The sequence below is a fragment of the Tiliqua scincoides genome, chromosome 2 (genome assembly GCF_035046505.1).
Source record: "Tiliqua scincoides isolate rTilSci1 chromosome 2, rTilSci1.hap2, whole genome shotgun sequence".
Taxonomy (NCBI): domain Eukaryota; kingdom Metazoa; phylum Chordata; class Lepidosauria; order Squamata; family Scincidae; genus Tiliqua; species Tiliqua scincoides.
The window spans coordinates 198087935-198232113 of NC_089822.1; the positions used below are offsets into that span (position 1 = coordinate 198087935).

General features: G+C 42.6%; 1 protein-coding gene across 2 annotated transcripts; it reads right to left on the minus strand.

Annotated features, from left to right (window-relative positions):
* Positions 1–1172: 1172 nt before the first annotated feature.
* CLINT1 (clathrin interactor 1) lies at positions 1173–79835 on the minus strand. Of its 2 annotated transcripts, XM_066617059.1 has the most exons (12): positions 79551–79835; positions 36914–37018; positions 36248–36344; positions 34587–34695; positions 33553–33717; positions 29742–29919; positions 21522–21762; positions 15764–15836; positions 8787–8867; positions 4510–4805; positions 3682–3886; positions 1173–2925 (listed from the first exon to the last, which is right to left on the minus strand). In XM_066617059.1, the coding sequence occupies exons 1-12, from the start codon at positions 79589–79591 to the stop codon at positions 2561–2563; spliced, it is 1956 nt and encodes a 651-aa protein (XP_066473156.1). In that variant the 5' UTR covers positions 79592–79835; the 3' UTR covers positions 1173–2560. The 2 variants fall into 2 exon arrangements, with proteins under 2 accessions (XP_066473156.1, XP_066473157.1); XM_066617060.1 differs by lacking the exon at positions 8787–8867.
* Positions 79836–144179: the final 64344 nt, after the last annotated feature.

The window sequence follows — 144179 nt, forward strand, 5'->3', positions numbered from 1 at the left end:
TCACAATTTGTCTTTAAAAGTTTGCAACAAACATCTTGCAGTTGTAGTGTGATCACAGACTACCAGACTCCATACAGTCCCTGGCTACGTCATATCATGATTTACTGTCAGCCATGCACTTACCACATCTTTCAAATAAGTCCAACCAACAGGACCACATACGAGGGCATGTTTTGCACCTGTCCATATTAGCTACCCACCATTTCCTGTTTAACTGTGTCTCTCACCACTGAAAAATGAGAAGTTGGTACATAGTGGTCAGGTTTCAAGTGGCATGGGCTGGGCAAGTTCCTATTTCCATTGTCCACCCCTGCTTTCAAGGTGCTGCTTTCTGCCCTCAGCTCTTTGAAAGCAGCAAATCAACATGCAAGATTACCACCATCACCAATCCAGGATGCAGCAATCCAGGCCAGTTTTCAACACTACATGGCCCCAAACAGCTTTGAAAAGCATTCTGGTTTGAAGACAGACACATGCAAATCTCGGCCTTTTATTCTATCCAGACAATACACCCCCCAGACAGTAATGCATTGGTGTAACATTAGGTTTAAAAAAACCGCAACAACGGGTCTGACTTCTCTGTTGCTTCACAAAAACCAGTTTGTTCCCATCTTCTGCAATGATAGATATTCATAACGCTTCTTGCTTCTCAACATCTGTCACAAGCCAGAGTTACGAAGATAATTCCTGCAAAAAGTTCAAGGGTTTCAAACTTGGAGCTGAAGAGAAGGCGATCCATCCCGCTCAGCCTGTAAAGCTTGTCTTGATGACTTTGATGTAACAACACTTGAAAGCTCCTATTCTTTGAAACTAATTTAAACACATTGAATTGTTGAAAGATTAAAAACCGCAGTCAGCTAATTACACTCACTCTCATCTCTTATTCAGCAAATGAATCACTTTTCATTACCACTTAGCTGAAGTACATGAATTTCTGCCTAATTAGAAATGTTGGAGATGGAGCATTAGCAAGGCTGGAGTGGGTCAAGATATCTTGGCTTCTTCATTTTTAATTCCTAACAGTAGAGTCAGATAGGAAAGGCGGGAGATAAAAAGTCATTAAACAATTTTAAATTATTTATAAAAATTACTTTGCCCAAATTATAATTATTTTTTCTTCCCAACCGCTCTCATAAATGTCAGATGGAATGAAAGGAGAAGCAGCCCCAACATTGTTTTTAATGAACACTTTAATGTTATGTATAACAGAACATTATGAATACAATGGAAATAAAGTTTTATCAATTTAATAATAATAATAAAAAATCCAACATAGGAAAGGGGAGGCAATAAAGTTTCATACCTAGAATACTTCTCAATGGCAGCCCTGGCTTTGTGAATACAAACTGAACCTCTGCATTCCAGACTAAAATCATGATTTGTGTGTGAACTTAAATGCAGAATCATAGCAGGAAAAGAAAAGAAAAGCCTTTCATTAATTCCTTTTTCTCATTAATCCATAAAATCTGCTACAGGTTTCCTTTAATAATATATATATATATATATAATCTATATATATTTTATTATTTTTTAATTCCTCTCTACTGGATTCCGCAATTGCTAAGGCCATATTTACATAAGAGAAGTGAAATCACCAAAATGTATAAAATCTAAAATCCAACACTGTTGGATTCACACGAGGTTTAGAGCTGGTCATTATTAACTTAAACAATATGAAATATTTTTTTTGTGACACTGCAAGAAAAAATAAATATTGTTGCCTTTTGACTTTGTGATGTAAACAGTGGCCCCAGAGAGTGCTAGAAGCATGTCAGTTATCACAGAAGGAGGACTGCAGAAAAACCACCCTAAACAAATCCCAACCATATATATTCTCTAAAGTTCTCTGACAGGAAACCATACAGCAGCTCTGGATGACATTTGCACCAGTTCTGCAGTAGATATTACAGCAGGAAGAGGCAGGAAACTGCCCACAAACCCTACCCATCAGCAAATTACTTGAAGAGGTCTATAACAAAAATTTGGATAGTTTAGCAGTGTTGCTGGAAGAGTAGCAAAAAGTATATATACATTCCAGGTCCCTTTGAATTAGCCATAATCACATATGTAAGCCATTTTTGGACAAAAATATATATTCTTATAAAAAATTGAACAGCATACTTTAACTGCAATTTGACTCAGTGGTAGGAAAAGGAATGGATCCAATTATGATAAACAGATTCCAAGAGGGAAAAAGAGAAAATCAAGTAGAAAATTAGAGTCACACAGATTTACCCAGCCCCCAAATTCCAGACTTCCCACAAGTTTCAAAGTTAAAACTGGTTCCGCCATCCAGAAAGGCTTTTAAGTGTCTTATTACAAAACAAGGCTTAGGCATTGCCATGTCAACCGTCTGATTCACTGGAAGAGCCTTTGACCTCACCAAAGCTTGAATAGCAGGATCAGAGTCTACAAAATGACCTTTGGGTTCTTTATGCAGGTTCCTTTAAAGTAAGTGATAAAAGGAAAAAAAAAAGCATTTGATCAGCGTTTTCCACCCTTATCCCAGCTTTATTTGTGCAGCTAAAATCCTTCATTCAATCTGGTTGGTTTACAATCTTTATTTGCTAAAATTGGCAAAACTGGCAAAGGCATCTTGCTTAGGTTGCACAGTTCCGGGAGCCATGGCGGGTGCCATGGCTATATTAGGAACCCCCATGCCCATCGTGCCTGACAAACCTATTCCAGCAGCTGGCATTCCCATGTTCACGTTCATCCCTAGCATTCCCTGGTTCATCATAGGTGCGCTTCCCATGGAAGCCATGCCCATTGTGCCAGTCATCACAGAAGGCATCCCCATCCCCACTGGAACAGGTCCTCCCAGCAATGGGTTTGCTGGAGGTCGAACAGGCATCATGCTGGGTGGTGAGTTGAGGCTCAAGGTTGCAAAATTCTGAGACATCACATTCATAGGTTGTTGCATATCTACAGAGAGGGAAAAAAGTAAAGTTTTAATTAGAAGTCTGGCTTATTTCACTATTTTTGCAGTTAAGAGGAAAAAAAGCAAGTCTATTTCTCACTTCCCCACTTGTTTCCAGTATTGGGAGTGCATTAAAAATAATGTGTCATAATTCTGAGCTGGTGATTCCTAAGGGCATCAGACGAAACATATTTCTCTGTGCCTGACAGGAGCAGTTCATACAATTTGCCTCCTACTTGCCTATCCTCCTAACTGCTTGTCCTACTTCCTCTACGAATCTGTTAGGTACTACCCACAGGGACTCAAGTATGTAGTGATCTTCCCACAGATCAGTTCTTTCTGGGAACCTTCTTCTGAACTTCCTTTGTTCCTCTTCAGACTTGTGGTAAATGGAGAGGACAAAGAATATTATCTTCAACTGTCTTCTTTGTTTGAAGTGTACCCCCTACAGGGCAATAAATTTGAGAGAAGACACGATATCATTTTCAAGATTTTCTCCCCTCTTGAAAAATTCACGGACAAGAAGGCTATTATAACTTTGGGAACTGAAAAACCAAATACAGCTCATCAGCCCCCTATGACCTTGGTAAGTCTCCTTCTATCACTCCCCACTGGGAAACTAGGAGGGCTATCAAGCACACTTACCACATGGCTGGTGGGTCACAAGTTACATCGACAGGAACCAGAGAGTTTGCTTTTGTTTTTCAAATGTACTGACGAAACATGCACAACAACAATATTCATCTGAAATGGTCACTTACTCTGTTGCTGAATCATGGTGTTCAGAGATGGTTGCTGGGGCTTGGAAGGCTGCATACCAGGAACTAAATTGTCCAAACTGATATTTACACTGGGATCTGACCAAGTAGATGGCATAGTTTTGTTTATGTTTTTCGGGACCATCTCTGTGCCCAGATTATAAAGTGGATTAGGCTTCTGTATCATTGGGTTAACACTCTGCAAAGGCTAGAAGCATAACAAAAAGAGATCTTTAAAATTATTCTATTCATTGCATACTGTATTTTTACAGCTCTCATTCTTTCAGAGGGAAAACAATTCTTTCAGTTGCCATAAAGAGAAACTGATGGACTTTTATGCTTGTGGAAGAGAACGAAAGGAGTCAGAAAGCTGAAGTTTCATGTTCATAAAATTCTCAAGATCATCTCTTGATGCCAAGGGTGGAACTGAAAAGGCCAAGGCGTCAGTTCCTCTTCTTTCATCCTTCCACCCCCCCCCCCAATTTAATCTGAAGTATACGGAAAATTCTGTGAAGTTTAGTGGCTCAGAAGACTTTGCTTTCAACAGTAAACCACTTTTCACCTGGGCAAAATCCTCTGTGAACCAGAAACAGGTGAAAATCCCCCCTTCCAGGTGCCATAGCCATATGTCCTACTATGACTTGGACTACTTAAGAGGTTCTTCTCTTAATTTAACTGAATCTAATGCAGTAGCAACAGAAGCAAAAAGACAAGGTGGCACCTGAGAGCTACAGAAAAGATGCTTCAAACTAGGAGTTTGTCAAAACGATTTAGCTATCTTTTCTTACTTGGAGAAAATAGCCATTAAAGGACTGCAGAACTGCACCATACCTGTGACCTTGACATAGGTAGATTGATGTTGACACTGCTGGAACCCATCATAGAGAAATTCATGCTTTGGGAGGAGGTCATGGTGGCTTGGGAGGAACCCATCAAATCAAAGAGGTCAGCAGAATTTGAAGGAGCTGGAGACTGGCCAACGTTCGGTTGAGTAGAGCCACCAAAGAGCTCAACAGCTGGCTGAGCAGAGCCACTAAAGAGCTCTCCAGCTGAAGCAGCAGGGCATGGAGAGGTTTGGTTGAAGGCACTCCAGTCGCCAAACTCTCCATTCCCACTTGCAGCTGTACCTGGGGAGGGGGAAAGAAAGGTAAGAGACTCTAGGAAAGGCACAGAACAAATGCCACATTCCCTGAACTGAAACAAATGAGAGCTGATTTGTGTTCATCCAGATTAACATCTGCAGGTAGATTCTCCATCTGGACATTACTCTCTCTCATGAATATTCCAACAATTTTAACAGGGTAGCAAGAAAAATAAGAAACCCCCTCATCAGCGCTGAAAAATATGGCTGGATAATGTGTCACCTGTGGATGCTGCAGGAGTGGAACACAAAACTCCTAATAGATGAACCTGTGGGATCCTAAGCAAACTTACAACCAACAAAGTTGTGGTGGGGGCCAGGAGGCCTCCAAAAGCAGAGCGGAAATGTAGCACCTAAACTGCTAAGTAACCAAAACAAGAAGTCTCAGGCAAACTGGCAACACTGGGTGATGCTTTGAATCAATCAATGGGAACAAGGCTAGTCTCACTGTTACAAGGAGTCATAAAAACAGCAATTTGTTCAAATTCATCTGATTGCATATAAATTACTTATTGTACAAAGAGTTATTAAATCTGTAGCTAAGTGGGATACCAATAAAATCATGGACTTTCCAATTCAGCTGCCTCAGGGTGTTTATCTCACCTCTGTTGTGCTTGTTAACAGCATCGGGTGGTATTTATTTAGTGCTCGACGGGTGCTTTGAGAAATATGCATTCAAAGTGCATGTAAGCTCTCAAATCTTTGTACAGCTAGTGTATCGAGAACCCTGCAAAATATTTCCTTTCTCGTCAGTGGAACTAGTTTACTTCCAAATTTTTTTTTTATTGTCATAGTTGAATAAGCAAAACAGTAAGTTGCAAAAGTGATGAAAAAAATAAGATTGCTGTAGCTACAATTATCTTTTCTTAGCCCTGATAAGTGAGTCTGTCAGTTGCAAGGTTCACGTAATCAAGTGTCTGTCTGACAGTTCAACAGATTAGACTATTTTGGTCCAACATACATCAGCACATACAGCCAATTTACTCACTATGTAGAAGCAAAACATTGGAGGGAAAAATGCTCCAAAATCGTGAAAGCAAGAAATATCACAAGTGTTCAAGATGTAATTCACATTCAAGAGTTATGTCAGTGCAGACAGAAAGGAAATAATTCAGGATTTTTAATCAATAATTACATGAACACTTGATGAGTTTTCCTACCCAAGTGAAGAATGACAGACTTGGGAAATGTAAGGTCAGAGAGATGAGACCCCCCACTGATTTTCAGGATAATCTAGCCTCTGCAGCTGGCTAGGCATTAGTGAGCTATAACTTGTCTATTACCTAGAATTTAACTCACCTGATCTTAAAACCGTTGCAATAATTTATACCTCATGTCAATAATTCTTAATACTACCTGTGCACCTGGGTATAAAAACCTTATTTTAATTAATTTGACTCCACTGTGGATTAAAATTTAAGTAAGAAAAAGAGAGGGAGGGAAAAGAACATTCACAAATATCTATGCACCACAACCCACTATAATGCAAGCAGTGGGTTGAAATTCATTAGCTCAGGGCCACAGTGAAACATTTTGCTTTGATCTCCCTTACAAAAGGGATTTTATTGGGAGTATTTCAATTAGTACTGCCTATTAAAAATTTAAGCACACTTTAAGTATTCCTGATGGATAAGTAAATGCTGAATGTGTCGATTCTCTAGTTACTGGAGGCTCACTTCTAAACACATGAATTGAGGAAGCAGGGAAAATGGAGGCGTTTGTTGCCACTCTTTTGGGAACTTTACCAAAGATGATTAATCAACAAAGATTTCTAGAGGGGCTTTATTGTTCGAGAATGATTAATCATTGCTGACTTCTTGCATAATGGTGATCGGTACAGATTAATCATATTAATACTGATAAAGGAATATATCGTTAGGCTGCATTATTTGCATAATAAGTTTCAAACTCCCCAAACCTGTATTTTCAATAAACTGCAAAATCAAGGCAGAAAAGTGCAGCTTAAAGTATTTAAGGGCTCAGTTCTCAGTTCAATTATTATAGATCTTTCCCCTAAGATAGCATACTTTATTTCAGATGGCTGAGAAAAATAAAATAGACAATGCTTTGCGGTAGAACAATTTTTCAGCTATGTCTTGAACAAAATGCTGGTCAAGTCTAGCTCCAGAGATCAACCATGTCACACATTAATCTATGGGCTTTTTCATCATTTAGATGCATAGCTATTATTATTATTATTATTATTATTATTATTATTATTATTATTGCTCTGACAAAAAACAAACAAGGAGGGAATTTACCTTTTTCCCAAGACAAAGGCAATCATTTAGGATCAATCGTAACATTAGCACACATCCCTTCACCCTTGCATTTAGCTCTAAATGTGACAATTTAACAATGATCTCCCTGTGCCACTGGGTAATTCTGAGTTTGAATGAAACTCATTTCATTCATTTGTGTGTTTCAAATGAGCACTTCCTTCCCTGCCCCCCAGACATGTAGCAAGCCTGCCTAAAGTAAAGCATCCATTTGTACAACATTGCATAAAGACCTTTTTTATTCAAGAATTTCCTGGATTAATTTCAGCCTTCTTCTCAGCACAAACTACTGTGATGTATGTGAACTTGTGACACGCAATTCTTAGAAGGCTTAATTACTGTAGGTCACAGGAAATTACTACAGGCCTCACAGAAATGGAGTTCCAAATGTTACCTTAAGTACGTGTTATCTGTTTTTATCACTGTAGAGACATCTCTGGGTGATCTACATGCTGAATGATTCCAGAATTGTACACAGATATTAGTAGAGGCTAGCAGCCACCACCCAATCCCGTTCTTTACAGTTAGAAAGTAAAGGAGTTCTACAACTAGCACTTGCATAGACCCATGTACATAATTATTCCATGTGACTTTACAACTGTGATGTATGCAAGCAAAAAATGTGTAAAAACCATTTCTACTTGAGCTTTGTTTGAAATCTATTGAAGCTCTAATCCTAGTCTCACTCTCCTGGGAGTAAGCCTCACTGAACACAATGGGGCTTACTTCTGAGTAGACATTCCCTGGGATTGTGCTGTAAATGACTTCTACCAATATAAACCAATTAAAAAAAACTCAACTATTCAGTAATACCTCTCATAAGGAAAGGCACACATTCCTGCAAAGTTGAGTGCTGTGAGAAACACTGATATAGGAGAGATTGGTCAGGATAAGGAAGGTGATGGGTGCCAGTTGATCTGCATTAGCCGGAATACACTGCTTCCATTGATTGCAGCAGCTGTCACTCACACCCAAGACAAAGAGCACTGTCACACCACAGAGCTTAAGGAAGTCATGTTTTGGGAGGTATTCCTAGACATTAAATTTGACACATCCCGGGTGAATATGGGACACAGCAACATTCAGGACAGCCGAAGAGCTTACATTTTATTAGCCAGTTCATGTGTTCAGAAAAATTCCCTAACTACAAGTAAGAGGGTGGCAATTGTTTTATAAGAGCGAAACATAGTGGGTTTGAAGGCCTCACAAAGGTGCACCAATATACATAAATTGCTCCTTTGCTGTATGCAACTCGGGTGGCAGTAAGTCTTTGTAGAGTGTTAATATTCTAATATTCCAGAAGGACCACAGCGGTGGGCCACTGTGAGACATAGGAAGCTGGACTAGATGGGTCTACGGCCTGATTCAGCAGGGATTACGTTCTTAAGGACATCTGCAATGTTTCAGGATATGCACACTAACAGGATGTGTGCGTTAAGGGATAACAGTAAAACTTACTAAAACAATAAATCCCTCTGTTCAAGTAGGAAGCAAGATAGCCAACTTATACTTCAGCCACAGCGAAATTACAAGGCACTTCAATAAAAGTAACTAGCACTATGAAGGGAAGTACATAAAAACATAAAATGAAGACACCTTCAAAGTTATGCAAACCTAAAGAAGGATGCAGCTTTTGTTCCAACCCATTCTTCCCATTTTAGCAGCTTTGTTACCAGTAAAGGACGTACCTTGTGATGTGGGGCAGCTTGCAGAAGCAGCAGCAGCAGAGCTGAAGTCAGCAAACCCTCCAAAGGGGTCCGCAGTTCCGTCTAAAGCCAGAAAGAACCAACAGGTTGCTATATGAACTAGAAAACTCAACTTCAACAGTTGCAAAATAAATCAATAAAAGCCTATAACTATTGAAGCATTAAGCCTCATTTAAACCTCCTGTCCATATAGAACCAGGATCCATCAAGATTCACAGTTTTAGTAAAAAGCAGGATCCAGCAAGTGCTCCGGTGTAATCTCCCTTCACTGCAACATGCAGTAGATTGGCTATTAAGGCATTATCTACTTCAGGCACTTATTGTCCCACAATGAGAATTTGAGGGACATGTATCAAGTACCTAATTAGTACTATGTGCACTGAAGGCATCTGGAATCTGTGCTGGGACAAGACAAGCAACATTTCCATGCCATTTTTTCATGCTAACAAAAGCTCGTCCATAGAAATTCTGCAAACTGGGCTTTTGCCTAGCCGCCCAGACAGCTGTCACAATAATGTCCTTGTCAGTGGCGTAGCTAATGATCCTGTAGCCCGGTGCCAAGCTCAAAGTGTTGCCCTGGAAGTGATGTCACAGCCGGAAGTGACATCACACCCAGGCTTTTAAAAAAGTGAAAATTGGGAGGAACCCACTTCCTCCCCCCAGCAGCTCACCACCCACTTGCTCTGCTGCCTCCCCCCAGTCAGTGGCATAGCTAAAGCGTCTATCTCCAACCAAGAAGATTTTGTAACTCACCCCTGCATTTCAAAATCAAATTTAATTAAGTAAATAAATAAAAAGTTATTGGTTCCATGCTGAATCACAACAACATCTCATTGGCACTCAGAACAAACAGTCTCATAGGTCAGTTTGGAGTTAAGCAAATCCACTTTTTGTTCCACAAGTCAGTTGTGTTTCCATTTTCTAGTTAATTGGCCATAACTTTTGATAGAAAACAGATATTCTGTTGCCGTTTGTTTCATTGCACTCTGCATTAAATTACCTTTCCAATGATATATAACATGATGGTATTAATCATTCATATCAAGATTTTCACAATTTTGGTCACTAGCGTCAAGCTCAGTTTGTTGCCCCCCTAAAGCTTGATGCCCAGTATGACTGCTACCCCCTGCACCCCCTTAGCTACGCCACTGGTCCTTGTGCTCTTCTGTGATCAGTTTGTGAACTTCGTCCCTCAATTTTTGCATGGTTGTGCTATTTTGATATGACCAAGCTAATAATAAATGGGCTAAGAATATTGCAAGAGTTAAATCAAGACAGATCCAGGGGGCACCAGACCATCCCCATTGAACACAGGAAAGAGAACACTCACATTAGACATGGGAGCACAACTGAGAGCGAACAACGTAAGGGAAATACATCAAGCCATATCAAAATTGAAAGTCCTGAAGCTTAAATGGTTTTCGCCCCTACTCTCCATCTCTAAATTAATCCAGTCCAGTTGAATTATTCCTCCGTATATGGTTCAATTACAATTTACCACTTATACACCAACACAGAGCAAGTGGCATATGTTCTAGTTCATAGTTTTGGTAATAATTTATAAAGAAAGCTAAAGCTTCAGAGAACACAACTGGTAAGAGACCACCAAGAAGGTTTGGTAGAAATATCACCCAGTAAAGATTAAAGCAACTCTAACTCAAGAACTAAAGATAACATACAAAATAGCTTTTGATAGGAGGAATCCTTTTGTTTGTTTATGACAATTCATCGCAGCTTACAATGAAAAATTTAAAGAGTCCTCTTACATGTTAACTCATATGCAAGACAAAGTGCAACTGACTTGCCCATAACTTCAGATTCAAGATTTCAAGGCATAAAGCCTACACAGGTGTTCATTTTTTATAAGTTTACTTCCTTTCTGCATCAAGAATATTAAAGTACCAATATGCATTTGTATGCTATCAATGAATTATTTACTTCAAAATACAGTATTTTAACTATTCTTCCCTACAGCATATTTTACAAATCCAGAAAAAAAAAAAGACACATCATCCAAACTGGACACAGTTCTGATATATCAAGCTATAGTGCAGGCCAGTTTAGTCATAATATTGTCTCTCCTACCAAGATTTATCCCATTTTCTTGTGGGAGAGAGGAATATATATGCCTCCTTGTATGAAATGTGTGTCTGGATTACACACAGGTCAGGCAAATGAGAAGTTTTGAGACCATTGTATTCAGAGTAAGAGAAATACAGTCGGCTGGCATTTTATGCAAAGGTTATGTACAGAGGTTGGCAAGTAAAGCCAAAATGGCATATAGTCAAAACTCCCTTAAATCCAACAAATATACATTGTCTCTTTAAAATACTAAAAGTACAATATTAGAGATATGCAGCACCTGAGAGAAGTGCAGCTTCATTCTCTCTTTCAGGCTCCCTCTGGGGCACAGAATATGTGGAATGGCGGGCAGAGTTGCCTGCACTGTTTAAACTGTTTTTCTCTGTCTTTTTTTTGGGGGGGGGGGGCGAGCACATGTGCTTGAATTTGCACAGGTCTGTTGTGTGCAAGAAGCTGGTCAACTGTACTTGTGCCAACTTACCCAATACAATGTATGTGTTCTTCCTGAACAGAGATTTTCCCTATGTAGAAAATAGGGAAACAACTCTAAATCAGTCTGGGTTTTAAAAAGGCTTTAGGCTTCTCCTATGTAGCACATTAACCAGTCACTTTCTTCCCTTGAAAGCAGGAAAAAAAGTTGGCCTTTGCTGTTACGGTTTGTCCGTAAAATCTTTCACCTCCCAGCAGTCACACCCTTCTGAGGAGTAGCAGCAACTCAATTATTCTGCTTTTAGTGTTTGCGTACATTATATGGGTTACATCACAGCTGCTTAGCCTGCAGTGCTTAGAGACTAGCCAGGTGGGACTCTAACATCTGTGTTGCACTCAAACACCACCAGGGACAGCTTCCAACATCTGGTGCCATTTCTGAATTGTCTTATCGCTGCAAGACATTCTGCCCCATCTGCTACTCTCAACTGGGTTAATTAAACAAGAACCATCTTCTTTTTAATAAATGGTTAGCAGTAATAAAATAAACTATTCCTTTTCTACTATATGTGTACTTGTATTCCTCTTTAATGCTACTGTATTTGTTTTAGTCAGTATTAGGAAGGCATGTTTGGTGTTCAAACAGGGGCATCTACCTTCAGAATATGATGGATTTATTACAAAGGAGGAAACACAAAGAAAGCAGGAAACCTGATCCCTCTACATTCTCAGAGGTGATGAATTCTTTTGCAGCCTATGCAAGCAAAGACAGATTGGACAGTTACAAGCAAAGATCTTCAATCACTGTGGAAGTTGTGCTGGAGATTTATGAATTGCTAAACATCACCTCATTTATTCAAATATTTGAATAATTTGAAGACATGATTTGAATATTTGAAGACAATCAATACATTTGGTTAATCAAAAGGGGAAATAAACAGCATGTGCTACCACATGCATGCACAACATGCAGCACATGTGGACATGCATGAACGCGCTCACACACTGTGGTAATCAGAATCAAGAACATAAGAACAGCCCCACTGGATCAGGCCATAGACCCATCTAGTCCAGCTTCCTGTATCTCACAGCGGCCCACAATCAAGCCACTGGCACTGATGAATCCATGCTCAAGACTGATTTGGTACATGAGGGTACATGAAATCTAATAACCAAATTAAAACAGAATTATGATATGACAAATGCATAAAGCCAATTCAAAACCAGGATGAAATAACTTTGGGTACAATTAACTTCCAGTTTGAAATCGTTGTGTTGGCAACCTTCAGTCTCGAAAGACTATGGTATCGCGCTCTGAATGGTGGTTCTGGAACAGCATCTAGTGTGGCTGAAAAGGCCGATTCGGGATTGACAATCCCTTCCACACTGGGAGCAAGTGCATTCTGTCCCTGGTCTGTCTCCCTGGCTATAGGCCTTCCTTCTTTGCCTCAGACTGTTGGCCAAGTGTCTCTTCAAACTAGAAAAGGCCATGTTTGAAATCACAGTAAGGAAAAATTCACATGGAATCCTATGAACCAAAGTTTGTCTGCTTCTGCATGTTAAGCTGTAAGCTCCCTGTTATATCAAACAGCTTCCTTAAAAAAAACACCAAATGCTTTGCTATTAAATTAACAACAAATCTATGAAGTTGTGATAATTAGAATGCTATAGAATGGTGTCACAAGTCATGCAACAGTGCAAAACCTCGACTGCCTTTTCCAGATAAAGCTCTATGTGAACCTGCTGAATGGCAGAGGACCGGTAACACCGATGGTTGAGTCGCAACCTTGTAGAACAGGATTTCATCAGATCCTTATGAGATTTGCCCAACACATAACAGGGTACTACAGAGATGCAATAACATGTACATACATCTTTGTAAATCAGAATGACAATTCACTGAAAATGACCAGACAATACAATCCTAGACATGTCTACTCAGAAGTACCTTCCACTGTGTTCAATAGGGCTTACCCCCAGGAAAGCATGCATGGGGTTGCCAACTTAATTTCTGGAAAAGTGACTTTTCCGTATCATTGGTATTTAATTCACTCCTTGACTGAAAAACTTTCAGTGGGAGCCCTAGTCCCCCCCCATGAATGTTAAATATCATTCTTTAACAATGAACAATGTTTTAGTTTAATAAAATTAGGCACATGACATCCAACTGTCCCTTTCTTTGTCAGGGCAAGGGAGCCCTTAGTGCTGAGGAGACCATGTGACCTAATCATACTCTACTGTTCCTACCCGCTGTTAGGAATGCCCTCTTTTCTCTACAGGAGAAAATGCTTTCTGCTCTTGTAGGAAACATACGAGTTTCATTGTGTTCAATAAATAATTGTTGAAGAAAAAAAATGTGGTGCATTACTTTCTGGGCGACCCTCGTACAATGTAACTGCTTGGTAAACACCTCTATAGATTCTTTAAAGTATGCATTTTCACTGCAAATAACTTTACAAGATAAATCAAAGTCTACTTTTGACCACTTTACTGTTACGTGCACGAAACAAACTACACTCCCATATCCTGTGCAGCAAGCAGTACACTGGTCAGCAAAAGTGACTTGCGTGTAAAGGACAGTGCTGATCTTTACAACGTGAGTAGCTAGTCTTGAAGACTCCCAAATGAGAACTGTCGTTCTAAATTAACTCCTTCCATCTGCCTTCTTAGGGCAGCAAAGACATTATTTGCAATGGCCAGCTGGTAACATGTCTCATTTCTAGGACATCTCCTAAATGCTGATGTGGAAAGAGGAAAAAATTAATTTTCACTGTAGCAGGAAAAGTGATATAAAAAGGGCTATCAAGCTATGATTTGTAGCTGTGATCCCCAAGAACAAGACGAAAAGTGCCTCTGTTTGTGGGGAGGAGTTGCGAAATTCGCTTCCAATTGCAGTGGGCATTTGTAGAGTGCTTTCTGAGCATGCCAGACACTTTACATGTAGTACAGGTTTGGTGTCCCTTATCCAAAATACTTGAGACCGTAAGTGTTTTGGATTTTGGAAGCTTGTGTAAGGTTGCAGTTTTGCAGTGCATGCCTCCCTTGGAGAAAAGCTCCACCAACATCCACAAGGCTTACTGCCAAGAAGCGGCACCTGCACATGTGAACCTTTGCTTTCCGCCGTCCACCTTTACAGCTGCTTTAAAGTAGTTCCTGAAGCAGCTGAGCATCTCCCCCCCCCCCCCCGCGAAGCAGGGCACATCACTCTCCCGCCTCTTCCTTCATTAGACTAATGTTGTGTTCCAAGGTGCTGCTTTTCTCAGCTGGGACTGGGAAAGTGAGTTCTGCTGGTGGGACCAGCCCCTGTGGGGTGGTAAAGTTTTTATTTTGGAGCATTTCAGAATTTTGGATAAGGGATATTCAACCTGTATTTTTATGCTTTCCTTATAACAACCCTGTAAGCTGAATAACAACATCCCCATAGTGCAGCTGGCAGCTGCGGCTGAGAGTGAAAGGCTTGCCCAAGACCACCTCATGATTTCAGGGCAGAGCAGAGATCTGAACTCGGAATATCCCACTTCACAGCTCAGTCACTATGCGACATCAGCTCTTATAGATGGGGAATGACCAAAAAAAAAATCTGTCATCTGCCTATGAATATCTTAGCTCTGTGTTAAATTGCTGAGAAATGCTTCCTAACAGAAACAATACTCTGTCTTTTAAGTTATACCAACTCTTAATTGCTCTCTTTAAAAGATAGTGCGTGGATGATACAATCATTACTATCAACAGGCAGATCTCACATCTCTGGTTGATTCTTTTATGATAAGAATATTAGAACAAAGGAGTACAAGTAGAACCCGTTCAATATTTCATGCCTACCACAGTTACCTAGGACTGTTCATGGCTTTTAATTTATGAAACCAGAACTTCAATATGCAAAGCAATAAAAATAAAGTCTGATTGTACAACAGCCTTTTCAAAGTGAACAAAAGATTCAATTTCTTTCTCTAGGCAGAGGTCGTCCAAGAGTCATTGGTGATAACAACAATAGAAAGAGTGAGTTCACTTTTGTTGTATACATTAGATGCGACTTGTGAATGGAAGCCATCCATTTCCACCACTGCCTCTCTTAACGGGTAACATGAAAAGTGGTGAAACCTGACTGGATTACATGCTTTTAAAATTAATTATGAATAACATAATTACGCTGCATAATTAATTCATAATTAATTCATATTAATTATGAATAACACTGCAATCCAGCCACCGCAGTCCCTGACAGACCAACTTAGCTGAGAATCTTTCTGTTATGGTTATTATTAATCTATGTAATACAGTAATTTGCATGTGGTGCTATGAATGTATGCACAGCTCCATCTTTAAGTGACTCATACCACTTCCTTTAGCTTTACAATGCTCACTTTAATCCCTCGAACTCTCCCCAAAGAGAGTATAGGCTTGTGACTAATGGAATTACTCAGGCAGAACACAGAACTAATGCTTACCTGTTGAGACTGTCTGATCAGCACCATCAAACAAAAGATCAACCAGGTCATTGGAGGACTTGTTGCCCGGAACCTAAGGATAAGCACAATTTAATTGTGTTAAAATCTGGAGTAGATGTGAAGCATGTTACAATCCCAGAACAAAAGTATCTTGAAGGCCATCTGCATGGAAAACAGTTTGCAATAAATGACTTGGGGCTGCAATCCTATACGCACTTACCCAAGTAAGCCCCACTGAACACAATGGGACTTACTTCTGAGTAAACACACACAAGACTGCGCTATTAGATAACCTGAATAGAGTAGGCACAAAAGACCACCTGTTTACTTAAAACTTGTGTGACTTCAGTGAAGCAGGACAAAGATGGGCTGCATTCAATGTTTGCTGTTACTGGAAACACATTTTCATTAGGAACGTTAGAAACAGAAAGAGGAATACAGAAGACAAGACCCTGTGTTTTAACAATAGCTATCCAAAGAAATGACCCAGCTGCCAAAATGTTTGCAGGAAAGCAGTAAGACAAGACCACCCCTAAAAGAAAAACATATAGTTGAAGATAATCTTTGAAATGAAATTTAATAGTTATCTAAAATACGTTATTCACCTGAGATTACAAGTGCCATGTTGTCAGTATTACTACAAAGTCTTAAAATTTAATCTTGAGACATTAAAAATACTAAAATAGTCTTCATTTACATGTAAGTTCATTGCAAAATGAAGTGGCAGGGTAGATTTCTAGTGCAATGGTGCAAGGCTGTGCAATCACACGGCACAAATACTGGTTGCTGCACACAGGAATTGTAAGACTTTGCCATTGCCACGCCTAGAATTCCAGTGGCCACTAGGCCAGAGTTTGGAGGCCACAGGTCTTATGCGATCTATTGGGGTCTGGCCTCTTATTCAGCTGTGGACCTCTGCAGACCCGTGCCTGGGGCAAAGCAAAGCTATCGCCACCCCCCCACGCAGAAATCCACCCCCCATCAGAGGCTCACAGAGCCTCGCGTGACCTCCTTCCATGCCGGAGAAACCTCTGTGAGGTTTCCCGGCACTATAAACTGTGCTTCCAGCAAACCGGAAGCACAGTTTCAGCCACCATCGGGAGCCTCAGAGAGACTTCTGTGGGGTACTAGCGGTTAGCGCCTGGGGCATTTGCCCCAAGGAAATCTATTACAGGCACACGACTGTTCTTATTGTTATAACCATTTTAACGTTTTAGTATAGTTTTCAATTAATCTGTACTGGTGTTTTATATTATAAGCTGCCTTGAGTGCAGAAGAAAGGTGGGTATGTATATACATTAGAACTTCTTTTAAGTTGACCACCCAAGGGACTGGAGGAATTGGTCAACACAGGGAGGTGGTCAACATACGGAAAAAAGGCATTTAAATATTATCATGTTTAGCTCCCAGGACAACAAATGCAAGGCCAAGTATTTATTTAGATTGGATTTTTAAAAAGATATTGCAAATATCAATGAGAATTGATCTTCTTGTGATGCTTACTAGTGATATCATCTATATCTATATCAAGAGACAGAGAATAAACAGCCCACAATCAGTGTTTTAAAAAACCCCTGAAAATTCATAAGCTTAAAAAAAAAAATTGTAAGTTAAAAAAATACTTGGTTTCATAGCAGACAGGCAGACCAATGCTATCCCTTGCCAGCCCATAGCATGTAGCATGTTACATAGCCCCAACGGCTAAAAAAACAAAACAAAACACTTTTTTACTTAATCTGCCTGGCCTCCACTGGGTCTCCTCAGTTTCACTAAATGTCAGAAGGTGTTTGATACAGTCCCTCACTAAAAGCTGTTGAGAAAACTCCACAGTCAGGGAATAAGAGGACAGGTCCTCTCATGGACTGGGAACTGGTTGAGGACTAGGAAACAAAGAGTGTGTGTCAATGGGCAATTGATCAGAAAAGTGGAAAGAGGTGGAAAGTGGAGTGCCTCAAGGATCTGTCCTGGGACTGGTGCTTTTCAACATCTTCATAAATGACCTGGAAACAGGGATAAGCAGGGAGGTGGACAAGTTTGTGGATGACACTAAACTTTTCTGAGTGATGAAGACCGGAAGGGATTGTGAAGTGCTCCAGAAGGATCTCTCCAAACCAGAATAGGCAGCAAAACAGCAGTTGTGTTTCAATATAAGTGTAAAGTAATGCACTGGTAATGGGAACCAAAGTCAAAGGACAGTGGCTTCACTATGCACAAGCAACCTCATGTCCCTCACAACCTGGTACATGTCCAGGTACAATCAGCATCCGGCGCAGGTCTGTTGGCTATGTGCAGTGTGCCCACCTATAAAAACCCTTTCACACATGCGCTAGCAGGCATAGGGGAGGGATTGTCGCATGGCTTCTTGCTTTTCCAAGATGGGACAAACCAGACAAAACACAGGCCCACAGTATTGCGTTCAGTGGGCAACTTACGGAGGGTAAACTAATACTCTGTGCAATGGTCGACATGATCAAGATACAACTTAAGGAGGTGGTCAATATAGAGAGGTTGGTCTCCCATAGTGTATATGCAGTGTTTGTCCATACTATGAAAATTAGGTCAACTTAAGGAGGTGGTCATTATAGAGAGGTGGTCAACTTTAGAGGTTCTACTCTATGTATAAATAAATAAAATGACTTGAGTTTAAAAATCTGGTGGAATATCCAAATTTAAATAAATTGATATAGCCTTTTAGGGGTTTTTATCTCTTCCCACCTTCCCTAACATTACTAACACTGCTCTGTGATTATTCCAGTTAAAGAGGGGAAGGACTAAGGTCCAAAAACACACACGAAATTCATAGCTGATTTGATATATGAATTCAGTATTTCACATCCACACAAATTTACTTGGAGTTAAGGCTCTCTCTCAGTAAGTATGGTTAACCAGGACTGCATGCCAGCCCTGGAAGATCCATGTCCAATATTCATATTGAAATAAAGTTGCTTTTCTACTGAAATATAGCAAGAATAATTGCAATTTTACTCCTTTGATAACATTATTCAAAACGAAGTCTCAGAATATTTGAAGTGCAGGTTTAAATTTTTTTTTTTACAGTGGTTCTCAAACTTGTGGGTCGTGACCCATCAGTTCGTGTAACGCTTCCCCTGCCCCTTTAAGGGGGAAGCGTTACGCGAACTGATGGGTCACGACCCACAAGTTTGAGAACCACTGTAAAAAAAAATTTAAACCTGCAGGGGAAGGGAAAGGAGGCAGTGAATCCCCAGGATTGCATCACTAAGGGGGGCGCTTTGGACTTACTTGTGGACTGCTAGAAGGAAGTGCTTTGTGCCCACTTTTACTGAAGATAAAAGTAGCCTGCAGCCGCAGCCCTACATAGTACACAGTAAGTCTGAAGCACCCCCCCTTGCTCCCCTTAGTGACAGGATCGCTTTGCTGCCCTAGCCCCTCCCCCACAAGAACTTACTGAGGAAGTAAATCTCACAAAATTGCATTGAAACATAGACACACTGCAATTTTTTCTTCTTACTGCAAGGAATAAAATACTGACCTGACCCATGGAATAAAAAAACTGTTACCCAGATCACCTCAAAGTCATTTTTTGTCATTTCTGATTAAATCCAAGATTTCCACACATACTCAAAGAATGGCAACTATGTGAAGTAGCTTTTCCTAGAGCACAATGCCATTTTCAATATTCTATAAACCTTGGCACAAAGTCAAGCTCATCAATGGTAAAACTCTCTGCAGCACCTGAGAGGTTTCTAGAAAACCTGCTCCTTACAACTTTATTGATTTAAAGAAAGTCATTTGTCTCCTTAATTTGCCTTTAAGGAAGAAGGTCCCTCCAGTGTACTTGCTGCTGACTTTCACTCTCAGTCAGAAGTGGAAAATATAAAGCATAATTGAGCCAGGATAACAAGAGGTAAAGAGAAATGGGCAACATGAAAACTTGCGTTTCTTCCAGTGGCTGTTGCCTCTTCTGTATTTTACTTAGATTGTGAGCACTTTGGGGACAGGTAACCATTCATTTTACTATGTAAACCACTTTGTACCACTCCTGGTGAAAAGCTGTATATAAATATTCCTAATAATAATAATAGTACTATAATTTAAGGAAACTTGGAGGTAATGGAGAACAAGAGGTGCCCCATTCACTCGAACAAGAGCACATAGTCAGGCTTGCAGTAGTAGCATTCTGGTTTGAACTTCTGAGTACACTTCAAGGGCAGCTCCATGTCAAGTGCATTATAGTAGCCAATCCTATAGGTTACATAAGCAGGGATGAGCATGGCAGGATCTTTCTTCTTCAAGAAGGGACACAATCTACTTGTGAAAAAGGGACACAATCTATTTTGGAGTTGTTATTCTAGTGTTAATTGCTTTTATTTGTTGTTAGCCAGCTTAGAGTAAGATACAGGTTTCAAATAAATGAACAACAATAAGTGTGAGGCACATGTCTATCCAGCAATAAATTGGGCCCATTAAGCTGCTAATCTGGTCAAACAGGAGAACTGGATCCCATCTATTACAAGAAGGAGCGCCCCAACCAGAGAGATTATCTAACAGTATTGGTTCTGTTTGTATGTTAATTCACATTTTGTGCTTGCAAGTTTGTACTGAGCACCATTGCCAAGTTTTTGTAAGTAGCTGAAATGGCACCCACAAGATACAGTGGGTGTTACTTCTAGAGTTACTTCTAGAGATAGGACATCAGAAATTATTTTCAATGGAATCTGTCAAGTTCAAGATTACAAGGAGACAGAAAGCAAGAAGTGAACAGATGGACAGTGAGGAAATTCCATGTAAGCCTTAGGGAAACTAGACACTAGAGATGTTATCAATACTACATAGGTAAGTACACAGAAACACCATTGTGAAAACATGTTTAAGTCTGTTATATTGCAATGCTTTTTCTTGTCTGCATAGCAGGAGAAAAGAAGGTAGTAGTAGATGTCTGTCTAAATTATATTTATTTTCTGGCATTCACAAGGTTCCGATAAAAGGGGATACTACCTATGAAGAGAAGCTGCAAACAAAAGGCTATAGTATTTCCTTTCCCACTGTAGCCATCCAACCACCTAAGGGTGTGACTTAAATTATGGAAACATTCTATACCAAAAGGTTAAGCTGAGCAAGGCTATCAGATGGCACCATTTTAAGAATATCCTGTATTAAAAATTTTTGGCACACTTCAGCAGGCTCAAAGTGAACGTAATCCAACAACTAACCATACAGTAACACTTTGAACGTCACCAGGCAAGTGCTTTATGTCTAGAAGTGGCTGCCAATTTAAGCTTTTTTGCTCTCTATTCACTCACGTACTTTAGAGATAATCTAATAGAAACGAAAGAACAAAAAAAAAAAGAAAAAAGAAAAAAAGAGGGACCTTATAAGAGAAAAAAATAACAGATTCTAGTCCAAACAAAGCCCCTTCAGTTACCCTGGGAAAGAAAAAACAAAGAGTTCTAGAAGCCCTCCTCCAATAGGCCTTTTATGGGAAGGGGAGGCTTGTCTTATGAAACTGAAAATTAGATTAGCATTTCCCAAATCTAAGTGAATCACAAATTACAACTTACAGGAATTTGAAATAAATCACTGGATGTTATGCCCTTAACTTACAAGAGCCACTGACTGCTCAACACAGACACAATTCAACCGTTGTGAGTAAATCACAAAAAGATACATTTATCAAAAAGAAGCTACAAAAAGAAGCTTTACTTCTTTTCATGGAAACACCATTGACTGGGAAGAATGAAAATTCAAATGTGCAGTTGTACCTTCTATTGTCTCCTACCTTTGATGTAGACTGAGATGCGTGAGCATTCTGGTCTGGACTTGCTTTGTCTCCTGTGTAATGTGCAGCTGCTCCTAGGTCAATGGTCTTTGAAGCATTTGCTGTACGTTTGTGCCTGGTGGTGGTGGTCTCTGTGGCTTGTGTAATATGGATGTGTTTTGTGGTCACTGTCTCCTCTTCATCTTTAAATTCACCTTTTGGTGATTTACCTCTTCTAGCTTTCTTTTCCTCATCACTATCACTGCAATGATAAAACACTTGTTATATTGAGAAAAGGGTGACTAAGTCATCTCATGAGCATCACATTCTAGAGAGGGAATTTTTCCATTCCATTTGAGTAGTCTCTTGTGGTTTTGCCTATGGTAACAAAATCTTGCGGTTCTGCCATTGGTAAGAAATGTCACTCCTAGGTTCAAGTGGTGGAATGCCCCCTAGAAGATGACTGCAATTTGAGGTCATCAAATTTGGGTGTATAGAGGTCATCATAAGTAGCCCTCTGTAGACACTTGCCTCCACATGTTACTATATGGGAGGAGGCCAACCAGTACCAATTCTGCCTGAAAACACTAGTGTTCTTTTAGCAATAGACATAAGAAGTATTTGTGTCTTCATAACTAGGTCAGTGCTGGGTGTGGGTTGCGAGCTGGATGCAACGTTCAGTTTGACAGGAAGTTGTTTCCAAATGCTTCTGTGGACTATTCGCAGGCCTGTGGAGACCAGCAGAGTGGGTTGCGGGCCTGGCACAACCTGGAAGAGGCATCCAGGGTCTCCCAAAGTGGCATTCCAGTCATCACCTTGTGACTCACTGTAGAGGAGGAGGTTGGATGTGGTACCAAACAGTTTGGGAACCACTGTACTAAATGGAAGTAGTCCTGAAAAGTCTTTGAGCTGCAACCAGGGCTGGTTTCAACAGCCTACCTCCCAATAGGGATGATGCTTTAATGTTATACCTGCACTGAGGCCAACTATCATTACCATGAATCCCATCTTAACCAGGATTTGCAAACCAGATTAGGATTGGGACAGATTTTATGCTGCCAATAACATCAAAGAGGAAAGAAAAGGGAAGCTATCAATGACGAAGTGTAAACGGACATGTGCGTGTGCATGTGTAAGTGAAGTATACACTTACATAAACAGCGCTAACCTCTTCAAAGGAACACTTGTCTGGTGCTTCTAGGAATAAGGTATGTTAAAAGTCACCAACAAAACCATATTAGTTCCTTTGTGTTTTCCTTTCAAAGGTGATCTATTTCTATGTAATGGATACTGCTGTTTCATTATCAATCTGCCCAATTTGTGCAGGTGTACCTGTATACTGAAAAATAATTGGAAAGATAACTGTCTACACAATCGGGAATTAGCTGTGGAATGCTTCTATGCTTCAATAACGCAATAGGGCACTAAGCCACCTGATTTAAGAAAGGCTGTCTTGTTGCCAGCATGGATGCAACACAAACTGCAAAATGCTCGGTGGGGTAGCCTTTGTTCTCCCCCAACAATGGTTTAGTTTTTGCCCATTATTATTATTACTTAGTTATGCCTCCCACTGAATATCTGTATATTATCTGTTTGCCAGCAAAGGTAGTTTAATTCATTAAGCTCAGTGAACATAAATACCCAGCATTTCACTTTCTATTCCAACAGAGATTACAGATGCAAACTAATAAGAAGGACAAACAGCACCAGCCAAGTGTAAAGGAAGGAAATCCATCAAGCATCGCTGCTGAACAATCTCTCCTCGTTTCACAAGAATTTGGGCACAAAGTCAAGCCCTGATGAAATGAAGGGAAATGGGGTAGCAACAGTGTTTGGATGCATGGCCCAAGCAGAAAGAAAAATACAGCACCAGACTCCGCACGTAATTTATTAATTCATTCATACACAAACTTTAAAATGCAAGTCAAAGTGGCTTACCAAATTATTCAAACAAGTATTTTTTTTTTAAAAAAACAAACCATTATAAGATAAAACACATCAAGTACCAAAGCAGGTTAATAATACAGCAATAAAAAAAGAGAATATAACATTAAAAAAGGTGGAACACTAGAACACTAAAGATGGATTTTAGATCAAAAAGCCAGCAAATAAAACCGGTTTTTTGGTACCTGGCAGTACTTGGCTAGTAACCCTGGAGAAGGTATTTCAAAGCAGGGAACACCACCACACAAAAATGCTCCGTCTCTTTTGGCTAACTATCTAACCTCCGCAATCAGTGGCAGCCTGATCAGAGACTCCAAGTACGACTGCTAGAGATGCTTCACCGGGGAGAAACCCATTCAAACTCTGCTGAAAGGTGCTCAAGGGAACTGCAGTTTCACCACCATCAGAGGAGTAACATGAGATCACTACCCTACAGCTTGGTGCCAGATTTGAACTTTTGAATGCTAGGTCTGTTCCCACTCCCACCCCCAGACATTCTCTACTCCGATAGTGTTAGTGAAAATTCTTGGGTAGATACACAGTCAGGCTTTTCTTGCTTGTGTTCTTTGATTTAAAGCAAACCAGGATGTGCCATACAGCCTCCTGCCTACTGTGGGTTTAATTAGGACAAAGAGCACATCATAAATGAATACAACTCCTTGCGTCAATAAAATTTATCTGCCAGCCCCTGTACCATGCTCAGCACAATTATTATTATTATTATTATTATTATTATTATTATTATTATTATTATTATTATTATTATTATTATTATTATTATTAACAACAGTATTTATATACCGCTTTTCAACTAAAGGTTCACAAAGCGGTTTACAGAGAAAAATCAAATAACTAATGGCTCCCTGTCCCAAAAGGGCTCACAATCTAAAAAGATGCAAAAAGAACACCAACAGACAGCCACTAGAAAAGACACTGCTGGGGTGAGGTGGGCCAGTTACTCTCCCCCTGCTAAAAAGAGGAGCACCCACTTGAAAAAGTGCCTCTTACCCAATTAGCAGGGGTTAGATGCTGATGTGAATTTGTCACTTCCACATTAAACTAGTTGTATTAGCTAGCATTCAGATAAGGGAGTCAGTAAGAGGAGGAACATTTCTTACACTTCAAAAGTATTGTTCTATCTTTCATAAAGAGAAGGCAGCTTTCAATATCTGTCTCCTGCCCTAGGGAGGTGCTTTTATAGAGGACAGGTTGACCTGACTGAAGCAGCTTTCAATGAGGCAGAGTCTAGGGCTAAGATGCGGCAAACGTGAACCAAGCATGGATGCAAGTGCAGCTGCTCCATCTAGTGTGGCAGCTTGTCAAGGCCCTGGAGGAGAATACTTGGCAGGGTGAAGCCAGGTTTATGGGGCTCAATGAAGTACAAGTTCTGCTTACTCATGGAGTCCAATAAAAAGGAGGACCATTTCAGTACATACTGAACAAAAATTATATAAAAACTGGAAATTAAAACACTGCTATCATATTTACACTGCTGCCATCCTGCATGGAACACAAGAGAATGGAAGCCAAAACTCCTTTCCTTATTCCTTCTATCACAACATGTATACAATTCCCATTCTGAAATATTTTGGTATATTTGAGGAATGTATGTACTTTCTAGTTACGATTTCCTGTGCAGAGTTTCAGACTAGTTCTTAAATCCCTCTATTAAGCTTTCAAAATAATTTTACATTCACTTCGTTTTTTGCATATAAAACAGGAAGGCTTTAGCTTGTTGATGTAATAATTTCTTTAACTTAACCTCCCAATTATATTACCCAACATATTCCCAAATCTGGTTATATATCTTTAATTTTGAATCTTATTGGCAGTTTCACTCTAATTTCTTTAGTAAATGTCTATTTTATGATGTTCTTTTAGCACTTGAATTTCATTGATAGTTTCTATTCTAGCATTAAAAGATGCAACCATGTTCACAAAACAATCCTGAACACATATTTCAAAGTAAAGTATCGCCAAGTGTTCTGACATGCAAAATTTCGCTTTTTGCAGGGATGGAGGGCTGTGAGGAAAGAAGGGGATTCATGTTCATTCCCATTCTTTCCCCCCTCCCCGGCAAAGAGGCTTGCTTTATAGTATGTAAAAGTGAAGTATTCATATAGGTATGAGCAGATGGATATATTATTGAAATATCTATGCACAGCTGAGGAATGGTAGAAGGTCTTACATTAGTATATTCAAAGGAACAGAAAAAAGCCTCTATGAAAATATTAGGGCCAACAGAATAGCAGTAAAATGTTAAAATCTCTACACACTGTACAAAGATCTAAACCAGGGGTTTCCAAACCCCGGCCCAGGGGCCAGATGCGGCCCACGGCAAGCCTTTATCCGGCCCACAGCCAACCTCTTGTCCCCTGAAAGCCTCTGGTCCACTCAACAGAACACAACCAGAACTGTGCTCTGATTGTGTCTGGAGGGTGTTCTGAGGGCCAGACAGGTTGAATAAATGAGCCCATTCATTTATTCTCTCATCTAGGTTCTATCTTTAATTTATTTATTTAAATTTTATATTTATATTTTTTCCAGCCCCCAACACCACTCCAGATATTTGATGTGGCCCTCTGGCCAAAAAGTTTGGAGACCCCTCATCTAAACAATAGGCAAAACATATAACCTAGTGGAATCTTAACTGCATTTTGAGTTTAGTATTTAATACACTGTTAAACTCTCTTCTCAAAATCAATTCAACTTCAGAAAAAAAATCAATAGAAAGATGTACAACTTTTAAGCACATTGATGAATTTTTTAACTTTTCCACATATTGTTGTGAAAAACATTAAATATGAGAGCTCCCACAGTTTTACTCTACCCCAAATGGCATTTACGGAAAGGCTTTCACAGTAATATCTCAAATATGTAAATATGTATTTACTTGATCAGGTGACAATAAAGTTCAGCACACCTGTTGAAATGTATAACTTCTAGAGAACAAGATGTTTTCCTCTTATGGAAGGAGCTTAATGATCTGGTACCTAAATATGCAATGTACTTGCTTCTCCGTGTTACAGCTTTTGAGCAATATCTTTTCTTAAAGAGTAGTACTAGATTTTCCCCATCAGAATTATCTGAGTGGCTATAATTCAGATTATTAAACATAAGCATTTTCTATTCCCGAGTTAGAATATACTTCTACACAAAAAAACCTCATCCGAAATTTTTGCCAATTTTCTAAACATCACAGTTTGAAATGACTTTTTGAAGTGAAAATTGAGACACACAGGATTTAAATAAAACCCACAAGAGCAATGCTTCAAAGCCATAGGCGGCCAACCTACACTCTTTACCAAATTCTCCCAATTACAATCAGAAATGCAAGCTATACATAAACACATGGATTAGGCCTTTTCCACATGACTTGTCTACTTAGCTGTTCTATCCACTTTGCACTGGTGTAGCTGGCAGCTAGCAAGGAAACCACATCTCCTATGCGGAAGTAATGGTGACAACTACGAAGAGACGACCACATAAAATGGACAGAAGTACAATAGTATCCAAACTGTGGCCTATGTTTTTGAGTTGGGGATACCAGGCTTACTTTGAAAGTTATCACAGCCGAGATTTCCTTGTTGGCAACCTTAGGTCTTGAAAGACTTTGGTATCACGCTCTGAATGGTGGTTCTGGAACAGCGCCTAGTGTGGCTAAAAAGGCCGATTCGGGAGCGACAATCCCTTCCACACTGGGAGCAAGTGTAGTGTGTTCCTGGTCTGCCTCCCTGGCTATGGGCCTTCCTTCTTTGCCTCAGTCTGTTGGCAAAGTGTCTCTTCAAACTGGGAGAGGCCATGCTGCACAGCCTGCTGCACAGCCAAGCGGAACGCTCAGGGGCCAAGGTTTCCCATTTGTTGAGGTTCATTCCTAAGGCTTTCAGATCCCTCTTGCAGATATCCTTGTAGCGCAGCTGTGGTCTACCCGTAGGGCGCTTTCCCTGCATGAGTTCTCCATAGAGGAGATCCTTTGGGATCCGGCCATCATCCATTCTCACGACATGACGAAGCCAATGCAGGTGTTCAGCAGTGCATACGTGCTAGGGATTCCAGCTTGTTCCAGGACTGTGTTGTTTGGAACTTTCTCCTGCCAGGTGATACCGAGGATGCGTCGGAGGCAGGGCATGTGGAAAGCGTTCAGCTTCTTCTCCTGCTGTGTGCGAAGAGTCCATGACTCGCTGCAGTACAGAAGTGTACTCAAGACACAGGCTCTGTAGACCTGGATCTTGGTATGTTCCATCAGCTTCTTGTTGGACCATACTCTTTGCGAGTCTGGAAAACGTGGTAGCTGCTTTGCTGATGCGTCTGTTTAGCTCAGTATCGAGAGAAAGACTGTTGGAGATCATTGAGCCAAGGTACACAAAGTCATGGACAAACTCCAGTTCGTGCACAGAGATTGTAAGGCAGGGAGGTGAGTCCACATCCTGAACCATGACCTGTGTTTTCTTCAGGCTGATTGTCAGTCCAAAGTCTTGGCAACCCTTGCTAAAACAGTTCATGAGCTGCTGGAGATCTTTGGCAGAGTGGGCAGTGACAGCTGCATCGTCGGCAAAGAGGAAGTCACGCAGACATTTCAGATGGACTTTGCTCTCAGTCTGGAGAGGTTGAAGAGCTTTCCGTCTGATCTGGTCCAGAGATAGATGCCTTCTGCTGCAGTTCCAAAGGCCTGCTTCAGCAGGACAGCAAAGAAAATCTCAAACAAGGTCAACGCGAGAACACAGCCCTGCTTCACTCCGCTTCGGATATCAAAGGGGTCTGACGTAGAGCCGTCAAAGTCTACTGTGCCATTCATGTCCTTGTGGAAAGACCTGATGATGCTGAGGAGCCTGGGTGGACATCCGATCGTGGGGAGAATCCTGAAGAGACCGTCCCTGCTGACCAGGTTGAAAGCTTTCGTGAGATCTATGAAGGCTATAAAGAGTGGCTGTCGTTCTCTGCATTTCTCCTGCAGTTGTCTAAAGGAGAATACCATATCAGTGGTGGACCTGTTGGCTCGGAATCCGCACTGTGATTCTGGATAGATGCTCTCTGCAAGTACCTGGAGCCTCTTCAGTGCAACTCGGGCAAACAGCTTTCCTACAATGCTAAGGAGAGAGATGCCGCGGTAGTTGTTGCAGTCACCCCTGTCGCCTTTGTTCTTGTACAGCGTGACGATGTTTGCATCCCTCATGTCCTGTGGTACTCCACCTTCTCTCCAGCAGAGGCAGAGGATTTCATGCAGCTCAGCGGTGATGATCTCTTTGCAGCACTTTAGGACTTCAGCAGGGATGCTGTCTTTCGCAGGTGCCTTGACAGAGGCGAGGAAGTCCAGATTACCTTGAAACCTTAATTATTCCACAGGTAACTTCAAGTAAGCACCAGCTCTCCATTACTTGATCTTCTTACTTCTCTTTACCTTTTTGCTAATTTAAAGCATTTGAACATTGCCCTTCATCTAACAAGGCTGCAGGAGTGGTCTCTCTCTCTCTCACACACACACAGGGAAATCATTGCAGCAGGAAATGGTGTGCATGTGGGTGTAAAACATGCCTTGCTTCTCTTTTCCTCACAAAGCAGCTGCTATTGCTGTGACCACTATGTGGGGCACAGGCCAAGCTCAAAGACATACCTGAAGCTTTAAGTGGTTGCTCACTTTTCTCTCTCTCTTCCTCACAGGGCACTTGGTGACCCTCAGGCCATTGCCAGAGGTACGGTGAGAAGTTAGAGATAGTTCTACCCACTATAAACCTACTTTATTTATTAGAAAGGTTGTTGTGGCACAAAATACATGACCAAAACACCACACAGATATTTAAATCAGTGTACTTAAACAGTATTCTAAATGCTTCAAATAGAAGTTGGTTGTTTTTTGTTTTTTTAAGGACACTAGACATTTGTGTTCCAATCTTTTAATAGGTATTCACTGAAGGTCTCACAAAACATATAGCAAGACTGAGAAGAAACTGAGCAGAGTCCCACAGAAGATATGGCACTGTACTGAATTAAACTGTTCCAGTGTAGTATCTTCCCTTTGCCTCTAATTTAAGCAGTTTGCAAAGTCCTCCATGCATTTTCAGATTGTCATTTCCTTGCCATGAGGCCTACAATCTTGGATGATAAATATTTTCAGAATTTTTATGGAATTATCTCACAAACAGAGCCATAACTGAGATACCTATAGCTAAGAACTGTTTAACACTAGAAAGCTAGACTGCCAGAAGTGAGACTTTTAAAGAAGTACTTTTAAAGAAGGCTGAAGAGGGCTGTAAACACAGCAACCTTTTAAAAACAGAATTGCATGAAGAATGGAAATACCTGCATCTTTCTGGAGAATCTTCTCTGTCTTTCCTCCGGAACTTGCTGATGGTGTCATCAATTGTGCTACCTATTTTGTCACTTAGCTCACCAAGTTTATCACTGAATGGAAACCCGCCTTTGTTTTTATCCCATTCTTCATCCCACTTTGATTTGGGCTCAGAATCATACCTTTCACCTGCGCAGGATATGAAAAGAGTAAGAGAAAGAAACACAATTAATACTAAAATGCCACTGATTTTTCTTAATTTTACCCCAAGAGTTTCAGAGCAAATAGAAAATTTTCCTGATGGAGGATCAACATTACCACCAATGTACAGCATGTAATATCATTCATTGGCACAATATGCTTTTAAAATGCAGTCGGCCCTCCTTATCCATGGATATGACATTCACAGGTTTGATTTGTGTGTGCCAAGCCCACTTTGGAAGAGCCTCAAGGACCTCCCAGACACAACCAGAAATACCTTCTGGTCATGTCTAGGATGTTCTGAAGTGTGGGGAGGCCATGTGTTCCAGAGACACTCCTGGTCACGTCTGAGAGGTCCTGTGAGGCCCTTCTGTGGATTTCATTATCCAAAAACTATTCATAGAATAGATCCCCTGGGGATACCGACAGCCTACTGTACAATATGCTATTTTACAATCACTGCTCAATTGTAATGCACTGCATAATGCATCAGACTAGGGTCAGACAGGAACCCTAGTCTATAGGTACACTTCAAAAGGTATCCCCCTCCCCAGGAATGGACCCCAGCTATACAAGCAACTTATGAGAAACAAAGTCCACTGTTTTACTTCTGGTCAGGCTACCATTAGTAGAGGCAGAAGAACACGGTTTTATTTTTTCGCAGATTTTGGTTTTTTCCAAAGTTAGAGGTACAGAAAGCTATGTTATGTGTTTTTATTCAAAATTTACATTAGAATGATAAATTATAATTGCTTTAAAAGTGTACTTGGTAAGTGTCATAGGTGGTACAGTGATAGCAGATGCAGCCACAGTCATTACTCATGCACGCCCCCATTAAATAGGAAATAAAAACCAAATAAATCAATTCTATTTTTTCACAGATCTTGCGGCTTTGTGCGTGTGTGTGTTTTTTTTGTTTTTTTTTACAAAAATGAGAAGTGCAGAAAGCGGTTATGTATTTTTATTTCATTATCTCCATTTTCTCCCTCCTTTGACCATTAGAAAAGGACACCCTTCAAAGATTGTGTATGTTTCAAAAACTCATGCAGGAAGAATATAGGAAGAGGCTGTACCCTGCAAGACAAGTGTGAAAACAGATGGTAGTATTTCTAGCCTCAGTTATCCATTTAAGAAGGACTTCAAAAACCATTAAGAAAGATGCAGCAACTTGTCCCTTCACCTGCTAGTTAGGGCTCCTTAATTTCTCAACATGCTTACATCAAAAATTATCCACAAACAAAAACTGCTTTTCAACACAAACAACTCTACTGTCTGTGAGTGGCAGGTGCCAGCTTTGCTTAGTTGTCTATAAGCTGTTTAGTTGCTTAGGTTTTAATTCAATCAAGTAATTTAGACCCCCAACATAGCTTCATTTTTGTTAAGTTATCACAAGAGATAAGTTATTCTGAAGGTCTGAATTCAGTCTTACTATACTGTCCTTCAGAATTACTAAATAAAATCAGGCTTTTGCTTGCTGAAGACACCCAAGGGGATACAACCACTCTCTCACTGCCCACTGATGGCCCCACACTTTAAACCATGGTAATTAATCACAATCCATGCTCAGTGAGACAATCTAGCATAAAGTGATCTACTGAAATTAGGAGACCCCAAGTACTGTTTACATGACTGTACTATCATGCACAGTATCGTCATTTCAATGCCCCTCACTTTAATGACTCATATGCAATGACAACTATACACAAGGCTGATAGTGTAGTTCTATGCATGTTTAATTAGAAGTCCCGTGCTCCTCAAAGGAGCTTACTCTCAGGTAAGTGCAGATAGGATTGCAGCCTAAGCTATATTCACCCACTCCAGAGAATGAGTGTTCATACATGCACGAACAGAGTACTGTGCAAGCAGAGACCTCCCTTCACTTAAATTGGAAATCTCTTTATGCACACCTTCACTATGTGTATACAGGAGTTATCTTCCAATATTAAAATGAGTAGGCTGTTTCCACTAAAAGGTCTGCATATGCATCAGTATCCAGCAGACTTACAGACTGTGGCAGGGGCCTGCATAATCCAAAATATATGCACAATCAAGCTTCTTCCAGTCAACTACCCCTTCCAGTCGAGGGGACCAGTTTCTGAAGAGCTAGAGATAATTGCACTAAGCATAAGCAGACAACTTCTGCCCAGCAACACTGTCATTTACGCAACACACAAAGTCAGACACTGTACACTGCATGCCCATATTCTGGTCTTCTACTTTCAAAATCTTGATTTGGTTTAAGAGGTCTTGATCTAAAATAGGTTTTATTTTGAAAGATTTATTCTGCAATCCTAAACACAATTATTGTGAACACAGAGAGTTGTTCCTCGACTTTGAGCTCCAAGTTCTTCAATTTGTGAAGGTGAAAGTCTTCACAGAAGGAGAGTCCTTATGAGCACAACTCAAAGGCTTTCATTTAATCAAGGAGCATAAGTTTAAGGCGCAGTGTCATGCATGGCGTTGCACCAATAGTAAGGCTCCCTTGGCAGTAGTGTTACTATAGGGGTGCAGGCTGCACCAGGTGATATCCACGGGGGGGGGGGGGGGAAGGTACATCACCATGCCCAATGCCTGGGGCATTGCCCTGCCCACTGCATGGGAGGAGGTTCATCATAGGGTGATGCACTATTCCTCCTGCGCAGGGTGATGCAAACCCTAGTGACGTCATTGTCCTCTGGTCTCCTTTCCCCACAGTTGAACTTTATTAGGCTCTGTAGTTGTGACTCTCTGCACATGAAGGCGAGCTTTGGCTGTATACAAACAGATCACATGGAAGTTGTTCCTGTGCTACAACAACATAAGGATCAAGTCTTTGAAAAAAAAGCAATATTTAGTAATAGTCAGTCATACTGACATTTGAGAACACCATATTTCCTTATGTAAAGCCGGACAATTCTAGCTCCCTTCAAGTATGCTTTGAACCACATGAGGTCTGCTTCTCTATGGCACTAAAAATCACAACCACGAGCCAAAAAAACTCATGCAGTTAGGTCAGACCTGGGTGGCAATAATATTTATATTGACCCTGAGACATGTGGGATAGCAACAAGAAGAGGCTTCCTTGAAGTGTGCATGCGAGGGCGTGTTCACTTGCTATCCAAAGTGCTCGATAGTGATAGCTTCTATTAGGAGCAAAAGCCAACAGCTAGGCTGTTTTAGTACAAGTAAGCCATGCTCCAAGAGAATCCGAGATCTCTCTAAATACTTGTAGGATTCTGAAAAAAGCATTAAAGCAAAATTTATTCATAATATATGCTTATTGCTTTCTCTATGACACAGACCTGTGTTAATTTTTCCACTGTAGAGGAGGATCTACTGTATTTAAAATTGTAGCACCTAGGCAGCCATTTGACATATTGCCATTGATCAACACCCAGAACACCAGAAGCAGCTGCTCTGCTTGCACATGGGATATTTGAAACTCTCCCTCTTTGAGCACCAGCCTACCATCCCCCACCGCAAAAATGAAGGGCAGCCATATGATGGCACGTTTGCCCTTCCTATGTATGAACAAAAGCACTTCATGACTCTGCATGGGAGGAGGAAGTTGTATCTTACCTCAGCAAACCCAACACCAACAGTATGAAAATGGCTGCCTCCCTCTCCACAGTGCATACTTACTGTATCTGAATCCTCCAACACTGTCTGAAGAAACCCCAACGTATTTATCTTTGTTCTTCTTAGCCTTTTTCCTCTCTTCACGAAGTCTATCATCATCCTGGGCAAATTCTACCATTTCTTTCACCTTCTGGCGTATATTTATACCTTGGTCTTTGCCATTCTCATCTGTACACAGGCATAAAAAAGGAGGACATTTGGGTGTACTAGTTAACCTCAAAGCATTAGGTAGCTAGAAGAAATTTAGACAGAACATGAACAGAAAAAAATAAGAAAATCATGCCTAAACAATTCTCTAGAGTGAATGAACATTATGATTCAGACACCCCAAAATTCACCTTAAGCTAAGGGGCATAATTCGAGAATTTGTAGAGCTTTCTAAGTTAGTTATTTAAAAGATTTGCTTAAGAAAATATTTCAAGACATGATGCTTGAAAACATACCTTCTGCCAGTTTTAAACCATTTAAAAGCAACTGTTCTTTTAGCCTGGGGGGGGGGGGTTTGAATCCAAAAATGCCAATTGCTGGATTTCTCTCTTTTTTTCAAATTGTATTTTCAAAATGCTGGCAGTTGGAGTGTGCTACAAAGTAGAATTTGCCTCTCTTCTCCAGGCCTCTTTCTTATTCAGAACACACACTGGCCTTGCTGCTTTTGCACTGTAAATATTATTTGGTGGGAGGAAAAAAAATCCCCAGCTTCAAACAGATGTGTATGTTTTGGAGCTCTAACCTTTTCTTCCCATATGATTAAAGCTATTCCTTTACACACACCACAGGGGACCAGTCTCTAGTGCATATTTTAATATAAACCCGAACACTCATGTTGTATTGGTTCTGTTGTTATTAGCCAGTCTTTTCTGCAAGTTCTTGTCTTCACTAATTAATACTCTGGGGTCCCACGTCTTGGATTCTGCACTCTTCACACAACCAGCAACGGTCACATTCTAATTAGAGTAGGGAAGCTTCTAAGCTGGTTCAGGTGACTGACAACTCCAACTACTGTTTTAATTTGCTTATAAGATTTTTCTATTGCTCACCTACAAAGTGGTAATTTTCCAGGGATCGCAAATCATAAATGTGTTCTCTGGCACTTGTAACAACACGCTCTGATCCATTCCTTATGAGGTAAGATAGGAGCAGCAGAGACTATAAAAATACAAAGCACCTTATGATTGCATGAACAAAAGCTATCAGTATTTTTTTTAAACTGCAATAACCTAAATAGATAGAAATTAACAATCAGTAACAGGATACATAACTACTGTATTAAATAAGCCAAAATAAGAACATTGCTCCTTAACGAAGGAACCTCACACAATACAGTGTAAAAACTTAAAACTGCATTTGCTCACTAAGACAAAGATAGCAGAGCATAAAATTGTAAGTTATTTGCCTGAAGAATTACTGTTCGGGGGGGGGGGGACGGGGACGACAACGACAGTTAAAGCAATTTCAGAAAAACTCAACTCTACAGAATGAAACAATTTTCCTTTTGTCTCTCTTTTTTTGCAATTGCCTTATTCCCCAGTGCTTTTCCATTTAAAAGCAATTTTATGGCAATTTATCTATGTAGTGTTCTGCAGGAAATGTGTTGATGTACCAAACTCAGTATTTGCAGGTAAATTTACGCAAACTTCAAAACAAAAACAAGTTGAAAAGTATTTTAATTTCATGAACTTCCTGCAACTTCCAGGATTTTCCTGCCTCTTCTTTTGGCATATGTGAAGCAGTAGTTCCAGTGCCAGCAGAAACATTTCTGCAAACTGCAGAAAATGAAAAACTGGTAGACAATCCCAAGCATCCTTAAGAGCATTAAATAATGTGTGACAGCATTAAAAATTAATTTACATTATGCTTCAGGGAAAACAATTACTATAACACAAAAACTAAATCAAATACCTAAAAAAGGGTCTTAGAATTAATTCTATTGAGTAGACAAGATTTTAAATCTAAAAGCCTTTCCAACGCTACAGGACAGAGAAAAATTAGTATGGAGATGCATGTATAATATTGTATTGCAACTACAGCAGAAAACAAAGAGGAAAAATATTTTGTGGTGAAGTTATCAACCAAAGCTAGGAGAGTGGGGCAGGCAAGCAATTAATTCTCTACTCAGTTGGATTTAAGATAAAATAAACTAATAAAAATATACATTTGGGGAAGATAAGTACAATGCAACAAAATACTGGCTGTAAATATAAGGCCCATTCCCTAATAAAATCGTAGTATGAAAGGAATATTTGGGTCCATTTTTTTAAGGCTCACACTGGTAGGTCAGTAATAAGGTTCTTCCCTTGCTTATTTATTATAATATCAAATCATAGATGATCCCCTATTTAGAATTTAATTCTGCAGTAAAAATTAAATTGCTAGAAGGCATTCATTTAAGAGCCAGTTCAGAGCAAAAATACACAAAACTTGGTTTTGCAATACAGACTATTCCTTTAAAAAACAAAGAAAAAGAAAAATACAAATTGATTATAAACCAAGCTAGTACTAATTGGACAACGAAAATCTGGAAACCCATGAAGTTTAGTGCGGATATTATGTTAGTGAAAGCACAAAAAGCAGTAGATTACGTAGATTTAGTAGACACAGTGGTAATATGAAAACATTCAGTCGAATTTGTTGGTATGTGCAATTTAACAAAATTAAACCATTTAAAAAGCACATGAAGAGGCACGTTAAACATATGAACCTTATAAACTCTTCTCCAGTTCTTTTTGTTATCTTTTAGCATTCGTGTCCAAAGCATGTTCATAAGTTCAGGAAACTGTTCATACATAAAGGTGGCCCTAAAAATAAAACAAAGGAAAGAAGAGATTATCTTCACTGTACTATTTTTTCCAGTTTTTCTGTTAAGAGCTGCCGTTGACACCAGGTGGCAGACTTGCTCTAATTTAGAGCTTCAGCACCAAAGAGCTACGAACATTTGTTCAGAAATATTTCATATACTGACTCACTGGATTAGCAATGCTGATACTCCCCCCCCCCCAACAATGCAACAACAACTAAAGCTAGATGCCCCCTGTTATCTGAGGCCTGTATGTCATTCACTTGCCCTTTGTGGGAACACCATAAGTTGCTGAAGGAGCCTCAATTTCCTAATGTTATTTCTGGGGACAAAAAACTTGACAAGAAACTGACTCAATCGAGATCTTTTAGACTACAAATTTAAATGCATCATGAAAGTAGTTTAAATGAACAGTTACTCATGGTCATCCTTCCTACTTGACAGTATGCCTTGTACTGTTGACACTTTTCATTACGTATCTTTTTCAGAGGTGATGAAGCAAGAGCAATTTTTTTATCATACTACATAAAAATGAATCTTACTTCGCTGCCGAGTCAAATTATCACTTACTTGGCAATCTCTCCCATGAGCTGCCCTGAAGGTCCCCAAGGATCATCATTGGTTGCTTCTCGAACCTTAGACTCTATTTCTGAATAATTCATAACCACATTGGTGCTGCAAAGGACAGAATTAAATGCACACACAAAGATTAGCATCAAAACTGAGAAACACATGAAAACTTAATAATGACATTAGTGGGCACCTTAATGAGATACCTCTACAGGGTGGGAAAGAAAACATCTTTAGTGAAGATGCTACCCTGAGGACACTGCAACACATTTAAGTATCTTTAAGAAGGTTTTACTATTCCATTAGCCTTCCAGGATACAGATCAGAGACTAGGGATTACATTAGGCTTGGAACCAGTCCAATAAAAAATCTGCTTTTCATCAGATTAAAAGTGAAACTGAACTAAAGATGGTAGCATTCAAAACCAGAACTTATTTGCTTTCACATGTGCATGCTATCAGTGTTTGCTGTAAAATCTAGAACATAGATCAGATGAAGAGCACACACACACACCTTTCCAAATCACAACATACTGAAAACTAAGCACTGTCTCATTGCATGGCAAAAATTATTATTATTATTATTATTAACTTTATGTTTACCCTGCCTTTCTCCCTGAAGGGACTCAAGGTGGCTGGAGAAGAATAGAGTATCACATGGAAACAGCTGGAAGAAAATAAGGCAAAGGACATGATCTACTGCCTACTGCCTACTGTTTCAGAAAACAAAACTAATATTAAAGATCATGTAAATATTCAAATATTCTATTGCAGGAATATGAGAAAGAAAAATAAGACTTTGGTAGCAACCATATGAGATGGCTTATTGGCTAACAAATATGCCCTTAACATTTTCATTTCTTCTAAAGGAGGCATGTTCATCCCTTAGCATAGTGTTTCTCAAACTCAGGGTCAGGACCCACTATGTGGGTCGTGAGTCAACTTCAGGTGGGTCCCCATTCATTTCAATATTTTAAAGGTATTAGACTTGATGCTACCCTGGTATGTGACTGCATTTGGGGAAATGTTACAGATCTGTACTTTTAACAGGCTACTCTGTATATGCTTTTTTAACAATGATAGTGAATGGGACTTACTCCTGGGTAAGTGTGAGTAGGATTGCAGTCTAGGATAGTTAAAGTTTGCTGCTTGATGTCACTTCCAATCATGGAAGAATTGTCACAAAAGGAAGGTCATATTAGAGCTACTGCAACTAATATAAGAGGTGGCTCCCTACACTATGAGGAGGAAAAGAAGTGCATTTATGACTATGGTTGATATACAAGGAGGGGGACACACAAGGCCACAGGACTAATGGATATTGGCTCACTGTGGTTTAAGTCTTTCCTTGTTAGGCAATTTTCAATGGATGGAAGGAAAAAATGAATCTAGACAAGACAGAGCTGGCAATGGTGTGCTTCCATAGGAATCAGAAGATGTGTTTGTTCCCATTTAGAATAGGATTGCACTCTCCTGTAGAAGTAGGTCTATAGTATAGTGAGTTCCTGGGAACAGACCTACTCTCAGACACCAGGTGGCAGAGGTCCATTTGGAACACCAGCTACAATCCAATAAGCAGAATCCAGATAGGGCAGGGGAAATCCAGGGGCTCCAGGAATGAGCCAGCATGGTGTAATGATTTAGGAGTTGATCTGAGACCTAGAAGAGCCAGGTTCAAATCCCCACTCAGCCATTCCTGCGTGATCTTCGGTCAGTCACTGTCTCTCAGCCTCACTGGCTTTGAGGTCAAAAGGAGGTGAGGAACTATATACACACCACCCTGAGCTCCTTGGAGGAAGGGTGGTATAAAAATATGAAAAATAAGTGTGAATGAGGGATGGTTGATCATCATGAACAATCTGGTGATGGTCAGGTCCAGAAATCAGTTTATATATGTGACATCTGACATACCAGATAGGTCCTTTCCAACGTAACAAAGATCTTGTTTCAAGCATCCATGTTTTTAGAGCTGAAAGTCAGCTTTATAGGACTGCCAGTGCACATTGTCAAAGAGTGATGCAAGACTTCCTGGCATTTGCAGAATGCAGCCGCATTCAGCCAGCACAGCAGCAACTAAATTGGCTACCTGGTAGTTTATGGGCCTTCTTCAAGACATTGGCTTTCCCCTATGAAAGCCTTTATAGCTTCAGACCTGCATATCAGAGAGTGTCTTGTCCTGGCATATCCTTCTCTATGTACAAGAAAGCCAAAATTTTGTGCTTAGAGTTCCACCTACAAAAGAGTGAAAGCAGTCACTGAACAAAGATTCTTTCTGGCCTCATGTCTGTGGTATGTGCTCTAGACTGAAATTCAACAACAGCCCTGCTTCCTGATTAAACATAGGAAAAAATAGTAAAGAGTTCTGATTTCAACTATATATTTGTTTTCCATTTCTCAGGACTGACTTAAGATTCATTTTACTGATGCTTTATTATTAATTCAATTTCATGAATACTTTCCAAAATAGTATAACGTTTTATCTCTTTTCACACCTTACACACACACACACACACACACACACACACACACACACACACACACACACAGGTGTACTGTATATTTACCTAAGCACTGAGAATTTCATTTCAGGCATCTAACAAAGTGACTGACTTAAGATTCATTTTACTGATGCTTTATTATTAATTCAATTTCATGAATACTTTCCAAAATAGTATAACGTTTTATCTCTTTTCACACCTTACACACACACACACACACACACACACACACACACACACACACACACACACACACACACACACACACAGGTGTACTGTATATTTACCTAAGCACTGAGAATTTCATTTCAGGCATCTAACAAAGTGAACTGGTGTCCACAAAAACATATGCTGAAATAGTCTTTGGAAGAAAGTTAACTGTATCATATTGTTGGCAAGGTCTTGAGGGTAGAGATAAACCATGTTGTTAAAAAAAACCCTTACTTAACGGCAAGTGAACCTTAAAGGCAGACTGAAATTCTATTTTACTCACAACTGAATATGTAAGCTGTGTCTGGATTAAGTCAATAAACGAAAGCCATTGGGTTCATTTCACTATGTGTCAAAACAGAGCAGATTTGTACAGCAGCAGCAATTACAATTGTAAATATTCACCACTAATATTATCTCATCAAAACATACAACTCAAACATACGGCTTTGCAATCCCCTTTTACTACAGGCATATTAATCTCATGCCTTAAAAAAAAAATTCCCATTCATATGGAATTGGTTTTCAATACCAGCTTCAGAGGTTTAGGGGCTTTCAGCACACTAGTTTCCTTGTCCAATGTAAGGAATACCTGTAGATCGAGTGGGAAAGGTTCTGTTTTTACAACCCTTTCCCCAAGCTCTTGTTTGAACGGCTGGAGGAAAGACTCTAAGACAAAGTGTTTCCTAGATTTCTCCAAGTTAACACTGCAAGTCATGCAGGAGGAAAAAAGCCACAAATGTCCATTAACACACACCCATATCAGTTCAGCTAGTAGTGATTAAAAGTTCAGGAGTAATGCAATCTCCGGGGAAGTCAGAAGAAGAGATGGGTGAAAGTTAACACATAGTCAAGAACTGCACTTATAAAACAGCTCTAAGTAAGGTATCAAACTCAATTTCTGAATTTATTCTGGTTTTTTTAAAAAAATAGTGTTCAGCAAACAGGAAAAAGTACTCATAAATCCCAAGCACAGATCTAACATTCCAGAACGAAAATCTTTTAGCCGTATTTAATTCAACAACAAACGTAAACTTTAAAAAATGCACATGCGCGCGCGCACACACACATACAGAGGATTGTGTCGTTTGGCTGCATTCCAGGTCATTTAAAAATAACTATTTCTAAAAAGGTGGAAATGTAGTTTTATTCTTCCTTTCCCATGTTTTCTATGGCCCTCATTCCATGCCCTACCCATGATGCCTGTGACCTTTAAAGCAGAAAAAAATTTACTTCCAGATGTGAAGGGAAAAAGTGACTAGCCTGATTGCCAAGACTTCCTGTGATTGATATAAATTTGATATCTGAGGACACTTTCAGACACCGGGGAGGGGGGGCTCTCTGGTTAGTTTATCCTGGGTCTCTTCCAAAGAATTCTGCTGGACTTCATGGACAGAATTCTTTGCAAACACAAGTGAGCTATACAATAGCTGGATTGACAAATGGATCCCAAGTATTTTATGCTTAAACTATACTACAATTCAAGAGTTTGTTTGGCAAAGGATAGACTTATTTTAGAAGCTAAACAAATAAAATCTTGTAATGAAGCATTTTTGTCAAAACATCTATATGAATAACACTAGCCAGAAGTATTCCAACCCCATTTCTGTTCAACTATGTGATGTTAAACAGAGGAAGAACCACTGTGGTTATAACTACAGTATAGAAGAAAACAAAAAGTAAAAGCTGGGTAGACACTTAATATTTATTTCACCTTTTCAAAATGCAGCTTCTTTTATCATCACAAAAGTGAAACCAATATCATAAACACACCCAGTGAGTGAACACGTAACCTAAAATTCTGTTGTATGCATGACTCACCTCCTTCACCTGTTTTCAAATTAACTTTGTTATAGAGAGAGCGTTTGTGCTTATGGACAAACCTCTTACAAGCAAGAAAAAGTGCACATTTATTTATTGTATCAGTAGTAGTAGTTGGCAACCTTTAGTTTCGAAAGACTCTGGTATCTTGCTCTGAATGGTGGTTCTGGCACAGCATCTAGTGTGGCTGAAAAGGCTGATTCGGGAGTGAAAATCCCTTCCACACTGGGAGCAAGTGCAGTCTGTCCCTGGTCTGTGTCCCTGGCTATGGGCCTTCCTTCTTTGCCTCTTTGCCTCAGTCTGTTGGCCAAGTATCTCTTCAAACTGGGAGAGGCCATGCTGCACAGCCTGCCTCCAAGCGGGACGCTGAGGCGCCAGTGTTTCCCATCTGTTGAGGTCCATTCCTATGGCTTTCAGATCCCTCCTGCAGATGTCCTTGTATTGCAGCTGTGGCCTGCCTGTGGGGCGCTTTCCCTGCACGAGTTCTCCATAGAGGAGATCCTTTGGGATCCAGCAATCATCCATTCTCACGACATGACGAAGCCAATGCAGGGGTCTGTTTCAGCAGTGCATACGTGCTAGGGATTCCAGCTGCCAGGTGATGCCAAGGATGCGTTGCAGGCAGTCCATGTGGAAAGCGTTCAGTTTCCTCTCCTGTTGTGAGCGAAGAGTCTATGACTCGCTGCAGTACAGAAGTGTACTCAGGACGCAAGCTCTGTAGACCTGGATCTTGGTATGTTCCATCAGCTTCTTGTTGGACCAGACTCTCTTTGTGAGTCTAGAAAACGTAGTAGTTGCTTTACCGATGTGTTTGTTTAGCTCAGTATCGGGAGAAAGAATGTCAGAGATCGTTTAGCCAAGGTACACAAAGTCATGGAAACCTCCAGTTAATGCACAGAGATTGTTATGCAGGGAGGTGAGTCCACATCCTGAACCATGACCTGTGTTTTCTTCAGGCTGATCATCAGTCCAAAGTCTTGGCAGGCCTTGCTAAAACGAATCATGAGCTGCTGGAGATCTTTGGCAGAGTGGGTGGTGACAGTTGCATCGTCGGCAAAGAGGAAGTCACGGAGACATTTCAGATGGACTTTGCTCTCAGTCTGGAGAGGTTGAAGAGCTTTCTGTCTGATCTGGTCTGGAGATAGATGCCTTCTGTTGCAGTCCCAAAGGCATGCTTCAGCAGGACAGCAAAGAAAATCCCAAACAAGGTCAACGCGAGAACATAGCCCTGCTTCACTCCGCTTCGGATGTCAAAGGGCTCTGACATGGAGCCATCAAAGACAACAGTGCCCTTCATGTGGAAAGACCTGATGATGCTGAGGAGCCTGGGTGGACATCCGATCTTGGAGAGAATCTTGAAGAGGTTGTCCCTGCTGAGCAGGTCGAAAGCCTTCGTGAGATCTATGAAGGCTATAAAGAGTGGCTGTCGTCGTTCCCTGCATTTCTCCTGCAGCTGCCTAAGGGAGAATACCATATCAGTGGTGGACCTGTTGGCTCGGAATCCGCACTGTGATTCTGGATAGACGCTCTCTGCAAGTACCTGGAGCCTCTTCAGTGCAACTCGGGCAAACAGCTTTCATACAGCGCTAAGGAGAGAGATGCCGCGGTAGTTGTTGCAGTCACCCCTGTCGCCTTTGTTCTTGTACAGCATGATGATGTTTGCATCCCTCATGTCCTGAGGTACTCCACCTTCTCTCCAACAGAGACAGAGGATTTCATGCAGCTCATGTGACGATGATCTCTTTGCAGCACTTTAGGATTTCAGCAGAGATGCTGTCTTTTCCAGGTGCCTTGCCAAAGGCACGTACACTGATATACTGATCAGATATATAAATATACTGATTGTATACTTTGTACTGTATGGCAAATATACTGATTGTATCAGTATATGACACAATATGCAGGAATACAGCATTTGCAAAGGCTCCTAGAGTAACCAGTCTAATTCAAATATCAGAAGTTGAAGAAATCACAGCCACACATAGACTTGTGCAGTCCCTTTATGCTGCAGCCCCATCAGGCTGCCCTCAGTGTATTTCCCATTACTGAAAATATCAGTGGGGCCTGCGAAGGAGAGTGGAAGAGGAAGTTCATGGAAGAATTGATATGCACACAGAGGTATTAACTGCAAGTCAATTAGAATATACAAATATCCCAGGCTTTGATGGTTTCTTTTTTGAGATCAACTCTTTGAACACGTTTCAACTATACCCTCAACTATACCCAGAAGTCATTCATTCAATGCATCCTCCGCTCTCTCTCTGCTGTTCTAAAGGTTAAAATTGCCCCCCTCCATGTTGTTTTGAATCTATGATTCAAACAGTTCTGGGTGTGTGTGTGTGTGTGTGTGTGTGTGTGTGCGTGAGAGAGAGAGAGAGAGAGAGAGAGAGAGAGAGAGAGAGAGAGAGAGCTGGCTCCAAATTTAGCTCCAGGCCTATTCCCATTCCCCTCCCCCCAGGCAATAATGGAATCCATTTGCAGAAATCTTTGTGGGACTGCAGGAATTTGCAAGATAATAAAAGGCATTTGCAATTTGCTAGCTAAAAAAGCATTGGAAGTAACATTTGTAAACTAAGAAAAGACTGAGTTCTATGAGCAGGGGACACCTGTACCCAGTTCAATCAAGCTTTAATACTCAGCACTGAGTATCATTTTCAGAACCTCTTTTAACCTTCTAAAGCACCTTCTAACAAGTGTGGTGAACTGCCAAATACACATTATATGCGAGCACACGCAACTACATTTTTAAAAATCATGGTTAGCCCAATATCAGCTCTTCCTGGGGCAGTTGTGCAGCAGACAGTGCAATCTCGGAGTTCGCTGATGTAATCACAGTAGCCCCAAGATTTCTGAGGGGTAGCTATTCTCATCATCACAGGTTTATAGAGCCCCACATGGGGTTGCTTTTGGATGCATTAAAGTGCTTTTAGGCTTTTCTGAATCAGTTTGTCTTCAAAGGGTTTGATTATGAACCACCCTTAAAAACAAACACAGAAGTGAAATAAATTCTGAGGTTGAAAACAATCACATCAGTGCCAGGAGAAAGATTTAAAAAAAATAGTTTTCAACAAAAAAAGTGGGAAAGGTTGAGGAAAAGAATAATTTTAAATATCATGAAGTGCAAGCTTGATAATGAGCATGGAGTTATACAACAATCTCAGGAACAAGGCTTCCTCTGAAGATTCATACACAAGGCTCATCTTCATGTGAAAATTCCTGGAGAGAAAGTTGCCACACATAGGATTTTTTGCAAATGAGAGCTCTTTCAAAGAATGAGCTGATCTGCCCAGGTCCGTAGGAGAGAGAAGAGGGCAGGCCTACAAAAATTGTCTATGAGAGCAGGAATAAAGAGTCCCCTAAAAGAAACAAATGAGACAGAACCTTCATTCCTTTCAATAGACCTTCTTGGGTAATTAAAAACCAATTTTTCAAAAAAGTTAGATTTACTTATGCTGTCTTAAAAAAAATCCAGCTTCAAATTAAATCATGGCAGAATATTAAAAAAGTAAAGGCCTACACTTAATCCTGGCCAAGTGACTAAGGGCCCAACTGCATGCTGTCCACCTGCCCTGCAGTACAGCAGCGCCAAAACAGGTACTGCTGCATCCTGCAGGGCAGGAGAAGCAGCTGGAGGTCTTCTTGGGGTAAGGGAACATCGGTTCCCTTACTCCACGGAGTTGATGCAACCTACTATATGTAACTTTTAAGGTCAAACATTATGTTACTATGAGTCATATTTATTATAGCAGATACCCTACTAGACTCGGGTGTTAGTGAGTCAGAGGTGTAGCATCTAAGAGACATCAGCCTGCATATCAGTAGGATCATTCACTGGGCTCATCTGGATCGTCTTCTACTATTCTAGGCCTTCCAATTATCCATGCTCTACAATCGGTTCATTTAAAAATTGAGAATATTTATTGATCCATCTCACAGAGAAACACTTTGCCCAGTAATTGTTAGCCCTTAATTCTAGAAAGTACTGGGCACAAACAACCAATTTTTACTTATTGTATGCCCCATCTAAAGTTCCCCTTGGTTCAAGGAGTCCAACTTCCAAAAAGTCTTTCAAAATGTTTCCCTAAGATTGCAACTGTAGCTGTTAAGCAAGTTACTGTGCTCATTGTTCTTGTAAGCCTAAAAAGAGTATCAGACAAACACTAAACCTAGATTCTGAACCGATCTAATTCTCGAGTGCACTTGAGTTGGAAATTAGACTATGCTTCTAGGTTGGATAAAGGCTTGTGGCTATTACAGCAGCACTACTTGAACTACTTGTTCAAAAAATATATAAATTTCTTATAATGTATATATAAAGCTGTGTATCTTTTGAGGTGAAAGACTACGAATTACAGTTCTTACAAAGGGTTTAAGTTCTTCCTTGCTAGTATCCTGAGAAACTAGACCCAGTGATAGTTTTTCACTTGCTCCATGCATGCCATCCTCTCAACCCAAGTTCCTCTGAACCAGCTGGGCTTGTCAATAAGAGTCTACTATAAGCAGTTTTCCAGAAATATTTTTCATTTACTATAAAAATAACTTATGTAATGCTTCTCCAGCTGAGCCTGAAATGTCTTCAACAGAGCATTTAATCAGTAACATGAGAAACTTGGGCTCAAGAACCCCAGCATTGTTCATGAGCCACTAGAGGCCAGCAAACCATGTGAGAAATACTAACATCCACAAAGAAGGAACATTCTATCATTCAGCTGTATTCCATCTATTCTGAAGCAATTGTCATGGCATTGCTTGTTCCAGAGACCAAGAACTAACTGATCTGTTACTCAACATTTAAGCCACTTATATTCCACCTTACCAGGATGTTCAAGGTAGCTCTCATTCAAAAGACTAAAAAACACAATAAGCACTAAAAACCAACAAATGATAAAACTATAAAAACAGCAGTAGTAACTGGTCCTAACACCCACATAACAAACCCATAAACAGAAGTGCTTCTGTCTCACTTCTTGTACAAAAAAAATATGGAAAAGTGTTTTTTCTGTCTTTAAACCCCAAAACAAAGTTACAGGATTATAGTACAGGCGTGCCCCGGTATCTGTGGGGGTTCCATTCTGGAACCTCCCAAGATTAACTGAAACTGCGGATATCAGGGAACGCCCCCCACCCTCCAGAGAGGAGCTCTCTGGAGGGTTCTCTGAGCCCAGGTCCTCTTAAACCCCTGAGGACTTCACCCAGAAACTGGAAGTAGCTTTTCTTTTTTTTTAAACTATTGGGCTCAGAGGACCTCTGGAGGAGAGGGGAAGAAGAGCACCCTCTGACTCTGAAAGGGTGAGCACGGGGGTGGTGGTGGTGCATGAACCTGATTCTCAGGTAAGTGAATTCATGGCTACGGGGGCCCTACTGCATTTGCAGAGGGTGGTAACATATTTATTCAGAATTCCCATTTAGCTTTGAGCCACATAAGTTGTGATGGGACCATCATTCATATGTCTGGCAACTATAATGCGTGTGCCGTCTCCATGGTTTAACAGTAAAAAAAGCACATGGGAGAAGGGCACTTAGCATTGCCCCTCCCCTGCTTTATCTCTCAGTATTCAGTGGCTCCAGCTATTAGATGTGAGAAGGAAGCTGAAGCAACCAGCTAAAAGAAGGTAAGACACATAAAAATTATTCAGCATCTTATGCTCCTCTTTCTAATAAAGACCAATAGAGACATATGTGAACAGAGCAGACTTGGGAAAATGGACGTGTTCACTACAGTGTCTATTTTGGTCTTTCATTACCCCCCATAGGTCACAACATACCCTACTTGTCCTCCACCTACCAGCTGCTAGAGTGTAAGATGTCTACTAGCAGCTGGGAGGGGGGGTCAACTGTACAGGATTGCTGGAATAATGGTCATTGACTAGCAGTCCATGTCAGCAGGATTCTGTTCTAGGAAGCTTCAGAATGTGATCATGTCTCTGGTTACGGAGGTCTGAGCAGGAGAGAAAGAAAGGGTCCTGACACAAGCATCCAGAGTAGCGCAGGAATAGAATGCATACCATCAGAAGATTATCTCTTATAATATTTGTCTAATATCTCCATCGTTCAAAAGCTGGTTTCACAGTTTTATTTATGCAATCAATGAAATATAAATAGTCAGTGGGAATCATTGCATCCAAATGACATCCCGTTTATTTGGGATCAACCCTCAGCTGCTCTAAAGACCAGTACATTCTCAGTTTTGTCCCTGAAGTATCAGCCTTGGCATATATACTGAATTGCCTCGGATGTGGTGCTAAGGAGAATTCAGCAAGCTCTGACAGAGAACTACTGCGCAGAGACTGACAGTAGAATACTCAACATACAGGACTTTCACTCTATGAAATGCACATGCTAACACAAATGGGCCACGTCCTGCATACCTTCTGTAGGCCTCGGTGTCTTCATGGACTATTGTCTCTGCCTCCTACCCTACCAGTAAGTGCAGAGTATCTAGTGGAAACCCTCTTAGCAGAATGAAATCCACACATTCAAACAGGCCATGAATACCTAAAAGGTCAGTATATTAAGAATTAAGCCATGAACAACGAATATTGCATTTCCTGCCCAGCAGCAGTCATGGTTCAAAGGTACTAATGATCACTGAATCTCAAACAGGAGAGATGCAGTACAGGTACCCTTTGCTTATTCCATGTTCCAAGAATTTTCTTTGTCTCTCCTAGCTATTGTGTATCCTGGCCATCACAAAGAATCAGCTAGTTCACCCAATCTCTTCATATACCCCTTTTTGCCTGCTCCCCTGGCATTCTTAAAAAACCCTAAGGGCCATGTTAACACAGAAGACTGGAAGGAAAACCCCTTAACTCAAGTGTTAGAATGCTAAGAGACGTGTGGCCTTTGGCAAGTGCAATGGGTCCTCCTTCCCATTACACTCACCCACCCCAAACCCTGAAGGTAAGGAACCATTCGGAGCAGATTCTGATGCAACATAAGGGGGTGCAACAAGAGAGGGGGAACAGAACAGACTTATAGAAGTGTCTGCATTACCTTCAGAAACGATACATTCCAAGAAATCTTGCCCTACTATAAGAAGGGAGATAACAGCTAAATTGATTCCTCACTCAGTATATACCCTATAAAAGCTTCTGCTAATTAGTTTAACCACCAATAATAGTTCCGGAGCATATGTTAGTGCACAGAGTTTGAAAAAGGGCCAGTAATTTATTTTCTGCCTGCTAAGGCCAGTTCTTGTTAGACAGGTTTCTGTGGAGCTCGAAGCAGGTTCACAGAAACAGCCTGTAATCATTTCTGCAATTCTGGCAACTCCAACAGTTCACAAACATTCCAGCGCCACAACCCACCTAGTCCTCTGTAGCGGGTGATGATAACGCTGGCCAGAATGACTTACCGGAGAACCTCTTTTGGACCACACCAGGCCAGCAAGCTACTCTATTGGCCTCTGTGGGCCTCAGAATGGCCTGAAGAAGCCTTTAAAAGCTACTTCCAGTTTTCAGAGGTAACTTCTGGTTTGACCAGAAGCAACTTTCTGAGACCCGCAAAGGCCAACAGAATGGGCTGCCGGCCTTGAGTGGCCCGGAAGAGGCTTCTGGAGGTCCCCTGGCAAGTCATTCACTCTCCCTTTCTGGAGTGGCTCCAATTTGGAGGCAAACAGTCACATGTGCGAGTGAGAGGGCCAAGCTCACAATCTACCGCACAAGGGCTTGTGACCCACTCTTTGGGACTACCTAATTCATATTTCTTTCTCTTTGTGATTCTAAAAACAGCAGGGATTGCATGGAGGAATAAAAACCAGCTGGCGCCATGTATGAACTGGCCTTCAACAACACTGTGAGGCCAGCAACCTAGATTTTAAAGTCTTAACTACACAAAATTACCATCTCCTAAATAAGCAACAGGTTGTGGTTGCCATCAAGCCAATACCAGTCACTTTCCCAAATGCTACAAATCTATCTTTTCCTGATCGACAATGTCACCGTCAGCAAACCACAGCAAGAGTCTGATTTTCATTTCCATCTTTGGAACTAACAGCGTAATAATTTATGTGGCAGATGTGCAAGGCAAACTGAACAGAATGAGATAAGCCAAGAAAAACATCCTGATGTCTACATCTGAGTTATGACTTGGAGGAGGAAGGAACTATAAAAGCTATTTCCTGCTCCTCACAACTTTTGTGGTTAAAAAAGTATCAAGAAAACAAGATAACCCATTTATGCAGAACCCCTTTCCCTGGGCTTTTAGAACAGCTGAAGACTGAGAACATAGGTTTCATTCTGGTCTCAGCACAAAGTGGTAGAGAAGTTATCTGTTGTTTAATTTAATGAAGAGCTTCCCTCTTTAAACTGCTTTCAGGTTATGAGTCAGTCTTTCAGAGCTCCCACATTTGTCAAAATGGCTTAGAGAGATATGAAAGATTAAATATGAAGGTGAGGTCTTTTAGATACCCCTTTAATTAAAGCTGTTATTTTTTTTGCTAGGGATCTTTAAAGGCCACAAAGGGCTAGCTTCCTGTATTGTAAGGGAGGAAGTTGCCTCCTGCTGGTCAGGTTTTAAAAGTTATTCAGCATAGGGGAAAAATCCCATCAGATTGATCTTTTCCTATTCATTGTAACTCATTTTCACCAATGAATAGAGAAAGAACATAAGACAAGAATATGAACTTTGTCCTTTTAGCACTTTAACGTCTTTAATTCTCTTCCTTTCATGCCTACAGCTTCTTACTCACTGTTTTTGTCACCTTAACCTTAGTACAGCATGAATTATATTTCAAGGCATTTTCTTGTGAACATTTTACATTAGGTGAACAACTAACAAATTTTTAAAGGAAAGATGTGCTGTGACACCTCAGAGATTAACCAGCTCATTGCAGTGGGAGCTTTCCTGGGCAAAAGGAAAGCACTGAGACCATATCAACTTGCAAGAAAATAGGACAGTGGTTTAAACAAAATGCAAACCTCACATTGTTGGCCTGCTGAAGGCGTTCTGATTGAGTAGGCTGTCCTCTGGTTATGTGTATTCTGCAATCTACAGAAAAAAGCAGCAGCTAAAGTAACCCCATCCTGTGCCACAAAAAGTGGAATTCTGCAACCTGAGTAAATTAGACTAACTCAGTGTTTCTCAAACTGTGGGTCAGGACACACTAGGTGGGTTGCGAGCCAATTACAGGTGGGTCCCTATTCATTTCAGTATTTTATTTTTAATATATTAGACTTGATGCTACATGGTATTTGACTGCATTTGGAGAAATGTAACAGACCTGTACTTTTAACAAGCTACTATGTACAGTGATGCCTCGCAAGACGAAATTAATTTGTTCCACGATTTGTTTCGTATTGCGAAAATTTTGTCTTGCGAAGCACGATTTAAAACAAACCAAAACAACAACAAAAATGCAAAAAAATTCGTCTTGCGAAGCACGGCCATAGAAAAATTTGTCTTGCGAGTCACCAAAAAAATCGCAAAACGCTTTTGTCTTGCGAGTTTTTCATTGCGCGAGGCATTCGTCTTGCGAGGCATCACTGTATATTCTTTTAACAATGACTGTCAATGGGACTTACTCCTGGGTAAGTGAGGGTAGGATTGCAGCCTAGGATTATTAAAAATTTTCCTGCTTAATGATGTCACTTCTGGTAATGACGTTATTTCCGATGGGTCCTGACAGATTCTCATTGTAAAAAGTGGGTCCTGGTGCTAAATGTGAGAAAACCACTGGGCTAATTGGACAAATTTGCAGTTTTATCATTTTTTTGCAAATGTTATCCTGCTACTTCTATTTTGTAAAATTTTCTTGTTTTGCTTATCATAGGAGTGACAAATAGTTATGAAGAAACCTGATGTTCTGTACCTTGACAAGTGAGGTTGGGGTGGGAAGGGAGATACTCAGTTACATTTCTGGCTTCTGGACAGGCCTTGTTCACATAATTTTTGGCATATCTAGCCATCACCATAATGGCCATCACCTATTTCTAAAAACAATGTGAAAGTTCTTAAGGTGCTGCATTCTGCACCTGGGACTGCATTCTGTAGTAGTCTTCTGCTTGTACAACGGTGCAGAATACACAGCCTTGGACATATTTTGTTGGAATGGGCATAATAACCGCAACAGATTCAGCGCTCTGATAGTTTTCAACGTTAAGCCAAGTAGAACAAAGCAATAACTTTACATGTTTCAGGTGAACGAAAGACCAGGATGATCTCATGAAAGATGAATTATTTGAAATCCTACCCAACACAGGGCAATACCATCCAATTTGACTTCCACTGATCTGATTGCTAATATTTTATTCAAAATTAATCTGCAGCATTGCTAATTAGCTTCTGTATTTTGTTTTTTTCCCCGTCCCCTGGCTTTGAAGAGTTCGGTAAGGCCTCAAAAGGACAAGATATAGCCAGTGCACCTTATGAGCTGGTTTAAGAACTGCAGTTTCTCCTGGCAATAATTGGTTCCTTTTTCTCTTCGTGTTTCTAGGATGAAGAACAGCACCGTGAGAGTCTCAAATCTGCTTCCAACAGATTAATTGATCCAAAAAAGGTAGATTTAAGGCACTGTTAATTGATCCAAAAAAGGTAGCATCTTGCTCATTCTATCCAACTAAAGCTGCCAATGATATATAGTCAATGTCCACCCAAGATCTTGACCTCTAAGTTGAGTATCTTCAGACATACAGTACTTCAAAGATGACATTGTCAAATAGGTGTTTTTTTTAAACTTTAGACCTCTGGCAGATGGCCTCAGATTTCATCAAGATTTATCAAAGACCAGGTATGGATGCAACATTCTCAGAGTCATGGTTAAGAGTCTAGGTGGTCTAAGCTCTTTGTCCCCAAGTGAATTATCATGCCTTTTCCTATTGGGCTTGATTTTCTCCTCCATTCCATTTTCGAAGATAACCTCGTTGCTGTGTTATAGCTGCAGCAGGTTTTTTGCTAAACATGGTAGAGGCAGGATGGATCTTTTCAAATTCCCAATTTAAGAAAGGAGGTACATACAGATCAACTTCAATCTGCAGTCTGTCCACTCAAATCAATCATACATCAAAAGTGAATAATAATAGCGAATAATCATAAACAATTCTGGATGAATATTACATGTATTCTAATACCATGATGCATATAGAAGCTCACCCAATTTTTATATTCATCAGTAGAAATACCAGACCATCGCACATCTGCTGAAAAGAACTGAAAAGGGCAAGTTCTTTCCCAGCTTAGAAAGCCAGAGGGGTGGGGTGAAAAGTGCTGCAAGTTTAAGAAAAAAAATTGCACAAAGTGCTCTATGCATAAATCATATACCGGACCAGTGTTTCTCAAACTGTGGGTTGGGTACTGATTTCTGGTGGGTCTTGCAGAACTTCCAATGAAAACTTGGGTGACAGAAAGATCAGGTAACTAAGGGTGCAATCCTAACCCCTTATGTCAGTGCTTTCCAGCACTGTTCCATTGGCACCGCTATGCCAGTGCTGCAAAGCACTGACATAAGGGGTTAGGATTGTGCTCTAATTGCCTCAAGTCCTGAGGCTATTCAAAAATCAGGCAGCTGCTAACTGCTCGGAAAACAGCTGAGCTCCTGCAGTTTGCAAACTTGTGTAATAAAGGAAGATGAAAGTTTGAGCATCTTTTTTCTAGTGCTCCCCCCCCCCCCCAAGTCTGTCTGCTGGTGTTCTTTGGCATCTTTTTAGATTGTGAACATTTCTGGGATAGGGAGCCATTCGTTATTTGATTCTCTCTGTGAACTTTTGTTGAAAAGTGGCATATACTGTTGTTGATAATAATAATAATAATAATAATAATAATAATAATAATAAAGCTTATCAGACCTTGAAGTTAATCATTAGAGCTGCCTCATTACGAGAAATGAATCGAGTTGCTCGACCATTCTACAATCCTATCCATGCTTACATGGGAGTAAACCCTATTGACTATGATGGGACTTACTTCTGAGTAGACATGCATAGGATTGGGCCGTCAATCATTTATTTATTTATTTATTTATTTATATACCGCCTTTCTTTGGTCATCAGACTTTAATCCAAGGCGGTTTACATAGGCAGGCTGTTCTAAACCCCCTTAGGGATTTTTACAATTGAATAGTTCTTATTTCATATAACTCCTCGTTCCAGCTGGATTGCTTCCCGGTCTGGCCTCTCTCTGGCCCTTCGCCTCCCACGCTCCACTTGAGGACAAATCCTCTCTGCCACTGAGGGTCAGCTCATCAGTATATCAGCGTGCCGTCAGTACTCGGGTACTTCTGGTTGTTTCGAACTGGCAGCCTCAGATCTTCAGGCATCTTCAGGGATACAAGGCGGCAGCTCTACCAACTGAGCCAGACCTCCTGCTCATTTAAACTCTTAAGTAACAGTTACAATGAAAAACTTTGCCATGTAGATGCAATGAGAGCGCAATGTTCTTCATTATAACCAGTTGTGAGTTTTGTTTTATTGTCACCTTACTAATTATTACTGAGAGGACATCAGTCACCTCCAGCTCTACTAGGCTACTAATCTTCATGGCAGCATTGAAGCAGCAAGCCTCCATTCTGCTTGTCACTGCTCAGTCCAGGCAGAGAAGAGAGTACAGAACCTCAGACAAGCATTAGACAATTCTTCTAGGCATTTTTTTTATCAACTCCTAACTCATTCCAATTGCAGACAGTGCACACACAAACACAACACGCTTTTTGGGTTGTGTGTTCTGTTCCAGTTCAACATCACCAAGGCCTTCAAATGTTCAGCTGCGGGTTCTATTCTGGTGCTAAGAAATGGGCTGGCTAGATTTTTAATTCAAGTTCAGTTTGACTTATCAATTTGTTTACATTTAATTAAACAGGCTTCATACAACCAGCGCCCAAATCATAAAAGAGCAAACACTGCTTTCCAAACAGATCATAGATTGCAGAACACTATCTGCCATCACTTCTGGTTTTTTAAAATCATCTCTCCATAAAAACTACACCTTTTTTTGCGCATACAACACCCTGATGTCATGGTGCCTTGATTGATGGCATCAGTGTTGCAGCTTCAATGCTGGCACAAGATTTTATTGGGAGATTGGAACATGGCTTAGAAAACAGAAAATCTGAGGGGTGAATTATAATCTCCAGTTTATCCCATGTGAAATTTCAGAAAGAGTGGTCAAGTAATGTTGACTTTATTAGGAAAGAATTTGAATTAACTCAGACAGCAGCCATGTTTGTTGAAGGCAATAACATGCCTTCAAAACACCCAAAGATAAAACTGACGTAATGGAGCCCAAAGTTACCTCTACCAAAAAAAACAGGGAATTGAAAGCTAATTTACACATAACACTACTTGGGGAGTTTCTTCAAAATTACAGAAGTACACTTCAGAAAAATCTTTATTTGTTTATTTTAAAAGGTTCAGCTAGATAAAACATCAATGGAAAAGCTCCAGATTTCATTCGCAAACTGGGAAAATCATTCTCAAACTAGGTCCATGGGGCTCCCTAACCAGATAAGACTTTAAAAAGCCCACGGAAGTGCTTTCATTTCTTAACAGATTAGCATCACATTCGATTGGCGTGGATGCTGTCACCTAGTTCCGCCATAAAATTTGAAGAGAAGAGTTCAATTTTGTAAGAAGGGTTTACAATCATGGGACCCTTTTTCTTCCTAGGCTTAATAGAACAGAAATTAGCGTGCCTATATAAACACTGGGGATGGAAAAGAATTGGAATGGGAATAAGATGGGGGGAAGGTTGGGAGCAGAAGGCTGATGAGTTTTGCCTTCCTGGCAAAATGTAGTCATAGACACGCTAACAAAGCTAATTATGTATTTTAAGACTGAAAAGTTCACTACAGAAGCCCAGACACTTCACAAGTTATACAATATTTACCTCCATTAATTATATTGCTCAAACCTTAATTATTAATGTTAATGCTTAAAAAAATCTTACAGGATTAGGAACTTTAACCAGCATCTTCAAATGAAGTCAAACAGTAACACAAAATACAAAAAATGCAAACTAAATTCTAACATAGTAATAATGAATATAGTTTGTTTAAATGCACTATATTCCCAAGGAAGAAATAGGCATCGAACCCATAGCTGAAAATCTAAAGATGTCCGCATCAGAAGAAGAACTTTTCCGTTCATCCAGTGAAAGTAGGGGTGTGTTTTACTTTGAACTCAACCCTCCATCTGCATATGTGCCTTATGCACTTCATTTTTGAGGTCTCCTGATCCTCCAGATAGGCTTTTGGGGGCTGCAAGGAGAAGGGGGGATGAGTCAGCCCCATTTCACAGGCGGAAAAACCACTTGATATCCTTAGGATCTAAGGCTGCAATCCTAAACACACTTTCCTGAGAGTAAGCCCCATTGAACAAAATATGACTGGTTAGGATTGTGCCCTAAGCCTTCATGCCTAGGAGTATTTTGCAAATACGTACTATCCAGAATGAGTGTTTTTGTAGAGTTAAAATTAAAAAGAGTGTATAACATATAGCGAGATAATTTTCTAAACCAAACACTTGATCCTTATGCAGTACTAAGCTGTTCAATGGGCATTCTAACATTGAGCATATTGATCTGTTGTAGGCTGCTTATTTAATGGGCTCTCTTGGTACTGTTCTATTAGAGATTACACCAAGCTTTCCTAAGGAGATCAAGAGCATGTGATTATGTTCTAGTGCCAGTTTACCAGCAGCTGAGTGTGCCAAAGGAAGTTCTTGAAAAGACAAGTATTTGGGGGAGGTTAGGAAAAAGCACTGGTTGATTAATTAGAATACAGGAAACATACTTCACAACTGCAGCCATTTCAGCTATTGAAGGAAAAGGGAGAGCGAGAGTGCATAGGAACTCAAACAAGAGAATAAAACATTGAATACAAAAGCTATTCAAACTTTGAATATCACAGGAACGCTAATATGATCCTTTATTCCTTGAGGATTTGGAGCTGCTTCACAACATAGTCCTAAGTAGTTTAAAGCTCTTTAAATTTCCAGGGCTTCAACATTCATGAAAGAAACTTTACAGTAATCCTTCTTACCTAAAGCACTGGCACTGCTCTTCATAACATGTGGTATGTAAATCGGAACAGATTGTGGTAAATTATTCTAGCAAGGCATTAGCATAGTTCACATCGCCAATGTCCGACTACCTCAAACAGATTGACTTATTGTCCTGATCCGACAAGCCCAAAACTGAGTTTTACCTTCCATTTTTGTTAGCTGCCATCCAAGGCCTACATCCTGAAGGAGAGGACACAACTCTTTTAAATAACTTAAATTTAACATTAGATATGTCAATAATATCTCATGATAGTTTCCTTTAAATATTTGGCTTCCTCTTTTCTTACATTCCCAAGTTTTTGCAGGTCACTTCCAAACAAAATAGTTACTACCTCAACTGCTTACTCTCAACTTTCTATAAATACATCAAACCAAATAGTCTTATCATAACCAACATTAAAATTTCATCAAAATGGGCTATCAAGTTTTGCCACAATGGCACTGACCACTAAGGCAAAGAGCACATTGCATTATGCAAAGTAATCCAATACCAAAGCTGGAACACACTGTAGATACAGAGGTAGGCTTCAACCTACTTCTAAATACAATTCTCTCTTTCTAGCGAGAAAAGAGCTGCCACATTTTCCGAAGGAAGTTCCTTCCCTCTTTTCTGGCTCACCTGTATTACCAGGTCAAGCACACATGCCTTACCAAAGAGAGGCTGGAAGGGAAGGCTAATTCATATGGTAAATCAATCTGCTGGAGTGCTATTGCCTGAGAAAGTACATTTAGAAAGGATAAGAAAAAATCTTACTTCACTTATTAAATCACTGCTATCAGCCATAGCAGTATAAATCACCTTTCATATATTACTAAAACTTATATCCTCAAGTACCTACAGTATGGCCTCATCATGAGTACCTGAGATGGCAAACCAATACTCCCACTAAGCTCAATAAAACATTCAATAATGAAAATTAAGACTCTGAACCAAGCGTGACATCAGATACACTGGCCGAGGTCTCACATGGTCAGCTGACCCCTGAACCTTCTGTAATGCTGGCCACAGCCACTGCCTCGACAAGGGATGCAATAGGATCCTGTGCAAGGGGCCCCAGGAAATTGGTGCTGGCACTGGTCAGAGCAATCAGCCAACCAAGCATAATGCAGCAGCAGTCAAGTTCTGCAGTTACATAACCAGCAAGATTTGTTGAAATGCAAAGATCTTAACTGCTAAATGTGAACAACACTGGGGTCATGCAGGCCTTTCTCAGGAGTATGTTCCAAATTCTTGGTGCTACCACAGATAAGGCCCAATCTGTCACGCTCAGCTACCATAACATCAATAATAGGAGGCTCCATGAAAAGCCCCAGAAGAAAATCTAGTTATTCAAAATAGGAGGTGGCCATTCTCGAGTTGCTTCATAACATGAGACCATTTTGAGATTTAAAGATACAAAACAGCACTGTGAATTGAACTCATAATTTTAGGTAGTGTTAGGGAAAAGGTTCTGTAAGAGAACAGTGAATATGCAATGTTGTCCTATGCAGATCCTTTCCTGATCCGGGTTGGTTTCTCCATTGACTTCTCCTTTGGTTCTGAAATGCTGTAGATGTGGTGAAGTAATCCTCTTCCAGAATCCATGTCACGATCAAGAATTGTTAAGCACTGTACAGTACTTGTAATCTATTAATATAACCAAAGTAACACAAACTGGGTCAAATCAAAGTTTTATCTTGTGTAATATTCTCTCTCCAGAGGACAACTGCTTGTTTCTAGGACGCTCATAAGAACTACCCTGCTGATTGAGACCATTTCATCTCCAAAGCAGCCAGCAAAGCAGTGGCTTTCCTGTGTTTGTCCTTAGCATCTAGTATGTGGAAGTGCACTGTGTCTGAACATGGGAGATTCTATTTAGTTATCATGGCTAAAAGCGGTTCATAGAGACCTATCATTTTATCTAATCTTTTTTCTTCCAAACTAGTAGTTATTACCACATTTTTGACAAAGAGTTCCAGAAGTTAGTTCCAGATTATCTGAAAGAAAAAAAAGAAACTGCTTCCATTTCTCAATCCTTAATCTATTACCAACTGTTGGATGACTCCCCAAAGTTTTAGTATTAGAAAAAATTCCTCTTCCCACTCTCAGTGCTTCACCCCCTCCAGTCAACACTGCTACTTATTAATCGAATGTGAGAGAGAAAACTGATAGTCAAACTATTCTCAATGTAACATACAATCAAAATTCCAATTCAACTTATTCCCTGCATATTATGTCTAGAGAGCATTACTGCAAGTATCTCCTTATCCAGCTGTTATTTCAACTTGAAGTGAACTTGAAGGAATGTTCTACTTTTAACTGCTCCCTTCCATTCACCAATGTATTCATTAGTCAAATGAAGAAATACTCTGACTAGTCAATCTCTCCCTTGGTTACAATGTGAAACATTTTATGCTATAAGACGAAACAGAAGAACATTGCCATACGGTTGTAACACCCTCCAGGGTGCTGTGGGTTTTAGGACTGCTCAATTTTTTGGAAGTCCCAATGTACAGAGGGCTCATGAAGTAATGTGGATGAAGAAAAATAATGAGTTTACCAGGACCTCCCACTAATCTTAAAAAGTATGTAAGCTCTCAGTTGGAAAAACTTCAACATCAAGTGTGAAATATGCTAATTATCCAGAAGACTGTTGGCAGGGAAAAAAAAACCCCAAATCATTCCAAAATGAAAAGTAGAATAGGAACTTTGAGCACATTAAAGAGAGATGCTTTCACAGGAAAATCAAGTCAGACAGCATATTCCAACAGTAACAAGCTTTGGCATTTTACTAGTTTAGAATGCTTAAGTTGAAAAAAATGACTAAGTGGCCAATTTCAAAAGGGTGCTGCATATTAAAGGTGTATTACTTAACTCCTTTAGCTAAACGATTGCTTCGAGCAGATGGCCTTTAATGCCTCTGCACACATGCCATCACAGTGGTTTTATGCTGTCCTTGAAGGCCATTACTATCAGCGTCACCACTCTTCTTACTCTCACCTGTCAAATTAAATGAGGGAAGTCCAGAGCCCTGGAACAGATGAGTGTTTTTTTAAACAGGCCTTAAGCAAGAATGGGGAGGGATTTATTCTCCCCTTGATGAGTGTTTTTAAAAAAAGTTAAGGCAGTACAAAGCAATTCAGAGATGTTCACTGTTGGTTGCATGAAACCATCATCATGTAGTTACCAAAAACTACAGGGAGAAACAGACCATGAAAAATTATACATCCTCACCTCAGTAACAGAGCTCATTCTCCAGTAAAGGGCCAGAGAGAATTAATGCTTCCCTTTAACATCTTCACTGAAAGTGAACAAAGTGGCTCATGCTGCTATGTACCAATTAATCTAAGCTTTTACTTTTCACTAAACTCACAACCTGCCCTTTAATTTCAGCAAACAACCATCATTTGGAATTTAAGCTATTCAGGTTGAATGTGGACTGCTGAAGTATTTGTATTGAATAAATCGCCTGAAATTCTCTCTCTCACACACACTCACTCACTCATTGTTAGAACTTTAAAAGTCTGTTGTAATGGCTGATATGCAAGTTGTTATGATCAAATGCTTTACTGAAGTAAGCTGTATGGCTTTGTGGAAGTGACCTGCCTAGAATTTTAACAAGCCCTGGCATTCAAATGACACTTGATGATTCCATATTGAGATTGCAGACACTAATGATCTTCCAACAAACATTCCCTGTCCCAACATTTATGCACAACACCATGCTGCAGTTGTGCTACAAAGCATAAAAGTGTCCATTCTGAAATGAGTGCTCATACAAACTTTAAATGCAATTTTACTGCACAAAATTACAAATATGTTGTGTAACACTTCTCAGTTCACCACTTCCTTGGTGATAAAACTGCACTGCCCCACACAATGGCTTATCCCACCAAAATCTCAGTGTTTCCCCCCTTCCTTCTTCTAGTCCAATCTAGGCCGCAAAAAGATATTTAGAATAGCCCAATTGCATATGCTCCTAGCTTTTTTTCCTAGACTTCGGTTATTTGAGAGCATGCGAAGAATGTTGCTCTGCAATACTCTCAATCTGACCCTTCAAGACTATAAGGGTGGAAATGTGCAATTATTGTAAGACCGTATCTTTTCCACTGACCGGAAAACAGGTACACTACCCTTTCCGATTAACGGCCAAGACTGACACAGAGATCATAATGAAGTGGTGACATGAGCTGTGAATTGCAGGTTCAAATCTCGCCATAAACTTCAAATCTCATAAGGTAGCCTTAGTGAATCTCTGCCATGAATGAATACTTAGAACTCTAGTAAGTACCCACCCAGCCTCAGTTCTGCAAGTGTAATATGAGATACTGAGATACCTCAAAGTGCTGTTGGATGGTCAACATCAAGATAACACAGGTGAAAATGTTTATATACTTGGAAAAGGTTATACAAATGTTAAGATTGTACAAAAAGTATTAAATTTATAAAGATGCCAGTTTTGGAAGGAGACCATTGCATGGACACCAACATCCTTTAATCAGAGACATGCATGGGACTAGTCATGGTTTCTTAGTGATGAGGGAAAGCTACTGCATGCTCAAAGGCTCTCTTGTGTTGATTATTTCTTCGCATACTCATGGCCCAAATCCAATGAGTGGAAATAAATTTCAAGGTTAAGCTACTGCAAATCAATACACAACATCTTGTTAACAGAGCTAAAAGTTAAGCCAGACATCTTTTGCCACAGAAAACAGCCTTAACATTCACTGGGAAAGTTTAATCTGTATACTCTGAGAGCTGGCTGAACAGAAGCTTCTGAAAAACATATGAAAGCCAGCAAAAAAATTCTACAGATGGTCTGCTTTATATGAAGTCAAGGTTAGAGACCAGAAAATTTGAACTTTTAAGTCATTTTGCTATGACTTATAAAGAGGAATTTTCCTCCATAAGAAATAATGCGAATAGGGATTAAATGTACATCCATGCCCTTCATTGGACATGAGATTTCAAGTTTCTTCCTTAAGAAGCAATGGAATAAGATCGGGTAAGCATGGCTGGCCTTAGGAGCTGCGGAGCCCAGCTGAAAAAAATATTTTTTGTGGGGCCCCAGTTTCACACCCAGGGTCTTCAGAATCTTTGAGATACAAATAAAATTTGTTACAGACTTTATATCTCTAGTAGAAATGAACACAATCAAAATGCTTACTTAAAAAGTGCACATGAGTTAATACACCAAATGAATCGAAGCACATTCACATGAACAAAGTACTGTACATGGTCAAATCTGCTTCCATGCTACAGAAAACCAACTCGCCACATGACTCTGCTGACCACTTATTGGAAGGCCATTACTTCCTGTACTGTCTTCTGTAGTCATCCTATCAGTTAATAAAAATTTTCCGCTTTTGCTATCTCAAAAGTTCTCTGTTTAAAATGGTTTTTTTTAAAAAAATTGTTTTTTGTGCGCACGTCTCATGGAAAGTTAATAGTCATATGACTAAGTTCTGCTCATTAGCCTACAACAAGTTGCATATTAAGTTTATGGTGAGTGATCTAACTGATGCCATTGTTCAGATAAAGGTATGTTACAGCCTAATATTTCTGCTGGTTTTGACCTTCCTGAAAATGTTATCCTTAAGAATAATTCAACTTCACTTGTACAGTATATTGGTCAATATGCAATTGATCTTAAAAGATGAATGCCTTGATCAGTGCAGATCCCACAACTTCTGATAATGCTGAGGGACAATGGTCTACTTTTGGTGCTTCTAAAAATGTGTATTTGTTTGGGGCTCAGTGTTTGGGGCTCAGTGAGCTAGGGGTCAGCTGCCAGGAGGGTGGAGAAAGGAGCTTGCTATTACTTACACCTGTGTTGGACTCTTGAGACTGACGTTTGGCTCCTTCTCTCTGCAGGTAACCTGCTAAAGCCTCTGGCTTGTTAGAGGTGTGAGCCTTTGGCATGAGCCTAAGGGCTCTTGGCCTGTGGCTCTTAGCACGGGGATTGTGCCCAGAAGACCGAGGTTCCTTCCAAGATGGCGAACTGAAACAGTGGTTGGATTATTCCTCCCCTTCTGTTTAAAGGTAGGGGAGAGGAGCAACATAAATCCTTAGGACAGTACAGTCTTTTTCCAGCAGAAGAGTGGCCTGTGAGACATCCAGTATTAGGCTTGGCCTGCTTTTATCTTTTTATAAGCAGCTCTGCTGGTTGTCTCTGTCTGTACAGGCCAGTCTCAGAAGGTGGGCCTTGCCACATGTGTTTTTTCTTAGGACGGAGCTCAGGGGAAGGGAGGGGTGCCACTATCAAGAGAGCGATGGGCCAGGGGAGATATGGTGGTGGGGGTTGGACAGGCCATTACAGGAGAAGGAGAATCCATCATAGGAAAATCATCTCTCCTTCTGGTCTTTCCCCTAATTCTCAAATGCCTGGTGGTCTTGACAGTAAGTTCCTGGATCTGAAGCTGCTGCTTTTGAATGCCAGGTCAGTGAATAACAAAACCTGCATCATTTGGGATTTAATCCTGGATGAGAAAACTGACCTGGTATGTATTACGGAGACCTGGTTGGACATGGCAGGAGGAGTTAGCCTCTCCAAACTTTGTCCACCAGGTTTCCAGGTGTTGCAGCAGCCAAGATTGCAGGGACGGGGAGGAGGAGTTGCAATGGTCTATCGTGAGCATCTCCCTTACCAGGTGCCCTGTTCAGCAGTTTGCTGGCTTCAAATGTCTGCATGTTGTGTTGAGAGGGCTGGACAGGATTGGGATTCTGTTGGTGTACCGCCCACCCTGCTGCCCAACAGTCTCCCTGCCTGAGCTGACCGGGGTGATCTTGGGTTAGAATTGGAGTCCCCCCGCCTATTAGTGCTGGGGGACTTCAATGTTCATGCCGAGGCCCCTGCCATGACAACCATGGGCCTGTCCCTAAAGATCTTGGCCCTAACACATACTGTAGGACACGTGCTGGACCTGGTGTTTACAGTTGGGCACGGGGGTAGTGATCTGGATGTAGAGGAGGTCAGGATCACTCTGTTGTCATGGACAGATCACTTCCTGGTAAGGTTTAGGCTTGTTGCAGCTCATTACAGAGCCTATTCCGTGGCGGTAGTAGCAGTGAAGAGATCTTTCTTCTCTGCTACCATTGCATCTGCTGAGAACTGTCCGGCAGAGCTGTTCCGTGTGGTACGGGGTCTCCTCCATCAGGTCCCTCCAGTAGACCAGGAGGAACAAATGGTCAGCCGCTGTGACGTGTTTGCACAACATTTCGCAGATAAAGTCGATCCTATTCGTCATGACTCGGCAACGTTGACAATGTCTGACGATGCTCCTTTGGCAACTGCTTGTCCAGTGTTGTGGGATTCTTTTCAGCTTGTACAGCCTGAGGATATGGACAGACTCCTTTGGAGTGTGAGACCATTGGCCTGCCTGCTTGACCCTTGCCCAGCTTGGCTGATAAGAGCTGCCCAGGGTGGACCGGCTGAGTGGACAGGGAGGGTGTTTAGCTCTTCCTTGATGGAGGGGACGTTACCACGCGCTTTGAAACGGGCAGTGGTTCGCCCCCTCCTGAAGAGGGAATCCCTGGATTCCACTGCATTAGACAACTACAGGCCAGTCTCCAACATCCCGTTTCTGGGCAAGGTAATTGAGCGGGTGGTGGTGTCTCAACTCCAGAGGGTCTTGGAAGAAGCGGATTATCTGGATCCTTTTCAATCTGGTTTCAGGCCGGGCTCTGGGATGGAAACCGCCTTGGTGGATGACCTACGCTGGGGACTGGACAGGGGGAGTGCATCCCTATTGGTCCTGCTGGACCTCTCAGCGACTTTCGATACCACTGACCATGGTATCCTTTCTGGGCCGATTGGCCAAGCTGGGAGTTGGAGGTACTGTTTTGTGGTGGTTCTGCTCCTACTTGGAGGATCAGCCCCAGATGGTGGTACTGGGGGATGCCTGTTCGACACCTTGGCCCTTGAAGTGTTCAATTCTGTCCCCCATGCCATTTAACATCCACATGAAACCGCTGGAAGAGGTCATCCAGAGGTTTGGAGTGGGGTGCCATCAATATGCTGATGACACCCAGCTCTATCTCTCCTTTCCTCCAGACTTCAGGGTGGCAGTTGAGGGCCTGGAGCGCTATCTGGAGGCAGTGAGGATCTGGATGGGGGCCAACAAGCTGAAATTAAATCCAGATAAAACAGAGGCTCTCCTGGTTCGGAAATCCTCAATGCAGGTGCTTGCGCTGAATGGGGTTGCGCTCCCCCTGAAGGAGCAGGTCCACAGCTTAGGGGTCTGTCTGGACTCACAGCTGCTCCTGGATTCCCAGGTGGCAGCTGTGGCTAGGGGGGCCTTCGCTCAGCTTCAGCTGGTGTGCCAGCTGCGGCCGTACTTGGATCCTGCAGACCTGGCCATGGTGATCCATGCCACGGTGACATCGAGGCTAGATTATTGTAACGCACTCTATGTGGGGCTGCCCTTGAAGATGGTTCGGAAACTGCAACTAGTGCAGAATGCGTCGCCCATGTAGTTATTGGAAATAGGCGGTTTGATTCTGTCAGTCCGCTTCTCCGGCGGCTGCACTGGCTGCCCATTTATTCCCCGGCCCAATTCAAGGTGCTGATTTTGACCTTTAAAGCCCTATACTGCTCTTGGCCAGGGTATCTTAGAGATCGCCTACTCCTGTCAATCCGGCTCGTCCTCTTAGGTCATCAGAAGGACTTTTTACAAGTGCCTCCGCCTAGGGAGGTACGTGGGGCAACGGCAAGAAATAAGGTCTTCTCAGTAGTGGCACCAACGCTATGAAATTCCCTTCCCCTTGACTTAAGAACTGCTCCCTCTCTTGAAACTTTTCAGCGAGGCCTGAAGACCCTTCTGTTTAGACAAGGCTTCTGAGTTTCTGGTCTTTTTAACATCTTTTAATATCTTTTTTAATATCTGGTTACAGGTCCGATCCTTTTCTAATTTGCTGCGCTACGCTCTTTTACCTGACTACTTTTTTTTTCTGATTACTGTTTTTATGATATGTTATGTTTTTATCTGTTTTAAAATTATGTTTTTTAATTTGTTTTAACCTTGTTTGTAAGCCACCTTGAGTCCCTTCGGGGAGAAAGGCGGGGTAAAAATAATAATAATAATAACAATATTTGCAGGTGTGCGCCCCTTTGCGACATACCAGCTTACACCAGGATTGCATATTCAATAACCATGTGTGGTCATTGGGGGATGCACACCCCCACCCTCCAAATGTGAGGGGAGTTCTGCTCCTCTCACCTCTTGATGGTTGCCTGAACCTTCCAGAGGTAGTGCACGTCTGAACATTGCCTCTGCAAGGCTCACACATGGAACTCGCATCTCTCGTGTGATTTCCGGATTCCTCTGTGAAACTGGAAGTTGCACAAGAGATGCGATTTCCCTCCGTCTGTGCCTTGCAGAGGCAGCGTTTGGACGTGTGCTGCTTCTGGGAGGCTCAGGCAACCCTCTGGAGCTGAGGGGAGCAGGGCATCCCTGTAGAGAGTCTGCATTACATCCGCATTGTGTCAAGCGCTGCTTGACAACAGGGATGGTGGTCCTGATCCCCGTTGTTAAGTGGCATACGACGGTATATGCAAAGTGTTGTTAATGGTATCCCAACTTAGCCTTCCTGGTGGTTCTTCAGTGCAAATAAGACAAGGAAATTAGCTGTTGTCTCTATAAACAGATTTACAACAAAACTAGATAATGCATGCAAATATATCTGTCCATCAAGTTGTCAAAAGCAGTGTTTGTCTCAAGGCCCTCCCTTCTGGAAATGAAACAAAGTATTCGCTAGCAGGAGGAATGCAACTCTAGATTGTATTTTGGAAACTGCAGCTAGTTGTCCTAATTAACCTTCAACATTTGTGTGCATTTAGTAAAGCAACTCACTGGCAGATTGTTTTGTTGCTTCTGCCTTAAAGAGCATGCATGCCTTGACTTTGTTATCAATAAGAGGGTTTAAAAGGTGGCTATGCAGTAATTCTTGTGCTATGTATATATAACTGCAGTTATTATATAACTGTAGTAACTGGGCTTTGAAATAATGATTCTTCTTCCTCCAAACTTGATGTCTTGTTTGGATGTATAGTCAGTACTCTTTATATAAAAATTCACAATCTGAAAATTTGCTTATTTGCAAGGTGCAGAATTGCCACCTACCACTCATTATTTGCTACTCAGTTCTCGTTATCCACTAATACGGTGCTGGTGCCACATCAAATGCTGGCATTGGTATTGGCTTATGGAGAATGGTCTGACATTCACATTTGATGTGTATTCGCTTTCAGACCTGTCCCACTATCTTGGGTACTCCAACTAAATGTTCACAATGGTGATGATCAGAGGCCAGTGATGAGAGGTCTCTGGAAGGTTAAGGGCTGCTCTGAGGCTGGGGCAAGCCAGGAGGAGGACAGGTGACGCAACCCCCTTCCCATTCTGAAGCCTCGACATTGAGCCAGCAACCTTCAACGAATCAAGGGCTAGTCCACATAGGGGAGGAAGTATCAGATGTTGGAAATGTGAATAAGCCCTTGCTATCACACAGGCCTATAGATTTCAAGTAAATGCCCAGGTTCATAAAGTTTGTAGAGTGTATGGTGAAGAGGGTCCCCTGGAACCTAACCTCATTTTCCACATAAGCTCAATGATTTAGTATCTGCTAATTAAGTACCAACTAAGTTTTCCAGAAACCTAACCCTAGCAGATAATGAGAACTGACGTATCTACCCAGCTTCTATATGTCCTGTGTGGTTTTCTCTCTGTTCAGCAACTCCTCCTTCAATGCCATTTATCTATTAAAGAAAATCTAGTAAATCCCAAGGGGTTTTTTGTTTGGTTTTTTTACAAGCAGAAATGTTCCAGATCCTCACAACTGTAAAAGGGAGACTAAACTACATGCTTGTTGCATCTGAAATGAAGCTCCTGGAAAAGGGAGTACCACAGTTCTTATATTTCAGCCATTAATTCCATAGTTTGAGACCCAGTATGATGAACTTTGGTGTTTTTGATCACACCAGTGTACTCTGGTAAAGAAGATATTTACAGATAGCTTGCTCGGCACTTTCTCCTTGCCACTGAAAAACAAGAGTTAATATTTTTTTTTGGTAATTTATTAATCTTTGCCTCCCAGGACAACTAGAGCCGACTACCACTGTTGGGTTCACTTACTTACAGGAGTATCAGAAAGATTTTAACATATTTTAGAAAGCAATAAATACCCAGATAAGTTACTTGCATCAGTAGATAATATATCAGCAAATTCAGTGCAGAAAGCTACAGTTTTTACCACCCTTCAGAAAAAAGCAGCCCTATACCACTGTGAAAGCGATGGATTTTTATGTAGAACCAACACTGAACAGCCTCATCAACATAGCTTGTTTATCGCACTCATACTTCTCCCTACAGTTTTAGTTTATGGCCAAGAACTTTATCATCACTTTTAACCAGTCCAATATATTTATTTTTCACATTTTTATACTGCCCTTCCTCCAAAGAGCTCAGGGTGGTCTACGCAGCTGTTCCTCTCCTTTTGTCCTCACAACAACCCTGTGAGGTAGGTGAGGCTGAGAGAAAGTGACTGGCCCAAGGTCACCCAGGAAGCTTCATGGCTGACAGGGGATTCAAACCTGGATCTTCCAGGTCCAAGTCCACCTACCAAACCACTACACCACCCTGGCTCTCAATATAATCTCAAAAACAGATTAAGAAGTTATGGCATTATGAACGAACAATTCATGAAATTGGGGGATTAAACCAAAAGTAGGTTGAAGAAAGATTCTTTTCTTACCTATGATAAATTTGTATGCCTTTAGCTGTATGTACAATCTAGAGCAGGGGTCTCCAAACCCCAGCCCAGGGGCCAGATGCGGCCCGCAGCAAGCCTCTTTCTGGCCCGTGGCCAACCTCTTGTCCCCTGAAAGCCTCTGGCCCACTCAACTGAACATGACAAGAACTGTGCTCTGATTGTGTCTGGAGGGTGTTCTGAGGGCCAGAGAGGTTGAATAAATGAGCCCATTCATTCATTTATTCACTCATCTAAGTTCCATCTCTAATTTATTTAAATTTTATATTTAAATTTTTTTTTCCGGCCCTCCACACCATGCCAGATTTTTGATGCAGCCCTCTAGCCAAAATATTTGGAGACCCCTGACCTAGAGCAGGGGTGTCAAACTCATTTCATACAGAGGGCCACATAGCATTCATGATGCCTGCTGAGGGCCAGAAGTGATGTCATTAGGCAAGAAGTGATGTCATTAAACAGATCATAACCAAAAATAAACACTTTTTTCTCACTTAGGAACTCATTAGCTGCAAATAACAAAAGAAAATATACATATCTTGATCATATTTCAAGATATGGGAGAGCCCAAGGGCTGCCCTTTCAGCAGTAACACCTCATTATTGCTCAGCAGCTGAGAGCCTGAGGGCTGTATAAAAAGCTTCCATGGGCCACATCCAGCCCCTGGGCCTTATGCTTGACACCCCTGATCTAGAGCAATGGTTCCCAAAGTCCTATTCAGACTTTCAGAACCTTGGAAGACATTGCTTCCCAAACTCCTACAAGAGAATTGGGAGCACTGTAAGTTGCTGTTGGGGACGGGGGGGGGGGGAAGGCAGCAACATGATCCCAGGATTACACTACTTCTGGGCGTAGGAGGGGATTTTTTTTTACTTAGCTGCAACCAGTGCCCCAGTCCTGGAGGGTCCTGGGAGCCTTCCTCAGGGCTCCCTGTGCCTGCAAAAGTCTTAAAAAAAAAAAGAAAAAAAAGGGCATTTCTAGTTTTTGCAAAGAAACTGGAAGTGCCCTTTATTCCTTTTCTTAAAAAAAACAAAAAAAGAAAAGACTTTTGCAGGCATGGGGAGTCCACAGGGGAGTCCTGTGGAGGGCATCCCAGACAGATTGCTGGCTGCAAGGAAGTAAAAAATCCCCTCCTATCTCTGGAAGCAGTGCAATCCTGCTGTCGCTTTGCTGTCTTCCTCCACCCCTTAAAGGGGCAGGGACAAGTGCTTCCCTGACTGATGGGTAACAATCCTCCAGTTTGGGAACCACTGATCAAGAAACTCTTAATTCTTATACATCATGCACAGTAATACGTTTGCAGACAATACAATTTCTATAATGAAAACAGAAAAAGTTGATGTTCATATTCTTGTCCTTGCTAATCTAAATCTCTAAGCGTTCTCAGACTGAAATTGGTCTCCCTGAAATGACATGGAAGAGTAACACTAGTCAGTCACTAGTATAGTTACTAGTTAGTAACTACTAGTACTCACCTATCTAGTAACTACTAGATACTCTCCTATAGTATGTAAAATTTTTGCCAAGTAATCCAGCTCCAATTATCACCTTGCCTTATCTCCGGGTCAATCAGAGGGTAGAGCCTTTCAACTCTGAAAAGTTTCTTTCTTTCTCAAGCAGCAGGCAGGCACCGCTCACAGAAGACATGCAGAGATCATTTGTTTCTACAGCAACTTCACTGGGAAATTCCAGCCAACGTCAACCTTTTCTTCTCCTTCCTTCTTTTCCTTTTGAAAATGCTTGCAAAGCAGGTCTGTTTTTTTCAACACCAGGATGGGATCCTCCTTTCCATTTGAAACAAAGTCCCAGGTTACAATTCAATGCACCATTACTTAAGAATACCACCCATGGAAAGCAGTGGGTCTACTTCTGAGTAAAAAGGGTTGCAAATATCTCATCTCTCTGCTGTGAATTGAATTGCACACTCTCAGTTATGTGTTATGGGTTGTATGTTGTATGTAGAGCTTCTGGTTTAACACACCAGACACCTTAAAGGTAGATTTGATTCATGGATCTCCTGCAGTGGTTCCCAACCTTTTTCACTTGCATATTCCTTGGCAGCCCATTTCCATAAATTGTACCCTTCATATTAGCAAAATGCTTGTAATACAAGCCCTCATCTCCTCTCTGTGAAAATCCAGACTTCATGTAATCATCACATATTCTCTCTTTTCATCTGTTTGAAGAACAGAAGACTCTGCCTTTGCACTGTTTTGCACCAAAAGTGTGCTGAGAAATTCTGGGTGATTGATCACTTTCCATATTAAGTTTCAGCATTTTTACTGTGCTGGTTTTCAATCATTGGTTCATACATGAATTGATGACCAAAAACTAGCTATTGGTGGGGCTTTCACAGACAGCTAGCTACCTCCCTTTCTGCCTTGCAAGGCATTCTGGAGCATGACCTGCCTTTTTTTGCCACTATTCCATTTTTTTTCAAGTACCTCTAAAGGTCCTGTTGAGTGACTCTGGGAATACATGAATACCAAGTTGGAAACCACTGTTTTACTGGTATGTTGTGTACAGTGCACTTACTCTGATAGTGTTTACAAAAAGATGGTGAAGACCAGAATTTAAAAAAGAATAAAAATGTATCTTATGAACTTTTACTATGTTTTTAATAAATTAGAGACAGTTCTTATGTAACAGTTAGTGGTAGGTTATTTTTCAGGATCTGGCCTTGGGTAAAATCAGACAAAACTATAGTCAGACACCCCCCTAAGTTTAACCCCCGACTTAACCAAGGGTCATAGAAAATTCCATGATTGTTGGCTCAAAACCTGCTCTCGGCTTATCTGTGGGGTCGACTTATAGGCGAGTGTCTGTAGTATATGAGTTATCTGCAGTTAGGATACAACCCTTTTTTTGAGAAAGACTTGACTATTACAAGAGATAAGTGACCACCTATCAGATATTTTGCCCCCAACAGTTCTCCACAGGGGAAAAAAAATAGCTTGAAATTGTACCATGAATTAACCTTTTTAACCAAGTCTTAGTTATACATAGACGCCTAGACAATTTCCCATTTGGTACAAGGCCCTCACAACAGTGCAAAAATCACAACCCATGGCATTGTAGCAAGTTTGCAAGCAGACCCAGGAGTTTATATCACTACAGTAGTCCAAATCTGTGCAGTGATGCTGGGAGTAGCCACCGCTGCCAAAGAGGTGGCCTGGAAACAGACCATGTTTTGTCAGCGTTGAATATGACATAGCCAGCAATTCTTATTGTGCGTTTCTTCATTGTTTCTGACCCACTGACTCAATTCAGATATGTGGCAAACATAGATTTAAATTATGTGTCTTGGGTTCAATGACTCTTGTCTTCTATGCATGAGGAAAAGACATTACTAGCTTTTGCTTCAGGTTGGTAGCAAATCATAAATTTTCTGCTGCATTTTACCATGATCTGACCTTAGTTTAGAATTCTGATAGGTGGGCAAACTATGGTTTGAGGAAACGACATTTTGTGTCATTTGGCACAATGCCAAACTACAATACGAAATTTCTAATCTTATGCATTAGCACATAGAGGAAGGAATACCACATGAGCGTGACACTCGTTTGTGTTTACTCTTATAAATAAATGTTGCATTTTTGTAGTTTATTAAAAAAATACACCCTGAAATAACCATTTCACCAGTGATGATACGACAAAAGTAACGAATAATCACAAGACTTCCAACTTCCTGAAAGATCTACTGTCCAGATACCTGTATTCACACAACACAAGAGGGGGCAAGAAAAGGGTAGGGAAAGGGCAGAAATAACTTGCATAGCACCTCAGACGTATCTTAGGCAGCATGGAGTCTGAGCCAGCTACCACAGTGCAATTCAGTATGCTCAACAGTTTGTAGTAATGCAACTATGAATTTGCTAATATACTGCTCTTATACTTCATTGCTCACAGACTAAGTAACTGGGGAAGATGGGTCCAGAAGTCCTGGTCCATCAGGATTTCTCTTATCACATATTATGCCCATCAACCAATCTGAAGTACCTGCATCTGATATCAGGCTACCAAGATAGAATAGGGATTCTACTGCTGTACCACACCCCACAATGACAGAAAATCTCTCACCAGGAATGGCTTCTCACACATGTGGTAGGCACACACTGGATTTGGCCTGTTGCATAGTACATCTATGGGTGGGAGAGCCAGAAATGTTTCCCTTGCCATGAACAGATCACTATCTGGTTAATGCTAGTTAATTCAGATTTCAGGCCTAGGTTTTCACCACAGGGGTGAAAGCCCATTCAGATGGCCAATCCCCTGAGCTGCATTGATCTGATACCTGTTCAGGATTTTCCTGCAATACAAAATGACAATGCACTGATGTCTCTGCTTGGTATATGATCCAAGTAAATGATTCAATTGCTCCCAGACACACTCATCAACCCACTTATTCTGCTCTCAGCATTTCCCTGTGATCAATTCATATGACATTTTTCAGATAAAATTGCTCAGATACACTCCAGCTGGGATACCATTGTTTTGGCAGAATCTGAACTGAGTGCTGCCAGTGTTCCAACCGACCTTGCTGTTACAGATAACAGCTTGTTCAGTTTGTTCAGCCCAGGGACAGGCTACTTGGAAGCATACAGTCTACATCTGCAGTCCAGACTGTTTAATAACAGTCAGCCAATAACAAACCTCCTCCTCTTGGGCAAGGCAGTGGCAGCTTCACTGCTCCAAGTAATCTTGGATGAGAGTTATTACTTGACTCCTTTTCAGTCTGGTGTCAGGGCTGATTGTGGGACTGAAACTCCTTTGGTAACCCTGATGGATGGTCCTCACTGGGAGGAAGGACGAGCAAGACCCTGTTGGTTCTCCAGGATCTCTCAGTGGTTTTCTATACCATTGACCATGGTACCCTTCTGGATCAGTTCATTGGAGTGGGACTGGTGAAGATGGCATTACAAGGGGCCAGACCCAAAATCTATCAAATAAACATTTGCCTTAGTATCTTTCTTACATATTCCAGTTCTTTTAAATTTCCATCTTAATAGTTTTTACCTGTGTTTCAAACTTATTCTCATTTTGGTAGTTTGCAGCAGACCATTTTCACATAATGAACATCATAGTTCTTTATTTTCTGTGAGAGACAAGCACACACTTTTTCTCTGATACTTCCAAGTTGTTGTAACCCATGTCTTTGGTTACAAATTAATGAGACTATGACATAACCAACAAATTGGCTCAAAGGTCACTTTTCCTTGATCTCACTAAACGATTTCCAGACTAATATTATTTTCTGTTTCCTCCTCCCTTTTTAAATTTATGCTGTCAGCTTTGAATGAAAGAACACATTTAAGTCCTTGAGCACCAACAACTCAAATTCACTGAGAATATTACACATAGTAAAGGAGGCCCTGCTTTTCTAGTTTCTCATTTCCCTTTTTCTTGCCTCTGGTTGTAATTTATATTCGTAAAACTAATGAAAGAACTTTTTACAAACTGAATTTGAACCGTCACCCCATGATTGTAATCACTTCACTGCAGAGACTTAATGCCATCTATGCAGCATACCAATTCAGATAAGTAAGCCATCACTGAGCAGGAACTCACCAACAGAAGTGAAGCAAACGTTTTTATTTCTATGAAATGAACCATGGCATCTTTAAAACAACAAGGTTAACAGATTGGTTTTTAAAAAGAAAGAGCATCTGTTTGCACAAAGCTTTACTTCAAGGGAAAGCAATGCAGCTCAGTGTCTCACACAACATAGAAAGGGATGAAATTCTAAATAAACAAATTACAAAGTGAGAGCTTCAACCCTACAAAGAAACCTATGAGATACAGTTTTTTTTTTAAAGCTGCATGGAAGAGATATTATCTGATAGCAAAGGATCAACCAGGGCATCAAAATAGTAATAATTCAGAGGAGAGAAGCCCCACAAGTCCACCATCTTCACAGCACGCAATACCTGAATGCTTCTTGAGTTACCACTACTAGACTAGCCCTGTCCGCCTTGAGATAAATGCTGTTTCAGTATTTACCATGTTAATTGCTGCTCTGAATTTCACCTCTTAAAGACCAACAATTTTAAGCTCATAAAAATCAAAGGTTATGTTTGTTCAACTGCTCCTGTTTAAAATTAACTGGAAACATGGTAGTTTTGGCAAGAGAAGGCAAATATGTACATTCAAACCAGAGGGCTGCAAGTGGCAATTGTGCCTCTCCAGACAGACTGCAGCTCAATCTCAAGCCACAAAACTGGAGGATTTCTTGTATAGGTTTCTGTGGTGCTTGGCATTATTTCCATGATGAGTTATTTCTAAACTCCACTCTACGTGAGCTGCTCCATTAGAAGCAAGGATGAAATACAAGATACAAAATCCTCTTGTCTATATATAGCAAGAGAACTACATAAGCTGGTTGGTTGAAGCCCCAAACTACTGCATGCTACCCATAAATTTATGTATGGCAGTGAGGATGTTTTTCAAAAACTGAGAAGCTCTATTCACCTTGGACTAAAATTATGCTGCCCAATTCTAAACATATTAGCCACTTTTAAGTTAGTGGCTATGTTAATCAGAAATGGAAGGTGCCATTTTACAAGTTGAGGGACATGATCAGGTGAAGCGTTCCTTTAAGAATAAAATATTGCCTACACACCTACAACTGTAAAATGAATCACATTAAGTGACAAGCATTGTCATGGAATCGTCTATCAATCTTTAAGCCACCCACAGAACAAACAGTGTCCACACCCCTATGAACCTGCCTGTTGACTGAGACTGTTGTTAGAGGCCCTTCTCCAAATTAGGAGGGTGGCTATCAGATAGAGAAGATGAAAAACCCAAAACACAAGAAAAACCCAGCTGGATCAGACCAGAGGGACCTCTAGTGCAGCACCTTTTTTCCCCACAGTGGTCCACCAACTAGGAAGACCACAAGCGGGAGAGACACCAAACATCTCTGAGGAGCTTTTCTCTGCTTTCCTATGAACTGCAGAGCTATCTCCCTCAGCTGTGCTTGCTTGGTGAAATCCCCATTATCTTTTAGGCACTGGGCACAGTCTTTCCTGTTCTCTTGCATTTTTAAAATTGTTCTGTTTAATTTTATCTGCTTTTTTAATGGCTTCACTTTTTGCTTTTAATTTTGTAGTTTTTATTGATGTTTATTTTAATGCAGCATTCGATATACAGGTGTGTACTGCTTTGCGACTTTCCAGCTTATGCCGGGATCACATAGGGCCCAATCCTATCCAATTTTCCAGGACTGGCGTAGCTGTGCCAGTAGGGCATGCACTGCATCCTGCAGTGGGGAGGCAGTCACAAAGGCCTCCTCAAGGTATGGGAACATTTGTTCTCTTACCTCAGGACTGCATTTTGATTGCACCAGAGCTGGAAAGTTGGATAGAATTGGGCCCATAACTGACTACCATGTGTGGTCACGTGTTCGTCAGGGGTGTACAACTCAACCCTCCAAAAGCAAGGGGAGCTCTGCTCCCCTCCCCTCCCGAGGATTGCCTGAGCCTCCCAGAGGCAGCACACATTTGTGTTCTGCAAGGCTCAGACTGAGTGAAATTGTGTCTCTCTCGTTATTTCCATTTTCCTCCATGAAACCGGAAGTCATGTGATAGACACGATTTCCCTCAGTCTGAGCTCTGTAGAGGCAGCAAGCGGATGCACACTGCCTCTGAGAAGCTCAGACGACCATTCGGAGGAGAGGGGAGCAGAGCATGCCCTATCCTGCAGAGGGTCCAGATTGTGTCAACCCTACATGACGACAGGGATCGCGGTCCCGATCCCTGTTGTTAAGCGGCGCACAACTGTAATCTGTCAGCCATCTTGAGAGTTTTTATAGTGAGTGATGGTAGGTATACCTGATAAGTCACTAACTAAGGAAAGATATCCAATTAGGGTTTCTGGTGGCAGCGACAATTGTGAAACACTAGAGCAATTACCAAGGAACACAAGCTAGATGGAGTAGGAAGTTTAAGTTTGTACCCAGCGTTGACCACAACAGGATGCTGAGCAAGATCTGGACAAATACTGTAATCCAGTACAAAGAAAACAAACCCAAGCTGCAAAGCACATATATGCTCGTTCTGAAAACTGTCACACAAAGCAAGAAAACGTTTAAGCAACCACTTGAAGAACTCTCTCAAAGCAAGTTAACCTGGTAGCATTTTTTAAGGACACCAAAAACATCTACGTCGCTATATTTCTCTATACTCTCGCATGCAATCTGACCAAACGCAGTACCTATAGGTACACCGATCTCAATCAATATATTTTTTCCCAAACTCTCAACTTCTGTGAAGTTCTATAAGTTCAGTAATTTACAGCAGTAAACAGAACATCAGATGTCTGTGTGATTTCAAGGTCAGTGTAGGTCTAAAAATAAGCAAGTCTCCTCCAGCCAAGACTTATGTACATGAAGTCTTCTATACACTTAGAACTGAGTACATTGTTTGCATAAATATTATTCTTTGTTATATTAATATAATTCTCTTTACACAGTGGTAAAGCCATTCTAGTTGTTCCAAATGATCAGAAGAGAAAAGCATCTGTAATGTAAGTAACCCAAATCCCAATTACATGACTTCTGCAAACTTTTTCCTGAACCTTCTGGCACTCTAGTTTTTATTCTATTTGGGGTTTTCTTGGTGGTGGTGTTTTTGGAAGGGTTTTTCCCCCCCAAAAATGTGGCTTAATCTTCCTGTCCATGTGAGACAGACACCTTCATTTACAAAATGTTTAGGAACATATATCACTACTTCTGTTAAATGTCTCATCTTTTGAGTATAAAATAATTCCTAAAGTGAAGAAAATATGAGAAAACTTTTGCACTATCCTACTGTCATTACAAGTATGTGCCTAAAACAGCTTGATGCCACAACTCACCATCTCCCACACTCAGCTACTTAAAATACTACAAAAAATTATCTGTATTTTATGGTCTAGCTGGCACAACAGTTGTCTTGAATAGTTCACTGTGCAGAGAATTGGCTAAAACAACCATGGCTATTAAAACCCCAAAGTACCGAAGGATGCAATCCTTAATACACTTACTAGGGCAGCGGTTCTCAAACTTCCCTGGAGATTTACTCCCGGGGTAAGTCTTTGTGAGGGCAGCAAAGTGATCCCCAGGATCTCGCTCACGCGTGGGGAGGGGGTGCTATTTTTTTTTTAAACAAAACATATGTGCTCCCAGGATCCAGGGGGATCTGGGGAGCCCTGCGGAGCGCATGCAGGGCTCCCTGCGGCTTCTAAACAGTGAAAGTTGCAAGCTAGTTTTGTCATGCTTGCAACTTTCACTGTTTAGAAGCCGCGGGGAGCCCTACAAGCTTGTTGCGGGGCTCCCCACACCACCTGGACCCTGGGAGCATGTACGTTTTGTTAAAAATAGCACCCCCTCCCCCCACAGGGGCGTGATTCTGGGGATCACTTTGCTGCTTTCCCCCTGCCCCCGCATCTTAAAGGGAATGGGCATCGTTACATGGGCTGGTGGGCTGTGACCCACCAGTTTGAGAACCACTGTACTAGGGAATATACCGCCCCACTGGACACATGTATAGAATTGGCAATGTATTGAAACATTGAATAACCTCTTTAAATCTTGACAGTAACAATAAATTCTCAATTAAAAACCACTTAAGAGTCACTACATTATAGTCATTTACAAATAATAGTTAGGCATTACAAATAAAAAAAAGTATACAGGCTTGTTCAGGAAAAAGACTTAATCAGAAAGGTCCCCAGATGTCAGTTTTGCTTCTTATACTACAGGAGTCTTAGTTGGGTTTTGCATTTAAGAAACTGACAGGATGGAAGAAGTCAATGCATCTGCCTTTTGCTGTTTTTAGAACTGATGGAGAGATACAGATTCTTAAAGGTCAATATCCTTAAAGATCACACTGACAAATCAACAATTTGAGACACAAGACTGACATTACACAAGAGCTGTAGTTTCAGGCCACACAACCCTATGTAAAGAATGCTTCTCCCTCTCCCAAGTAAGGGTGGTACCAAATTCTGTGTAAGCCCATCCCACTTTTTTTTATTGGCTGATAGGTAAGTTACTATGGTAGTGGTACTAGAATAGCTTATCTACAGGACTCCAGCAAGCTCAAAACTGTGACAGCTACAGAGGTTCCCTCTAAGTATCAAGTTATTTTACTTCCTGCATTAAGTTCCTTTTTCTCTGCCACATCACCAAGGTTTCGTAAACAGGCACAGTTATGATAAGGCTGTCTTGTGTGTAGAGTGATGAAGCAACAAGTCAGTTTCTGCATGTTCTGGGCACTGCCAACAGAAGCATGTGTTGGTATGACAAGAGAAGTCCTGAATGTGGGCCAAACTAACCAGTTCAGGCTTAGGACTACATTGCACCTTCACCAAGGATTCTACATCAGGATGGAGGAGGAGGAGGAGGTCAGCAAGATCAACAATAATTATACTAGAAAGGGAATAAGGGACTAGGGCTGCAAGCCGCTCCAGACTTTCCTAGGTGTAAGCTCCATTGACTATAATGGGACTTACTTCTGAGTAGAAAGACATAGGATTGGGCTCTAGAAGGGGAAGGTACAGATCAGGTGCTGTAGGATTCCAGTCAGGTATGGGCCACAGCATCGACCCAGAAACTGCTTGGAAACCAAGAACCCTAATGACAAAATTCATAAATCGTGTTATAAAAAACTAGTTAACTAAACTAAAAAAGAAGCAAAACCCACACAAGAAGTGCAAGTTCAGCTCAGGAGCATATGGTGAGCTTTGGCAGAGAAGGATCAATTACAGAAGGTGAAACTTAAGAAATTTCAGCTAGGACTGCAAAGTTGAAGGAAGGAAGAAAGGACAGATGACAGAGATGGGGGATTAAAGCTGCAATCCTATGCATGTTTACCAGGGAGTAAGACTCATTGACTAGAATGGGTCTTACTTCTGAGTAGAGGATTGGATTCTGAGGCTGCAATCCTAGCCACACTTACCTGGGAGTAAGCCCCACTGACTCTCATGGGACTTACTTCTGAGTAGACATGCATAGGATGGGGTCTGAGGCCGCAGTCCTAGCCACACTTTCCTGAGAGCAAGCCCCACTGAACATAATGAGACTTACTTCTGAGTAGACCTGCATAGGATTGGGTTGTAATAAAACGAGACTGCACGGGGGAAGCTCTGCCTAGGGAGGGGAGGGGGTTCAAAGGGAAGCAGAAGGGCCTAGTACGAGCAAGGGGAAGGACGGCAGAGGTGGGGCTCCTAAAGCCTGGATGGCAGAGAGCAGCGGGGGGGGGGGGCTGGAGGGGACTGTTAGGGGAGGGAGCGAATGGAGAGCAAGGGCTCGGGGGGGGGCTGGAAGGGGGCGCTGCCAGAGCAGGGGCGCCAAGCTCAACACCGTCCAGTCCTCCCCCAACACCCCATAATACTCACGCCTTGTCCACCAGCTCTCGGACTTTCCACATATTGAGCATCGTGGCGGTGGTGCCGAGAGAGTCCCCCGGCCTAGGCCTCTGTGAACGCCCCAGTCCCTCCTCTCCTGCGGGAGCCCCTAACCGCTCCTCAGCCGCGGCACCGCCAGGCCAGGCCCGTCCAGCCTCGCCACCTCTTCGGCTTCACCACCAACGGTAGACAGGCTCGGTTCTGCCTCCGGAAGCCGGCAGCTCATGACCGCACAGCCTGCCGGGACGTGAAGTCCGGCTGCGGAGGCCTAGGAACAGCCTCGCGGTTGTTAGAGAGAAAGGATGGCATCCCGTCACACGGCATGCTGGGAGATGAGAGTCTTGTCAGCGTGGCCGCAGCTCGGCGTCGATATTCCACTCCGCCTGTCGCAAGGCCTGCTGGGAATTGAAGTTTTTTTTGGGGAGCTTTAGACAGGCACAGGCTTGGGCTTTCAAGCTGCAGTTGTGTGCACACTTACCTGGGAGTAAGCCCCATGGACTAGAATGGGGCTTACTTCTGAGTAGACCTGCATAGGATTGGGCTCTTTGTAAGTGCCAGTGGTTTCAATGACAGCAATCCTAAACACACTTCCTGGGAGTAATGGGACTTGCCACTTCTGGGTAAACATGCATAAGCTTGGGCTTCACCTATAGCACTGATCCATATGCAGGCAACTAAACAATGAGATAGGTGCAAGTCATACCCACATTGTAATGCAGTTGTAAATGCACACCTTCTCTACATTGTGTGACGTTCATGAGAGTGTCCTCAAATGATTCACTTTTGGACATGCACCAGTAGTCCAGTGACACTTGTCTGCATCAGTGACTCTTGTCCTGAAACCCATTTGTGTTTGAGAGCCAGATTTGCGTGATAAACATACATTTTTCTGGTATCAGCATTTTAAAAATGCAATGCAGAATTTGGGTGAAACCACAGGAGCCGGTCCAGAGAGTGTTGAAATGCGCTGGAGTGGCACACTAAAGATTCTGTAAATAAAAAGTGGCACACAGTATGCTGCGGGTTGGCCATCCCTGCCATGTCAGTTTGCTCTTGGCTTCAACATTCTGTCTGTATATTCAGTTGCTCAGTACCAAGGAGTAGAGTGTGAAAAGCAACTAGAGAAACTCATTCCAGTGGCAGCAGGAAAATGGTTTACTCAGCTACACTTTACATCTTTACATCTGCAGTAGCACTGTGTTCCTGGCTTGCTGGTGGAAATAGCATTGACAATGTCCTTGATTCAAACTTCTCCAGTTATATTTCATTATTGCCAGATGATTCATATTTCGGAGCATTTCAAAAGAATCAGTGTTACACGAAGACTACAAATCTTTCTGGGATTCAGAGCCTCTGTGCTTCTGAACAGAAAAAGTGAGGTACTGAACAGTGTCTGTTTCAATAGTAGTGCACTTCCAACTCCTGTATAAAGTGTACAGAATTAACATGTAAAATTTGTTTCATATTATACATGAACTGGGGGCAATTTTGAAAAAAAAACACCCAGAAATAGCTGATAGAAATGTCTATATGAACACCCTCCTCTGTGGGCCTCAGTTGTTTCCCTCTCTCTTACAATCAAGAATGTAAGTTCCTTGGGGCAAAGACCTGCCTTTTTTCTTATGCTACTGTATAACATGTCATGCACTGTACACTGATGGAATAAATCAGTATTTTATTTGCTGAAAATATTTGTACTTTTCCTTACAGTTCAAATTTTTCAAAGCGCTTATGAAAATTAGTTACTAGTTATTTCTAATATAACTAGAAAATTAGTTATTAGTTAGAAAATTAGTTGGGGGTGCAAATGCACATGCATGGGCAGAGGAGCCATTTGGTAGGGTGCAGGAAGCAAGGGAGCATGCACCATCACTGGGGAATTGTACAACCAGAGTGCCACCCCAGAAAAGGCTCTTTGGACATCATCCACCTAATTTTTAAAATAAGGAGCAACACCATCATTCTCAGACATGCAATAATTTCTCAAGTTACTAAAGGAATGGAATCAGTAATTTTAAAAAGCTAAGGAGAATCCTGTCTAACTGTGGCATAATGTTGTTTATACAGTAGGGTGTTGTCCAGGGTTAGGCAAGATTTTTTATTATTTGCGATATGCAGAGGACATGTGGAGCTAGGTCTTTTGAACTTCTGGTACTTAAACTGTGATCCAAAGACCACAGGAAATCTCTGGTGTAATTTTGGGTAGTCCCCAGGATTAGAAAAGAAAAACAGAGGGAAAATAATGAACTACATACTGAAGAGCCAATCCACTTAAAAGTTTAAATGTGATGATTTCTACTGAAAAACAGCTTGCTTCTTCAGCTGTAGAAGTGAATGCACTGGGAACATCAGAGAAATCCTCTAAGTGTGTGCACAATTCATCTGCAAGCCCATATATAACTTTGTTTGATTGTGACCACACAAGATAAAGCAGGAATTTAGTTTTATTCTAGGAGCCTTTGGAAATTGTTCAAGCGTCTTTCCTTGGTGACTATAAGATAAGAAAATGTGGTGGTCCACTAAGAAAAAGTGAACTGGAATAGTGGTCCTTAATATAACAAAGTGTAACCATCAAATGTAAGAAGGCAACCATCTAGTTCAGCATTCTGTATCCCACAGAAGTCAACCAGGCATCTCTGTAGCAACAGTTATACTACCTCCAAACAAGGAAGTTCCACATCATAACTAATAGCCAGAGATATACATTGTTGGAGGAATCTTAAAATTGGTTTCCTCTTTAGGGGGGAAAGCAGAGTAGCTTCAGCAGCAGACCCCTCCTCTTGCTGGGAAGCTCCCACACCCGGCTGACTGCTAATCAAGAAAGACAAACTACAATGGCTGGTTGAAGTTGCAAAAGAAGTCATTTACTCACTGTTCCATAGAAGCATATATTACAGCATCTGATTACGATCAGAGGTTACACTAAACTTAAGATAACAAGGCCCTGGAGCTGCCTCGCCCTGCATGCCATGTGGTCAAGATGGCGTCGCCAGCAGAGCCCTGCTGTGACCCATCTTGTCAGGTCAGTGTTCAGTGAGGAAGAGAGGGCGTGCACGGAGCGGAAGGGAAGGTTATAGTGTCTGGGCCACACCCCCACATAGGTCATCCAAAGGGGACAGGTAAAGTGTAGGGTCACTGGGCCTTAACCCTTTCAGGACAGTATCCTGCCACCTCTGGACAGCAGATGGAGTTGCACCAAACTCCAACATATATTGCCTCCTCTGTGAATGTATCTAACTTCTTTTAAAGCAAGTCAGTGGTCATCACTACATTGCATGGCAGAAAATTCCAGAAATTATGGCCATGTGACCATAATCGTCTAATTGTTTATGCAATTGTGTGACTGGAAGTACTGATCTCAAGCAATGCAATGAGGAGGAGGAAGAGGAGGGCAAGATGGAAGTTGATACATGCTGTGGATCGACTGGAATAAAAAAGAGAATTGGATAGATAGATTGAGCTTGAAAGGGCATCACAGAAACAATTGTTCCAACAACCATTTCAAGAAGTCTGAATGAGTGAATCCCCAAAGAAAAAGCTAGAGATTGTTATACAGTATATGCAAGATCTTCCCTTCCCCATAATCTTTTCATGAAGTAGCAAAGAAATTGAAGTGAAAGAGGACTTGTGCATTAAAGCCACCTCAAGAGAATTCTAACTAAATGAGCTATCATGCATCTACTACTCATCTATCTACTCAGAAAGTAGTTATCATAAAAGTTGTCTTATAACAAACACTGTGGAGTTAGAAGTCTGCAATCCTGTAACACTTTCCTGAAAGTACGCTCCATTAAACCGAATGGGACTTCTCGGAAGTCACGCTATAGGATTGTGCTGTAACTTCCTAGTTATAAATCCCTTCCGTGATTAACAGTCCAATCCTATCCAGGATTGGGCTGTACTACAGAGCCTATTACGTCAGCCAAAGTGAGTTTTACTGTCAGAAAATGGCGGCCAATGGAACACAGAGCACACCCATTTTGCATACAATACTCCAAGAGGCAGCAGCATTGCAACAGATAATGGTAGCGATAGAGGCAGGGAAGGGGTGAATCTGGAGTGGGGAGGAAGGGGGTGGAGAAGTGATGAGAGGAGGTAGATCCAGCGCCAATGGGACACCCTGGATCCTATCCCTTCTTTTAAAAGCTTTCTTCTCCTTGGACTTTACGCTGGCTAAGGAGCTGGAAAAGATTCAAGGAGACCCATTGCAGAGTGGGAAACTTACAGAGGGGTGAGGGGAAATAATTCCTCTTTCCCCTCCCAAGCCTCTCCATCTGTCCACCCTCCCCTGCTGGATACAGTGTGCTCCTTTTTGGCATGGCTGAATCAACAGGGAGGGGGAAAGGATACGACTGGCCTCTTAAATACGTGTTGCTCCTATTGTAGCTCCAGATTTTGCCTTCCATTTTCCATATCTAATGTTATGCTTGAGTATACCTTTTTTCCCCAAAGAGGAAGTACTGTGCATGTATACTAGATCTGTGATCTTTACTCATTTTCGAGTTTTATGGATGGCATTTGACCTGCCAGAGTTCATAGCAGTTTATTCAAAGGGTTTATTGTGAGTGATTCTCCCATGGTCTCTTTCATTCATGATTAGTTGCTGACTGTGTGGAACAAAGATCTGTCCTTACTACATCCATGCAACACCCTTGTGATATCCATACTGAGCACACTGAAGGCAGAGGAATATCTTGCAACATTAATGAATGTTCAAGTTCCAGCTTGTATATTGAGCCTCTGAAGCTTTTTCACTGTTCTAATTACTTAAGGATGGGTGTGGTGGTGAAAAAGATCTTGTTTTTCTTGGTTGCGTTATCTTTACCTAGCCTTTTATAATAGGTATCTGTTTAGATCTATTGCCTGCCTCATTCTGGTGGCATTGGCTAGGTAATAATGGAAAGAGTCCTACAAAATTCCATTAAAACAGAATCAAAACTCAATCTAATTAAAACACAGTCCAATCTGCACAATTCTGCTGATTTAGGGCCCAATCCTATCCAATTTTCCAGCACTGGTGCAACTGCAATGTAGCCATGAGGAAAGGGAACAAATATTATCTTGAGGAGGCCTCTGTGACTGCCTCCCCACCACAGGATTCCCATTGGTATGACTGCACCAGCACTGGAAAATTGGATAGGATTGGGCCCTTGATCCTAATCTCCAAAGCTATCAAAAATGGATAGGGATTCCAACAGTTCCCAAAGACTGGTCAAACTTTGGGGAAGCTTCAGAGAAAGGGATTCTCCTGTTATCCAGTTATCCAAACTGGGTACAAGGATGGTCCTTCAAAGGGGGCACACTTGGGTAACTTTTGTCATTGAATGTGGAAGAGGAGGCGTTTTCTAAGGTATGTTGAGCTAAACCCTCACATCATTACAGGTATGGAGAAAATATAGCCATTCAAGTATATGGCACTATACCTCTTGTTCCATAAGCATTCAAATTTTAGGCAAATACCACTATTTTATGTCTTATCATGGCTTTTGTTCCAGTATCCATTCTTATGTTAGGAGGAATTAGATACATGGGAGCAGGGTCTTCCTTCCAAGACTTCCTGAGGCCTGAGGTGCTTTGCCAAACGCTGCCCCTCCCTTACCTGACAAGGTGCCAGCCTCTGTTCTTACCACTCTCCAGTGTTGTAGTTCAGTACTCTTCTCCGCTTTGCATTTCTTCTTCGTTTCTGTCCTCCTCTTCCTTTTCCAATCCAGGGAGCAGAAGGAGAGCAGTGGAGCCAAGCAGGTGGACAGAGAGCCCCCCCCCACCAATCTATTGCCTGAGGCAACTGCTTCAACTGACTTCATGGATGGGCTGGCCCTGTATGGGAAGTGTCTTTTCCATTTTTCCTTCAGCTTCATATTTTTAAATACTGCTGTTAATGACAATGACTTCTGTTGGCCTTTCTTTTGCTCTTCAACCTTTCATAGGATGTTTCTTTTCCTGCAGTGTTTTGACATCTGTATATACAGACACAACTAGCATATGGTATGAACATAATATGAATGTGTGAAGTTGCCTTATACTTAAGGAATTCTTCTCAGCAGAATTCACTGTTAATCCATGAATGATGTGAACTTTCAGTTCTGCTGGCAGGCACTAGATAAACTATTTGTGTATGTTGCATAGGAAACTGCCTTATACTGAGTCAGAACACTGTGTTATGTTTGTAATGAAGCCATTCTTTCATCTAGGCCAGCATTCAAAATGTGTTTGATGAGATACAGCGTGTTAAATGTGTTTAATCACAGACAGTCTATTCCAGGGTGTATACTAGGCCAAAAGGGCAAGGAGAATTCTACAGAAATAAAAAGCAGTGTATTTGTATTGAATTGCACCCTTAATTAATTTGATTTGATTTTGTCATATGGGGGTATCAAACATTTTCCTGTTTGATTATGTCACTTCTGGCCATGACATCACTTCCAGGTTAATGACATCACTTTGGGTGAGTCTCAACAGATTGTCATTCTAAAAATTGGGTCCCAGCGCTAAAAACTTTGAGAACCACTGGAATAGAGTATTGGACTAAAATCTAGAATTTCATAGAATGTTAGAGTGGCTAGGGACCTTGGAGGTCATCTAGTCACTAGATGACCTCCAAAGTGCCTAGCAGTTCTAATCAGTGGCATAGCTAATAAATGTGTAGCCTGGTGCAGATGTCAAAATGATGCCCCTGAATTGATGTCACAACCGGAAGTGCCATCACACCCGGCCTTTTTAAAAAGTGCGAATTGGGGGGGGGGGAACCTGCCTCCTCCCCCCAGCAGTTCACCACCCACTTGACCTCTCCCCAGCCAGTGGCATCGCTAAGGCATCTATATGCTACCTGGGATCAAAGAAAATTTTGTAGCCCCCCTTCTATGACAAAATCAAATTTAAGTAAGTAAATAAATAAAAAGTGTGCCCCTTATTGGTTACAGACACTGTGCTGGGGTGAAGAGGGATGGTTATTCACCCCTGCTAAATATAAGAGGAGCACCACTTGAAAAATTGCCTCTTTACCAGTTAGCAGGAGTAGCTGTGTTATGATACATGGAAATGAGAGCTGACTCATATTAACACCTTATTGGTTCCATGCTGTATCATAATGATATCTCATTGGCTCTCAGAACAATCAGTCTCATAGGTCAGTTTTGAGTTTTAAAAAATCCACTTTTTGTTCCATAAGGCAGTTGTGTTTTTGTTTTCAGGTTAATTGGCCATAACTTTTGGTAGAATACAGATATTCCAATGAAGTTTGTTCCATTGCATTCTGCATTAAATTACCTTTCCAATTATATATAACATGATGGTATTATTTGTGCATACCAAATTTTTTCACAATTTTGGCCACTGGTGTCAAGCTCAGCTTGTTGCCCCCCTGAAGCTTGTTGCCCAGGGCGACTGCTACCCTCTGCACCCCCTTAGCTATGCCACTGGCTCTAATATGACTTACTCCCAGGTAAGTGTGAATAGGTGTTAATGCTATATGAATGATGATCATCCAGGCACCAGCATTTTGTCAACTCTAGATGGAATGCATGAATATATGTATAATTTCTGCCTAGTATAAGAAGACTCTACTAGGTTCTTTGGAAGCAAGGGAACATGATGAATCTGAAATGAAACAGAATGGTCATCTTAATTAGGAGCAATGCATTTTAACAACTTAGGAAGCAGTACTTGAATTATGTGTCATGTAAAGATTTGATACCTTATTCTAGGAAAATAATGGTTAAAAAAACCCAAGGAAATACAGTAGGGGAGCGAAATCATTTACATCTGATTATGCCAGTTGAAGTTGAATGTACTGAGAAAACATATGCCTCTGGAATTCATTAGGTGTTACATTTACATAGATTTGGCCCTATTAGCACTAATCGCAAGCAAGTTCATGTCAATAAAAGCAAGTAAGGCAAAAACATTGTTGAGAAACATCAGAGACATCAGGATTGAGTTTCATAGCTAAGATCAAGCTGTTATCTGGGAATGTGAATGAAATCCTTGGTTTTCTTTTCAGCCTAAACAGTTTTAACATAGTCCCAAAATCTATACTATTGCTTTCTTGTACTGCATTAAACTAATAATGGACTGGTTTGGACAACACCTTTTCATCCAAACCAGTCTCATCATTAACTGCGTTTATTTGGACAAATCAACCGCCCACCCCCACCCCCACACACTATTATAGGAAAAACCCTGAATTCTCCCAGATGTGAGGTGTTGGCTTGTCTCCTGGTGTCTGGGAGAATTCAGGGATTTTCTTATAATCACATGGGGAAGGGGCAATTTGTTTGAACAAATGTAATTAATGCACATGGCTGGTTTGGGTGATAAGGTATTGAATGAATGCATGCATGAATGAATGAATGAATGAATGAACCTTTATTAGGCATAGATAAAGAAACCGTAAAAGCAAACACAATCAGTCCTAATCCCGTTTATCAAAAATGGAGTTAAGTTACTCTATTACTAATAGTACATTTACAGTTGAACATAAAATATCATTTTTTTGATAGATTATATTAAGAAGGGTTAGAAATCGCTAAAAGTAAAAATTTAGAAACTCCCTCTAGCACATCTGGTGAGCAGTCATTTAGGAGACACTTCAGTTTTGCCTCATCCGAAAGACCATTCATTTTGCTGAGAAGTGGAGTCGTGTAAGTATGGCGGGATCTAGTGTGCCGAGGACAATAAAAAAGAATGTGTATGATTGATTCAATATTTCCCAAATTACAAGGGCAGAGGCGTTCTTTGTATGGTATTTGCCTATATCTGCCTTCTGTGACCCTAGATGGAAACACATTGAATCTTGCCAAGGAGATTGCTCGACGTTCAGAAGGGTTGACCAAAATTCTCAGATAAGGAGCCATTTGCCCATACTTAAGCGGAATAGAGAAATTAAGAGGGGAGCAAATTCTAGAAGCAAGTTCAAAGAGGTTTTGTGCCTCAACATCTAGCATTCTTTGCTTTACCGTTTGATAAACTCTAGGGAATGGATAGAAGCTTAAAAGATCCAATGAAAAACCAATTGCTTCTATTTTCAATTTAATTTGGCTATACCATTTAGAAGAACCAGACTCAGATAACATTCTGGATAGGAGACTGACTGGTTTCACATTATAATGTAACTGGAGCCAATAGCTTATGGTTAAAAGCCATGCTCTTGATACTAAGAGCGATTGTCCGGCCTCCAAGCATAATGCAGAGTATGGTACAGATTTACGTAAACCCAAGATAGCCCTCAAAAATTTAGCTTGGATACTCTCAAAGGTGTGATTTATAGCACTTATGCAGATAGGGCACCCATACAGGAGCTGTGCTGATACCTTGGCATTAAATACCTTGAGAGCAGCTGGTATATAACAATTGCCCTGACTAAAAAAGAATTGATTGGTGCTCTGCAGAGTAACACGGGCTAGGTTTGTAACCAATTTTTGATGAGTACCCCTGCAAAGATTGTAGTGGAAGTGAATTCCAAGATATTTACAGCTTTTGACCTGTTCTAGTTTCTCCCCTCTAATAGACCAAGTGCCAGGGCTCCATGATTTTGAAAAGACCATAACTTTGGTTTTCTGAGAGTTCAATTCGAGTTTATTACATTTCAGATAGTCAGAAGTTCTATTTAAGAGTCACTTAAGTCCAATAGGTGTACAGGAAACTAGCACTGCATCATCCACATAAAGCAATGCTGGAATGTGCAGAGAACCTAGTTTAGGAATATGTCCATCTATCTGAAGCAAAAAGGGGGTAAAATCATGTAGAAAAAAGATTTAAAAGGGTGGGTGCTAAAATGCACGCCTGTTTCACTCCCCTTTCAACCTGAATTTTAGGGGTCAATTTCCCCGAAGATGTAAATTTAATTTGGCAGGTAGTGCCTCTGTAAAGTTTCTGAATAAGAATTAGAAGTCTAGGGTCTATATTAAGTTTAACTAATTTGTCCCATAACAGTAATCTATTAACAGAGTCAAAGGCTCCTTTAAGATCCAGAAAAGCAACATATAATTTTTGATTTTTTAGCCTTGTGTACTTTTCAATCAAATGAGCTAAAACAGCACAGTGATCAATTGGTGAAAATCCTTTTCGAAAGATAAGGTATTGTTTGAACTGACTCAATGTGTTTTGCATATATATAATTATTTCAATAATCCTTTGCATATAAAGCATTTTGCATCTCTCTCTCTCTCTCTCTCTCTCTCTCTCTCTCTCTCTGATGATTTATTTATTGTGTTATTTGATTTATTTGATAGTTTATTTTTTGTGTTTTATTTTTGATTCTTGTATTTTGTGTTTTTGATTATTGTTAGCTGCTTCGGGCATCTTGTAACAAAGGGGAAAGGCAACATATAAATATTTCAGAATGAATAAATATGCAAAAAATTACTGACTTTGGCAGAGGAAATATGTTAACTCTACAACACATCTAGACCATTAATTTGCTTCCAAAAGTAAACACCAGAAGTACAGCTGGAAAGGGGAATGGTTTGTAGCCAAGTACCAGACTATGCACCCCCAAATCAAACTCTGTGCCAAGTATCAGTGGCATTGCTGGCCACTGCCTGCCTGGGGCACACCCCCAGAGGTGCCACCCTGCACCTGGAGGTGCTGCCCCCCTGTGTGTGCTGCTTCCTCCCCCTCATGTTCTGAGGGTCGGGCAGGCCATGTGCAGCCATCCCATTCCTCAGAAGGTCTTATAAGGCCTTCTAGAGGCCAAAAATCATTACTTCTGGTTTTTGGCTGAAAACCAAAAATGTTGATTTTCAGCCCTCAGAAGACCTTCTCAGGGCTGGGGAAGCAAAAAACTAGAAATTTCTATTTTCGGCCTCCAGAAGGCCTTACAAGGCCTTGTGAAGCCGGTGAGGCTGCATGCGGCTTCCCTGGCCCTCTGGGAGACGGCCCTTAGGAGGTGACCCTCAGATTGGCACGCCAACTCAGTGCCACAGGGGGCACTGCCAGGTGGGAGTGGATAGCAGCACAGTGCCACCCCCAAAAGCTTGGCGCCCGGAGAGTTTGCCCCCTTGCCCCCCCTCAGGTACACCACTAACAAGAATAATTTACAGTTTAAAAACAAATAATTGAATGTCAATGGAAGCTCTAAAATCTTCTTTTGCCCCTGGGGTACACAATTGAGGTTGGAACCATGGCAGGGGCTAAGATTTAAGGTCTCTACATCCTTTACAGTTTGGGGCAGTTCTCTCCCCCTTCACACTAGTTAAAAGATAAAAATTAAAAACAAGAGTCAGATTCATGCATTCTTCATGATGAGTAGCTTGACCCTTAGGCCAGTGGTTCTCAACTTGTGGTATGCGTACCAATGGTGGTATGCATAACACTGATCAAGCAGTGTTGGGTGGTACATGCAGCACCTGCTGCCTGGCTGTGAAGCAGCAACAGGAGCTTCCAACACTGTTTGGAAGCTTAGCCAGTAGACAGAACTCCAGAGTGTGGTTTTGGCATGTTTGAAAAAGCTCTCTCGGCTGCCCTGAGCCTCTTACCACTATTGGAAGATCCCATCATGGTAGCTGAACCCAGAAGTAACTGGTGATTATGTCATCACCAGTAACTTCTGTGGCGAGCTTCGAAGCAGGTGATCAGGCGAACAGTGTTGAGAAACACCGCCTTAGGGTAATGGAGCTCTTTAAAATCTTTGTTACTTGAATTACTACAGCCTACTGCCTCCATCCCAGTCTACTTTTTAAAGCATTTTAATGGTGCTCCATCCAGCCTTATGTCTAGTGTGACTGTAGTGAATGCTAGGTTTACCTTGCCAGAAAGCATACCCAGTCATAGTCATATTGAGTGGGGAAAAAATGCCATGGACCTTCTCCTTATGAGGCAGCAGCATTTCCAACAATTTCTGAACTCGTAATAGCTTTAATTCCCTGGCCACCCCAATGGCATGGGTTTTGTTACTTCTCACTTTGACATGAAGTTAATGCAAGCCTTCAGACTCCAGGACTGGAATCCTTCGGGAGACATGTTAATCTCTCTCCAGCTACTTGGTGTTTGTTTGCCAGGGTTTTCTGTGGGGAGAACTATTTGCTACACATCTCCTAGGCAGAGGTGTTGGAAAGGGGGAAGGATAAGTGGTGCCACCTGGAATAAAAGGCTTTTGTTATCCAGAAGGAGGAATAAAAGGAGAGGCTCAGCAAGGTAAGAGCTCTAGAGAGGCAGTAGTTGTCAAAAACCTTTCTCCATCAAACAGGCTTCAGAGAACCATAACAGATGGGTTTTTAGTAGCAGTCAAATGTAAGAGTGTAGGAAGTTGACGTTCTGTCCCTTGGAGAGCTGAGGTATTGACAAAAGACATGCAAACTTGAAAAATGTACATTTGTGGAAAAATCTATCATGACAAGAGACTGCACTTAAGTTACCAAATGGACCTCACCCTTGGGACTGAACTCACTTAGGGTTGCGCAGCCAGTGAAGCCAGCCATAGATAACACACATGGCCAATAAAAGGGAAGCATTTGGCAATCAGATCTTTCAAAAGCTATTTAACTTTCTCCCTCTGAGTGCTAGCTGTCATTGACATGTACTTCCCTGCACAACCTCACCTAAACCACCAGAAGTGCTGAGCCACTCTGAGCTGTTCAAAAGCACAAGCACGTCTTTCAAGTGTCACTTAAAGACACCCCTCCAAGTCTTTGGCTAGAAGCCTGACTAAGCCTTTTAGACACTATTTGTATTTATTTGTTGCATAGGAAAGCTGAGCTGTTGTTTGTGTGTGTGTGTGTGGGGGGGGGGGTTCACTACGGAAGTGTCACCAACAAGGTGATTTAAAAGGGTTAATGCTCAGAATACATATGATGTGGATTTCCATGATTCATTCTTCCACATTTTGTTTAAGGTCAAAGATATGAGGAAGGTGCATATAAGCAGAAGAATGAGCAGGAGACGTTGCTAACTCTTTCTCCTCTGGTTGTTCTTTAACTCAGTGGTTTCCAAACTGTGAGCTATGGCTCCCTGGAGAGCCACAGAATCTTCGTTAAAAAACCTCTATACAATGTATAGGATAAGAGCATAAGAACATAAGAGCAGCCCCACTAGATCAGGCCATAGGCCCATCTAGTCCAGCTTCCTGTATCTCACAGCGGCCCACTAAATGCCCCAGGGAGCACACCAGATAACAAGAGACCTGCATCCTGGTGCCCTCTCCTGCATCTGGCATTCTGACATAGCCCATTTCTAAAATCAGGAGGTTGTACATATGCATCATGGCTTGTAACCTGTAATGGATTTTTCCTCCAGAAACTTGTCCAATCCCCTTTTAAAGGCATCCAGGCCAGATGCCGTCACCACATCCTGCGGCAAGGAGTTCCACAGACCGACCACACGCTGAGTAAAGAAATATTTTCTTTTGTCTGTCCTAACCCTCCCAACACTCAATTTTAGTGGATGTCCCCTGGTTCTGGTGTTATGTGAGAGTGTAAAGAGCATCTCACTATCCACTTTATCCTTCCTGTGCATAATTTTGTATGTCTCAGTCATGTCCCCACTCAGGCGTCTCTTTTCTAGGCTGAAGAGGCCCAAACGCCATAGCCTTTCCTCATAAGGAAGGTGCCTCAGCCTGGTAATCATCTTAGTTGCTCTCTTTTGCACCTTTTCCATTTCCACTATGTCCTTTTTGAGATGCGGCGACCAGAACTGGACACAATACTGCAGGTGTGGCCTTACCATCGATTTGTACAACGGCATTATAATATTAGCCGTTTTGTTCTCAATACTGTTTCTAATGATCCCAAACATAGAATTGGCCTTTTTTACTGCCGCCGCACATTGGGTCAACACTTTCATTGACCTGTCCACCACCACCCCAAGATCTCTCTCCTGATCTGTCACAGACAGCTCAGAAACCATTAGCCTATATGGGAAGTTTTGATTTTTTGTCCCAATGTGCAAATTGTACAATGTACAATTGTACAATTTTTTTGCCCCAATGTGCAAATTAGGATTGTAGCCCTAATGGGGAACCATAACCAATGGCCCAGTAGGTCAAGGGAGCCACCAGTCGAAACAGTTTTGGAACCACTGCTTTAACTCAATATCACCTCCCCTAGCTGTGGGATGGGGAAGAAAAGAGATACAATGTTTTCCTATTGTGAGTGAAAAAGTGGACTGGAGGAGGGTGATTTTTTGTTGGGAAAGGACCAGAGAGAAAATAGTGGTCTCTTTCTGCCCACCAGTTGTGTAGTGGTAACTTTTAAAGTACAACAGCTCATCATGACACCCCCTATAGCCATAGCCCCATCGCCATAATCCCACTAACACAAAAAGTAAACTTGAAATTTCTTCATTGGAATGCTTTCTTCTCCTGCCACTTATTTTTATTTTGAAACTTATACTTCAGGGACAGGGAAACATTGATTTATTTTGCTATGTGAACTGTTTTGTGAACTTCTTTTTGTTGAAAAGTGGTATATAAATATTCTTAATAATAATAATAATAATAATAATAATAATAATAATAATAATAATAATAATAATTTAAAGATCTATCTCAGTGGTTCTCAAACTGGTGGGTTGCAACCCACCAGCCAGGGATGCACTTGTCCCTGCCACTTTAAGAGGGCAGCAACATGGATCATGCTTGCCCAGGATCATGCTGCTGCTGGGGGGAGGTTTTTGGTTTTTGGTTTATTTTTTGAAAAAATTTACCCAAGGGAGTGCCAGCCTCCAGGGGGTGCCAGCCTCCCCAAGTCGCCCAAACAGTAAAAAACCACTTCTAGTTTTTGATCATGTTTTTTTTTACTGTTTTGGAGGCTTGGGGAGCCCTGCAGAGGCAGCTGTGGGGCTCACCGTACCCTCCCCTAGAAGCTGGCACTACCTTAGGTAAGTTAAAAAAAAACTCTCCCCCATGGCAGCAGTGCAATCCTGAGGATCGTGTTGCTGCCTCCCCCCAGCTCCTTAAAGGGGCAGGGACAAGTGCTTCCCTGGCTGGTAGGTTGCGACCCACTAGTTTGGGAACCATTGCCTTAAATATTAACATATGCCCCTAGGCAAATTTCTCAGTTTGCCTTTGCTGGGTCTGATTCTTCTTCTCAGCTAAAGCCCTTTGAAAAAAGTATCAAAGGCAGCACCTGGACTTGTCTGCTTAAGACGTTTCTACACCTACCATAGGAGCAGTCTTGGAACTCTGCTTCTACATGCTTCCCCTCAACAACATTGCCTGCTGTCCGCCAGCCCTCCACTCTGGTTTGCCCAGGCTATTTAGATTAAAATAATTGGCAGAAAGAAGCACAGAACTCTATATAATACCTGAACCTGAGTTTGAACCTTGGTGAGGAGAGGGACAATGGCTCAGTGACAGAGCACATGCTTTGGAAGCAGATGGCCCTAGGTTCAACCCCTGGCATCTCCATGTAGGGCTCAGAAAGAGGTGTGAAAACTTGTAGTGCCACTGCCAGTCAATGTTGATAATACTGAGCAAGATGGACTGTTGGTAAGGCTCTGCATAAAGCAGCTTTTTTTGAAAATGAATGACAGGTATTTCTGCATGCTTGTGGAGAAAGGTGACTTTTTACATGGTGGCAGCTCTTCACACCACTCAATGTTCTACTATGGAGGGAACTTTTCTAAGGGAACAGCAATCAGGGTGAGGGGGTGCTCCACAATGATACAGGCCAAAGTGCCATGAAGATGTGTGGGGGAACCGACCCCACATGGGTAGCAGTACCATGTGTATCAACTCTGGGGTCAATGCTCTGTATCAACTCTGGGGTCAATGCCCCAACAGGCAATGTAGATGAACAATGACAGAGAATTATTCAAATCATTCTGAATACTCTGTGGGAGGTCATGAGAATTAAAACAGGTTTGTTTGTGTTTGTTTTTTTAATCTGCTCTTTGGGCATTAGATGCATTTTGCCACAGTGGGAATAATGGGACAACGTTATTGGAAGAATCTTTATAAACCACTTTTCAATAACAAAACATTTGCAAAATAGATTATGGCAGAATAAATAAAGAAATGGTTCCTCTTCCCAAAGGAACTCCCAATCAAAAAGACACACCAGCAAAGAGTTGCTAGACTAGGACAAATAAGAACAATTTCTTTCCCCCTCCCTCACTATATGTAAGAGAACCACAGCTTAAAAGAAATGTTTTTAGCCAGTAAGAATCGGCAAAGGTGAGATGCTGTGTTACTCTTTGAAATTTGATAGCTTTGAGACAGAGAAGGTTATTATATTATATATTTGATTATATTATATTTCATTATATCTGTCCATGCTAATGCTTTTCTAAATTTTTTTTGAGAGATCCCAGGATCCTTCTCCAAGCCTACACATTTTTTCGAGAAGGGGGGGACCTAAGAAAATTTGTAATCAAATTTAAAGAGCTGGAAAAAAAGGCATTCAAAAGATTCTTCCAAAATTAATCTTGCGTAATTTTTGTTTTCCACTCAGCAAATTCCATTTTAGAAGACAGGCGAACAAGACGCATATGGGTTGCTTTCAAGCAACAGGCAGCTTTGCTAGCCCAAAATATCCTGAGAGAAGCTGAAGTAGTTGCTATATTGGAAAAGCAGCAGAAAAAAAAAATACAGATGAATGGTAGATTATTTCTTTAGACTAGAAATAAAGTGGAATTACATAGTAAAAAAAATTCACCTTAAGCTTAATGAGGTGGTGCATGGCCTTGCCAAAGCTCAGAAAGTCACCCGGGGCAGTTTTTGAACAATTTCCGGTAAAACTGGAAGTCATCTGAGTACTGCTCTGGGTACCTTTTTGAGCCTCGGAGAGGTCACGTGAGGTGCCCGAAGCGGTTGGCGCCTGGAGCAGTTTTTGGAATGGTGCCCAGAGCAGTTTTTGGACAACTTCCCAGTTTTATCGCTCTGGGTGGCTTTCTGAGCCTTGGAGACACTGTGCACTACCTCACGTGGCCTTGCTGAGGCTTAGAAGACCTGGGAGGTTTGCAGGAGGGGTGATCCAGGGGTTTGGCATTTGCAGTGGGGCAAATCAGCAGATGCTGAATCTGTGCATAAAGAGGCCCCACCTGTACAGCTCTTCTTTCAATAGTCTTCTTTTGCAAAGTTCCCGCTGATATAATCTATTTAAAAGTTGTGTGCAATTTATCCTTGTTATTGGCTTCTTGAGAAACCTGATCCGCAGGACTCTTGATGTGATACCAAATTCAGCAGCAACTGTGTGCAACATGTGGAGTGACAGACAGCAAACTTTTATCTGCTGATGAGCAGCAGGAAAACATGGAGGGGGAACTGTTACCCTGCACATGCCCAATCTCGTCTGATCTTGGAAGCTAAGCAGGGTCAGGCCTGGTTAGTCCTTGGATGGGAGACCGCCTGGGAATACTGGGTGCTGTAGGCTTATACCATGGTCTTTCGAGACTGAAGGTTGCCAACCAAGGAGGAAGCCATTTTATAGCAGGGGAACTATGTTCTGTTGTCATAAAGCCCTTTGTGCACCAGCTCAAACCTAGATAGGATTGGGCTATAGAACTAAGATTGGTCCTATGAATGCACCAGAAATGTGTGGAGCTGCAAATGCAACTCTAAAACCCTTCTGTTGCTGCTTGGACCTTGTTGATGCAACAGCTTTTCTGACCAGGTCCTTGTTGCTCACCACCATCTACAGCTGCCTGGTGGGTCAGCTCCCCTGCTGTCTCCTTGCTGGACAGCTCCTCTATTACACTGGTAGATAAGACATCCGAGATTCATTGCATCTCTGCTTCAGCCTACTACACTAGTCCTTCCTGTTTCCTTAGTCTGGTTATTTGCCCTGGAGCATGGGAGGGAAGAGGAGATGAGGAGCAGTGACTAAGTGCTGCCACAGGTAAAAGGAGGGCAATGGAAGGGTAGGAGATGGTGGAGGCCCAGTTAGGTGGAAGCAGTGGCAGACCTATGCCTGTCTGCTACCTGAAGAGGCCATTTCACTGGACCACATAAGTCTTTCGAGACTGAAGGTTGCCAACCAAGTCTCAGCCAGCACATGATTTCTTCACTCACTTTTGGTAAGAACTAACTTGCTGGGCAAAGAGGTCCTTTTAAAGTTGTTGCTCTTTGATATTTTGTAGGCAGAAATGTATGTAGAGTTGTAGCCTTAGGTTGACAGAAATGATGTAGATTCTACTTACTGGTAGTTGCAGAATTTCCTCATTTTGTCTAAGAGCTGCATCATTCAGGAGATGACAACATTTTGTACTGTCAGAGAAGTAGAAGAACAACAGTCAGTGGGAGTGAGAATCAGCCACCTCCTTGGGAATACTTCCTTACAGCCCAGTCCTAACCCTTACTAGTGCCACTTTGCGACTGCACACCTACTAGAGCGGCAACAGGGGTGGGGGAATTGGGATAGGTAGGGGTGCAATCGATGGTGTGCACTGTATCCTGACTTCATTGTGTCCTAACCCTGTTCCTGGGCCTGATCCACCTGAACCAACATGGACTTCCACCAGTGATATCGACCTGTTGACCCATCCCAGCTGCTGAAGCTTACCCTGGGGCAAAGGGACAAATGTCCCCTCACCTCAAGGGACCCACCAGAAGCCAAAATTCCCTGCTGGACGCAGTGGAAGCTACACCAGGGCGGCTGCATCGGCATGGAGGAAGTTAGGTAGGATTTGGCTGTCCAGGCGCATGGAAATGGCTGAGATGCTCACCTCACCAATATGACAATTTGCTTCAGGTTTTTTTTTTAAGTGCTATTGCCATCAGAGTGGGGGGGGGGAGAAATACTGTATTGCACTTGCACTGTAGTATGCAAATTGAGTATGCTGATTTGCCTCATTCTGAATTAGGTATTACCCACTATTTTGTATTTTGAAAACAGCTAGGTTGGTGGGGAGCAAGAGGAAGTGTTTCGAAGAATGAACTGCCTGCAGTCTGTAGGTCAAAAATATCTCTAAGGTCAGTGAGATACTGATGGAGAAAAAACAAGTTCATTCACAAGCACAAATTCATATAATTCTTGTCACTCTTAACCATGTAAACAGTTTCCAGAAGTAGACATTGTCCTTGCATTGACTTTGTTCTTCTGGCAGATGGCTGGTGGCAGTTAAGTGCTTATTATTCAGTGGCCTAGGGCATTTTTTCCCCTTAAACTGTGAAAGAACGTCCAGCTTCTGTGAAAATCCAAGGGGTATTGCGTACAGATAGGTTTATAGCTGGCATTTCTTTTAAGCCCTCAGCTTGTTGAGTAAATGTGCTTGGTCCCTCCTTGTTTTTAAGATGCTGGAGTTTGTGTGCATGTTCCAAGGGCATGTTCCTTGGCAGCCCAATCTTACCCCTACCAGGCCACAGCATGTAGTGCTACCAAAGGAGTGGTGCGGCAACCAGATGACCTGAAGAGGTCAGTAAAAATCATTTTTTACTTACCTTCCCATAGATTCCCTACCTTGAGATCAGATTGGGGCATACGGCAGGGAAATATTGTGGCCTGTAGGAACTGAAGGAAGCCGAACAAATCGCACCCAGATTCTCTTGCACTGTAATTTTATACATGCTTACCTGAGAGTAAGTTCCACTGAGAGTAAGTTCATTGACTATAGTATCCTTCTGGGATGGTTGACCAAGCTGGGGGTTAAGGGCATTGTTTTGCAGTGGCTCCGCTCCTTAGCCAATAAATTCCAGATTGTGGTCTTAGGGGACACCTGCTCTTGTAGTGTGGGGTGCCACAGGGTTCAATATTGTCCCCCATGTTGTTTAGCATCTACATGAAATGGCTGGGAGAGGTCATCTGGGGATTTTGGATGCTATCAGTATGCTGATGACACTCAGTTTAAACTTTTCTTTCCAACAGATACTGAGGTGGCTGTCATGATCCTGGAGCACTGCCTGGTGGTGGTTGAGATCTGGGTGAGAGCTAACAAATGGAAACTGAATTTGGATAAGGCAGAGGCCCTCCTGGTTCAGAATCCATGATGTGGGTACTGGACTATTGCCCTACTCTGAACGGGGTTGCACTTCCCCTGAAAGAGCAGGTCCAAAGCTTGGGGGTTCTCCTGGATTCACAGCTGCTCCTGAATTCGCAGGTGTTGGTTATGACCAGGAGTGCCTTTGCCCAGTTTCTTTTGGTGTGCCAGTTGCAGCTGTATCTGCCTGAGTCAGATCTGGCTAAAGTGGTCCATGCCATGGTGACATCAAGATTAGACTATTGTAACATGCTTTACATGGGCTGCACTTGAAGACAGTCCAGAAGTTGCAATTAGTGCAGAATGCGGTAGCTGGTGTAGTTGCTTGAGAGGTCAGTGGCTTGAGTCTGTTGGACTGCAGCTTTGACAGCTGCACTGGCTGCTTGTTTGGTTCTGGGTCCAATTCAAGATGTTGCTTTTGACCTTTAAAGCCCTATACAGCTTGGGACCATGTGTTTGAGAGAGCCCCTTCTGTATCAGAAGTGGCCAACCTTTCAACTTTAAGGCTCCTGGATCTTTATCAATTTTGCAGGAGAGGAAATGATTGGGAGAGAATGATCAGATGCAGATTTTTCATTGTCTTCATTCACCGAAGTGGAAGAGCGGTGGATTTAGACCAGGATGTTGCCAACCAATTCACAACCCAATCCTATCCCCCACCATTGTTGACAATGCAGCCTCACTGATGGAGAACATGCTTCACCAAAATGTGGGGTGCAGCAACCAGAAGGCAAACCGGAGGTAACTAGCAACCCAATCCTACTCAACCCCCTGCATGGCGATGTGGCTGTGCTAATGGGGTGCAGACTGTATCCCGCAGGGGAGTTCTGGCCTCTGGAGGCCTCTTCAGGGTAAGCAAACATTTGTTCCCTTACCTCGAGGTTAGCCTATGCTACCCCGCTGGGTCTACTGAGCCAGACCTGAACCAGTTATACCATTGGCACAAGACCAAGTGGATCCAGGTTGGGGTATTGAGGCCAGGAAGAGGGTTAGGATATTTGCATGTGCTGCTGCTGATGCCGTCCCTTTCCTGGCCCCAATCTGCCCTCCATGCCCCCATCACTGCCCTATTCCTCCCCCTCCCTGTCCCATTCTGCTCTCTCCCTACCTCCCTGCCACCCCCTATGCTCTTATTGGTGCTGGCGGACGTCCTCTGCCACCAGCTGCTCATGACAGTGGCCAGCTGCTCTGAATGTTTTGTTGCATTTTGCAACAGCTATAAGGGGCCTTACACCATTGGAATGAGAGTTCTGAGGGCATAAAGCCTGAATAGACTTGGGCCATCAAAACCTTTAACTCACCTCTGCGTAAGCTTTCAATGGATCTCCTTGGAGTCATGCTAGCTATGAAGCTGGTATAAGTCCAAGGAGGCCAGGGGTATTCTGGGATGGGGTTATGGAGATAGGATCTAGTGTGTGTGACTGCCGCAGGATTCCCCCTCCATCTCCTGACACACCCCAATTCTTCCCCTCCCCATTGACGGCCCACCCCCATTGCTTACTTTCGGGCAGAGTGTCCAACTGAGTGTGGCATGCATGTGGAGCTGCTAGCTGTTTCTGCCAGTGGCTCCATCACGTGCGATGGTGGTGTGATGTTTCCACTGTTGCTGGGACATTTGTCAGCAGATCACAGGCTCAGCAGACGCAGAAGACCGATAGGATTGGGCTGCTATTCACTGAAAATTGTATTGAATTTTATCAGAAGTAAGGGCAGAATTGGGGTATGAATTGACAGAAACCAAACAATCTCCCACAGAATGCTTAAAAGGGATGGTGTTATAGTTTGCACCCACAGTGCTCTGGTGTTGAACAGGTGTTGATCTATACCAACATGGAATGCAACTGGATGGGCCAGAATCTTTAAAAAAAAACCCCAATATTTTTCATTCACGGAGCTACAACAAGCTAGATCGCACTAGTAGAATACTTGCTTTCTCATACCTAAAGGCTTTTGTGCTTTGCATTCACCTCAGTGAAAGGGATACCTTGCCAGAGGCAATGGCATTCCACTGCAAGGGAATATATTATTACAGAAACTAGAAGAGACAAAGAAACAGAACAGCTTGTCAGACAGAAAGTTGCGGGCGGGTGGATTGTCTGTCACTGAACTGCATCCATATGCACTCTTAGCAAGCTTCTTCATGCCAACTTGCTGTTGCCATGATCCAATACACAAATTATTGCTTCTACACCTGAGATGCTGAGGCAGTGAGAAAATACGGTAAACTGAACTGCACTTATTAACAAAGGATGATGAGGCTGAAAATGATAGTGCTGATTCAATTACTTCTTAACAAGTGCTCTGATGGCCCTCCGGATCTCCTGTATCCCCATTCATGTAGGTATCTGATGATCATGTGACTTTCTGAGCTGACAAGAAATTTCACACAAATATGGAATGTGGCAAGAGTTTTCAAACGTTGCTCTGGAGAACTTTCTACTTTAGATGAAGGATATAACAAAACAAAACCTCAAAGTTTTGTTAGCGCTGAAGTCTTGGTTAATTTTTCAGGGAACAATGTTGTATATTCTCTTGTTGAATTGAGTGCTTTTAAACCTTGCTTTAAAAACCCTGAAACAAAAGCCCCAAAACTCGTAAATCCAGATATGTCCCTAATCAGGGTGACCAGATGTCATAAGGGCAAAAGAGGACAAGGCACCCCAAAATGTAGGGCATCCAAGAAAAATATAGGACATGACAAAATCAAAGCTAAAATCACTTCCATATTGCTTTCATGTGGTTAAACACTATGTTACTTATTATTAAATTTAAAACTATATTATCTATAATTTATTACTTATAATTTACTAATTACAAGAAGGCTCTGTGCTGCCTGCAGGGGGCCACTCACAGGGAAAAGGAGGACATTTAAGTTCTTTTCTAGGACACAAGGCTAAAAAAGAGGACTTGTCCTGGAAAAAGATAATGTCTGGTCACCCTATCCATAATTGAGCTTGCTGAATCCATCACAAACTCTTGTTTCAGCTATTCTCACTGGTAATATTTTACACACATCAGGTTTTGAATCTTTAGTTGCACCTTTCTCTTTCCACCCTCAAACGAATTACAATTAACCCGGAAAGTGACTGGATGATATGGAAATGAGGATAGTGCACAGATAGTTTTATCAGAAAATCCTTAGACAGTCACCTATTTTTCAATTCAGTCACATGCTGGCAGTGGCGCGTGTGTGTGTGAGAAAAAGGACTGAGCGACATCTGAGTATATTCTGTTCTCAACTCAGCTGTTTGAACTGCACATCACAGTCCGGAGATTGACAACTGCAAAGATGTCCATGAAAAAAGGGGTGGGGAAAGAGTCCACATTGATTTTATATGATCAATACCTTTAAAAGTTGTTTACCTGTATCTATAAAGAATAGCTTGTGGAGCTAGTTTTCTTGGAGAAGGCAGTGCTGGAGAGAATTTCCCAATTTAATAATTTATTTTTCCTAGCTTACACTTAGGAGGCTTATATCCTGCCTATAAATGGCATTTATAGGAGACTCACTACCAAAATATCAGTGCCCCTTGCTGGGTGAAATAGATTTATTCTCTCAATACCTCTGTATGGGAATGAAGAGCCGTTATTCTTCTGTGAAGATGAAATGGGGATGCAGCTCAAATCTTGAAGGTTGCAGCCAAAGAACCTAACCATCAGGGCCAAAGTAGACAGAAGATAGGAGGCTTTAACCATACCCCTGCCATGGTCTCAATCTGGATCTTGCACTGCTTCTGCCATTTGCCAAAAAAATTCCCATTGATGTCAGTTGGAATCTTTTCCTTAGCAAATAGGCATGGTGGAAATGATCTGAATTGGGACCATGTTGGGAGAGGAAGGTAAAACCCCCGACCCCTGTCATGGTCATCTGTGAATGACCTGAACTGTCTGCTACTTTAAAAAAAAAAAAGAAGTTAAGCCAGTTAACTTTAATGACTGGCTTAACCTAATGCAGATTTCAACCCCAATATGTATTGAATTGTGCAAATATTTGTATCACATCCAGAGCTACCTCAGCACAAAGTCACAAAACAGGGCATTAGTGTTACAGTAAAATAAATGAAAATATTGCACGTGTATATACTGGCACCTGTGCTTGAGACTGGGGTGTTGGTGTCACCACCGTGTCTGTTGGTGAAATCCCATTGACTTAAACATGACCCTACTGGCCCAACAAAGCTGCGCTGCATGCTATGGCGGTGGGGGGAGAGGTTGATCAAGAGGCATGTTAAAGTCATGCTTACTTCATAAAGCCCAGTTTGGCCCTGGCAGCTGGTCTATAGGGTGCTGTTATTGGCGTACAGCCTTCTGGGCCTTGCACTGGTGGAGACACCCTGCAGACCAGCAGAGAGCTTACTGTGATTATGGACTACATGGTACGCTGGCGGATCTTGGGATCTATTTGCATACCATGTGGATAGAATTGGACAATTAGCCTATGAAGCTCACTAAGGCCTTGGGGCAGGTGTTTTCTCTCACAGCCCAACATGCCTTACTGAGTTGTGAGGATAAAATGAAGAGTGGGTGCAAAGAATCATGTATATCACACCTGGACCAGCCCAAAACTTCCTGGTGTCTGATGTGGCATGCAAAATGCTACCCTCTTACCTGTAGATGAATAAATCTTTCCTGCCATAGGGTGACATTTTAAGGTAAATTGGATACATTGACACCAAGATGCCACCACACTAAAAATCAAGGTTAGCCAGCAAGTATTAATCCACCACTAATATATATGTTTTTTTGTAGTCAAGGCCAGACCAAGAACACCTGGCACTGAAGTGGCATGCCAAATGCTGCCCCCTTACTTGGTAATGTGCCAGCTTCTGCTTTTCTGATGCTCTAGCCCTGGGGTGTCCAAACATTTTGGTAGGAGGGCCACATCATCTCTCTGGCACTGTGTCGGGAGCCGGTAAAAAAATGAATCAATTTACATTTCAAATTTGAATAAATTTACATAAATGAATTTATTAGAGATGGAACTTATATGAATGAATGAAGGTCTTGCAGTAGCTCAAGGCCTATAAAAGGCACAAAGCAAGGCTAGCCTTTCCTTCACTGCCACTGCTGCATCACAGATGTGAAACAGCAAGTAGTGGAGGGAGCCCGTGTCCCACAGCTCAGGTGAGAAGTCGAACAGTTGCCCTTATGCTGAGAGCACTTGCATCGGGCCAGCATGGGCTCCAGCAAGTCTCAGGAGGGCCAGAGGCTCAGTGGAGACTGGGGGCTCCCCAAGGGCTGGATTGGGAGCCCCCGAGGACCGCAAGTGGCCCCTGGGCCGGGGTTTGAACACCCCTGCTCTTCTCTCCTCCATGCTTCTACTCTGTCCCCCTCTTCCAGTCCATGGAGCGAGAGGAGGAGGATCAGTGAATGGAAATGAGCAGATGGAGGTGAGTGCACTCTGCCAGTCTGCTACCTGAGGAAACTGCTTCAGTTGGCTTCATGGATGGGCCAGCCTCATAGCACATTGAATTTCTTGGGGGAAGGTTGAATAAAAGTGTAATAAAAAGTTGAATAAATCTTTCCTGGGTTGTCACAAAGTGGCATTTCAAGGCAAATTTGAAGCTCTGTGTTTGGACAAAACATCTGAGGAATTTTGAGGGAAATCTGGACTACCTGAAGGGAATTTTGCACACTCCATTTTTCGCAACAAAGCCATTGCGGTGTGTACTTATTGAATACTGTACAGTGGTCAGAAATCTCTCTTTACCTCTCCTTCCTACAACAAAACAACTTTAATTTCCTCTCACTGTCATCCTAAGCTCATTTTTTTAAGTGTTATTCTTTTCAGCAGTAAAGATAATTTGAAGTGAAACTTGACTGTATTTCCACAACTTTTCCCACCTGAGGAGAGATGTATCTGAATTGATTTGCATATTTATTGAATATGGTGTTCCTAGGATGGCCACACTGAGATACCATATCTCATTTACAGCATGTTCCTGCTGGTTCAAAGGCTTGTTAAAGGGGAAAAAAGCTGTTTTCAAAAAAGGAGAACACATTATATGTGGACTGCAAACATAAAAATGACTCAAGTAAGAAGAGAAAGAGATAGATTGGCAGCCTGGAGACATAATAAACCATTAAACCATTTACAGGAGGCTTATCACAACTTGCTGCGTCTGTTGTTCAATTACTGTTACTGTTGAAGAATGTCAATAATTATGATTTGGAGCTCTGTATGACATTTATATTTGTAAAATCTTCAGAATCTGCCTGCAAAATCAATTGAGCTACTGAGGAGTAGTAGCTACTCCTACCTATCTCACATGAAAGTTATTGCACAGTCCTATCCCCCACCATTGGCACAAATGCAGCCATGCTGGTGGAGTGCATGTTTCATCTAATTATGGGGAGGGAGAGAAATCAGACAGCCAGCAGAAGGTAAGTTAAACTATTTTAAAATAATAAAACAATTTTTTTTTTACTTACCCCTGGTAGGCTGCTCAACCACTTATGGGTCTCCTTGGACATGGGACTTAGCAACTTCTCCAACCAGCAGTTGCGTTTTTGGCAAAAGCTGCCAGAATCCTGTGTTCCATATGGGAAAGTGACGGAGCTCTTACTAGAGCCTATGATCCACCCTTGAATGAACAGAAGCCTCCAACTGACTATAAGCTATTAGCTCTGATGGTTGCTGTAACTGTCATTACTACTACTCACCCTCCTCAGCAGCACCTGCTTTCTACAGACAGCAGAGCAGCCACGGACCTCCGCAGCCCCACACCCGGGGCAAAGCTCTGCGATGGTGCCCCATGGGCTATCGCTGCCTCCCATGAAGATATCCACCCCCCCTACTCAGCAGAGGCTCACGGAGCCTCATGCGACCACAGCCCATGCCAGAGAAACCTCTTTGAGCTTCCCTGGCGCTATATACTGTGCTTCTGGCAAACTGGAAGCACAGTTTCCATCCCCCGCAGAGACCCTCAGAGAGGCTTCCATGGGGTCCTAGTGGCCGGTGCCTGGGGCTTTTGCGCCACCTCACCCTATGGTAGACACGCAACTGCAGCAGAGAGGAAGAAAAAGAAAACTGTAGCCAAGACAGTTCAGCAACAGCAGAGCTCAGGTAGTTGGGTGGCATGAAAAAGTAGTACTGTACAGTCCATATCCAACAGTTGTCAATGGCACCCACATTGTAATGTGTTGAGTTTGGTGCTGAGACCCAGCCGTTGTCTGAACTCTGCAGAAGCCTAAAGACAGAGATGCCTTGAAGGGCTAAGAGGGGAAGGGGGCAGGGAAGTGAGTCAGGGGCCCATGTGGCAATGGACAAGACAAATGACCCAATCCTACAAGCTAGCATTCTAGCGGCACAGTGTGCTTTATGGCTGTTGTAAATAGCTAGGAACAGCCCTAGCACCAACAAGCCAGTGCAGGGGGTGGGTAGAATGGGCAATGAAGACCAGAGCAATGAAGGATGTGTGTTGAGACCAGGAAGGGGGTGGTATTGGCTGTAACAGCACTGCCAATATCCTATCTCCCTTGCTGGCCTCGGATCCACCTTCTAGGCCCACTTGGACTGGTACCAACAAAATTGCTTTTGTAGGTCCAAGTAGATCCATTCAGGCATTGAAGATTTACCCCCAGGCAAAGAAACAAATGTTTCCTTACCTCTGGGAACTGCCCCCCTGGCAGGATTTAGCACGTGCTCCAGTGGCTGCATCGGTGGAGGGAGGTTTAGATAGGATTGGGCTGAAAGGGAATTAGAAAATGAGCCTGAATTGAGCAAGAGGGCCAAGGAATGTGAAACTGGAGTTCAGGTCAATTGACTCAGTTGAAGGACATGGAAGAGGTTTGTAGAATTATGAAGTGTGGATAAAGCAAAGCGAAGCAAAAAAAAAAAAGTACTATCTGGCTGCTAAATATCTGAATACTTACTTGGGAGTAAGTCCTGTTGCTGTGGGCTGCACTTCTATGCAAAATACAGTCGTTTCAAGCAGTGATGTGAGATGTGGTAGGACACAGGACAAAATCTTCCTGGTTGTGGATCCTACCCTGTGAAATCAATTACTACCTGAAACATGTCACAGACCAAGGTCGCAGGTATTTTGTAGACAGTGATGCTGCAAAGCTTCCCTGTTCAGGCTGAACATTGCCCTCATTCAGACATAACATAAGACCATGGTTCAGCATTATGAGCATGAGTTGTGGTAGCTCTTGGGCTCATGTGCTCCTTCTCCCCTTTCTCTTTACTTTGCAAGCAAGAGGGGAGGAGGTTTAAAGCATCAAGTTCTGGTTTGAAGTAAATAACAGTTTCCCAATTTATTTGATTACCATAATTACTTAACAAACCACGATCAAATGTGGTTTGATAGCCTAATTGTGGCTTCCCATATTTAGATGAAACGGGAAACTGTGGTTTATTCCAAAAGATAAACTGAAGCTTTACATCTCTTTATTGTGTCCATAGCGGGAGGAAAGAGAGGGGAGAGTGGGTCAGTTCAAGATTTACTGCACTCATGCATAAAATGCTAAACCACAGTTTTGCATTACATCTGACCTGAGCTAGTGTCTGCCAGGTTTCTAATAGTGTTTGATTAGGAACTTAATAATGTGATTTTTTTTAGAATGTGCATATTTTATTAATTTCATTTATTATGTGGCTTTTTTGGTGAATACCTTATACCATAGTTTTTCAAAGCTCAAATGAGATTGAATATTTTAATAGAATGAGATGAAACTCACAAATGGCTATTTAATGTTAGAGACAGGTTTCTAGTTAATTATAATAGTTGCAGATTTCACTGTAAATCTGCTGGTATTCACAGGTCTTTAAAATCTTCTCATTTGGGGTTGATTCGGGATGTCAGGCAACCTCTGCACATATCTGAAATTCACAGCACAAGTCTATGCACATTTACTCAGAAGTAAGGCCCATTAAGTTCAATTGGGCTCACTCCCAGGAGAACATGTATAGAATTACATCCTTACTTGTATGCTAGTGCCATTGTATCCTCTTATATTTAATATGGGGAGAGCAAGCATGGTATCTGTTCCAGTGACTGCTGCTGGTGTATTTTTTGTGTCTTTTAAGACTGTGAACACTTTGGGAACAGGGAATCATTTATTTAGCTACGTAAACCACTTTGTGAATTACTTTTGTTGAAAAGTGGCATATAAATGTTCTTATTAAAATAATAATTGTACTGTTTATGCTTACTGCAAAGAACAATGTATACATTTTCATTCTGAGGCACAGTACCTTGCGCTCTTTGTAATTATAAAAACCTCTTCCATATCCCTCAACTGAAGGCCCAATCCAATTCGGACCCATCATATCTTAAGCCTGGCTAGCAAGGACAGAGAAAGAGGGGAGATAGTAGAGTTTGCGCCACATCCTGCCAGTGCAGCCAGCCCAGCAACACTGCTGGCATCTCCAGCAATCATGATGACCCAGATGTCTTCACTAGTCATGCTGTAAACACCATATTGGCCCCATGACTGAATGGCGCATGTGCGGTGGTCCCCCAGTGGCCAAGCAATGCTGCAGATGACCTCTGAGACCTGCCTGCCAGACTGCATATTTGCTTGCCAAGCCTACAACTGAACACATTCCCACTCCTATGGAAGCAAGTGCACAGCCACTGGAAAAGATGTTATGATACTGGTGGATATGGTCTAAAAAAGATGGGTCTTCAGCAAAGGAAAGAAAATGCCTGAGAAACACCATAGCTATGGATAATAGACATTTTATCAAGTAAGCTGTAGGTTTTAGCTTGTTCTTACTATCTATCCACATCCTCCTTACCTTCACTCTGTCCCAACCATACTTAAAAAAACTGATGCCTGTTCTTCAGTCTTGCAAGGGGAGAATCAGCACCTGCACAATTCTTCAGATCTGTGAAGTATCCAGGAGCCAGTCCCATAATGCAGTGGTTCTCACACATTTAGCACCGCGACCCACTTTTTAGAATCAGAATCTGTCAGGACCCACTGGAATTGATGTCATGACCGGAAGTGACATCATCAAGCAGAAATATTTTTAACAATCCTAGGCTGCAATCCTACCCACACCTACTCAAGATCACCGCAGGCACTCACCTATAAGTCGACCCCACAGATAAGTCAAGGGCAGGTTTTGAACCAACAATCATGGAATTTTATATGACCTTCCGATAAGTCAGGGGTTAAACTTAGGGGGGTGTCTATAAAAACTATAGTTTTGTCTGATTTTACCCGAGGCCAGATCCTGAAAAATAACCTACCACTAACTGTTACATAAGAACTGTCTCTAATTTATTAAAAACATAGTAAAAGATCATAAGATACATTTTTATTCTTTTTTAAATTCTGGTCTTCACCACCTTTTTGTAAACACTATCAGAGTAAGTACACTGTAAACCAGTGTACATACCAGTAAAACAGTGGTTTCCAACCTGGTATTCACGTACTCCCAGGGACACTCAACAGGACCTTTAGGGGTAATTGAAAAAGAATGAAATAATGGCAGAAAAAGGCAGGCCATGCTCCAGAATGCCTTGCAAGGACCAGCAAGGCAGGAAGGGAGGTAGCTAGTTGTCTGTGAAAGCCCCACCAATAGCTAGTTTTTGGTCATCAATTCATGTATGAACCAATGATTGAAAACAAGCAGAGGTAAAATGCTGAAACTTAATATGGAAAGTGATCAATCACCCAGAATTTCTCAGCACACGTCTGGTGCAAAACAGTGCAAAGGCAGAGTCTTCTGTTCTTCAAGCAGATGAAAAGAGAAAATATGTGATGAATACATGAAGTCTGGATTTTCATAGAGAGGAGATGAGGGCTTGTATTACAAACATTTTGCTAATATTAGTTGGCAACCTTCAGTCTCGAAAGACTATGGTATCGCGCTCTGAAAGGTGGTTCTGGAACAGCGTCTAGTGTGGCTGAAAAGGCCGATTCGGGAGTGACAATCCCTTCCACACTGGGAGCAAGTGCAGTCTGTCCCTGGCCTGTCTCCCTGGCTATGAGCCTTCCTTCTTTGCCTCTTAGCCTCAGACTGTTGGCCAAGTGTCTCTTCAAACTGGGAAAGGCCATGTTGCACAGCCTGCCTCCAAGCGGGCCGCTCAGAGGCCAGGGTTTCCCACTTGTTGAGGTCCACTCCTAAGGCCTTCAGATCCCTCTTGCAGATGTCCTTGTATCGCAGCTGTGGTCTACCCGTAGGGCGCTTTCCTTGCACGAATTCTCCATAGAGGAGATCCTTTGGGATCCGGCCATCATCCATTCTCACGACATATGCTAATATGAAGGGTACAATTTATGGAAATGGGCTGCCAAGGGATATGCAAGTGAAAAAGGTTGGGAACCACTGCAGGAGATCCATGAATCAAATCCACCTTTAAGGTGGACATGAGGAGAACCATGAACCAAAGACACCTTTAAGGTGTCTGGTGTGTTAAGCCAGAAGCTCTACATACAACCTACAACCCATAACACAGAACCGAGAGTGTGCAATTCAATTCACAGTAGAGAGATGAGATATTTGCAACCCCTTTTACTCAGAAGTAGACCCTCTGCTTTCCTTGGGTGTTATTCTTAACTAATGGTGCACTGAATTGTAGCCTGGGAAGGAGGGTCCCATCCTGGTGTTTCAAAAAACAGACCTACTTTGCAGCATTTGCCAAGCAGAACCAGTCTGCAGCAGAAGGAAGGAGAATAAAAGGTTAACTTTGGCTAGAATGTCACTGGAAAGTAACTATAGCAACTAAGGAGGTGCCTGCCTGAGCTGAGCAACAAACTGTTTAGAGTTGAAAGGCTCTGCCCTCTGATTGACCCGGAGATAAGGCAAAGTGATAATTGGAGACTGATTACTTAGCAAAAATTTCACTTATTATACATGAGTATCTATGGTAAGTCCCATTGATTATCATTGTTGAAAGAATGTACATAGTAGCTTGTTAAAAGTACAGGTCTGTAACATTTCCCCAAATGCAGTCACATACCATGGGAGCATCAAGTCTAATATATTAAAAGTAAAACATTGAAATGAATAGGGACTCACCTGAAATTGGCTTGCAACCCCCCTAGTGGAACCAGACCCACAGTTTTAGCACTTGCATTCCAGCCATTTTCATTGACAAAAGTCAGGGAGAGCCTGTCAATGAGGCCAACTGAAGGAGTCACAGCAGATTGATGGGGGCTCCCATCTTTGTCTTCCTATTTTCCTCCATTGGAAGGGTGTTCCCTGGATTGGAAAAGGAAGGGGGAGACAGAGAAGAAATGCAGAGGGGAGGAGCTAGAACATTGAAGAATGGAAGGAGCAGAAGTTGGCACATGATTGGGTAAGGGGGCACATTTAGCATGCTGCCTCAGGTATCAGAAGATCTTGGGCTAGCCCTGACTACTGTAACAGTGGCTACTATGAATAATGTCTCTGAAATGTATAGATAAAAACCAGTCCTAATACCAGCTGCTCCCAGTGGTAGACTTACCCCTCGCTGCTTCTGGGGCAAAGGTCCGAGACGCCCCCCCACGTGCTATGTCCCCCCAACACGATGCCACCCTTCAAAGTGCGATGGAGCCTCATGCAACTTTGGGATCAACTTGGAAAGCCTTCTGAGGCTTCCAGAAAATTGGAAGTACAGTTTTGGACTGTGTTGGGAGAGTCAGTAAGGCTTCCCACATGGTCCTAGAGTCACACAGACTAAGTGCCTGGAGCATTTGCCCCATTTGCCCAGTGCTAGGTCCTCTGCTGGCTGCTTCCTGAGCCTGTTTTGAAATTCCAGTGACTTCCAGTGTACATGGCGTTACAAGATGCATATTTTCTAAAGGCAATACCCTAACAAAACAAAATCACTCCTGACCCTGAAGGATATCCAACTCTCTGAACACAGAGGTTCACCACCATGTCGGTTGAAAAGGAACAAGATAGAGGGGAAACCCAAATAAAACGTTCCTTGTTTTCTTAAGGACTCTTTACTTCCTCCTTACCTCTAACAGCACATTTCCTCAAGGTAGGAGAGTGATCAGTGGCTCCCAAGGGTTGCTGGAAGGAGGTGGAGGAGGAGATCCTGGGGACATATTCACACCTGCTAATAGATGAATTGTCAAAGCAGGGCACTGGGGAAATGGATTCCCTCATGGAAATGTAAAGAGTTAAACAGTTCCGGGTGTTTCCTTGCATGAATTATAGCCTGCTGGAAAGTGGGTGGAAAGGCCTTTAAAACACACACACACACATTCCACAGACTGGCTGTGATAGGAAGAAATATGTCTCTGCTAGCTTTGCTCTTCTCTGTGTGTGTTGAACTGTGTACCACCGTGCTAGCAGTGCTTTCTGCAAGTACCGCCGTGGCTGAATAAAGGATCTTTTGGAGGCAAAAAAACCTCTCTAGTAACTGCAGTTGTGAGGCAACTTCTGCATTGTACCAACTGTATTTCTGCTGGAAGGGAGGATCCCCTGAGTGAAGCTTGCAGCCTGGCCTTGAGTAAAAGGGCTAATACACATCAATACCTTCGCAGTGTCACTTGTGCGGTTTTCAAGATGACAGCTAACATGAGGACTCTGCCACATGTCTCCTGTGTCTGGATGAGCCTGGATGTCAGATGTAGGGGGGATGGCATGCCTGGGCACGCAGGCATGAACAGAGAGGGAAGGAGTGAAGCCAGAAATGACATGCTCCTGGCTGGTGCTCCCAGGGTGGCATCCTGGCCTGAACCTTTAGAATGCAAAGCATTTTGTCACGTTGTCAGCAAAGAAGCCACTACAGAAGTTCAGAAAAGAAAAGGAAAAATACTGGTCTTCCTCAGTTTCTTCCTCTTCTTCTCACTTCCCTATACTTCATCTTGATGCACTGCCTGAGCAGCAATTTTTGTGTGCAGGAAGCACACCAGAAACCTTGCGTGTTTGATGGCCACTTGTCAAAGTGACATCCAATCTGCTTCTCCTGGCATAAGGCTATGAGAATGGAAATTGTACCTACCAACAAGCTTCCTGCAAAGCAATTAATAAAAAGAATAGACAGGGCTGCCGAGATGGTAGAAGTAATGGAGACACTTGCATAATGCTCTTATAGTTTGGTTAGGGCAACCTCAAGATGAATGCACACTGCAGCTAATACACCTCAAAAATACATGAGGGGAGGGGACCGTGTGCCAACTCATCTTAGCCCTGGAGTCCATTAATCTTCTCAGCACCCTTAGATATGGGAGATCACCGCAGGACCCAAGAGGAAACACTCTATCTGCCTTTGATGGAAACAAGAGAAGGGGCCTTTTCTGTGGTGGCATCCCTTTGTGGAATTCGCTCCCCAGTGATGTATGAGAAGCTCTTTCTTTGTGTGTCTGTTAAATGATGACTGAAACTTCGTTTCCTGTTTCATAAGTCTTTTTAATATATTTATCAGCGAGACTGTGTTTTAAGTAATTTTTTTAAATTGTATATTTGTAGTTTATTATATCATAGTGGTTTGTGCCTGTCCCACAGGGAAAGGCAAGGTACAAGTAATATAACAACAACAACATTAACTCTTAGAGCTGTTAATAATATTAGCCAGGATGGTGTGGTGGTTCTGTAGTTAGACATGGAGGAACCAGGATCAAATTCCTGCTCAGCCATAAAGCTTCCTGGGTAACCTTGGACCTGTCACTATCTCTCAGCCTAACCTATCTTATTGGGGGGGGGGGGGTTGTGAGGACAGAAGGAGGGAAGGAACTGAGCACACTACCCTGCGCTCCTTGAAGGAAGGGCAGTATAAAAATCTGAAAAATAAATACAATCTTTGAGGCTACAAGAAGTAGGACCTTGAATGTATGGGTCTGTATAGTAGTATGGGTAGTATAACAGCATGGGTAGTTGTAACATCCATGGCGGGAGGAGGCCCCTGCCCTGGGGTCGGTACTGAGCGCGGGTGGCTTACCCGGTCAAGGTGCGGCGGTCGGCAGTGAATTAATGAACGGGAAGCAGGTATAGCGGCTTTACACAAGCGGTTTAATTGAGTCAACCTCTTTACATTCATGGGGGCTCGTTACTTCACGGCCCCCCTCAATCTAGGCTGACTGGTGTCGTCGTCATCAGAGCGCCTCAGGCCCCGGTCTCTCCAGTTCTTTGGAGCTTGTAGTCCTGGCCTCCCGGCCCAAGTCCCTTGGCCCTGCACCCAGGCTCTGGAGGGCACTGCCGCCGCAGTCTGGGGTCAGGCTGGCTGGCCCTGGGAGGGCCCACGGCACCTTGCTGTTTGCTCCCTTCTCCGTTAGTTCACCTGGGTTGTGGTTGGTGTCAAGCATCCATCTCAACAACCGCCTTTCTCCAGGGTATGCTCTCTGGGTCTGGGCAGGCCCAGGGTCAGGGAGGTCTCTGCCCAGGCCTCCTCTCTCCACAGATGCCCGCTGCCCCCTTCCTATGGAGACCTTTCTCCTTTCCCTTTGGCCTGGGTTGCCTTCTCCCACTGGCTTCCCACTGGCCTTCCACCCCTCCAGAGAAGAGCCACCTCCTTTTTTCCCCTCCAGCTTCCTTATGAGGCTTACCTCAGGTCTGCCTAACCCCACCCTTCCGGCCTACATGTCTTCCTGCTCCCAGCTGTTCCCTGTCCCTACTCCCGTGTAGGTGTCCGGCACAGCCCCCAGTCCTGCTGACACTCGGGGCTTACTCCCGAGTAGGCCCTGACTCCCAAGGAGACCCTTGTGCCCAGGGAACTCCTGGCCACCTGGGCTGGGTCCAGGTGACAGTAGTATAATAGTATGGGTCTGTATAACATTATGGGTCTGCATAGTTAGATAGTGGAGAAGGTGGTTCAGTCCTCAATAACTGAAGGTCTCTGGTGATGGCAGATAAGAAGTGCCTCAGCCTCCATTTAAAACAACAGCTCAGTTGTGAGGGAAATATCATTGTAGAGGCACCCTTCAATTGCTTGTATTATGGTTAGGGTTCTGTGGAGGAATTTGCCACCAGAGAGACATCTGAGCAACTTGAAATTGGAGCCTGTGATGAATGAGAGGATTTTTCCAGCGAGATACACCCGGAGAAGAAGGCAAGATAATAAAATGACTGTGGAAGAAGCAACGGCCTAAATTATTAATGTTGATTGTGTGCTACTAGTAGCAACGTATTGACCGGAGTTCTTTGGTTTCCTAGCAGCCAGCATGTACTGGAGTGCTCAATGGACACTTAACTCCACTCTCCTTGGCGAAGTCAATCAGCCATGCAAATCTTTTGTTCTAGGACCCTTGTCAGGAGAATGCCACTGTCATTTCTGTAGTGACACAGAGAACGCACCCACATTCTAAATTGGGTTTGGACATAGCCGGTGTCAGGAGAGGGTAAAGGAGAACAGCAGCCCTGCAAGTGTCAGCAGCCACAAGAAAGTGTTGAGCATGTAAGAAGCTGTTAATCAAATTGGAGCTGCTCTGTGCTCTGCCCTGACATCTAGTGGACAGATTTGAATATGACACCAAGCTCAAAACAATGGCTCACTTCACCGACTGGTGCTACCCAACTGTTTTCGGCTTCGCCAACCCCCTAATACAACTGTAACAGTTTCCATTGTACTTAAAAGCTACATAAGAAATAACTGCAGAGAACAGTATTCCTCTTGAACAAAGCTGGCTTTGTTAAATTTCACTTTCTTCCCATTTAACTGGCAGGAGAAATAATCCCTTTGTTCAGGCACAGTTAACATGTATCAGAAATTCAGAGGGCTACAGATAGTAAACAATCACACAGTAATTTGGTGTTATCCAGCCAAAATTCAGTCCCTTACAGTCCTATTAGTTTTTATGGGACAGCTATAAAAAAAGTCTTTAGCTCGGTCCGTGAACTCAGTGGGTCTCAAAAACACTTTACTTTGGTTGGATTGTGACCTCAATCCAGGCTAGCATGGTGAGCAGAAGACCCATAGCTGTTGGGACAGCTTATACTTCTTAAATGAAGCTATTTTAGTTTTGGAAGTCAGACAGCAAACTGTATGTGTATGGAAAACTTGAAGATAGATCCGTCATCTGTGATTTTATTTTGCACTTTGGAATAAAACATCTGCAATCAAACACACAAAACATCAGTGGAAAGATAGCCGAGCTGCTATAGACAGCTTAGGTATATAAGGGCACAATACTGTCCTGCACTGAAACAGGTAAGCCAAGAGGCTTGCATTGTAGCCAGCGCAGGATAGGTGCCCAAAATGGCTCAGCCAGAGGTAAGGGGAAACACTTCCCCTTACTTCTGGGTAAGCCACCCTTGCCCCAATGGGTCTCCTCAGACTTGCATGACCTCCTGAGGTCCCCAGGAAAGGAGGTCTGAGCTCCCCCGAGAACAGGGGTTGGGATCTGGCATAACTGCTGGATCCCAGCCCCGCCTCCTGCTCCCCACCCGCACACCCCCAGGGCTGCTCATTGCCTGCCCTCCCCCACCTTGGAATGCCTCCCTCCTACCTCCTCCCCACCTCCTCCCCAGAGCCTTGTGTTGGCCAAGCTTGGTTGACGCAAGGCTCAATCAGGGCTTAGGAGAGGGGGGTAAAGGGGGTAATTTGTTACCAGGCCCAGGGTCAAAAAGGGGGCCCAGGAGCCAAAGGAGGGGGTCCAGAAATTTCCTGGGATCTTATATTTTCCTATCTACTCAGACTCGTTGCCCACACCGGATGCTGGGGACACTACCATGAGAGTGTGGCTGCAGCTACTGCAGCTACTGGCAAGCCATATATGCTGGGCCAAGTAATGCATACATGAAACTCCTTTACACAGTGTCAGATCCAAAGAGTGTCAGTAGCTCTTTGGCTTGTGGATCTGCTTACCACGAAGGAGTGTATAGGAGCTCAGGGACACAGCAAGACTACAGCTGCTGCAAAAGTAACTTTTGGTATGCACAGGACACTTTCCATTCTAGTGTGAGTGTAAATATGATGATGCTAATTTTCTGCAATTATTTTCTATGTTTAAAAGATTTTAGAGAGACTTAGGAGTGTGGTTTTTCATATTACTTTATCTAGTTGCCTATGCCACATGGCTGGGTAGACCTGGGCACCAAAGACTTTTCCAGCTGCCTCCACCCTCCCTCCATCCTGTTTCACCCTTCCCTGCTCCATTATGCTTGCCCGTCACCACCCTTCCCGCTCTGTTTCACCCCTCCCCCTTTGCAAAGGGACCCAAAAGAAATTTTGTACCCCCTTATAAAATTCTTCTCAGAGGCCCTAGGCTTGATCCCTCTGTTGGTGCAGAGGCTGAAGTCAGCCAACTCTCAAGGAGGTGCAAAAGTGCCTTAAGGAGGTCTGGATTGTGCTGCATATCATGCATGTTTCATGCCTACTATTTAGATTCTGTCCATGAAACAATGAGGACTAGAAAATTAGTTTTTGTGCAGCGAAAGCTCAGGATTCAGGAATCTGCTAAATCATCTGTTGGTTGCCTAGAATGTATGGTGATGGGTAAACTATCCTTGGATAGTTATTATGTGGAATTGGCTTGGAACTCTCAGGCTTTCTCTGTGATATATGGGGGGGATACATAAATAAATAAAATACAGTTTTGCAACTAGTTCCCTCCATCTTTTAATGTTTGCACATGTGTGCTGATGGTTGCTGCATGCATGTGCATTAGTGTATTTCCATACTGCTGTTGTTTGTGGTCCTCCTTCCATTATCCTAACTCAGATGAAATAGTAAGACTCTTCTTACCTAGCCTGGACAGGGGCACTACTTGAACCTGAATGATCAGGTATATTTTCAGGTCATAAAGTAACATAAATTATTATTTTTTTTTCCAGTTTGAGTATTTGGGCATGCTGTCAGAGTGGTAGCAGAAATGCTTTCAGGGAGACTTAGGGCACTTTTAATTGTTGGGGTGTTTTTGTGCTTTTGAGTGTGTGTTAATGAGGTTCTGATTATGATTCAGAACACTGGACACCTGCAATCCTACAAAACCCCATACTGTGTGCAAATGGTTTCCCTATGTACTGTCTTGTTCAGTCCTCATTCAATCATTCTCTTGCTCTCCAGTTGGGTTTATACAAATGTCTGCCATTCGACTAATTTATAAAAGTCAAGTGGTATCTAAAGTTGAAGTGTTTTTTTTTAAATTGACCAGGCCTACAAACTTGACTATAGAAGACTATGGGCCCAATCCTATCCAATTTCCAGTGCTGGTGCAGCTGTGCCAATGGGACATGCACTGCATCCTGTGGTGCGGAGGCAGTCACAGAGACCTCCTCAAGGTATGGGAGCATTTGTTCCCTTTCCTCAGGGCTGCATTGCAGTGGCACCAGTGCTGGAAAGTTGGATAGGATTAGGCCTTACGTTCCTCTTTCAGATAAAGTTAGGTGATCCAATTCTGTATTGCACATCTTCTAAGGTTCTGGTTATCATATTTATTAAGCAACATCAGGTATTTATAAACAAATATTGTAGACTCCTTTTTTCCTATTGATTCCGTAGGTACTTCTTATAAGTGAATCCATGTACACTACTTGCTACCAACTCATGAATAGCTGTAAGAAAACTCAATTAACCTTCCCATGAATAAGCAGTTCCAGCTTTGCGGCCTACGTGACTCACCCAGAGGGAAATGGCACGTCTTCGGTGGACAAGACTATGTGATACAGAGGATCATGTTAAGTGAGCAGCAGGATGCCAGTTTCCCTGCTGAGAGAAGGCACTATTTTAGCTGAGTCCTCTGAGCCAAACTGAGCAGTCAAAATAGACATAATTCCTCCATTATCCTGCCTGTAGTTGGAAATACCCTGGCCTAAGATATTATTAACTTCCTAACATCCCTGCTGATGGAGAACTGTCTCATCATTTTACATGCAGCTCATCTAAGTGTGCCCCAGTTTCTCAGAAGTTACCCTGTGAACAGAATCACTTCCTTGCACCTGGTGTGTGTCCACTGCCAGAAGCATGCACACGTTTCCAGTCAATCTGCGTTCAAGAGATGGAAAATGAATCACCGGTGCTCTTTTACATTTCTGCTCACAGGTCCCTCAATCCATTTGCAAGAATGTGCTTCTCTGAGAACAGAAGGCCAGAACCACAACACATGAGAGGTGTTATCTTTCTTCTAAAGATGCAGCAAAACTGGACTAAGCAGTGGGGTTGCTACCTCTTCTGTATCCTGAAGCAGTGACTCATGGCACCTCCCCAGTGCACAGATGTGGAAGTAATTGGCAGTGATGTCACTGCCAATTACTTCCAGGTTGGGAGCCACTGACGGAGCCACTAGGCTCCTAGTTGTACCAAGTGGCTTCATATTCTCATGGGCATAGCTCACAAGAACATGAAGAAGGCACTCGGCCCAACTAGGAGCAATTGTGTTTTCACTTAACCCCATTCTCTGAGAGAAGTGAAAAAGCCATTGGAACTCCCAGCTGTACTGAGTGCCTTCTTCATATTGTGAAGGTGGTGGTAGGTGCAGCTTCACAATCTTGCTGCAGCTCCCTTTCCTTCTGCTTCAGAGGCTCAATGAGATCCTCAAAGGGAGGAGGAAAGGGGAAGGCAGGCAGATTGTGAAACTGCCAGAAGGGAGACCATAGTGGCTGCCTTCTTGGCTGCCATCCTGTGGCACCTCTCATGTGATACTCCGGGGTGGCAACCTGTGGCACCCCGTTATGTGATGCTCCAGGATGGTACCTGGAGCCAGCCGCCCGCCAGTTACACCACTGGGACTAAGCAGCCTGTAGATGAACAGGCATAAGCATGGCAGTACCAAACCAATGCATGGCTCTTCAGATGGAGAGACCATGAGAAAAGCTGGATTTGTCCTTGAGAGACACAGCTAGATTTGTCACCAACATTTTGACAAAGTGAAATTTAAAGTAAATTTCAAGGTTCCCCCTAGGTAAATTTCAGGGTCCCCCCCAAAACATCTGAGACATTTCAAGGGATGCCAAATGAGTTTCTTAAGTAATATTTCTCCAGGGGCTTCTGCACATTGTCACATTCAGAAACAAGTGGTTGTGGGGGAGACCTCCGGGTGCACTTGAGTACTGGTAGTTGATATATTTGTCAACGACCCAACACATTTATTGCCAAATGCACTTCAAGTATTGTAACTGTTCAACACCAATCTATCTAATTCAGTTTGTTCCAGGAGAGACCAGAAATACCAAAAACACCATCTCTGAATTAGGGTTATCCTTGATGAAAAGTTGCAATACTCCAAACACATTGGGCAAGTCCTTCTCTATATGTCATAACTTCCTCTCTTTTGTTCTGTATTAACTACCTTCCTTCTGCTATTGTATAATTACACAATTATATTGTACCATTATACAATTTTAGCCAACCCATGTTTATTAAAGTACTACATGCAAACTGCTTGCAAGGGAAACTTGTCTTGCTAGTACAGATCAGCGCAACATGACCCCCAAGCCAAAGGCAAACCTCGAAAGGCTCAAAACAACCTACTTTGCATTCTGCCCAAGACAAGTAGAGGTAGGGGTGAGGCACCATGTTCGTGGCAGGCTAAAACACAGTTGGTGGGTTGCATCCACTTTGGGGAGGCAGTCAAAAATTTTCAAGCTGGTTTGTTTTCAGCCACAATTCAAGGTACTAGTTTTGACTTTTAAGGCCCTTTGCAGCTAGGGACCAGAATATTTGAAGGACCACCTCCTTCCATATAATCCAACCCATCCTTTGTGGTCATCAGGGATGATCTTTGATGACTGAAATGATTGTGTGGTATTTTAATTGTTAAGTTTTAAGTGATGTGATCCATTGGGGCTCCATGTTGATTTTATTTTTTACTGTTGTTAAAATTTCATTGGCTTGAATAATATGGAATAATTTTATTGAATAATAAAATTGTTACTATTGAATAATATAAAATATAAGTTATATATAATTATAGTGTTTTACTGAATAATATCATTTGTGAATAATGCCATTGGTATCGGGCAGATACTTTTCTTAGGATTTCTGCAAGAGTTCTTTTAACTGGAAGTGCAACAGGATGAAATTTGGGACCCTCAGCATGCATAGCATGTGCTCGGCTGTTGAACTATTGGGCTCTTGTCAGGTTAAAGAACTTTAAGATTCCTCCTGTAACATGAATTGAACAGGTGATCCTGTGATCAGTGAGTGTATCTCCAAACCAAAAAGCTACCAGTAGAATTTGCTATAAATTATGCAAAGGGTGCAGTCTCTTTCTCTTTACTTTTCTGGGAACTGAACCTAGTTCCCCTCACATCCAGAGTATGAATCTCACTCCTGGCAAGATCTAACAAGACTTGCCTTGAGGAATACCACCCCTCCACACGGAGCAAGTTGTATTTTCAAATGCAGTAAAAAATCTTGATATATCACTTAGGTTCATTTAATTGTGAGTGCAGGGAAAATTCCTTCATGACCACAGCGATGGTGATGACCAATCAGATTTTGAGCACTAGTAAAACTCACTCATCAAGATGTTTCAAGGGAAAACTTAACTTTACATTTCCATGGCTTGCAATGTTCTGGCTAGGGTCACAAAGTTCCTGAAGCCTCAGAGGAAGGGGGAGGGATGAACTCCAAAGATTTTATGTGGTTAGGGAACTGCATTCCAACTCAAATGACTCATTGGAGACATCAGAATCACACAATGGTAAAGCTGGAAAGGGATATGGGGTTTGTCACCTTGCAGCGAAACAGATCCTTTCATAATCAAACAGTCCTAATGTATGATCCATACGTATCATCCCACATACAGTGTTGTTCTCCTAACTGGGCAAAATGGCTTTTTTCAAGTGGTGCACCTCTTATTTTTAGCAGGGGAAGAGCAACTTCCCCTTTTCACTCCAACACAAAGTCGTTTCTGGTGTCTGTTTACTGGTGTTTCTTCTGCGTCTATTTAGATCGTGAGGTCTTATTGAACAGGGACCCATTTAGTTAGTCATAGTGCATCTTCAATTTAAAGGACCTCAACCCAACAGACCAGAAATAATGGACACTTTCCAGTGTCTTCAGAGGTCCATTAAACCCCAAACTTAACAGAGCTCCCTTGGCAGTGTTGAGGGAGCCCTCTAACAGCCCAATCCTGAGCTGCCAGGGATGTGCAGCTGCAGCGGCACCAAAAAATGGCTGCTGCCACATCCTGTACACCCAAGGCAGCTACTGGCAGCACACCAGGAGAAAGGGACTTTCATCCCTTTCCCCCAGGTAAGAGCAGTAGCCCTGCAATGGGGTTACTTGATTCACCACCAACCCAAAGGTGGGTGGTGAATCAAGAGCCTCCGTGTAAGATGGCAAGTCCTACATAGAGGCTTTGGATCTGGTGGAGCTTATAGTGTAGGGTCCTGCTTCCCTCCCTCCCTTCCTGCTCCCTCCCCCTGGCATGTCTCCCCCCACCGTCTCCCTGCCTCCCCCCTCCCCGACAAGCCTCTTCCCCACCCTCCATCCATCCTCCGCTTGCTGCCCCCCTCCCTGGAACGTCTCCTCTCCACCTCCCCCCACACCACTGCTTACCTCTCCGCAGTTTGGTGGTCTGCATGACCACCGGGCAAAGAGGTCGGGCACCCACCCAGTGGTAGCCCAGCGGCATCGGCACTTGCCCAGCGGTACGACCCACAAACGTGCCTTACAGCACATTTGTGACAGTGTGCACCAGCGATGAGCCGGAGCACCAAGGATTGGGCTTCAAGGCTGCAATCCTATCCACACTTTCCTGAGAGCAATCTCCATCAAACACAATAGGATTTACTTCTGAGCAGATATGCATAGGATTGTGCCCTAAAGCAGTCAAATGATGAAAGAGGCTTGTGGGTGGTGTACATACCTTTTAGGAGGCCCTCAGCTCTGGTGCTATGCTCTTGACCAGGCCTGCAATCTTATATGCACTTTTCTGGGATTAATAGCCCAATCCTAACTAGGACTGGGCTGCTTAACAGTTCAGCTATCCTAAATGGCCATACAGCGGTGGACTGCACATGCCGTTGGTGGGCATTCTGAGTCTGTCACCACTAACTATGACACTGCCAGAGGTCTGCTGTCATTGCTGAAGAGTAGCTGAGCATGGGAAGAACATGGTGGGGAGGGGGAGGAATGGTGGGGTTTCTGGGTGGAGAGATGTGTAGACTGTGGAATGGGAATGTAGATATCAGCAGTGCCAGTAGGCACTGGCTCCAAAACCTCTTCCCTCTCCCTTACTCTCCTTGAGCGTGCACCAGCAAAATATCTGGCACAGATCAGAGGTGACCACTTGGGGCAACGGAGGCTTGCCCTGAGGTAAGGAAATGAAAGCTGCTTTACTTCAAGGAGACCTTCGTAACTGCCTCCTCACAGTATGCAAACATGGCACAAGGATTCCACAGCACCCACCCGCATCCTGCAGGAGTGGCATCAGCTGCAAAGGGAAAAAAGCAAAGAACTGCTAGGAGCTCTGTACCCAGTGCTCAAGCATCCTCGTCCCACTCACACAGCTCACACACAGCCAAGAAATACCTTTCTGCGCAGAGCAGAGCAGAGTGGTAGAATGAGAGCTCACTTGAAAGAGGGTAGCTGTATGAAACACACAAGTCTCTCCATGGCAAGGATTTGAGTCGATGGGGCACATCCACCAGCTGGAAGGAGCCCTTGTACCAGGGAGGAACAAGTCACAAGGGGAGCCTTAACAGCATTCAAGCATAGCAGGGTACAGATAGATTACTGCTCAAAGACACACAGCCAATCCTATTCAGGCCTTATCCCACCCACCAGAATGCTCATTGCGTGTGTGTGTGTGTATGGGGGGGGGGGGTGATATCACAAGAGACAATTTGAAGGAAGTGTTGGCAACCTTCAGTCTCGAAAGACTATGGTATCGCGCTCTGAATGGTGGTTCTGGGACAGCGTCTAGTGTGGCTGAAAAGGCCAATGTGGGAGTGACAATCCCTTCCACACTGGGAGCAAGTGCAGTCTGTCCCTGGTCTGTCTCCCTGGCTATAGGCCTTCCTTCTTTGTCTCTTAGCCTCAGTCAGTTGGCCAAGTGTCTCTTCAAACTGGGAAAGGCCATGCTGCACAGCCTGCCTCCAAGCGGGCCGCTCAGAGGCCAGGGTTTCCCACCTGTTGAGGTCCACTCCTAAGGCCTTCAGATCCCTCTTGCAGATGTCCTTGTATCGCAGCTGTGGTCTACCTGTAGGGCGCTTTCCTTGCACGAGTTCTCCATAGAGAAGATCCTTTGGGATCCGGCCATCATCCATTCTCACGACATGGCCGAGCCAACACAGGCGTCTCTGTTTCAGCAGTGCATACATGCTAGGGATTCCAGCTCGTTCCAGGACTGTGTCGTTTGGAACTTTGTCGTCACATGTCAAATGGGTGTTAATGGGTTGGAAGGGAGAAAAATAGATGATTGAAAGAGTTTGACGTGTTAACAAGGGCAAATGGAGAAAAGACTGAGGACTTCTGCATCCATTAACATTCATTCATACAGTGTGTTCACATACACATGATATATTAGAGCAGTTCTCAAATGTTTTAGCCCACTTTTTAGAATGTCAATCTGTTGGGACCCACCGGAAGCGATGTCATTAACGTGGAAATGATGTCATGTATGGAAGTGACATCATCAAGCAGAAAATTTTTTTAACACCCTCATACAACAAAATCAAATCAAATCAATTAATTAATTAACAGCCCAATCCTAAAGGTGGCGGCGGCACCAGGTGCAGTAGCACCACAAGTAGAAATGCCACCCTTCCTCAGCCAGAGATTTCAGAATTTCTACAGCAGGCTGAACTATGTTCACATGAGCAATGTCTGGAGCTTGAATGACATGCGGATATTTAGCTGGCACATTTGGAAATCATGTGGTGTTGGTCTTATAAGGCAGAAGTTCTTTCTTAAGTTTTAAACTGCATGTCCAATGACAAGAAAACGTCAGCTCCCACCATTCCTTGCAGTTCTCATGTACATAATGCCCTTGACTTGGAAGACTACTTTGAAAGAGAAATTGGGCCCCATCCTAACTAACTTTCCAGTGCCAATGCAGCTGTGCCAATGGAACATGTGCTGCATCCTGCAATAGAGAGGCAGTCACAGAGGCCTCCTCAAGGTAAGAGAATATTTGTTTTTTTACCTCAGGGTTGCATTGCAGCTGCATCAACGTTGGAAAGTTGGATAGGACTGAGCCCAAAGGCAATGAAACCTCCCTTATAGACATCTCCCTCATGGTTCTGTTTCCAACTTCCTGTGTTGTATCAATACTAAGTCTATACCATACCATTGATAGTGTGACAAATATGCTGACAAATGCTTTAACGTCATAGGTTGAATGACGTTCACAGAAGAGCTGGGAGTATTCACTTGGGTTTGCTGGAGCAGAACTTTGGAAGTGGCCCTGAGATGTGGGATGCGATGATGAAAGAGGGGGATTGCTTATGGGGAAAGGCATCAGCAGCAATATCAACAGTATATTAAAATGAAAATGCAACACCTGAATAACAATGTAAGAACACTGTTGAATCAGAGCAAGGCCCTGTCTAATCCAACAACCGGTTTCCAGCAGTGCCAGCCAGATGCTTCTGGGACAGCATGTTGGAAACCCACAATAGGACATGAAGGTAACCATATTGTCCTTCTCATTGTTTACCACCGCCCACCCCACCAGTAACTGGTATTCAGAGGGATATTGCCTTGAAACCAAGAGGAACCATCATGGCTAATATAGGCAGCAAAAGAGAGAGAGGAGTGGACCAATTAGCAAAGAAGAAATACATACTTCCCATTCTGGAGCACTTGGGAAGCATATAACTGTGTCAGAGGCCTTGACCTATACTCAGTCATGATGTTTATACCGATTCCTAGACCTTTCCAGTTACATGTAATTATCTCTATTATCATCTGTCTGTGTCTGGCAGACAATAGGTTCATGTTGTAAACACACAGCTGTCACTTCTGCAGATGGATTTATTTAAAATTTACACAATTTGGTTACACTACAGATATCTTAATTTAACTGCGGTCTTTTAAAAACTAAAACGGCTGCAGCCTGCTAATTAAGAACAAACGTGATTATTTTAAAAATATATTGTGAAGTTTGTGTAATTGGCTGCATCGGTGGCAAATTAGCATATACTATCTGTTGCTGCTGTCCTAGGATATAATTGGGCTTTTACTGTGCTTAAATAAAATTGGGATTGATGACTCAGGAAAAAGAGATCTTCTCTCTTCCATAAGCCACAGCAGTTATATTTGATGGAAGCAGGTGTATTCAGTGGCATCGCTAGAGTGGTGCGGAGGGTGTGGGCCGCTCCGGGTGACGCGCACGGGGGGGAGGTGATGTGCACTGGGGGGGTGATATGCTAAAATCGTGGTGGTTAGGAGTATCCCCTTTATATTATATACCGTTGGATGTGGAATTCTGAGCGGAAGGCAATGGAAAAAATTGGAATGAAATATCTCCTTTCTGTAAAAAGTTATGGCCAAATAACTGGAGAACAAAAAATGCATGGATCCCTATGGAAAGTGAAAGTGAGCCGTATTGTGTGTTTACTCATGAGTAGGCAAACTTGCCTTACTCCATTGGAAAGGGCTGAGAGGAATCCAGTGACATCTATCACGCCTAGTTTTGGAGACACTGCGTAGCTTCTTTAGTGAATGGTTGAAGCAGCTTCCTCATGAGGAAGCCTACACTATGGCTTCCTCATGAGGAAGCTGCTTGAACCATTCACTAATGAGGCTATACTATATCTCCAAAACTAGATGTGATAGAGCAAAACGGATGCCATTTTTGGAATCAGCACCCCAAATTCATATCAAACCACCATAAAGTTTAGGAAAAACTTTTGACCCTCAATTTTGTAGGCCTGTGTTAATTGAAGATCTTTGAAGATCTTTAAATGAAGTATAATACATTTCAAAGTAAGAATAAGTGGAAAGAGAAAATATTCTATGATGAAATTTGAAGTTGATTTTTTTTTTTTTTGGCTTTGAATAACCTTTGTGGAGCATGGCTATGCAGTGGTTTGGGAGTTCAACTTAGACCTGGAAGATCCAGGTTCAAGTTCCCACTTAGCCATGAAACTTCCAGGTGTCCTTGGGCCAGTCCCTATCTCTCAGCCTCACCTACCTCACAGGGTTTTTGTGAGAACAAGGAGAGCAACTATGTACACTGCCCTGAGATCCTTGGAGGAAGGGTGGTATACAAATGTGATAAATGAAATATTGTAAGTTTCATTATGAGACCTTGCATTTCAAAACGTTGTACTATGATACAACTGATAAAAACACTTTAAAACATCATTCAGTACCTTCTGAATGAACTTTTGGAGCAATGCGTATGACTTCAATTTTCAGATTTACTTTTGTTTAACGCAGTGTTTCTCAAAATGTGGGGGACCCACTAGGTGGGTTGCGAGCCAATTTCAGGTGGGTTCCCATTCATTTCAATATTTTATTTTTCATATATTAGACTTGATGCTACTATGGTATGTGACTGCATTTGAGGAAATGTTACAGACCTGTACTTTTAACAAGCTACTATGTACATTGTTTTTACAATAATAGTCAATGGGACTTACTCCTGGGTAAGTGTGGGTAGGATTGCAACCTAGGATTGTTAAAAATGTTCCTGCTTGATGATGTCACTTCCGGTCATGACATCACTTCCTGTGGGTCCTGACAGATTTTCATTCTAAAACGTGGGTTCCGGTGCTAAATGTGTGAGAACCACTGGTGTAACATTTAAAAAAATAAGAATTATTCAACAGAAAATTGCTGTTCATTTAATGTACTGTTCTAGGTTCCAAGATGCAGGTAACTGTCATAAAAAGACAAGTTCACTTTGTTCTATTGTTATCATGCTTCAATTAGCCTGAGATTTGTCTGTGCATCCTTGCACATGTAGTGGAGGTCCAACCAATTAACACTCTGCAACCATGGGGCGGCTGATGAGCTTGTTGCCATGGTGCAAAAGTAGGCTGTTGTCATCAGCAAGGCCCGTAAGCCAACCAGCAACTTCACACTTTCACAGTGCTGACTAGGATACTCCTGATGTTGACAGTCACCTCCTGATGGTTATTGCTAAGGACCACAAATTCCCTTCTCTCCTTGATGGCCATATAGCAGTAGTTCAAAAATATCCCTGAGGTTCCTAGCAAAAACACCTGGAAACCCCACAATAATTTCTAAATGACTAAATGCAAATCTTAAGGTAGGAATCCTACGTACACTTGGGAGTGAGCCCTGTTGAACTTAGTGGGACTGGCTTCACAATAGACATACACAGAGAAGAGCAAGCTTCTAGTTCATTGCATTGAATTTTTCAAGGACCACTTCCTCCAGGATGGATCTTCTCTATTGCTCAGATAATCTCAGGAGAGTCTGCTCTGTGTTTCCCACCTTATAAAGTGGGGTGGGTGACTACATGGGAGAGGGTCTTCTTCTTAGCAATTGCCCCTCAGACTTTGGATTTTTTTTTTTTTTATCCACAGAAGACCCATTTTCTTTTTCTCTGATGTTTTTCTAATCACCACTTGGAAATATTGAATGTTTGCTGAATGGAGCGGAACATTTGAATGTTGCATCTGCTGCACATGGGCTCGTTTGAGCAGTACTTTATCTCTTACAGCAGCCCCACATGATAACTAACATGCATACGCATAGTTTACATATGTCCAGCCTTCCCCTTGTTTCTGAGATACTTTCTCTGATTGTTTGGGCAGGGGTTGTTTCATCCAAACCAGCTTAGCTGTGAGGATCCAACAGAAGGCATATGCTTAGGTTGACAGGACAGCAACCCAGAAAGCCATGGAGTGGTGGTTAAGGAGGAAGCGGCCACCATTTTTCATATTAGAGGGAGACCTGTGGTGGCAGCTGAGGCAGGGAGGGGGCACCGTGGCAGCACTGTACAAGTGTTTGTCTCATGTCTCCCAACAGTGCCCTCCACTGATGTCACAGGTGCCTGATGGCCACTGCTAGCCATTTATCAGCTACAACAGTGGTCTTCAACCTTTTTTGTGCCACGATCCCAATAAACAAAATGGCTTACTGATGATCCTGCACCCCTCCTGGGACCCAATACATCCATCCCACCCCATCACTGCCTGCCCTCACCAGTCCCATTTCTTCCTATCTCTTGTGCCTTCACAGCACCACTGTGAGGTAGCAACCTGAGCAGGGCAGGCCTTGGGAGCTGCAGGGCAAGGCAGTGAGAAGAAGCGAGGCTGTGGAGGATTATATCCCTGCTAATTGGGTAAGAGGCACTTTTTCAAGTGGGTGCTCCTTTTTTTTAGCAGGGGGAGAGTAACTGGCCCACCTCACCCCAGCAGTGTCTGTTCTAGTGGCTGTCTGCTGGTATTCATTTGCATCTTTTTAGATTGTGAGCCCTTTTGGGACAGGGAGCCATTTAGTTATTTGATTTTTCTCTGTAAACCGCTTTGTGAATTTTAGTTGAAAAGCGGTATATAAATACTGTTAATAATTAATAATAATAAATAATTATATCAAGAACGCAGTTTTGATAAGACAGCACCATGATTGAATTGAATCCAAGCCCTCTCTTGCACAGGCTTTGAAAGGTTGCTGTGACATCCCCCTCCCCCCCAAAAATGAGACTTCATGACCCCACTGGGTTCATGAACCACAGGTTGAAGAACACTATGCAATATGTTGGCACAATGCTGACAGAGCTGTCCATAGCCTTGGCTGCCATCCTGAGTCTTTTTCTGTCAAGGATATGTGACTGCCCTCCCCCTCATCTGCCATTCCGTGGTGGTGACCAAATACTGCCTTCCATCACAGGCATCACAATCCATGATGGCAGCTTCCAAGGAAATGGTTTTCGAGACTGCCAACCTGGCAATCTTAGACATGCCGATGTGGTCAGACTAGATGCTGTAATGCTTCAGATCTCTCCAAACCTTGAATACCAGAAGCTGGGAAAGAACCATGAGACATGGAATATTTTGCTAGGGCCCTGTGATGTTACACGCTTCTTCAAGTATCTGGATCCGGCCACTGTCAGATATCTAGGATACATGCCATTGCTCTGACTCATCACTGACACAGTTTGTATGCTCTGAAATCACACACTGACAGTGCTGAAAGTTTAGCTTGGCTGTGCAACTACGTTGCCGGCGTAGTTCAGTGTTGGGTTTTCATTTCCTTGTTTCTGTTGAGTGACAATGATTGTAGGGCCAGTCCTTCTGGGCCAATGTGTGAACAGATATATCCGGATCTGTCACTTGTCTAGACAAGTTTCTTTCAAGAACGCTGATTTGCAGTTACTGGAGGTTTATTGCCTTATTGGAAGCAGTCAAAGAACAATTTAATGCTGTCTGAGTGTTTATAGACAGAATACCTTTCTGCTCAGTTAAATCTCATTATCTAAACCATGGCTGGGGTCCAAAAAAACTGCAAGGGGTTTGGGCTAGCTGAGTGAGATTGTTGATTTCCGCCCCCCCTTTGAGCAGCTGACCCCAAAAACATATCACAACCACTTTTGGAACTCCCTTCAATTTCAAAAGCAGCTTGCATTGTGGTGTGGGGAACTACCATTTGAGAAAAAGATGTCAAAACTCCCTCGGCTCACATTACAGTTCTTTGGATCCTGGGCCATGTGCCCTGAGAATGAGCATTTGGTTTCAACCAACAGTGTATCTGGTTTTTTTGCTTTTTCTAAAAGCATCTATCTAGTTAGTCACACTCATCCAGTATAAAAACAAGCATCTGCATGCATGTGCCTCATTAGTGGAATGGGTGCTGAACATGTGGTTCCCAGCTTGACAGCCTGATCCAGCTTCTGGGGCTGTGTGTGTATATATCACCAGCCAGAGAACTAGAGTACTGAATAGCTCTTTGGGAGGGCAGATGTTAAGGAGCCCAATCCCATGCCTGTCTACTCAGAAGTCCCATTATAGTCAATGGAACTTACTTTCAAGGAAGTGTAGATAGGATTGCAGCCTCAGGTATACTGGCTCCCTCCATCCCAAACTGTTGATCCATGCAACCTCTGATTATGTAATGGGGCTGCACATAATTAGCCCCTGCAGCAATGTATGCACCTAACTATATGGAGGCAAGAATATGTTGTGATGAATATGTAATGGTCCACAAAAAAATTCAGGGAGAAGATGGAAGGACAAAGAAGGGGAAGACATTTTTCTTCTTTTCACCTTCCCCTTCCCCCAATGCTTTCCGACTCCATGTAGCCAGTTCTGGTGACAGCTGCCCTTCTATTCAAGCCAGGTAATTGGTCTGAGAAAAGAGGCCAAAGCACTGCCTGACCAGTCCCTGCAATGGCTCTGGGGACTGATGTGAGATTTCCTCTCTGTCTAATCTGAAGCCATCATGAAGGGCTTGCCTTCTGCTAAGGGGAGGGAGGGAGAGTTCAATTGCTCTCTCCTTCAGTTTCTGAAGCCATGAGGTTTGACAGCAAGCACTTCCTGGTGTACATTCTTTAGGGCCAATTCCCCCCCCCCCCTTTACTACAGACAGGCAGCCTATCTCAAGGCTTAAAAAGATTTTTGAGGGAGAGGATCTCATTGGGTTGTTACTACTTGTTTCTTTATACACTGCCATCCTATTTGTTCAGTGTTTTACAAAGAATTAGAAAGCAGCCTGTGTCTTATGGGGGGGGGGGGCAGAATCCAAAATTGACACAATGGAAACAACAGAGGAAGAAGAGAGAAAAGGAGGAAGGAATAAAGTGGGGAATAATATTTGTTTTACACATAGGCAGGTTTCATTGCAACAGTGTATGGCAGTGGTTTTCAAACTCTCCAGGAGAGTTTGAGCCACTGTAAGTTCTTGTGGGGGCGGGGGGGGGTAGACAGTGGGGGTGGGTGGAAGGCAGCCGCTGGGGATCACGCCGCTCAGGGGGCTGCAGGGGCTTGGGAGCACTTACCCAAGCCTCCTGCAGCCTCCCCAGGGTTCGGGGAGCCCGGTGCAAACCTTTGTTAGAGCTCCCTGCAGCAGTGAAGGTAAAAGTGGAGTGATTGCGCCCCGCCTCTGCTAAAGTGGAAGTGGAGCTCGATCGCTCCACTTTCACTTTCACTGCTGTGGGGAGCCCTAACAAAGGTTTGCTCCCCGGGGAGGTTGCAGGAGGCTTGGGCAAGTGCTCCCAAGCCCCTGCAGCCCCCTGAGCGGTGCAATCCTGGGGATCATGCCACTGCCTCCTCCCTGCCTCCAGGCTGCCCCTACCCCTTAAGGGGGCAGAGGCCAGGGCCCACAGGCTGGGGCGTCGCGACGCCCCACTTTGAAAAGCCCTGGTGTATGGGGATGAGGGAGTTGAGTCAAAGGCTCTGTGAAAAAGGTGGGTTTAGAAGGGTTTGGAGAAAATAAGAGAAGTGGTATTGAAGATTCCCTTCTTATCTTCTCTCCAGTGCCCTGTTCACCTGCTCTTCCTCCCTCTCCCTCCTTTCTACTCACTCACCTGCACTGTTGAAAGACCCTGATAGATTTCTTGCCAGGAAAAAGGAAGTGGGATTTATGCCCTCCATATACTTCCATGTGGTAGACATTGCTGTGGTGCTCCAGTTTAACATAGATGGACCAAAGAAATGAGAGGCAATGTACAGTTGTGCCTGTTCTTGATCTGGGAATCTGGTCAATTACAAAAATGCAGTTAAGAAAGTGCAGAGAATAATTTTCCATGATTTCTTTCTTCCCTTGCTCTGCTTCTCACTGCGTGGCAGGGCTGTGCCTGCCAGGCTAATGTTTACCACTGAGTTTTCCTGTTCCCCTTCATAAGTGCAAATGGATGAATTTAAATGAAAGAGTTATGGTTCAGCAATGTGCGCTGCCTCTTCAGGCTCTTGAGGGCATACTGCCAACACACCTCAGTGATTCTCAGCCACTACCCACATCTCTCTCAGCGTGAGGAATTTTATTCACTGTCACTGCTGGAGATTGTGCTAAACTGTAACCTCCATGTAAGGCTTCTGACCTCACCAACTTGGCTATCTATTCCTTTGTGGGGGAGCATTCATCTTCCTATCACATGTTGGTAGGATGTTTCGTAGGGCCCTGGAACATTTTCTCAGAAGGAAGACTGACATGCAGGAAGCCAAGTGAGGCAATTCTTGAGCAAGGGACCTGCAGAGGAAATAAACTCTACAGAGCCCAAGTGCTTCACTGCATGACCAGCTATTGGTAACAGCATGCTAGCTGTGCTTTAATTTGGTTGATTGAGCGTTTTTCATTTGTCTTATTTTCGTAGTGTTATTGCTATATTGTTAATTGCCTTGAGCACCTATAAAAGTAGATGGGAAGTTTGGAAATTTTTAAACAAATAAACACAAATAATTTAAACGTTTTATTGTGCCCAAGTAAAATTTCTTATATTGATGTTTCTTGTTGTAGGACTCATTGGACACCAATTTTCACTAACAATTCAATCCTATATCTGTTTACTTGGAAGTTGGTCCCATTGCATTCAGTGGACTTAGGGCCCAATCCTAAATAGCAGCAGTGCCTGCGCTAAGCTCCGGCACTGGCACTGGAGTCAAACACTCTTCCAGATCCTGAACTCTGTGTTGGGCCGGAGAGGCCAGAGTCCCTGAAGCCTGCACCGGCAAAATAGCCAGCACAGACTTGAGAAGCCCCATTGTGAGGCTTGGGGCTTTCCCCAGGGAAAGGGATAAAAATCCAAGCTCCCCCAAGAAAGCCTCTGGTGACCTCAGTGGTGCTGCTAGACATAGCAGTTGCCATTTTGGCATCACTGCACCTGGCAGAACTGCCAGCTTTAGGATTTGGTTGTTACCAGTGGTGTCACTAGGGGGATGCAGGCCATACTGGGTGATGTGCTAAAATCGCAGTTTTTAGGAATAATACCATCATGTCTATACCATTCAATGCGTAATTTACAGCAGAATGAAATGAAAAAAACCAGAGTGAAATATCTCCATTCTATTAAAAGTTCTGGCCAAAAAACCAGAAAACAAGAAATGCATGGAGCCCTATGGAAAGTGAAACTGAACCATATTGCGCAAGCCTGCGAGTAGGCAGGCATTGGAAACGGCAGACTGAGAGGAATCCAATGACACCAGAATGGTCCTGATCCAATGAATGCAGCCCCCTGAAAACACCCGAGAAGGAAGTCTCTTCTTCCAAGGTGACGAATGTATTGAGCCCTATGGAAAGCGAAACAGCCACACGGTTGCATTTAAGCAAACATGCCTTGGCTCATGGTTAGGTCAGGCAAAAAGGAATGCAAGGCTACCAGAATGTTCCTGATCTGATGAACGTGGAGCTCAACAAATGCACCAGAATGCACCCCCCCCCCACAGCAATAAAAAAAATACAACAGAGGCTTCAGCTGGAAAGGAGAATTTTTTTTTTTTTTTTTTTTAGTCTTGTAAAGCTGGGTGGGTCCTAATAATGGTCTGGTTTAAATAAAGAACTTAACTTGAAATGGGCACTGGGTAGGGCTGATTCTTTTGGGATGGGGGAACTGCAGGCAAGTTACAGAGAAAATTCAATTGGTGGAACAGGGCTGGCTTACCCTTATTTAATTATTTGTTTTATTTTAATTTATTTATAATTATTTTTTTAATGCGCTTGATGATGTCACTTCACGTCATGACGTCACTTCCGGTGGGTCCTGGAAGACTGTCATTCTAAAAAGTGGGTCCCGGTGCTAAAACTTTGAGAACCACTGCAATAAGGGGTTAGTAAGGTGACACCCTTGGGGTGGGTGACACCACTAATGACCAAAATCACTAAAATCACTGTTTGTAGGAATAATTCCATCATGTTATATATCAATCAATGTGTAATTTCATGCAGAATGCAATGAAACAAACCACATACAGCCCAAAACCCAGCGGGAGCAGGGGATGGTATATCACCACACCCGCCACCCGGGGTGTTGCCCCGCACACTGCATGGGAGGAGGTCCATCATGGGGGTGACATGCTGGCCTCCCATACTGGGTGATGCGAATCCTAGTGACGCCACTAGTTGTTACTCCCTAGTTAGTGCATGTAGGATTGCAACCTAAGAATGCAAACATCAAGACACTTGCTAAAAGAGCACATTAATGCTACCTTCTGTTAGGACTCATTGATCCTCTGTGAATGAGAAATAGCATCATACTGTTGAGTTTGAGCTTTTTAAAGAGAAGTTGAATTTTCATATTGTTAAAAAGCAAATAAAAGCAACCTAATCTTTACTCTTAAAAGCACCAGACTGCAGTGGACACAAAGTGTGTTAACATATTTCCTTCAACACGACTTGATGTGACTGTATGACCTGAAATTTTATCCTGCTAATCTGCTTTAAGGAACATATGTCTCAGCTTAACATATCTGTGAACCTGTGGTTGAAAAAAAAATCCTCAAAGGACCTAAACTATTAATATTAAGAAGCAGCTAAACAAAAGGAAGCCCCTTGAGTTATATTTTTAAAGTTATATTTAAAAAAGTGAAATACGTAGAGATCAAGCAAGGCAGAGTGAAAAAAGAAAGACACAGAAAAGAAGCAAACCTGGGTTTTAGCCCAATGCTTCTGAAAGGGGCTTTTCATGATATGTCCTCATGAAAAACAGCAACCTTCCCATAATCCATCAGATATGGTTCTGCAAAGGCATTTAAATGTGGGGTCCTGTCAAGTAATGCAAAAACCCAATGATGGATGATCCAAAGAAGTTTATCTTGCTTGGGGAAAAAAAGGCTTTGGAACGGACACTTTATATATTTCCAAGCCAATAACAACATCTTAAAATAACGCCCTCTCCCTCCCTCAAAGGGGATCTGACAGCAGGAGAGAGGAGGGGGTTGCGAGAGCAGTGATCACAAACGATTCAGTTTCAGGGTCTGAGAACTTTGTTGTGGGCAGTGCAGCTTCAAAATGATTTATAATTAACTCCAAGATGAAGACTCCAATGCCATGCTTTCATAACAGGGCTATAAAAATAACCACATTCATGGTGTTTGCAAAATTGGAAACAAATGTCCCAAGCAAAACAAGAGTTCTTTTGCTTTTTTACTCATGCTTTAGCGCAAGGAAAACACTGGGAGACCGAACATTAGCACAAAAGATGAGCCAGTATCATCTGTCATGGGAAATTCATCTGGGCAATAGTAGAATTGCTCCATTACTCCTCTGTGACTCTAACACAGAACTATATTGAAAATATTTTACTATATGGTAAAAACTGATGCTTTCCCCATCTTTTCCAAATTTTGTCTGTTTTTTCCCCAATCCCACAGAACTGGAAAACTAATAAAATGGATTAGTAAAGGCTTATAAGGTACAATGTCAAATCATCTAGAAGACATAGGGCGCAATCCTAACCCCTTCTGTCAGTGCTTTCCAGCACTGCCAATGGGACATGTGCTGCATCCTGCAGTTGAGTGTCACCCACGGAGGCCTCCTCAAAGTAAGGGAATGTTTGTTCCCTTACCTCAGAGCTGCATTGCCCTTATGTCAGTGCTGGAAAGCACTGACAGAAGGGGTTAGGATTGTGTCCATAGACGATTACGCTAATTGGAAGATCATACAAACAGAAATCTGGCCTAGTGGACAGTGTGCTAAACTTAGTTTGGGACTAAGTTCAAATCTATATCCAGTCCCAAACTATTATGGTTTGCAGCAAAGAGCACACTCTTATTAGCCTCACATCCCAATCATATCCTGCACCACACTATAGCATGCAGCCATGCCAACAGAGCATGTGTTGCATGCTGTGGTGGTGGTGGTGGTGGTGGGGAATCAGATGGCCTGTGAGAGGTATGTAAAAATCTTTTTTACTTATCTCTGGATAGGTTGCCTGATTGCCTACAAGTCTTCTCAGGCCATTTTGCTGATATAAGTCCGAGGTGAGGAAGGGCACCCCCTTCCTCAAAATAGATTGGGTTGAAAAATTGGGAATAGGATCTTACCTGCACTTTTGCCACCAAGACTCATCCCCTCCAGCCCACTCCCCACTCTTGCCTTCTCCCATCCCTGCCCCAAACCTACCAGAACTGCCCACAGCCCACCCATTGTTCACCATTGCTGCCACCTTAGCTGGGCCAGCAGAGCGTCCGGGAGAGTCTGACATGTGGCATTGATAGCCACTTCTGTCAGTGGCTCCAGCAAATAGGATAGTGGTGAAGCTTTTGTGTCACTGCAATGGAGCCTGTGGCAACAGATCACAAGGACTGGGCCATCAGTTTCCTGCCTGTCCAACATGAATCCACGTGGGCTTGCACCAGTGATTTAGCAGGCACAAGTCTGACTAGACCTGTTGCTGATGCTGGGGTTTTCCCCGAGTCATGGGGTCAAATGTCCCCTTACCTCAAGGAGACCTCTAGATGGCAAAATTCCCCTGCATGACACAGTGCAAATTGTGCTGGCTCCGCTGCATTGGTGCAAGGGAATTTCAATAGGATTGGGCTGTGATATTGTTCCATTCCCCCCCCACTGTGTTTTTAATGTACAAAGCACTGTACTATCCTTTATGTGGTGGGGAATATTCCTATTATCCTTATATTTTGGACAGGGAACTGTAACATCTCCCTCCTGGGTGTCAGGTGAATCAATGGACAATGTAGAGCACAGACGTCACAGATCTAAGTCCAGCAAGCTGTTGGCTCTCTTTCATGTGAGTAGCTCTTTCATTACATGCAGTGAGGTGTTTTTGATTTTTTTTTTAATTTTTGCATGGGGAAGCACTCTAAAATACACCCTCAAACCTGCAGAGGAATGGAACAATCCAGAATTGAACTAAATCAATGACCATCTTATCCTGGGGAACATGCAGATTGGGCCTGTGTCTCAGCCTGTCTGGCTTCACATGGTTGTAATGAGAATAAATGGCAACGCTTGCAATGGATGGGAAAGAAAACGGAAAAAAAGAAGCATTTCAGGTTTCAACATGGTACTAACTTTACTATTTCATGTTTTGTATTTATATCAAAACATGCCAAGTAGGTTTTCTTGACTGGTTTTCTTGACTGGTACAGGGGGAGAGAAGCTGTATCTACTGGAATTCTCCACCACATTACCATTAAGAATACAGCAGGAGCCTTGCTCTGCATTCTTCAGCCATTGTTCCATGGGTGGGGAAGCTGATGGCGATTCCTTAACTAGCTTTTCTTAACTAGGATAGTGTATGTTTTCTGACTTCTTCAACCTCACACTGGGAGATAGTTGTCATTCACTAAATGGAAAGGTGGACATTAGGACTGTCAGTTGGTGGGGGTAAGAAGCAGAGAAAACAGATGACCTGTCACTCAGTGGTGATGTCCACCCTCCCATGCTCTCTGAGTGACAGCACTCACCTTTATTAAGTTTGGAGGCTGAGGGAAAGATGTCAGTCATCCCTGGAGACACAGAATGAAGCTGATTCTTATCTGCTGGAATTGGCCAGGTGCAATGGAGCTCACCTGAACCTTTTGTAGGGTCAGAGATGGCTTAATCTTATTAGTTGAACACAGGAACTATGAAGAACTAGAACACAGAAACTTAAAGGAACTGTGGGTGTTAATGGACCTTCAAATCATGAATGCAGAGCTTACTACAACAGAGTAAAATGCATACTGAAGACATTTACCTTCCCTGGAGTTGTTGTGGCTTATCTCTGGGCTGGTGGTTCCATATTCTGGTATTCATCTATAAAATGATTTTTGTCAGATCTGGACCCCAGCTTTGCTCACACTGAGGCAGTATTGAGAAGTTTGGCACAGAAGAAACTTCACAAACATGTCAAGTCAGAGCAAGTTTTGTTTTCTGTGCCAAAAAACCTCAGTGGCATTTACAGGCTCTACAATATTTTTTTTTAAAGTGTTAACTTTAACACATTGCATCTTTCAATGATAAACATAAGTAAAATTCATGTATACATATACTGAACTATTCATAAAACCAGGCCAACGCACAGCATTTTAGAAAACTTTAAAAGCACTACAGTAAATGCTTGAGCAAATAAAGAACATATTGCCTGTCCTCTGTAATATATTGCTGTCATATTTTAGCTGTATCAGGTCCCCTAAAGGGAACTATACTGCCATCATGGTGAGAGCCTGACTACCTCCATGCCAATGGTCCAGATAACTTCTTGTTTCACAGTTCAAAAAGGTATCTATCAAGATTGGTGGCTGTGCCTGATTCCAGATCAAGACATGCTTTAAAAACATCCTAGAATGGCACTCATCCATGAAAGCCCATTCATTAGGACAGTGGTGCCCTGGCACATTGGTGCACCACAAATGTCCAAAGGTGTGCCATGGGAGTTTGGGGGAGGATAATTTATTAGTAGGGGCACTGGGGGTGTGAGACCCCCCAACCCACAGCACAGTGTGCCTTGTCAATTGTCAAAAAAAACTGATGGTGTGCCTTGAAAATTTTACTGCCTTCTCAATGTGCCATGAGATGAAAAGGTTGAAAATCACTGTATTAGGATTATCAACTCTGATTGAAATGACCTCTGGAGATTTTTTTCTCCTCAGTGTTGGAAATTCCTAGCGGCCCTTTCCAATCTCCAGGCTTGCTTCCAATAGTCACCATGCTGATGCCTGGAAACTCTGGCCAATCCTGGAGGGTTGCCAACTCTACCATTCATGTACATAGTAGGGTGATCTGAATTTGAGCCTATGTTCAGAAGAGAGCTCTGGCGTGAACTTAAGACAGTGGTTCCCAAATCTTTTCAACTGGTGGCTCCCTTGACCTACTGGGCCATTGGCTGCAGCTCCCTCTTAGGGCTACAATCCTATAAATTGTCTAGAATGGTGGGTTTTTCACAAGGATTCCACAGTTCCACTGGCTGGTTTCTGTGGCCCCTCGGGGAGCCATGCTTAAAGTTTAGGAACCAGACTTAAGAGAATGAATCTCCAGGAACAAAACAAACAAACTGACCCACTGACCCTGGCCTCACCTGTTCATGAGGCCATGTCTCAGGCAGCAGAATGGTGAGAGGCACTCATCTCTTTTCACCTACTTGCCTTAACGATTCCTCCTCCTTCTTGTGCTCACTGGATTGGAAAAGAAAGAGGGGGACAAAAAGATGAGAAAATGTGGAGACAAAGAGTGCTGAGTTAGGAGATTGGAAAGTGGAAATGGCATACTCTGGTGCATCATTGAGTAAGGGGGGGCAGCATTTGGCATGCAGGGTGACTTGGAACTTTTTTTTTTTTTTTACAGTTAAGAAACCTGAAGTTGGCACAAATAAGGCTACCTAAGAGAAAAAGACACATAGTACTTTCTCTTTGAACAACAGGGCCACTAGGAAAGCGACCTTCAATTTCATGAGAGCAGGCAGTGAAGAACACAGTGGTGTGAAGAACACAGCTTTGCAGATGAGGCACCTGGAGAAAACCACATATTTTCTCTGTTATTAAAAGCTGTTTCATACCTACGCCCTGACGGGGGTACTTGGGCTGGTCCTTCCTCTGGAAGTGGTTAGTCTCAAGATGAAGGGAGCACCGGGTCCACGTGGGACAGCATGTGGGCCCTAACCAGAGCATCAGAGATCAGGTGGAGAGGAGGCCAATGCTCACCCATAACTTCCTCCAATGCTAGCTGTTGATCTGCCTCCCTGGGCAGGCTATTCCTCCATGGCAGAGCTAGGGGTATGGCCTGTGCCCTCAGCAGCCATGAACCCCCCCTTGGACTGCTCTCTCCAGCCCCTCATCATGGGCCCAGGGAATTGTAACTCTTAGGGCGCAATCCTAACCCCTTATGTCAGTGCTTTCCAGCACTTTCCAGCACTTTCCAGCACTGACATAAGGGCAATGCAGCTCTGAGGTAAGGGAACAAACATTCCCTTACTTTGAGGAGGCCTCTGTGGGTGACACCCAACTGCAGCACATGTCCCATTGGCACCGTTATGCCAGTGCTGGAAAATACTGACATAAGGGGTTAGAATTGCGCCCTTAGAGAGCTTCTTCCCTGGACCCATAAGCCTCCATCCCATCAGAAAACCCCACCCTCAATCGCCCTTCCCCAGGGGATGCATGCAGCTGCTCCAGTGGGGCTCGGTGCTCTTCCCTAGAGGAACACCCAGACAATTCTCCCACATTCTCAGGAGGCATGTCATCCAACATCAAGGTGGCCCTGAGCTCCATTGGTGCCTTTGCCGTGACCACTTTGCATGGCTGATGGATAATAGCAATACCTTGCCACCCATGAAAACATGCCCAGTGCTGCCATGGGGGGGATGGTGTTGCTTGTGGGAGATTCCTGGTTGCTCCCTCTTCCTCTGGGAGCACTCCTCTTGAGGCCTCCACCAGGTCTGACTTTGAGGGGTGGTCTGTAGCCCAGGGGGCGCACCATCAGCCACCATGCCTCCTGGAATCCTTGGCTGAGATAAGTCTGTGCTTAGACAAGATGATCTTTTGCAATGATACTGAAAACAAAGGGGACTTCATTTGAGCAGTGGTTCCTAACCTTCAGGAGCTCAGGGACCACTAAGCTAAAATTTGGATGCCGAGGACCACATGCAACCCACTACTCCCACACACAAAAAATACAATTAAATTCGTAATACATGGAGAAAATTATTTTAGAATTAATGTGATGGTTGTGCTTGCATTTGCTTCACTAGTTGTGAAATTCTTGGGTTTATACTGCTGCTCAAAGTGAGGCACACGTCATCACTAGTATCCAACTGATTTCAAGCCACCTGCTCTCCCCTCTGCCATTAGTCTATGGAACCCCTTGCCACAGGATGTGCGCCAGCTGTGAAAAGTCAGCACATGCATAGAGGAGAAGCTCGCTGATCCTCCTTACCTTGCTGGAATTGAAGACAAGCCACCCAATCAGATGCAGAGCAGTGTGGAGAAAGGAGGTGCGAAGGGGCAGCCACAAGAATGCACTGTCAAGCTCTGATCGCTGACTGGGGCTACAAAGTTTTCTTTCCCCTCCTGGGATGCATTGAGAATTCCCCCCCCTTTCTTCAGGAGACCCTGGGAACCATCTGGCAGGGTCCTGCAGACCACCTGTGGTCCCATACCACAGGTTGGGAACCCATGATTTCGAGTAACATAGGTTCAAATTGAGCCATGTGCTGTCACAATATAAACACACAGTCTGGAATTTAGAGTCTGAATGTGGAGAAAAGACACACTTAAAATGCAGTGGGGTGTGAAAGGAAAAAGGTTGTTCGTTTCCCCCTTTTCTTCTTTTTCTCCCATTCTTTGGTAATTTTTGTGTTTAAGCTTGACACTTCCCTGGTCCCTCTGTGACCATGGATGCATTTTTCTGGCCCAATTCTATTTGGATGCCACATGGAAGCTGGCCCGATGTCTATCATACCTTAAGCCTGTCCTGGCAACATCACACCAATGCTGCACTGATGCCAGCACAACAAGGGCCATATGTGAAGCCCATCCTGGCAAAGCACGCCTAATGCAGCCCTTCCTAGTAACTCCTTTTTTGGCATTTAAGTTGACAGATTGGTCTTTTTTTCTGCCAGCTAGAACGTTTTCAAGGGTACTTTTTTTGTGTTCTCACATGAAGGTCCTTGTGATCCCAAGCTTGCTATTATCCATAAATTAATTTCTGGCACTACCATAAATTCTAGGAAACCCAATAAAACCACAAGCATACAGTTAATTCTTTGTCATTTTTCTTTTCCTTTTTTTTAAAACAAGTGCTCCATGAGAAAAGGGGAAGAAAAAGCAGTAAATGTTTGCGGAGGTGCCAGCCTGGATCAACAGAATGAATTTATGTTTCCAATTGTTCCTCCTTACTTGTCAAAGCCCTTTAATTGCAGTTGACACTCTTTATTAGTTTTGTTGGATGGGGCCGGTTTTGGAATGTCTCATATAATGATTCTCAGGAGCCTACAAACATATTTTCCATTCTTACCAAAATGTGTCCACATCCTTCAGCCCAGAATTGCAGGCAGAACTTCTGCTATTGTCAGGTGATTTCTTTAAGTCATGGGTACGTTGTGTGCTATCATAAATGACCATTGAACTCAGGTATTCCAGGGACAAAAGGGTTAATGGAATTTTCCTGATCTGGTTTCTTTCATAAAACTGGTGCCAAGAGTACCACTATCATCTGAATAGTTACATACTATATCTGCCCTCTGCTAAATAAGGTTGCAGTTTTATGCACGCTTATTTGGAAGAAAGCTCCATTGGCCCCAGTGGGTCTTACTTCTTACTAACATGCATAGGCTGTAATTCAGATTTCAAAACCCAAATTACCCAAAGTGATTCTTTTACCAGAAGTAAAGGAATGGGAATCAAGGCTCATGAATGCAAAAACAAACCAACTAATGAATACATTCTGCAGTGCTAGTCTGCAGGACTAATTTGGTGTGATACATCCAGTTTATTTCAGCTGCTGAGAGACCATCCATCCTAAAGGTTCATCAGCCAAGCAGATGAGGGAAAATTCTGCCTACCATTTGCATTGCAATGAAGTAAAATTCAGGGATCTAGAGAGACCAGGCAATCTAAAATGTTTGCATGATGCTTTGGCTGCGTGAATTGAGCAGTTCATCATCGATTGATACCAAGTGTAGACAAAGTGATCAGATGGTTGCTTTGATCAAAGGCACAGCTACAACCAGGAGAGTCCACTCCCATCTCATCACGTAGGTTCCCTCCTCCCAACCAGCCACGCCATACAAAGTGTGATTTGTATCAAAGTGTGATTGCTGTGACTTCCTCCCCTCCCTTCCCTGCCTCCCGTATTTCCCTGGCTTTTCAAGCCAATCATAAGGTAAGAACCCCCTTGGCTCCCTCAGTCAATGAAAATATCAGAATGCCCATCCTTTGTCCAATTATCATCCATTCCTTCTTTCCTATCAGAGATGGGAAAAGAGAATCCAATCCCGCCTTCCCCTACCCGCTCACATTAACCCTTTCCTGCCAAGATGGACCTATGGCCTGATCGAGCTGGGCTCTTCTTATGTTCTTATGTCTCCTGTCTGGAACTTCCCTGCTACTTGCCCAGTTGGAACGCTGGCCCCACATGGCTTTTCATGCATCAAAAACAGTAAGCAAGTACAACCAGACATGAGCAGACTCAAGTCAGAATGCATGGGGAT

What these genes read in the sequence shown, in the direction of transcription:
- CLINT1 (XM_066617059.1), bottom strand. Translation starts at nt 79,591, where the DNA reads ATGCTCAATATGTGGAAAGTCCGAGAGCTGGTGGACAAGGC. An exon ending in GGAAAATTACCACTTTGTAG is followed by an intron (nt 33,718 to 34,586) that starts GTGAGCAATAGA and finishes GCCTGTGTACAG; the next exon opens with ATGAGAATGGCAAAGACCAA. An exon ending in GATTCTCCAGAAAGATGCAG is followed by an intron (nt 21,763 to 29,741) that starts GTATTTCCATTC and finishes TTATCATTGCAG; the next exon opens with TGATAGTGATGAGGAAAAGA.